The following is a 144,179-nucleotide window of genomic DNA, read 5'->3' on the forward strand; positions in this document are numbered from 1 at the left end:
TTTGAGGCATGTCGAAAGCTTGTGGAGGCAGCGTTTTCGCTTTCAAACTCCAGTGCCTTCCAAGCTCATTAGAAATAAAGTCGACAGAACATATCGCACAGTGACTGTGTGCTGCACAGCCAGTGCACACAGTGAAAACAGAATGGCTGTCTGCCACAGCATCTGCGGATGAAACCACAGTCGCTATCATCAATAACATCTACAGAGCTCCGAAGGTATGCTGCCAATGCAGCGGTAAATTAACGACAATAAGATCACAAAAGAGACACAGACAGGAGTGGGACAGCTCAGATAGCTTTTGGAGCAGTTTTTGGAGCAGTAAAAATAGTGTTTTGGAGCAGCTGGTAAAAAAAAAAAATGAAATAAAAGCAAGTCAACGTTTTCGTTTAGAGAATATTAAAAGAACCAAAGTGCTTCTGAGAAACTGTTTTATGACAGCTAGGGCAAATATTCCACGTCAGTGTTATTCATATGGTAAAGCTGCAAGTTGAAAAAAAAATTAACAAGGAGTGGAACCGAGGGGTGCAAGATGTCAGCAATTTTGATATAATAACGAAGGTAAAAATTGCATGAACATTTTATTTCAACTTTATTGCTTTCGCTTTTTCTGCATTTTGCCAAATTCTGCAATTTGCTGAATATTTATTTATTTATTAATGTAGCCTACATCGCCCATCACTGATCACTTAAGCGCGCTCGAACAAGGACAAAGGGAGGTGACAACAACACAAAGCGGTTGTATTGTCGTCACCTCCCTTTGTCTTTGTTTGCGCGCACTTAAATGATCGGTGATGGAAAACCAACTAGCCCAAAAATCAGTGCTCCTTTCATCGCCCAAGTGGGCATTATTTTAGGAAGAAGGGGAGGGGGGGGTAAAAAACAAAACTGCACAGTTGTGTAGTCAAAACAATGAAGTACATTCGCGCAGCAGTGCCTGCGCATTCACCGAGAGCTCACATCTTGTAGTGAAGAATAAAATGCATCAGGGGGAAGATCGACAGCACACGCATCCAACTTATTAGATTCACGAATAGTAAAAGGAAAAAATGATCGAGCAATGACACCGATACGAAAGCTGACCTCACGGATTTTTTTAGAACGACCATTTCTATGCGATACGTAGTATGGGATCATGATGTATAAACTTTTGTTAATACGAGTTTCATCAAAAAGAAAAAAAAAAGGTGTAGAAAAACTTTAATCACAAGAATTTTCTGCGCTGCTCAAGAAGTTTCCAATCTAAGTCACTTTTAATACGGGTAATACCAGAATTAAAGTTGTAATTGCCACTGACAAAGCGTCAGTGGCAATTACATAGCCTCTTTCAGGGCAGAGTTTCCCTCAGAAAGGAGTACTTGGTCACTTTCGATTTTGTGATTATCGTTCTGGTTAATGCCGGTACTTAAGGGTTAATCTGCACTAGAGAGCAATGTTCCGCTTCCTTTCACTTGGTCTTCCAAGACCTTCCGGTCATGCTGCATCAGCTCTCTGTGGTGGTGGTAGCAACTTCTATGACCTTCCGTCTTTGGACACTTGTTTGAGCACTAAGCTTCATGCATACTTTGCCCTGGACTGCTTGACACTCCAGATCAGTTCAGCAGTAAGAGTAACTTTCGTGGCATCACCACTGTAGTGGTTTAGGTGACTCCTTATTTGCTGTATCTCGTTGACGCTTGCAATATTAAGTCAGCTGCACCCCTCAAAAAGATTCTTGTTCACGCTAAACCCTCGTTTGTCGTCTGTGCCTCCATAAGTTAAAAAAAGGCACTAAACAGTAAAAAAAGAACGCAGCAGTGAAAAAGGGAGCAACTTACGCATGCTCATACTGATGCCTTTGACAGGATAGCCTGCCAGAGCTGGTATGGTCACAATCAGAAAAAAATCACGCCATATCCACGAAGTGAATGATGATGAGTGGGCGAAGCTCCGGAGGTAATCTGGTAAACCGCCAATCCCCGTAAATTTTGCCCACTCGATCATCATACAAAGACCTGACACACAAACGCTGGGGTCCTCATATATGACGTTAAGCTCAGGGGAACGTTTATTGTCGGCGTTGCCGTTTTACCTTTCGAGGGTGAGAGCGCCTTCACGATTGTTTTCATCCATGGCAGAAAGAGAATGTGTGGTCTGCAACGCGCTTATACTTCATGGTCATCAGCGTCATCGTTATCACGTGTAGTGGGTACATTCCACTATACTGGAACGCGCTTATTCTTCATGGTCATCAGTCGTCATCGTCATGGAACGTGCTTATACTTCATGGTCACCAGCGTCATCGTCATCGTTATCACGTGTAGTGGGTACATTCCACTATCCTGGAACATGCTTATTCTTCATGGTCATCAGTGGTCATCGTCATCTTTATCACATGGAGTGGATACATCCCACTATGCGTGGCTACATACTACATACTACAAAGGAGGGACAAGGCCCACACCCTGAGGAGCTTCGCCCCTAAAAGATGATTACGGTCTTACAAGCAGCTGCTGAGCACATGGCCAACGCAGTCACTTGCCACAGTAAGTGCAGAATCCAGGTGGGAATGTCGCCAGACTGAAGGTGCCTTCTATATTCAAAGAAGGGGGCGATTACATCACGTAGCCGGCCAGAGCTCGCAACCTGTGCTCTCGCAAGCTGATTGCTGCAGGCTGGGTGCTGCGACGTGTAAGCAAGCTACATGCTTACGCAGCAAAACATAGTTCTATGTGTAATTGCCTTACAAGTGGCAGGATTGAGACATTTGCGTTCGTTTGGAAGGCGCTACGTAACAACAACACGTGATAAATTAATTCCGCTTCACTTGCACATAGTGGCCACCTAAATACGCGGCCAAGTTTCGTCGGTACTACAGTCACATTGCACAATCAAGCAGACGCCTCTTCAGAGAGGCAGCGCGCTGTACGCAGCCATGACAACTTGTCTGGGCCAATTCTCAACTTTGCTGGCACTGCCGGTGCGGCATATCTGCAAGGAGTAGGCAGCTACCTGGCAAGCTGAGAACACGGGACCATATAGCCCCATAAGAGCCAGTGCGTCTTAGTCCGCTGTTAAATATACTTTTCCTGGTTCCAGTTTCATATGGAACGTTACATTCGATATCGGGGACGAAGCAGATTCCTAGCTTTTTAAATCCCTGTCAGGCTCTGCTAAAACGGGACCAACAACGAATTTGCGGTTGCCAGTTTCGGCGTTTTGGAGCACCGTGGTGCAATTTCAGGAAATATTGCGGTTTTGGCACAACTTGGCACAGGAAGTAGGAAATATAGCACTTGGGCGCAGCTGTACCACACCTGCACAAAGCATTTCAAGATCCCCATGGTATTGCAGACATCAACACTTCGTTTTCGGTTAGCCTCTACCGGAGCTTTTGCGAAGCACGTTCACTGTGCTCTGCACTTCACACTCCCAGGATCATCTGAATAACTTTTTGTGCTGCCAAATACACCTGAGTTAGCAGGAGTTTGATACCGACAAATAATCCATGTACAGGGGTTGATGTAGACTCCAATGTTTTGAAGCGAGGCTTGGAGCAGCAAAATGATTGTTTTGGAGCAGATTTGGAGCAGCAGATATGCCGTCTTGGAGCAGGTTTAGTGCAGCATCGGAGCAAAGAAGGTGAGTTTTACAGCGGTCAGCATCCTAAGAACATTTAACTTGGCATCTGCTTTCAGCAAATACAGATGCCATCAGAGAAAAGTTTACGCACCAAAGTGAAATTTCCTATGCTGTTTCCCCCAAACAACTCAAAAAAGATATCTGATCAATTTGCAACTGTAAGAAACTGTAATGTTAGTACAAGTTTTAGAAACAATCATCATCGATGAAAACACTAACAACAATAAAAACCAAAGTATCAAGCAAAAGATGCATGAAATACACAGGAAAAATCAGCAGTTGCATTAGTGATACAACTGAAGCCTGGCCTGAAGTGACAAAAAAAAAGTGATGAGGCAACAAAAAGAACATAAAATAAAGGCCTCTGTATGTACCACCCAGGCATAACAAGCTAGCCTAAACTGACAGTACTCTCAAATTGAAATTTAACTTCTTCATGATTGAAGAAGCAAACCAATTTGTTTGATTCAGTCTAGCACAGCTGCGTGCCTGCCAACTCTCCTAATTTGCCTGTAAGACTCTCAAATCCTGACCAATCCTCTGAAGTGTACGGTGACAGCCATAAATCCCCCCAAAATTTTTTAAAAATTGGCCACGTATCTGCGTGCTTCGCTGCAAATGTCGTCGAAGGACGATAGAGGAGCGCTGCGTTAGAGTTACTGTATATGCTACCTTTTGGTAGCAGAGTTACGCATAGGTCTGGCTAGCAACCATGGCTATGTCGTGGAGACTCACTCCGTTTTTGCAGGCGACAAGCCTACCGGCTCACCGGTCGACATGTTCGGCGTGTTGAAGACCAGTGATTTACTTTAATGTGAATGACTAGTGTCAATCCAGTTCGCTGCAGCGGTGCCATCGAGAAATACAAAACTTGGCCCCAATGTCAGGTTCTCCGCAACGCAAGGTTGCTAGTGGCATTTGGAAGACAGATGCGCAAGCTACCTAAAGGTAGCGTATGCAGTAACTCTACGCTGTGTGAGATATGACCGCTATCTGGCAATACGTCGGGAAACGAGCTTGTGCGGAGGGCACGGAGGAGGAAAGTTCTTTCCTTCCTCCATGGCAGAGAGCTTTCGTCGGCGCGTCGCATTTTCAGCGCAGCTTAAGAAACTAGGGTCTTTAGAATTACGTATCTATGTATTTTCTATTAAAGGAACACACCATCTAATACTTACCTAGTGATGTTGCGCCTCAGATATATGTAATATTTACTTTTTGATCGACAACGTTCACAAGTATGAACAACCGTACCAGTTCAAGCTGTGTGGGCGGTAAGCAAGTGGTTCAACTTTGGCCGGGTGGCTGAATCGGGTGACGGACAGACAGACAAACAGACAGACAGAGAGACCAAAATTTCTGCGTTTAAGTTCCCCAAGAAAGACTATCGTCTTTAAAAACAGCCATTACACCACTGCAATAAAGAAAATACCGTAAAAGCTTGTCAATTTGAACTCGAAGGGGACCATAAAATTGTTTGAATTAAGCGGAGTTCGAATTAGCACGCGGGTGCTAGAATGAATGGACATCGTGCCACAGTGCGCGGGCAGCACCCAAAGAAGCCACCTCTGGTCTCGATATAGCAAATTATGCGCTACTACACGTTTGTGGTAGGTAATTTCGTAAATTAAATTCATGGAGTTCTAGGAGTAGACAGAAATAATTGATCAGTCAGCAATACGCCAGAAATGAGCACCGGCATGCATTCATGTGAGCATTGAGCCTTAATGTCGAAACATATAAAGCTATTTATGCTCCAAAACACGTTTATTTACATGGCAGAGTTAACGCAATCAAAATTAAAAGCAATCAGCAATTTGCATTTGCTTGCGTTTCTTCTGTTGCGACTCTCTAAGCATTGTCTGCAGCTTGCCCAAGAGCTCCAGCGCAGCATCGGAATTCTCATCTGCTGAGAAATGCTGCTGTTTCGTTGTTTTGCATCTCTAGTGAATGTGGTTTGGTTTCGTTTTGCAACGCATTGTGATCACTCTGGGCCCACTTCTGTGAGATAAAAACCAGGGGCTCTCAGTTCAAATTAAATGTTGTGGATACCAACGCGTTCGAATTATTGGGAGTTTTGCCCCTTAGAAATACACAGGGCTGTGCTGGGACCAGGGCGTCAGTTTGAATTTACTATAAGTTCGAATTAATTAGCTTTTACTGTAATAACAATAAAGGACAGTGGCTCTAAAGGTTCCTGGCCTTGAGGAACCCCAGAAGATTTCCAGAGGGGATAAGGGACCCTCTCCCCCCGATGTAAAGGGAGAGCGCTTCCGATTCTGTCTTTATTCAAAGTAGCACTGCTATTGTGCATGCATGTGGCCTTTGTTATTTATGGTTCTGGTGTGTTATTTTTAATCTCAGTGAAGAACTCGTGACAACACATAGACAAGCTGTTTTTTTTCCCACGTTGTACAGCTGAGCATGCCCATACGGCTTCTGTTTTATGCGCCATAGCACATAAACAGCGTCTTTGTGCAAACGAAGTGTCAAATGCTGTGGAGGTGCTCGCACCGCCCGCAATATCATTACTGCCTCATGGCGCTTGCACATCGTGTGGGCCGGCTTCACCGTGGCACAGTTAGCATTGTCGCTGCCTAGAGAGAGTTGACACTGTGCCACCTGGCGGTGAGGTTTCGTGGAGTCACGAAGAGCACAGCTCTAGCTCTTTGAAGATTGACATTGTTTTTCAACAGTCGTCTCTTTTGAGGCCCGTGGGGATGGATCAGCGGCTCATTCCCGCGGACTCCCGTGGAGAGTCGAACGAAATTCCACGACAGCACATTTTTTTTTTACGTACCATCAATTCCTTGTAGCAGGATTTTACTGGCTCGCCTCTGCCTCGTTCCATGAAATACTTTAAAGACTTTGGCAATTACCCTTAGCAAAACTCTTCCACGACTGCCCTTCACTCTCCCCGTTTTTCATAATAAGCCACGCAGCAACTACTTGCAGAAGTGAACACAGTCCAGCATTTATGCTTAATTGCTGCAACCCTTGGCTTCATCAACTGCTGCCTCCTTTAAAGCTTACACATTCCTCCCTGTTTCTCAGCAGCACTTTCACAGGTCGCATTGAAATGGGTCCACCCTGTTGAAACAAGCAAACTGCCATGACACTCACTGCAACACTTTCTCCTTGGGGGCATTGGTGAAGAAGAGGCCACACTGGCCACGTAGCCGCTCGCTCACTTTGTGCAGGTTCTCACGGTGGTCCTCGTCGATGAACCGACCCAGCGCCACGCTCATCACCTTGTTTTTGCCAAAGTAGAACCTGCAGACATCCCACCACCATCACTCATTCAACAACAATTAGGGGTAAAGCGAGACACTTAATTGTGCTTTTCCAAAGTCACCCATTACACACGATATTTTTACATTTTTTAATTCCATGTAATCTGCTGTCATGTTCAAATGAATTTCCCTTTTTTTCATTACCCTGCCTGTTACTCCACTGGGTGTTCCTTTTTTTATTATACATGGAACCTTTAGGAACCACCTGACACACATAACAAAATTCTAAACCTTTGAACTACACTGTCAAAGTAGGCTGCTCAAACAGGTGGACATGTTCAGTAAATCGAAATGCTTTCTTTACTGCTAATAAAATTTTCTTAATTAATTGCTTAACTTATTACTTTAGAGCATACACTGCAATATAGAAAGTATGGCTGCTAAGTTTCTAAGGCATATATATCAGCTTGGAACAAATTCACAAAATGGCAGAGGATTTGAGATACAGTGCATCATCAAGTGCAGGGCAGAAATCCTTTGCATTTCTATTTATTTGTCTAAGGGAAAACACTATTTTATGCATGGAAACACAAAAACTGGAATGACTTCATGTTTGGCTGTGCACATTTAGGCTGAAGATCTTGAAATCGGTGTTTTAAGAGCAATCCAGCTCAAGTTAATTTCTGAAGGAGCCTTTTCAGTGGAAAGGCACACAACGATGGCAGCTGCGAATGAATGCTTTTCTATCATCCACAGTACAGTTACTTGCACTGAATTTTTTAAAATTAAGATGACTAAAGAGTAAAATTGTATTATATGCCATGGTCGATATCTAAAAATTACGTGAAGCCTTTAAAAACCGATTAATAAATGAAAATACGTCAGTGCAGCAGCTCAGTTCGTTTTTTGAAGCCCTACGTGAAATGCCAAAGTCCACTTTCTTTTTTTGCAATTTAATCTCTGCTGAAGTATCACCTACCCGAGTTTGCTATCCCTTATCTATGCCAACGTCTGCTTATCTCTTAAAACACTCCAGCCGCTTTGGCAGCACAGGCATTTGTGAAACACGGTGCGACAGGTGTCGACAGCTACAACGAATGCAGAGATGGGAGCACCACTTTCCATCACTTTCCTCCTCATGCCACGTTTTACGAAACAAGAATGCCATCACCCAACTCCAGTCTACGGAGAAACCAGTTTCTTAAGAGAAAATGAAATGATAAGCAGAGGTTTGTTATCGAGACAGGAAGTATTAAGATAGTTACTTTTTTTAGTGTTTCTAAAGAAAGAAACTTGTATTTTTTTATATATTGAACTCAAACCAATAGTATAGATATTAGAGAGGATGTTCTCACGATCATGAAATCGGCCAACGGCTGCGTCCTTCCCTTCGTCTAGGTAATCGTTCCTGTCAACTACATAGTTTGCCGAGAGGACAGCGAGCAACTTCCTAGCTGCGTTTGAAACAAAAATTTCAATTCCCTACTGTGTGCAGGGCAATATTACTTGGCTCACGTCTTCACAGGAGCCTCAACTCCCAATCGGCAGAGTTTGCTGGCTATGCTTAAAGTGTCGCACGGCTCCCTTTAAATATTGTTGCTTGTCTTATGTGTATTTTGTGTTCCACTGCAGCTAGCATTTATTCTGCCCACCCCCCAGCGTCCTTTTCACGTTTGCCCTCTCCTCTTCTTCTGTTTTGGTTTGGGAAGAGTGTACGAAGCACACACACATGCGGCACTAAGGTAGGCAGGCAGCTGCTGCCTTGAAGAAGACAAGACCGCTTGTCGAAACGGCCCCAGTGACACCCCATGCTCAAGGATTTTTCATGCGCTGTACACCTATCAAATCGTGTGAACAAGCATTCTGCTGCAAAATAGGCATAACAAAATATTATTTAATGTTTTTATTTTGAAGCCAAAGAAATTTTCGCAATATTTGAATCCAAAGAAACATGTTCGCTGGACATTCTTCCTGAACATTCTTAAAATTACGATTTTTGAAACCGCCTATAAATTTCTGCTATTCCTGTACATGACTAAAATTTTTAAAAAGAACACAGACAAGCGGGAGTGTAGGGACGGACGCATCGAAGAGCCATGCCTCATGCGAAACAATTAAGAGAGGCCATGCTTCTGAAATATGCTTTTTATTTCTGAGCAGATTTTTATGAAGCTTCTACAGCTTATGCACTTTTCTAATACATTATGTAGTTTGTAAAATATTAAACGTTCTTTGCACTCCTAACAGCAAGTATTTGTCTTTAATAAAAACATATTGCTTGTGTTTGTGCATAAGCAATCCTTTTGATAGCCTGCTGTTGTACGCGCATCTAGTATGGCTACGGTAAATCTGTTTGACACCCATTGCAGTGTTTCTGTATAATGTTCATAACTATCTTTTGTATGCCTTAGTTCCCTGCTGATGCAACGCGTACGGATTTCTGCAGCCTGCCAGGCTCTGCTGCTGAAGCCACTAATAGCTTTAGCAGGCCTGACAACATGTACTGTTTTATTTAAAGAAATATAAAGTATCATTATTATTATTAAGCAAATCAACAAGCATATCACAATAATCTGGAATGAGCCATTCTTGCACAGCCAGAGTTACACATTCACTAGTTGAACAGCCACCACTCGGCCTACACACTGGAGAAGGACATCTCCACAGACGGAAGCCTTGCGCTTACAAAAGCTGGATGGGATGGGTGCAATACACTCAGCTGAAAAGAGCACGACTTGGCCTAAAGCTTTTTATATTTTATTAGGCAGCATCGGGATAGCGGTAGGATGTGATCTGCACCAGGAAAGGCACCAATATCAACACACTGGCAAATCTTGAAGCCGGGTCGCAAATGGGAACCCAAGTTATGATGACTTCCTTGAGGCACAGTTGCTGTACGACCATAGATAACTTCTACACCTTACAAGAGCTCGTTGATATCTTAAATTTTTTTCCTTAAATTTTATTACTTCCTCAATGGTCCCATCAGGGACTTCACATGAAAGGTGGCCAAAGATAATATGACAGAACTGATGGACATTATGTCCATGATGTTGATAAGTTTGCTACCAGGAGAGCAGTACTGAGGCATTGGAAGTGCCAAATGAACTCTACGTAATTCACAAGGCCATTCCCCTCGCAGGCACAGCGTAGAGAAAGACTGCAGAAATATGGTATGGCAGGCAGATGGCAAGATCACGGTAACTTAGGAGTGCTGTTTTTGGGCAAGACAAACTCGACAAGATCACCGCGTTCAAATTACTTTAATTGGAATGACTGGCATGATGGCCTAGGTGTTCTTTCAAAACCGCGGATGTCTACGGCACCTTGATAGGAATTAGAGAACACATGCCAGTGGCATTCCTAATGCATCATGTAAAGAAAGGATGGGTGCAGACTTACCAACGTTGTATGTGTGTCACCCTCCAATAACATTACAAAAACATGGTGACATTTGTGAGCACAAGGCTCAGACTCGAAGATTATAATGACACAATGGATAGTGTCAACAAGTACGGTCAGATGCTAGCCACTACCCTGTTACCAGAAAGTGGCTGAAGATATAGCATTTCCTGCCACTTGCTCGATGAAGCTACATTAAACTCATCTGTCTTGTATTGAAAAGATGGAAGGAAGATGAGCCACCTTGACTACTCCTTATCGAACCACTCCTCAACAGGTATGTCGATCCCTCTCGAAAGGTGAAGTGTGATGATGTGCTTGATCCCATGTGAATGAAGGAGTGATATTTTCCAAGTTACAATCCCCCCCCCCAGCCAAAACAATGGAGCCCAAACCCAGAAATGCTCTTTCTAAAAGACAGGGCATGCAAACATGGACACAACAAAGAAGTCAAGACACCACAAACGCTGACTAACACGACTAAGCAACAGGCACACAACGGTAGAGAAGAAGAGAGGCACAAACTTTTCGTATAGATGATAATAGATAATAGATAGAATAGATGATATATGATATAATATATATATAGATAGATAGAGAGAAAATAAGATAGATAGATAGTAGATCGTAGATAGATAGATAGATATAGGATAGATAGATAGATGATAGATGATAGTGATTATAGATGATTAGATAGATAGATTGCTAGATAATAATATAGATTAGATAGATAGATATTAATAGATAGAGGATAGATAGATAGATAGATAGATAGTAGATAGATTTATATATAATAGATAGATATATAGATAGATAAAGATAGATAGGATAGATAGATAGATAGTAATAGTAATAATAGATAGATAGATGATAGTGATGATAGATAGATAGATAGATAGATAGATAGATAGATAGATAGATAGATAGATAGATAGATAGATAGATAGATAGATAGATAGATAGATAGATAGATAGATAGATAGATAGATAGATAGATAGATAGATAGATAGATAGATAGATAGATAGATAGATAGATAGATAGATAGATAGATAGATAGATAGATAGATAGATAGATAGATAGATAGATAGATAGATAGATAGATAGATAGATAGATAGATAGATAGATAGATAGATAGATAGATAGATAGATAGATAGATAGATAGATAGATAGATAGATAGATAGATAGATAGATAGATAGATAGATAGATAGATAGATAGATAGATAGATAGATAGATAGATAGATAGATAGATAGATAGATAGATAGATAGATAGATAGATAGATAGATAGATAGATAGATAGATAGATAGACAGACAGACAGACAGATAGATACGCTCACAGTGCCTTTGGTTCTCCAAGAAATACTTCACATTTAAAACAGAGATCTGTTTTTCTGAGCTCCGATAACCAAGCCTGGAAAGAGTTTTTGGTCTATCAGCCCTACTGCCAGGTACGGTTGTGCACACTTGTAGGCTTCTCGCAAGATAAGTATTACGATACGCTACTCATGAGCCTCCACCAAACACAAATATGGTTGCACATTACAGCACCTGAACGCAACGGAATGCAGGCTAGAATGTCTTTGTACTGGGTAACTCGCATCACTCCCAGTATTTCTTTACAGCAACCTGGAACCCTCTACATTTACCCAGCTGCCACTTTCCTCCAAGTCTCGGCTCAGTGTGAACCCTCGGCAGTCATGCCTGGTGCTTCGGATCAATCCTGGCACACTTACTGTTTCAGCACAACTGGCACAGCACTATGAACCCTGAATGACACTGAGCACCAAAATTCAAGAAATGGGAAACACATCCTCTAGTTTTCCAAACTATATTTAAACTGGCCTGCTGTCATTGCCTTCTGATGGGCCACGCTGCAATCATGCTGTGAAACTTTCATGTACATGTAATGGTTTCCTGACGGCATCCACAACATAGTGTGGATGCTGAATTTCCCATTAGTAACATGTTGCTTTGACCTATTCCTACAGTATTCATGCAATGCCTTTATTTTCACGGAATTTCAAGGATCCTTAAAACTTTTTTTAATGCCAATAGGTATCCTTGGCTCTTTTGTCCATTTTTGTGCTTCGTGATGGGCAGTCTGACTTAATGCCAATTCAAGGGAGTCTTTACGGACGGTAGATGGCATGATCAACGAACAAGCGGCTGGGCATCTTAAATGATGAACAGCAAGCTAGACGTGAGATTAAGGATAAAACATAGTCTCTCCGCAAACCACCGAGTTCTAGATCTGTCATTTTCAATAAATATCTGGTGTTTTCGTGGAGCATCTGACAAATGGCAATGAGTGATGATGTAGATGTCCTGGCTCTGCTGTAGACATGCCATTGTAACGTCTGTTAAGCGTAGCAGGGTTGAGACTGCAAACAGGCCTGCCAAAACTTGTCGACGTGTGAGAGCTTCTGATGGTTTCCATGCTGTTGGAGAACTCTCCAGTAAAACAACCCTGCCTACTCCTGCCACACTACTTCTAAATAATTATGTCCATGTCTTACACGAGTTTTGCAGAGGTAGCCTCTTTGATATAGCAAGTGTCCCCGATTAATATTTCAGGCAGGAAAAGATAAACTGTGTGTGTAATATATCTTTCAAATAGAAATAGTATTACGCGCTATAATTTTCTGCAATAAAAAATAAAGACAATTGATGAACTTCGTACACTCTCCTACAAAATAATTCAAGCGTTAAAGAGTGACAACTCTGATCCACTCACTCCTGAATTGGCCTGACATGTGAGGCTTAAGATTCACATCGTGAGGTGACAGCAGTACAAAGTTAAACAAATATCCGAGAAAGGAGACACACAAGGACAAATTCCTTACGAGGCCAAGCCTACGAGCCCAATATGCCACATAACTGATGGCGCTTTTCACTGGGGGATCTGGAGCAGCCGCCAAAATCCTGCAGCGAGCACTCGGGTTGCCAGGTTTGGCTACTTTTTTATACGGATGGTGGCAGAAAAAATGTCTTGGCTACTTGGCTACTTTCTTGTTCCCTTGATTCGAACCAAATTATCAATATCTTATGATGTTGCAGCCGCTGGCGTTCGAGTATGCGGTGTCAAAACATGGCAGCCGATAAGCGTTTCCTGCTCCCTAAAGTGAATTTAGCGCTTCAATTACACAAAAGAACAGACTTTGATACTTTAAAAGAACTGGGCACTGGGCGAGTGCATCTTTTAGATACGTGGCTAGGAACCAATGCATCTTTTAATTACGTGGCTAGGACTTGGAGGAACACTGTTGCATGAGGCTTGATTTTGCAGACCACCTATTGCTGAGCGTGAACTTAAACCATAATTGGAAGATGACAATCGAAAACGCTCCGCAGCCAGGATGCTTTGCACTCATCGACAGTAGAAATTGGATATCCGACGAAATGTCTGTGTTCTTTTTTTTTTATTAAGTACGGACTGCGACTCGGGAAGACTGACTGCTCGACCTTCGTCATAACTATTGCGAAAGTGACAATTTATGCTTCAATTCCAAAAACTGATTTTGAGCACACTCATACAGTACTCATTTTTATTGTTGCCTTAAGGCTAGGTCTTCTAGTGCCTTTAAGAAAAGTCATGCAATACACGTGAACAGAGTATCATTTCTTCCAATAACTGAATAAACTTTGTCATTCTGCACGAGATGATTGCTACATTCAACAATTTATGCATCAATCTCAGCAATTATGATTTCGAAGGTTTCTTGCTGTACTTATTTACTATTCCACCAAAAGGCATTTAGTCATTTAAACAAGAACATCGCAGTTGCTTTCACATATGTGCGGCTACGTTTTGGCTATTTTTCAACATGGCAACCCTAACTGCACCACATCAAATCTGCCAGTGAAACACAGGAACTGTAAGATCACACTGGAAGTTCTTTATGCCCATGTGATGTAATCCTGTTCCGGAAACTATTCCTGCTTCCGCTCTGTACGTTTCCAAGGCAACCATGGTCGCTGCTGCAAAGTGCGACCAAGTTTGCTTGCACAATGACGGAAGTGACTTATGCCACTTGTTCCACCCGAATCCGCGACTTGGCAGCAGAGCACATGAGAGCAATCCAGTGCGAGGCAAGTTGCTCTGAAACCCTCAGTGGGACACGCAAACCTGCTCCAGATCGACCAATGAAAATTGGATTCGCTGCCGTGGGAAAAGAAGCCTAGCTCTGGAGTGACCAGTAAAGAACGCCTCAAGATTTATAATTAGTGGTCTGCCATGCTTTCATTAGTGTGGCACACAATGCCGTTTTTATATTTCCATAACAATTGTGGTGAGATGAAAAAAAGTTGCATGTTTTCCCATCACGCCTGGTGTTCTGGAAAGGAGCCCTGCCTACGAGTTGCTCTGCTTGTCTCTCCACAAATGGAAAGGTTTCATTAAGTACACATCACTGATATGTTCCCATTTGGTACGATTTTCTCGTGCGAATGTTCATGACTAGGAATAGAAAAAATGGCTTTGTACAGGCTTTCTTTTCACCTGTTAATACCATCCTGGAAAACAAGATTATTTGGCACCAACATTTCTCTTTTATTGGCAAACTATAATCAGCTTTACAGCAGCAAAATGTCGTGTGCAACAGAGAAGTTGTGAAGTGCGCACAATCGAGAGCAATGGCCACCCACAGCAGCAGCTTTCCCACAGGGTACGCCCAACTGTGTCACGAGAAAACGTTGTCACGTGCTCTTCCTGCGCTAGCAAATCATAGCTACACATCGCACTGACATCTATCACTGCCAAGCTGATTTCGATAAGTGCAATTTCTACAGCACAAGTGTAGCAGTGTGGTTGGAAGCATACCACACACTAATAACTGGCGAAAGCAGAATTCCACCAGCCTTTCCTTTCACCTCATTCAGTGTGAATGATTTTAGTGTGCATTGCTTGTAGGAATGAAAGCAGCCCATAAACGTTGCTAATGACAGGACAAAGGCTTTGCGAGTGTGAAAATTGTAGGGGGGGGGGGGAATACGGTTCCTTTCTATACAATTGCTTTCTATACATTGCTATACAACACCTGCAATGCAATATCTATGTTGCAACAAACAATTCAGTTGAAAATGCACTGTAAGTGCCACAAAAAGTAATTTTATCAGTGTGAATGGCAAGACAGGACCATAGAATCATGCAAACAAAGCTCACGTCGGTACCACTTGTCTTTTCTACTGCAGCACACCACCATCTTGATACAATAGAGAAATCCTAAGCTTTGCCTTCCCATGGTCGCCTTAGCCCAAATATAAGCCAAGCACGGTAGCTAGTACACTGCCAGCGGAACTCTTGCCAGACTGTTCCGAAAACACTGGTGATCCTGCTGCTTGTGATTGTAAATCAAGCTGCAAAACCTACATTCATTAAAACAAAAGTTGAAAAGCCAACACAAGAATGGAAGCTGAAACACAATTATCCTCTGCATTTTACAGCAAGAAAAAGGGTGTGGTTACCGAAAGGTTCCAAACTAGCTGGTGATTCGACAGCATGAATGATTATATCGCATAAGGCCAGACAAGTCGTCAATGCATCATACTGTGCAACTTCGTACCGCATAGGTGCCTGACCGCGCACTGGCAACCGTACGTGTGTGATTTGGCCTGGAGTCGTCGAGTTGACACAAGCATACCATTCTACTTCGGAGGCATTGGCCTCGATGACATACAGTGGCGCCATCAGCTGGAATCTCTCTGTGACATAAAAAGCGACATCACGTTACACTCGCTGCGACATTTTCAACGTTCCCAGTGGTTCAGCTCGTTCAGCTTGCCATTTTCATGACAATTATCGCGGGATGATGACTTATTTGTCACCTGTTTGCACTGCTTGCTCTACTCTAGTTATGATCCCCATGTTGTTTCTTTTTCAGTGATTGTGCAGGTCTCCACCATCAACCAAATAATCGAACAGCAGTTTAGCATATCACAATTACTAACCAAAGGAGGGGCAGGCTGACCACCTTTGAATATGCAGCATAAAGGAACAGCACAAAGAGAAAACCACTTTTGCCGCTCCTGTGCGGCAAGCGGCTGGGATTAGCCTTGCTACCCATGAGGTTGAGGTCATAATCATGGTGTAAGAATATTTGAGGTGATGACACTATGGCTGGCACTGGGTCCAGATTCTGTTCGCCACCTAGGCTGTTTCCGTTTGCCGGCGCCAGGTGGCGCTAACAGACAGGGGCTCACAAAATAAGGTCATTCTGCCTTAAGAGGCAGAGAGATGGACCGTGAATTTATATTTTTTGGTATAATAACATAGGTTTAATCAATGTAGATAAGGCATTAGGACAACATGAAATAAGGAAGCTTTTTTTCTTCTTTCTCTTTTTTTTTCGCCTTCGAGCCTGGTGGCAGACATGTCACCGCCCCGTTATAAAGGGGACGCTCATAGCATCCATCCATCCATCCATCACTGAGGAAGGGCTCTGATCCGCGCTGCATAGGTTATTGCTGCGGAGCCTTGCTCGCTTACAGCGCTCGATACACATATGTATGTCGATATCATTAAATTAATACACCGGGCTTCTGCAGAAACGAAACTTATTAACTGTATGTGCGGCTTATTTCTCATCAGCGTGTTTGTTATAAAAATGCTCCCACAGCAAGCAAATGTTGGTCGCATTTTCTAGTTGACTAGCAAATCACAGCATACACACACAAAAAAATCTGTATCAAAACACCATGAACCAATGCATCTCGAAACTGGAGCTCTTTCTTAATAAGAAACTTTAATCGACACACGACCGCTGGCACTCTTAGGCTTAGCATTTCGCAAATAGCTCCATTTTTGCCTCAGGCAATGTCGGCTGTACTGTGCGCCATTGCAACAAGCCAGTGAACTTCAGGTGAAATGAGTGTATATATCATAGTGTATATGAATCAAAGAGGGGAGCAAGTGAACTAAGAATTGTCCGCCGTTGGACAATGTGCTTAGCTTGCCTGACTGGGTGCAAAGTGTCGCCGGTCGGTGACAAAGAGACGCAAGAGGCATCCTAAGACACGAAAAGCCTACCTGTTAATATCGAGTCTGGCTTACTAATGGTAACCACATGAATATACCGAGCGTAAAAAAAAATGCGGCTGCATCACACAAGTCGCATTGACAATGACTTCTGTTCACTGGCTATTAGAACATTTAATATTTCTTGCTCCTAATAAGCATAGATGACGCAGCTGGAAAAATGGCATCTGATAAAACAAGGAATTACCTATTTGGCTTGATAACTAAGTACGTCGGTAGTGCATGGGCCGCTCACACTGTCAGTGTTGTGATGCGAAGCATATCCTTTCCTTCACGTGGACGAGGCCCGTCGCTGCTCAAGTCAGAGTGCAGTCTCTTGCATAGAGCACCTGTTGATTCGGCATGAGCATGTCCTGGTCTTGCTGCGTCTACGCGCAATAAATTTGGCCTACTTTCAACGGTGGGGTGAGGCTCTTCAGAAGCATTTGATGTTTCTGGCTCTCCTCGGTTCGGAGAAGTTGGACGTCTGCCGTTTTCACAGAAGTTTCTAGTTTTTTGCTGCACGGTCGGGTATTGTGGACAGACCTGGAAAATCCTAGGCACAGCATACGAAGACATCACAGGCTTCTTCTGGGTGTCTAGCAGGACGTTTCCCTTGTATTCTGCATGGTATGTTGTTGAGGTCGGTTCTTCTGAGAAATGCTTCGCACACACGTGGTCAGTAGGCTGCAAAACTCTATCTGCTCTCAGAATCACCCATCGCCATTTATCTAAACCTTCTTGTTTATGCGAAGCCTTGAAAATCGACGCACACTCTGTAAAGTCTTATAACTCTATCTACTATGGCCAATAAACTAACAGAAAATGACTTCATTGTGACTTCATTCTAATGGGTACTCGGCATCATATGCAGCGTCAATGCATAGGCTGAGTGAATCCCAGAAGACGAATAAGCAAAACAAATATACTCATAGGACTAACTTGCACAGCCTAATGTGTTTCTAAATCACAGAAAAGCCTGCACACTCAATTATTGGGAAGATCTGCCATTGTGTGCAAAGCTCAGAATGTGCGCCACGTGGGCCCTTAAGGGGGGACATGGCTTGTGGAGACCAAAAAATCATCAAAGAAAAAAGTGTTTTTTAAATTATATTATTGACATCTACAGCTATTATTTCACATGTAAAGCCTAAGAGAAGTCTTATAAGATCAGTATTTCATCTGCAGTTTAAATCTGTGCAACAAGTACGAGCTGAACGTTAAATGTTTTTGGGTCATTTATTTAGCTTGTCGGAGTGATATCTCATGATCTAGAACAGCTAGAGCTGTAATTACTTTTTTTTAACATAAAGCCCAAGCTGTGTATCACAAAGTGCTGAGAGCAGAATTCTAATTTTCTACTCATAGATTTTTTAAAATTGATTTTGTTTTTTCTTTATGGTAGTCATGGTACAAACATTGAATTTTGATCATCTGCAGAATGGCTAGTTATGATTTGATCCGAAAACTGTTTGCAGCGTTGCACTTATTGCATATAGTAGTATCTAGCTATCTGATAATATTCACTTTCTGCTGAACGGCTTTTCTCCTATTGTCTCCGGAAACAATAGAGAGGCAGCTTTGTGTATCTCGTAAACCAGTTTGCTTACAAGAAAAATTATTGTACATTTGAAATCAGCATGAAAAACCAAACAAGTCTTTTTAATTTCATCAGGTTTAGACATAAGATACAGAAAATATCTCCACACACCATGTCCCCCCTTAAGACCCCGTACCGTAGCACCATCTGTACTAGCGTGGCGAAAACTATGCGTGGCTCAAGGACATCTCCAAAAAATCTGCCCGCGCCCTCACTTTAAGGAGAGCGGCGAGTTTCAGCACCTAATTTTTTTTACACCTTGGTCATAATCAAGGGTCGAGAAGTACAGACCATATTGTGTATTTCTTAAAATCATCTAAGGGCTGAACACCAAGGTTCTATGTCACTGCTCTGAGAATGAGGTAATGTCTATTCCAGCCTGGCACAAATGAAGGTCGTAAATACCTATGCCTGGAAGTTCCACGTCTCACTCACCGAACATTTTAAGCTCCAACGCCATGCAAAAACATGTTCGCAGAAATGTGTGCTGTACACCCGATAATGAACGCTCGGCTGTTTTCCCATTTTCACCTTTATTATCCCAGCACCTCGCTGCCATGACGTGTTGGGATGACTCATTCACACTGGGCTCGCTCGAATATGTCTGGCATTGTGGCACCGAGCAGTATGCCATGCTGTAATAGCAACAGACAAAATGCCTTGGCATACCTGCCAAGTCTCCCGGATTACCCGGGAGACTCCCGGATTTTGAACGTTTCTCCCGGTTGTACGGGTCATAGGAAAATCTCCCGGAAATCCAGTTTTGACCCCGCGCGTCCAGTGCATTGTGCGCCCCATACGTCACGGTGACGCGAGGTGGGACGTTTAGCGTACAGATGTGCTACACGTAATTTAAAAATTGATCCTAAATGTGGTATAGGTTATATCAGCCGTTAATATTTCGTAGATGATGCGTTTGTGTACACAAAAATCTATCCCACAAGTTATCTCGCCTTCAAAATTTTGTGTCACTACTGCTTTAAGTGGAGAGCCCAGCACTTAAAAGGGTAGCCGTTATCGATGTCTGTCGAGATAGCGCGTTCGCCAGCGCTCGCGACCGTCCCCGTCTCAATGGCGCCCGTTATGGTCCCTTGCCCGACGAAATAACTGGTGAGCAAGCGACGACAGGCCTCGCACGCGGAGTGATGTTATCGCATGTGCCCTTCGCGCGACGGTGACGGCCGGGTCGTTTCATCTCTGCTTCAACCGCGTTCGTCCCTAGCGCTAGCGCGCATTTACTCGCACGTGAAACAGACGATGCGTAAGCGATGTTTTCGGTTTGGACTCTGTACAGATCAGCGGCGACCGCAAAATCCCGCTGACAGTGTCCATATAATTGCTATCGCAGTATCCCCCCCCCCCTTCCCCCCGCGGTCGGCATACTTCATAGCCCCCCCCCGTTGAGTAGATCTCCCGGATTCCGTTTCTCCAAACTTGGCAGGTATGCCTTGGGGAGGAATGCAAGTGCGCTGCATTGGCGGCGGCATAGGCAAGTCACGTGATGTCGTTTACGCCGTCCCAGTGGCAGCAGCACCAGTCTCTCCAGTGGTTGCCCTCGGGGACAATATGTGCTGTTCCTGTGCACTACTCGCACAGCCGGGAGTGATTGTCAACGTGCAGATATATGAGGCGCAGCTTGCTCAGCCAGTGACCTTGGCTTGGCCCATGCAGCAAAAACGTTGCACAGTCATATTAACTGTTGGCGTAAGGCCAGTGCTGTTGATGCGCACGTCTCTCTATGCAGTAAATGTTTGAGGTATGCATGCGATTGAGCACAATACAGCCCGTGTAACTACACATTGTGTATTGACAACCATGCCCACGCAATGTCGGTTTTAATGAGCACCCTGTATTATAAGTTTTTACGTGATGCCTGGAGACCACGGTGTAAGAATAAGTTAGGTGATGACTCTGCCGCCGGCGCCGCGTCCAGATTGTGTTCGCTGCCTTGGCTCTTTCCTTTGGCTGCGACACGTGGCGCTAACATACGGGGGCTCACTGGGGAAAGGCGCCAATCTGCGTGTAGTAGGTTATGGCTGCGCATCCTCGCTTGTTTATTACGTTCGATATACCTATGCACATAGATGTGAATAAATTAGTACACTGAGATTCTGCAGTAACGAAATTGATTTTTAATTGTATCGGAAGATTAATTCCCAACAGCGTTCTTGTCATATAAATGTTCTGACAGCAGCAAACGTTGGTCTGGAGAGCGGTGGCATTTTGACGCAACCGCATTAAAGAGCTCATTTCGCTGAAATTCCGGTGGCGGCGTCTTTGGTTCTGAGCAAAAAAGCAGCGTTGGCCGTGAGTGAGAATTCGAGGTAGCTGCTATAAGGATAGCAACTCGAAGGATAGCAGCTCGAGGGCATTTGCGGTTTGGCTTACCTTGAGGCAGTCTCCACCAAAGAGCGAAGGCACGCTAGCGATGAGGAAGGCGATAGTGTACGTGCGTGTGTGTGTATTGCGAGTGTGTGCTTGCACGCGTGTGTGAGCCTGTGTATGTGTGCGTGCACGTAAGGGTATGTGCGTGCGCGTGTGTGTGCATTTGAGTGCGTGCGTATGTGTGCACGTCTGTGTGCGTGTGCGTGCATGTGTGTATTGCATGTGTGCATGAGCGCGCGTGTCTGCGTGTGTGAGTGCGTGCGCGTGTGTAAGGGCATGTGCCTGCGCGTTTGTGTGCATTTGCGTGCATACGTGTGTGCGTCTGTGTGCATGTGCGTGTGTGCATTTGTGTGCGTGCGCGTGCATGTGTGTCTGTATTGCGTGCGCGCGCAGGGCATGTGCCTGCGTGTGTGTGCATTTACGTGCGTGTGTGCATGTCTGTATGCATGTGCGTTTGTGTGCGTGTGTCTGCTTGTGTGTATGTGCGTGTGTCTGTGCATTTGCGTGCGTGCGTATGTGTGCCTGTCTGTATGCATGTGCGTGTGTGCGTATTGCGCGTGAGTGCATGCGTGCGTGCGCGTGTGTATACGTGTGTGCATTTGTGTGTGCGCGTGTGTTTGTGTGTATGTGTGAGTGTCTGCGTGTGGATATCGCTGTTGCGCTCTAGTTGCTTAGCAAACTGAACGAAAAAAAAAAAAACTTCGTCAGACAAGTTTCAACCAATGTATCACGAAACTGACACGCGTTCTATTAAGAACTTCAATAGACACGCGACCCCTGCCAGTTTTGCGGTTAGCGTCTCGCATTTGCTGCATTTTGGCCTCTGGCAATGTCGGCTGCATGATATGGTATGAAGAACTTCATTGGGTCCTGAAGGTCAACCCCTGGCAAACTGATTATAATCACGTGAATACCGTGAACGTAAAAAAACGCAACTGCATCAGAGAAGTAGTATGTACAATGATTTCTGTTCACGGATTGTTCTACAACATTTAATGCTTCTTTGTCCTAATAGGCATAGATGAGGCCGCTCAAAAAGTGGCATCTGAACTTAAAACACAAAATTGCCTTTCCGGCTTGATGAAGACGTGAGTCGGTTAGCGCATAGGCCACTCACACTGTCAGTGTTGTGTTCAGAAGCCTCCTGTTCTTCACGTGGAGGAGGCTCGTCGCTGCTGAAGTCGAAACGCGGCCTCTTGCATTGCGTGCCCGTTGATTCAGCATCGCCATGCCGTGGAGTCGCTGTCTCTACGTGCAATAGATTTGGCGTACATTCAGCGGTCGGGTAAGGCACTTCTGAAGCAGTTGAACCTTTTCACCCCCGTTGCTTCCGAGAAGGCGGCAGCAGAGCCTGCCGTTTCGCGGAGGTTTCCTGGTTCTTTGCTGCGCGGTCAGGTATTTTGGGCAGCCGTCGAAAATGCTAGGCACAGCATCCGAAGAGAGCGTAGGTCTCTTTCGGGCGTGCAACAGGACGTTTCCCTTGTACTCTGCACGATATGTTGCAGAGATCGCTTCTTCCGGGAAATGCTTCGCGCACACATGTTCAGTATGCTCCAAAACTCTGTCTGCTCTCGGAATCGCCCGTCGCCACTTATCTAAGCGCTCTGGTTCACTCCCCGAGCATCGAAAAGCGACACACGCTTTGCACAAGTCCTATAACCCGACTTGCAATTCGGGACAAAACATTTTTTGCCCATTTCGAGGTGCAGCCAGCGACAAGACCGCTAAAGGGTACTCTGCATCATACACAGCGTCGAGGTATACGTGCACTCAATCACAATACACGAATTAGCAAAACAAATGCACTGACAGGGCTCACAGGCACAGGGCAACGCGTTTATAAATCACAAAATGTCATGCACACAAAGCTTTCAGGAAGATCTTTTTTTGCGCGCGAATTTCAGAATGAGCGTCGCGCGAACCCCTGAGACCCCTTACCGTAGCGCCATCTCAATGCGCGCCGCGAAAACTGCTCGTGGCTCAAGGTCACCAGCGAACACAATCTGCCTGCGCCCTCTCCTCAAGAGGAGCGGCGAGTGTCAGCACCTAACTCTTTCTTACACCATGCTGGAGAAGCAGCATACTTTAAGTAATAAAGGAGAGGACAGCATGCGCTTGCGATCACTGAGTGAATGGAGACCCTAAAGCTTGATGCAAGAACAAAATCCTTTGACATCTTGTTCACTTCCTCACTTTCAAGTGGAACTGCACAATTTTTCAGAAGCGAGGTTCTACTGTAATCACACCTTAACAGTGGAGGTTTACAATGCAGCTTTCCCAACTAACGAAGACAAGACGATGGAGACGAGATCAAAAGTGGAGTGGGTAAGGGATGTCTCCAAAGCCAGCAACACTTCTTCTTCAATGACTAACCACTGTATTCTGAAACCTACGGCAGCGTTTGGAATACGACCGAACAACTGTGGTTTGATTCACATCCAGTTAGTATGCCCACCTTTGTTCTTTAAGTTCCCTGCCAAAGTCGAAAGTTTTGCGCGATTCCCACGCACCATCACCTAAGAGTGCTGCAAGCTACAGACATCACAACAAAGTCCCGTTCGCAAGAACTTGCTGCACAAAGTGTCATAAACTTTCAAGGAGAATCACGATAACAGATATGTAGCGTCTCGGGTCACAAACACGAATATTAACAGTCACTATGAGGACGAATGAAAAGAAGGTCAACGCAAATTAAGTGCTTCACATATTTTTTCGTAACAGTGTTAGTGAATGACATCCTTCATTAACCCTTTGAGGGTCGAATTTTTACGCGAAATCCAGTCCAAAAATGTGTAATTTTTTTATTGCTGAAATAAATTCTTCAGACGATTCTCTTTCAGAAAATAATTTTCTAAAACTTTTTTTTGTGACCGTAAAGTGACAAAAAAGTCATTTTTGTTGTTACATACACATGGTTTATTCGTAGTAAAATCAAGCAAAATCCAAAAAAAACTGAACAGTTTTTTATAAATAAAAATTATGCATTGTATTAAACATAGCTCACAGACGTACAAAAATAAGCACACCAGAGTACTTTTCCGGTTAAAAATGTTCGTGCTCTATCACTAAAAACTTTTCAGCGTGTGATAGTCTTTGAAGTATGGCTCGCCACGCACGCTTTTCAGATGTCGCTCCTTGATCGTCATCGGAGCCTGAACTCGTCCAAAAATCCTCGTCTGACAAACTGAAATCCAACGAATCACATTCTGATTCGGCATATGGACAATAGTCCGCATCGGAAGAATCGCTGCTCGACTCACCAGCAGCCGAGCAACCGGCGCGCGCTTCCATAGCGTGCGAACTGCGTCGGTGAGCGCACGAAAGAAAGCTCTATGGTTGTACGCCCGTGAGGAAAGCAAAATGAGTAAAAAAGCTACAGTAATCCTTCGTCTTATCGCCTACAAGACATAGTTAGTTTTTCGGAGACCCTAAAACAGGAAACGCGATCACAGCGGCGTCGTTTGTGTAATTTAGCGCCGCACGGAAACAGATGTAATCGCGACCAGGGGAGCAATAAACGAGATAGTAACAAGCGGTCACCCTTTGAGAGATTACAAACCGAACAGCCATCTGCTTCGCGGGCGCAAGAAGCGAAAACCACCCGAAGGACGAAACCGAAACCAGCCGGATTGTGTGCGCGCATTCTGATGCTCAATTGAAAGCCACCGCGCCTCTTTGGAAAGCAAAAAAAAAAAAAAGACGGAGAGAAATCGGCACATGAAAAAAATTCCACGTATTCCCGAAGCGTGGCAGCACGTTCCAAACAAGAGAAATGATCGAAAAAGGCGTGCGTTTGAAAGTGACCGCGCCGCGGGCGCGCTCGGTTGCGCGACCGATAGCCGGCGCGCAGTGCTCTATTTTGCGAAGCATAAAAAAAGCAACAACGGAGAGACATGGGCGCATGAAAAAAATTCCACGTATTCCCGAAGCGTGGTAGCACATGCAAAGCAAGAGAAATGGTCGAAAAAGGCGCGCACTGTAAACCGGCTGCACCACGAACGCGTTCGGATGGGCAAGCGACAGCCGGCACGCAGTTTTGGGAAGCAAAAACGAAATACAACGGAGAGACATCGGCGCATGAAAAAAATTCCACGTATTCCCGAAGTGTGGCAGCACAGACCAATCAAGAGAAATGATCGAAAAAAGCGCGCATTTTAAAAATGAATGCTATGCCGTACATGTACAGCGAAAACCCTTTGGTACCTGGAAGCTTCTGCCATACATGTACGGCGAAAACCCTCAAGGGGTAAAAAAAAAGACAACAAGCACAGGCTGATACCAGTGGCCAAATACGACACACGAGCAGATATCGAAAGGCCTCACATCACACCTGCTAGCAGATTCCACACAGCTCGACCAATGTGGAGCGTACAAAGCACAACAGCGGAGGCCCGTTAATGAATACCAACAAGTGCTGTCGCCTGGAAAGTTGAAAGGTCAGTAACAATAAATAAAAAAAAGTGAGAAACAATAGCAAGTCTACGTTACACATTGTTACGGTCAGTTTATTTTGTGCCAAGTTGAGCGAACTTGGACATCAATGTTTACGACAGAAAAACATACCTCCTCTCCCTTTGTATGCTTTTTGTCATAAACATTCTTATTCAGTTTCACTCAGGAAAGCATGCAATGAATGGAAACCAATGAGCTCAACCTATACCCTTATCCACTGTTGGCACAATGTTCACAAGGCCTAAATATCTGTTCTAAACACATAATAACCTAAGAAACCTTGGACTGTACAAACCTTCGTGTCTTGTTTAGTCTACTACAATCTCTGTCCTCACCTGCTGTCCTTCCATTCTTGGCGCACGTCTTTGAGCTTACTGTTGCGCATGTTGGACACCGAGTACACGAACACCTTGTCGTACTTCTCGAACGCATCCCGCACCTGAAATATTGCACGCAGAGTACACATTTTTTTGCAGTAAGGTTGCCAATAGAAAGTTGCACACTTTGCAAATTGGAGTTTGTTGGTAAAACACATTGGACAGAAGACGGAGTTGGAAACATCATAACCAAAGTTTGTAGTCATGCATGGCGTGCAAAGGTGACAAGCATAGCGCAATGTTGAAATGACCTTTTTTTTTTTAACGAAGTGGTGGGTTGGCTGCCAGGGGCATTATTCAACATTGGGCATACTCTCACAGAGAGCTGCCACAAGGTGATAGGGCAGTTAACCTCGAGGCAAGCTGCTCGGATCAGTGTGCTCCTTCCTTTGTTGATACAGTAGTTGACTAAACAGGCTGTGGTATTGAATAGCCTGTGCTTAAATTTTGATGTGAATTGTTCATTTTGCAAGAGACACTCACTGTTGCCTGCTCAGCTTCACCTGCCAAAAAGGAATGAAAAGATGCACCGCAGGCGGGGTTCCATGCTGCTCCTTTGGAATGGGGAAGTTGAATGGACATGGGAAACGAGAATGTAGTGCCTCTAATACGTTCACTTGTTCTGGGTCTTTATTTTTATTCTTTTGTTAATATATATGTGGCAGGCACTTATGCTGAAGTTTTTTGGTGAGGAAAGAAAAAGGTAGTGGGGGAGGGGTGGGAGTCCTCGGGGCTCCTTTATTTGGCCTGGAATATCAACATTTTGAATTCACGTTGCGCCCACTGCTGTGTGTGTATTGGGCTTTCCCCTCACCAGGTGACCTAACGAATTTTAGTTAGACATTGCAAGTTGTTGCGAGCCCAATAAAGAGCATTATGCCACAAGAATTTTTCTAATTGGTCCGTTAGAAGCTGAGAAAAACAATAATTTGTAGCGGCGCGAAACCATGATGCGAGGAGGTGAGCTGCAAACCCTTGCCGCTCGCCCCGTGTAGCCTTCGCAAGCCAAATCCCTTCCCTGCTCTCTTCAGCACGCGAGCAGGAGGATCACATAATGCATAAGCATCAACTTGTCATGTCACGAGCGCATGACGTGCCCGAACCGGCCCGAGCCCTCGAGACGCGAGCGGTGTTGTGGCGGCATTTTTTGTGCTTCATCTCTGCAAGTTATGCCGAATGCGCCCTCGCGATCACTTGGCTTTCACCTATTACTGAGCACGAAAGCTGCGAAATTTGTATGGACGCGAGACTAGCGGTGTGCCGCATGAACATCTAGTTAGACGCGGGAGGATAAATGAGCCCAATGAGCACTGGAACGCGGTAGAAAATGAGTTTCGTTGTAAAGGGTGGAGTCTTCACGATGCGCAAAGCCGAGAACATGAACGCGTGCGAAACGGAGGTAGATTAGTCTCAAATCTCGCTGCGACTCGCAGTAAAAATTAAAAAAAGAAAACGCACATTCAAGCAACGAATTACACAAACTACATGTCTATGTCAAACAATTATCGCAGTGTCACGTGCTACTGTTGGTGATGTCAGAGCACAGTCGTCTACGTAGAGGAGCAACGTCACAGCACTATCATCTACGTAGGGTAATTCCACCACGTATGTCAACCCCTCATTCTCTGGGCCCGCGGCCGCGAGAAGAAAGGCAAGCAGAGTTCAGCTTGAAATTTGACCCATTTACACGGCGCGTAGCGTTACAAATTTTGGCAGACGTAATCGTGAACGCTCAGTGCATGCATTGCGCTCGTCAGCTAAAAATTGTCACACCTGGTAAGGGGTCCTTTGAGGAGACCTTTATCAGCCTCCCTCCATGTCCGTCACGGTAAAAAAAACAAAAAGGAGGGGGGGGTCCTAAGGAGGAGGCTTAAGAAAGTATTACCATACGTGGCTGTAATTCTAAATGCAGATCTTTTTCACCCCACAGTACAAACTCTTTATTCGTTATAAAGGAAGCAGCATATTAACAGATCACGAAGAGGCAGAGGACAATGTGGACACAGCGATGAAATTTCAAGAATGAAATTCTGACCTCCATTATCGCTCCGTATAGTAAACATATGTAAGGTGTCTATTAATTTGATTTTTCGAGATTGCCAGACTTTTCTAGGTTTTCCCTGATGACTATAAAATATTCCCTGACTGGCAAGCATGCTTGGAAAACTGGAAATGAGCCCCCAAGCAGCTAAAATGAACCTTATACACCACACCTATACGGCAATGAGTGATTTTGTTGGTGTGCTTTACAGAACAAATGTCAGTCCACTTCTTATCTATTAGTCGCTCATTCTTTCTCTGCGCAGTGGCACAAATCTTACCTAGCTTATTTGGAGCCGTAAAAACAACATCAATGCCGTATTTACTTGCCACTTTCTTTAGCCTGTGAGATATGCAATGAATGTAAGGAATGCCTACGACACGTTTTTTCCAATTGTTTTCTGCGACCATGTTCGGATTAGCAAAACGGGCTTCTTTAAATGTTCGGCAACAGTGGCCAATGCAATGCGAGGATAGTCTACTTCAAATGAATGGATACTTACCAACTAGCTCAGCTCTCTGTTATTCTAAAAGATTAAGTTTAGCCTAAAGTTTACTTGCCCATGTCAAAGATGTGGTGGTAGGTAGCCACGAGGCAACAGAGAGGTGCGACTTTCCCAAGCCAGAGGTTCAATGAGATCATGAGATCATGCATTTAAACACGTCGTTGTGGCAAGAAACATCTTGCAGAGGTTTGGAAGGGTTAGAGCAGCTAACGACTGCTAATTCTAAGTGGCCATATAAAACAGCACTGAACAGTGCCAATGAGATATCTCTCGAAAGGATTTGATTTTGCCAAGCCGTAATTTCTGACAGAGGGGGGGGGGGGGGCATAGCGACACCATGTGTTTACAAGAGGTCAGTGACTGGTGCGATGACAACATATAGAGCATCGAGGACTGGATGGGAAGTGAGCAGGTCGGTGAACATAAGGGATTCAGAAGGCAGACGCAGCTGGTCATAGCCAGACTGCTCGAGGCTTTGGCCGGACAGTACGGCTGGGCAGGAAGTTTCAGAAAGAGGCTACTGGTGGAACAATCGGCAATGATGGAGTGAATCGTGAGAAAAATGCAGCGAAGTTAAGAAGAATGGCAGTGTGGTGAGTGGCAATGCTGATATGGACTGTACAGCAACCTAAACCAACGTGGTCGGCTCGTGCTGTGGCAGCTTTCGAAACTTTGTTAACCCCATAACAGACATCTGGACTCTGGTGTCAATGAGTGCTGTCGAGTGAGCACTATTAGGAACAAGTTCCACTGGTATCTGGTTTGTAGGAAGTGAAAACATAATAGTATTGAGACAAAGACATTCATTGCATCAGCTATCCACCAGGGAAAGTCTGTAGCTCGTTGGAAACGAAGAGAGGTGAGATTGAGGCAGTGAGGACCGAAAGCGCTAAGGTCAAGGTGAACTGTGAGTGGGTGGGATGGGGAATTGTTCACAGGGTCGGTGGCACACGCTGAGGCAAATGACAACAAGGGTTGATGAACAGGCATATAGACCAAACAAAATTGTCCCAGGATGGAAGCAACCAGCAAGAGCAGCAATGACGACATATATGAAATAGGATGGCAAATTGGCCGAGTTATGTATATGTGTGTATGATTCAATGGATATGGAAGCAGATCAGCCAGTTGTCTGTGGTTTGTCATTTGGTACCGATCTGGCAACTGGACAGGTCATAGAACAGGCAAAAGGGAAAAGCAGGTTGGCAAGTTCCTGGTGCACAACCTGTTAAAAAGGGTAATGGCAGGGAACAAATGGTCAGTGGCATGGTCATGAGGTTCGAAGGCAGGTTTGACAGCCTCGTGCTACCAGCTAACAATGTGCAACACATTATCATTAAGAAGGCAGCAGGGCACAGTAGCTAGTTGGGCAAGTCAATACATCTGCGTGTTTGCACTTGTGCTTAGTTGTTCCTTTTTCGGTGTCTTGTTATTTGCCTTGCTTTGGTAAGACTTGGTAATGCCTTTCACGGGGCTGTGCAAGCCCTGTGCATGCCTTGTTCGTCAGTGCCATTATCCTTGGGGCAGTCTCTTTCGATTTCCCCATATTAAAGGAGTGCAAACACGAAAATTTTACATTTTTTTTTTCTGATACAATAAGTACCTATATTGTTGTTAAGGCTATAAAAGGCATTTGCTTGAGCTTGCTACAGTTAATTATTTGGAGATGTTTTTATAGGACCCAGTCAAAGTTTTTGTTTCAGAGAGCACCAATAGAGGGCTGTTTCACATGGTGTGATTGCAGCGAAAAAAATTGTTCCGTTTGCTCTATTCGTGCCACTCGCCACTGCCACTAATGGCGGTTTCATTTCACGTGGGCTTCAATTTTGGATCTGCAACTGCCGTGACACGCAAGGATGCTTGCTGTCACTCTTCGTGTTTGACACTGCATGATTTTTCACATGTAATGCAACAATTTGTATGTGATGACAATGTTTTCGTGAACAGTAGCAAAGAGCATGCGTTTCTTGTCATTTAAAAAATACTCTCCAATTTAAATTCATTTTGAAGAGCGCAAGAGCGGCCATAACCATAACAAACTCATCAGCGCAATTTTCAATTTTAACTGGTCCCAACCAAAAATATCGCTCCACCGCTGTGAATAGAGCGAAAAATTTTCAACATTTTGATTGCTCACCATCATAAGTTCGCAAGAAATGTGGAGCTCTCTCAGACCCAGTCTCACCAAAATTTTTCTCAACCGGACTCACTCAGACTTACTCATTAAAAGTTTTCCCACCCGGAACTCAAACTCACCCAAACATTACTCACTCGAACTTACTTATACTCAGACTCATGGCTCGATCTGAGTCAGTCAACTCATGAGTCTGCTAGCATATAATCAGCTTTTTCGACCATTGTGCAAATGTTCATTAACACCAATATCTCGCACCTTCAAATACGATTTATCAGTGGTTGCAATCCAGTAAGGACATTTTTATTCAAAGAGATGACTCACATGAGATATCTTTATCAAGAAGTTCCTGTGAAAGAGTTTGCGGGGTGTAGTTCAAGGCACGACCCCCTGTCAATCACGCCTCTCATCAATAAATATTGAGCTGGCGTATGAACGATAGTGCGTTGGAGTATGTGTGAGTAGATGTCAGTATAAATGAGAATTGACATAAGGCGTGATAGTAATGACGAAGTTGAGTAGATAGGACCCTATATGTCAGCAAAAATGTGGAGCTCACTCACACTCACTCATGAAATATATTTTGCCCTTAAACCTCACTCAGACTCACTCATACTCAATCTCACCAAAATATTGCTCAGTCATATTCACTGAGACTCAAGGCTCGATGTGAGTCTAAGTGAGTTGACTCATAAGCGAGTTTGCCGACCTATGCTTGCCGCTGACTGCTGCAGCGAGAGGGATCGGTCATTTTTTCGCTGCAAGCAAATTCACATCCTGAAAATCACTGTGTTTTGCATCATGTGAAACGGCCTAGAGGCAGGACCTAGCGGGGTGTTTATTGTAAACACAGCTGGCCACGTGAACACATGAAAAAGTGATGCACTGGCCAAGCATGGCGTCTTGTGTACATGAGCATCGCGTTGACAACTGTGGCAGAGAGTGCACGCAAGGAGCATAGCAGCCAGCATAAACTTGTGGCATAGCTGGTTGTTTAGACTCAAACCAAGTTGATGTTGCGAGGTGCTCCATATCATGTACAGTTGCGCAGCACACACTTTTAAGATTGATTTTAAATATCTTCTAGGCTACATTAGCCGTTGATATTTTGTAGATGATGTGTGCGCTTCCCCACAAATCGATCTCACAAATTATGTCGCCTTCAAAGTATTGTGCCAGTACTCCTTTAAGCAACCGTTGTCTCACAAGTAGACGACGTGCACAGTACCCCACATTGAAGAAGGTCCCTAACATGAATCATTCAGTCCCTACGCGTGGCAGACTAGAAGCCTCACACCTATAGGCGATGCGCAATGCGCCGACAACGCCGGCTGTCACCACGGCTCGGAAGCGTACGTGGGCTCTGGCGAGCAGTGTTCCCGTGAGCATCAAGGCGAGTGCTGTAGTTGCTGTGATAGTTGTGTCTTCCATCGCAATTTAGCGCTTCGGTCACCCTTCAGCAATGCCCAGAAACAACTGCTGCATAATTGGCAGCTCGAACATGTACAAAATCTCACCAGGAACAAACTTCTGCAAGTTTCCGATGCTACTTCACGAGCAACAGCGATGGCGGCGGAGGATTGCCGCTGTTCGACACAAAAGGTAAGCAATCGTGCTTTGTTTGCGGCAGTGTTAGAACGATTAACGAGTTTACAGCTGGTCGCCTCGTCTAAATTCTGGAAGCTATAATCCACCATGAGGGTGTTGTTACTCATGAGACGCGATGCCTCTCTTTGAAAAAAAAAAAATGGATGATGCGAAGCGCAAAGCCAGACCAGTAAAGCTATGAAGAAGTAATTGCATTTAGACACTTTAAAGAAAGGACTCCGTCTTGAAAAGCAGGTAACGGCACCTTCAGAAAACCGCCGATTGAATCACACATGTGCTGCACGGCATGCGATCTTCAGTGCAGAATGCTGTGCACTCGCCTCAGCTATCTGCATATTGGCTGTAAAACATGGCAGCTGTGATTGAAGGCTTCGAACAGGACATTAAACCTCGTCTTGAATGCCTCTTAACATGACTTCATGGTATTGGGAAATGGCCGAACTTTAAGTCCTGATGTCTGTCACTAATGCACATTCACTTTACACAAGTTGTGCAATGCGTGGGGTCGATTATGAAACCTTCAAGTTTTCTTTCTTTATTCTTGCCAGTGGTGCTAGCCACAACTGTTCTTTTTTTTTTTGCATGTTACTGATGAATATATGTTCATGTTGCTTCATTCTACTTTTGTATCTCCTTTGAAAGTGATTGCAATGAAGCACGTGGTTTACAAACAATATTTATGACCACTCTTCGTGTTTGCTTTCAAACTGTGAATATTGAAAATATGCACTTTTAACTAATTGCTTGCTTCTTCCACTTCTCTGTAACCTTATGGACGTTTTAGAGAGGATGGGAGCCCATGGGAGCCTACGAAGAACACCAGGATCTGCCGCCAGCTTTTTGTGAACAACGAAAGATCAAAACTCCAATAAACTCAACTGACGTAATTATTGTCAGAGTCCTATACGTGCTATTTTTCTCAAGTTTACTGTGCTGGTTTGGAAGTTTTACCAATGCTGACATTTCACGTGGCCGCACGTGTAAAACCCATTCGCCGGCGCGACAGCGCTCCCTCAAAATCTACTATAAGACGCACGGCATGTAAATGAAGCCATTAGCACATTATAAAGAAAGTGGCGTATTTATGATGAGCACCGCTTCATAGGGAAGCTTGTTGATGCTCGTCTGTGCATGGCCTCCGAGATTGTGCACTGGATCTCTGAGGCCATGATCTTTGGCAAACACTTGACACGTGTGGTGACAATGTCGTCCCATAAAGCTGTGAAATCGGATGCAGGTCCACTATTATAAGGTGCGGTTTCTTTGCGCACACGGTGACCACAGAATTAATAATTTGGGATGCGCACAAGCGGCAAATTGCGCACACAGGTCACCCATGCTTGCAGTGAAAGCAGGCGCCTCCGGCACGATGGCCACCTGCGGTTCCAACGGCTACCAACACGCGGCTTTCGGTGGTGCCCCTATAGGCGCTGCGCTCCGCCTATACAATTTCATCACCATGATGAGAATGCTGCGCATGGTGAATAATACCATCAACGGGTACACGACCAGTGCACAACGAGAAAGAATGATGCCAAGGCAAGGCATGAACTGCGAATTCCAGGGCGAAAAAGACTGAGCCAACAAAGATAACGTGGCTGCATGGGTGCCAAATCATGGACCCCTCCAAAAAGCAGCACAGATGTGCCCTTGAACTTGCAGACACCAATGACAGCAGTGCGAAAGAGTGCTGCAAATGAAGCATGACGAAGCCAACAGCATTAAGGAAGCTATGAATGGTAAAAAGGGTAGTGTTGCTGCCTTTGTCACCACTGCAGTCGAATTCTGAACTCCTTGTTTAGCTACCGTTCAAGCCTATTGCTACTGTTCATATGGAACACACAATGTGTAATTAAAATGCCCCACCTCTATAATAAAACTTGTATATCGCATGTTGTGACACTATGTCACAATTAAATGCTTGATAATGTGTACATGAGGTAATAAACTCACAGGAACCACAGTGTAGGTGATTATATATACATTCAGTGGTTTGGTGGGACTTCAATTTTCCAAAGTATGAGCAGTGTGTTTAGACAAACCCCGTTTTTTTTTTCCTTGCCGTATAGGAATGTTCACATGAAGCTGTGGAGGTGGTCGAAAAGCAGAGAAACAGAGCTACTTGGCTGCCTTTGTTCTTGTTCATACAGTCATGTAAGTAAGTGCAAGGCGCAATTACTTAAAGATGCATTTACACTGGGATTCAAGCATCAACCACATGGTCAATAGCTCACGCACAGAATAGCATAGTCGTGTTCTGGTATGGTGACGGGTCTTGCTTTCGGAATATCATCCTAGCCTCGAAGCACTGCCCCAGCGGTGGAAGCACCTTCTCGGTGCAGCTAATCATGCTCGCCAGAATGGAAGGTGGTAGACTTTGACCCTGTAGAGGTGAAATAGGTCACTCGCAAACGACATGGTTGGGGAGACGGGAACGTTCTCCTAGGCGACGACGTCCATGATTTGGCACACTACACGGTAAGGACCAGCCTACCAAGATAGCAGCTTCTCTGACAAACATACACTACAGAATGTGCTGTGCTCACAGATTGAAACCCAAGAAATTAGGGCTAAGCAAAGCACACACTTTCATTTCCACTGTTTTCAGTTCGTTCCATATCCACAAATTTCGACTTCAATAGTTACATCAGAGCCAATAGACAATTTTAATTTAGCGTTAGCGTGATAATGGGGGTCAAGGAAATAGCGTTACCATGCTGCAAATGTTCAGTGCATGAAAGCAAGTTTTAGTATAGCGGCATAGCGTTTACATTCCCAAACTTGTAAAGTTCCCAAGGTGTGAATGTGGCATCACAGAGGACTGGATGAATGCGTTAAAGGGCTACTGAGACAAAAATTATGGCCTCATGTTTTTTTGTTGCAATGTCTCTTTTTGCTCTTAGTCATAACACGGCACATCGTTTGCTGTAGTGCACGACAGATAATTAATTACAGGCTCCTCATTACCGACCAGTGTCAGTTTCGGTTTCAAAAACAACAAGCTGCCAGGTGCAACTATCACCACCTAGCAGGTGCAGCGCCCAATCACGTCAGCACATAACTGTGATGCACTTTCGTGCGGTTCGCGAGCAGCCGCCCAGAAGTAGGCTGCTGGAGCAAACGCGGCAAAAAAAAAAAAAAAAAAAAAAAAAAAAGAAAAAAAAAAAAAGAAAAGCCCGGCTATGACATCATTATAACTTGCAGTGTGGTAGTAGGGGGTCACCAAGGGTCACCTTTGAGGGTGTCAATAGCCCAAGGGTGTCGATCGCTCACGCAAACTTCATTTAAAATACCTTCCGACCTATATTCGCTGTTGATATTTCGCAGATGATATACACATGTTCAAAGGAATCGATCCAGCAGGCTATCTCGGCCGCAAAATTTTGTGTCAGTACCCCTTTACAGGGATACTGGACAAAATTTTTGCCCTCAAGATTTCCAGCCAAACTGAAAGATAGGGTGCTGAGATTATAGAAACAACCTTCGTTTCAGGAAGAAATGAGAGAACAATAATGAATTTAATGCATTTTCACAAACTGCAGCATGTAGCGGCCACGCCGTGAACTAGAGGAGGTGACGTTTGGCGACTTTGCATACACCTGAAACGGGTATGCCAACAATGCCAGCCGTCGCCTGCATCTCAACCCACTCAACCCCCACTACGATTGCCAGAGCCGCTACAAACGGCCCCGGCAGTGAACAATGTTCCCGGCTGGGGTAAAGCATCAGGGCTTTGTGGAAGGCGGGGAGTGGGATGAAAGGGGAGGTGGAGAAAGGAAAGAGCAGGACAGGAACACATGCACCCTGCATGCGCCTCGGAGAACATGACATCACAGTTCGCACTCGCACCAGCCGCCGCGCGCTGACGATCCACCAAAAAATACAGCCAACTGTTCAAATAATAATACTGGTCGTCAATGTTGCGTGAAGGGAAGTGAAGCTATTTAAAACAGTCATTTGCTGTGAACAAAGTGAAACCTTCAACAGCAACACCAAGTTCAGTTCGGAGCGAGTGTCTGAAACCGCCGCCATAATTTATGTGCACTACGTACACCAGGCAAACACGATAACGCTAAATCTGAAAAATAGCGTGCGTACAATAAACACTACAGGTCATTTCATGCACTGCGCGTAGGCATTTCGATCCCGCTATTCCACTAAACTATAACTGTTGAATACTACCTTTAGCGGCCAGATTCTCCACAACATGATTTATCTTGAGCAATTGCGCATACAAGTCGTCGTGCTAAAATTTTTGATGTCACATTTGAATCCATGAGTATTGTACACCTAAAAAGAACCGAGGGACCGGGCGCGAAACGGGTGTGTTTATGATGGCTGTCACAAACGTGCTTCTGGTTGGTTTGCAAGGCACACAGATTAGAGCAGGCAGGGTCGGCAAGAGCAATGGCATCATGTGCGTATTTGCCGGGCAGCACTGTAGCGGCAGGAAATAGCATGCCCAGTAGTAACATGGGTTCATGGACACAAAGCATACATAGAAGGGTGAATATCCGGCAGTGTCATGGTGCAATGAATTGTATGCAAATGCTACGTAGGTAGTGCAAGGTCACAGTCACGGAGATCTGATCAACCCACAACGACAATGTGTGGGAGAATTCTGCAGAATCCAGAGACTTGTACTCGTGCTTTGTGGCACCGGATGCCCTCCACCAATAAAATGGAATAATAATAATAATAATAATAATAATAACAGCACCACCACCACCGCCAATAATAATAACATGTCTGCGAGAGTGTGACTTCGGCACTTGGTGAGACCCGTCGTATGCGGATGACAAAAAGCGGAGAAATTGTGCTGTGTTGAGGAGCAGAGCAAGATGTGGTCGATCACTCGCGGAAAAAATGTGTGGCTGCAATCCACGAGCATTTGGCACGGAGCCCTGTGGGTGTAGGTGACATTTTGTAGCCAAAAGTCGGCAACATCAATAGCAGAGATGGTGGGGAACACTCATGTGATTGGTTGCATAAACAATGGCCATGGCGACCCAATTGTCGCTGGATGAAGAGTCAAGAAAAGGACCGAGAAGACCCAAACAAACAGAAAAGAATGGTTGGATTGGTGTGTAGAGTGCTTGAAGCAGTCCAGCAAGGAAGCATGGCAGGTCATTTCCAGCACTGACGCTTGCTGCAAGTGACCACGTGAGGATGTACAGACTGGCTGATGCCGCGCCAAAAGAAGCAGCGCTGGACATGGCAAAGTGTGAGATACATCAAGTTTCTCAGTGGTTGGCTTGTTGAGAAGTTGATGCATAAGCAGTCACGCAAATGATTGTCCTACATTGTCCTACAGGCTGCCTTCCCTACTAAACTTCTTAAAGCATGAAGATTTTGATCCTTCGTCTAATCAAAACTGTCACATTAAACGCTTTGCCCATCGTATTCATTTTTCGGAATAATATATCTCTCGGAATTTTGGCCATTCTTATTATTGATTGTTGCTTTTCATGTTCACGCCACTTCATGAATATACATATGAACTATTCTATCTTCAGTGCTTTGTATCATAATTTTTGTATTACTTGATGCCATGTTAAACTTGTAAAGTGTATTCTGTATTTTGCATGCATGATTGTCCGCCATCCTGCTGCATTGCCAACTTGTAACGGGGTCGGGACCTCGTCAAGCTCTCGAGCTTTTAGTCCTGTACTCCTCCTATTGAAAGGAAATAAATTGATTGATTGATTGACAAGCAGCAGCTCAGGATTGTTGGCCAGGACAATGCGAGGGTGTGTGGTGTGCCACATAAGAGGACAAACATGCACTGCAACTGTGTCATTATATATAGGTTCGAGACTATCAATGAGTTATCACGAGAAAGCATCAGGGCACAGTTCATCACTAATCCAGCTGAACCCCTTAATATGAGGCACTGATGCAAGTCCATTGGGTGTAAGAGACACCAGCGTGCCTACACTGAAATACGTGTTGATCAGAAATTGAGAACGTGATACCCTGCTTGTAAGAGACACCTCACATAGGGGACAAGAAATGCTCCCCGGTGTGTCTTTTATAAAGGGTTCAACTTCATGGACGAACTGAACAGAGGATGCAGTGGTTAGGCTTGACACTTGAACATCATGTTGGTCAACATAGTAGCGAGCCAAGCAGCCTGCGTCCACATTCAGCTTGCCATACTTGCATGCAATCGAGTAAGAGTGCTCCCGAAGGCGCGACACCCAACAGCCAAACCGTCCACACAAGTTGGGACAGAATCTAGCAACCACCCAGATCAGGGCGAGGCACTCCCATATTGCAGCGGTGGACTCGCATTTTCATTTCGAAGAAAAAGGATAGCTTGCATACACAATAATGCAGTCCATGCCTCGTTGGTGTTGGGACAAGACTGCATCTCTCACATCCACATGCACTTCCGTTGGAGCAGCTGGGTTGAAAAGAGCTAGAACAGGTGGAGTCGTAAGAGCAAAAATTAGCCGAGAGAAGGCCCCTGCTTGTAGAGGACCCCAATGAAATGGCAGGTCTTGTTTTAGAAGATCAGTGATGGAACCTGCAAGGTCCACGAAGTCACTTATGAAATCGCAAAAGTAGGAGCATAGCCCCACGAAAATACCAACATCATGTGCAGAGGGTGGGGCAGAGAATAACACGACATCGTGTACTTTTTCAGAACCTGGTCAGACACCAGAAGCATCAAGGATGTGGCCAAGCACAGTATTTTGACGAAGAGTGAAATGGCACTTGGAGGAATTTAGCTGAACAACTGCCCATGGGAATATAGCTAGGACGTTTGATGGGCGCTCAAGGTGCATAGCAAAAGTGGGTGAGACGATTATCATGTCATCCATGTAACAAACAAGTAGACCATTCAAAACTTCAAAGAAGTGTGCCCACTGTTCTTTCAAAAGGTTGTTGGTACGCTGCAGAGACCGAAAGGCACAACCTTGAATTGGTAAAGGCCATTATGGGTGATGAAAACAGTCTTGTCCCAATCCGTTTCTTCAACACCAATTTGACGGTAGCCAAATCCAGAGATAGTCACAAGATAAAAAGCAGGTAGGACTATGCAGGAAGTCAATGTTGTAAACACATGGAAGAGATTCCTTCTGTAGTTTTGTTGAGGCGGCAATAATTAATGCAGAACTGCCACAATCGTCTTTCTTCTTCAGTGAGATAACAGGGAAGGCTCAAGGACTAGATGACGTGTTTGGCAAGCACTCATTTCCTCTGAATCTCAATTTCTGAACTTCTAAGCGCACCACAGATGCAGACACATCGTAACGCCGACAGTGAATGGGCATGGAGTCATCAGTATTGATTAGACGAGTCACAATCATAGTCTGGCCCAAGGGGCGACCATGAATTTAAGAGACGTTGCCACAGCAAGCCAGAACACAGCAGAAGGCATCACCCTGGTCAGACGACAGGTCTGATCCAATCAGGCGCAGAAAAGTGTTGTCATCAGGAACTGGCGACTGTGAAACTCAAGAGTGATTATGAGGAGTTACAGTGATAGCCTTTACATATAATGGTCTTCTACGGCGGTCTGCTGTGCGTGACATTTGTTCAAGAAATGGTCAGCCCAAAATGCAGGAGCAGAAAGAATTCAGAGTTGTCCGCAACTGTGGTGACAAGCTGTGGGGCAACAACATTGCACACAAGTCACTGCAGTCAGGAGCAGGAGGAGTCTATTGAAACAAACATACGTAACAGCTTGAGGAGGTTGAACGACGGGCACAGAACGCTTTGTTGAACGACGGGCACAGAAGAGAAACGTGGTGTGTACCAGAATACCAATCAATTAAGGATGAGCGCTTGGAAAGAAAGCGTTGTGGATGGCGTTAGGACCTTCCTTAGGCAGCAGCATAAAGTCAAAACCCCAGACACAAATTTAGATGAGTGAAGGAAGTGGCCTTCGCATGAAAGATCGCTTTGTCGATTGCACGGTTTCAAAAATAGAGTGACTGTCACTCATCGCCTAGAAGTGCTTCAAGCGACTAGCCAATGATACTCCAGTCTGCCAGTTGTGGACCTCCGCCACATCATTGCTCCTTCGCCGTGAGCTGCAGCAAAGTGTCTTCTCCTCAATTGTGGGAAGATTGGCAGTTTTTGCTGTGCACAACTGCTGGCCCTTCCATCAATCAGATGGCTAGGGTTTCTGAATGCATACTGCCACTGCATCTTGATAGGAGATACAAAGAAAAACATTTGCCGTTTTTGCACGGATCGTATGCACGCACGAAGAGAACTTTTCGATTCGGTGCCCAAGGCGTTCCGCCAGGACACCACAAACCAAGACGTGGTGTTCTGGCTGTGACGTATATGAACGGCCGCTCGATCTCAGAAACTGCGCAGTTCAGGTGCACAAAGAGGTCGTGCCCGAAGTGTATAGGCAGTAGTTTTATGCACTCACAGGTAGATCGCAGCGTACAATGCAAGTCAGATAAAAGCAATATTGACTAACTGTAACAAAAAACGAAGCCTGTTGTGCTGCGCCACTTTGTCGCGTTGCTTGCAGCCGTCACTCGTGTTGCTTTTCATTTACCTGGAAGCGAGACTAGTAGAAGACCTGGAAATATATTTGATGTTCTGTGCAGCAAAACATGCAGTTCACTTTAAGTTGTTACCGCGTGCTGTGCAGCGCTACTAGGTAATGCAATAGCTCTGCACGTATCGTTCTGAGCAAGACAATGCCATTTTTAGCCAGAGTACGTGGCCGAAAGAGGATCGCACTTCCTTTTCAGCTCTCTGAAAAGGAAACACGGCCGATTGTTCTCGATGGGTTTCTTCAAAAATGGTGAAGTGACTGCGCGTCGCCTCGTACATCACTATAGAGGACGCAGCTAAGACAGCTTTCAAAAGGAGCAAAACAATACGATCTTACAGAAAGATACAAGAAAACTGCAACGTTTCTGCTGCTTGGCAGAGACAAGGCTTACCTCCTGGATGAGATCCCGCTTATGCTCCAATCCTTTCTTCTTCGTCCGCGTAAGAGAGACTAGAATTGGAGGACGGAAAACGTGCCACGCATCAGCACTTATAATGATGAAAATAAAGACCATATAGAGCAAGAAATACCTTGACGATTTCGCTTCGAGCGCGGCATACTGGTACGACGTCAACAGAAACCACGTGCTCACCGCTGCAGTGGTGGCAGGTAAAATAACGCCATTGGTTGTCACTGCGACTGGTAGCGCCCTGAGCGGAATTAGCTCACTAGCAACTAAGTGTATGCTTATAGAACATGAATTTAAATACATTTGTCTGTATAAACGTCGTAATTTTAATGCACGGGTTCTGATTGACTATTCATTTAACGATCATTTTCGTAAGGCTGAGTGCAGTAGGAAGTGCGCGTTTCGACGCAATATTTGTTCGAAAGACCAGTTTGCAATGTTGTAGAGGAACGTAAAATATAATTTGCACTTCTCGCTGTTAAGGAGCCTCGACACCGACGCAAATAGCGCAGTAATTGAAGCCGAAGCGAGAGGATCGGTGCTAACACAGATTCGAAACTGGGCGGCGTGTGAGCGGCGTTCGGCTCGGTTCCCAGGCAACGCGTGACGTCAAGGCACCGTGTCTTCAGAAAGGCGGCCCCGTGGCTGATAGAAGGAATCTTCCTCGTCCGCTTAGCGCCTGGGGAAGTGCGAAACCATCCGCCAGTGGGTAAAGATTGCTCGGTTTCTATCGTCGTAGTGGTAGCGTTGCCACGGCGCTCGGCTAGCGGCAGAAGGGTCCAGCGCTCTCGCTCGCGGTGTTTTAGAGGCGTGCTTCGGTAAGTACCACCGATCGGCGGATACAGCAGCGGCGGCGGGAGAGAGCCCGGCCGCCATTTTGACCGAGCGGCGTGCGCGCTTGGCCCGACTGACGGGTGTTCTCCCTCGGGGCCGCTTGCCTTGCAGCTAAAACACCCAGCCCACCGGCACGGCAATGGATAAGGACGAGTTGGTTCAGCGGGCCAAGCTTGCGGAGCAGGCCGAACGGTACGACGACATGGCGGCCGCCATGAAGCAGGTCACAGAAACGGGCGTGGAGCTCAGCAACGAGGAGCGCAACCTGCTCTCTGTCGCCTACAAAAACGTCGTCGGTGCCCGGCGGAGCTCGTGGCGGGTCATCTCGAGCATAGAGCAGAAGACCGAGGGCTCCGAGCGCAAGCAGCAGATGGCCCGGGAGTACCGGGAGAAAGTGGAGAAGGAACTACGCGAGATCTGCTACGACGTGCTGGTGAGTAGCTCTCTCCTGTGCCGCTTCATGGCCGCCCAAGGGGGAGGGCGGGAGCGTTAGGCCTAGCGCCTCCGCCGGCGCTCAGGCAGTGTTTGCTGTCGCGTTTTTTCGCTCGTTCGCGCCCGCGTCGAAGGCTGGGCGTGCCCGATTTGCAGTGTTTCGCGTTGCGCGCGTGCGATTGTGTGCTTGACGCGTTCGCGACGCGCACGGCGCGGTTTCTCGCCGCGACCACCCGGCGTAGCCATTTCGGGAGAGCGTTTCGGGCGGGGAAAAATAGTCCGGCGCTGAGCCGGCGTCGGCCAGGTGTGCGTTTCCGTCTGGGCGCTGGTTTGTGGCCTTCCCACGCCTTGTCGGGCGCTGCACGGCGGAAGAACGGAAGTTTTTGCACGCGTCACGTAGTGGTGTCCACTTTTGCGCGCAATGTAATCATGCAAAGTACTACGCTCGAAGGATGAGGGGGGTCATTGGATGAAGGCGTGACGGTTGTCTGCAGCATGCCGCCCCCACCCCCTTCGTTTTTGCTTGTTTTGTTTCACTATCGTCTGGCGGCTCCCTGCATGCCGCGCGATGAGTCACGGCTAAACGTGAACCAGATCGTGCGGCTAGTCACCCTCCCACGTCTTCCGAACGTCGTCTTGGTCGGGCCGACTCTTATTTTTTCACCTTCCGCTAACAAGCGCGGCACATATATTACGCCGTTGGTGCCGCTCGGCGTCCTTCTTCCATTTCCTCGTGAGAAATGAAACTTGGCGCCCTGCTTTCCGCGTTCTTGCGTGCGCCTTGTGGACCGTGCGGGGGTGACCGCCTCGTGGCGTCTCTCGAGCACACTTCCACACCGCAGTGCGTTCCACGGCGTGGGCGACGGCTATTCTTCCTCCCTCCTCTTTGAGAGGAGGGCGAGGGCGGCTGAAGGTGCTGCTTCAAACTTGTGTCTGCACACACGCCTTCTTGCGTCGTCACTCTTCGGGGAGCGATTGACGCGTTCTCGGTTTGCCACTCTTCCCTCCTTCGCACCCCGAGCAGAAGCCGCCGTCCAGTTTTCTCCCATTTCTTTTTTCCTTCCTTTCTCGGAGCCTTCGATCGGCCGGCGCGGCAGCTATTCTCCGCGCCGCGATGCCTTTTATTTCGCGTCTGCGTTCGTCGCTCACCAGTGCCGATTCTTTGTCCGCAGACCGCCAGGTGTGTTGCGAAGAGAGCGTGCGTCTTCTCGTGGTGGCATGCGCGGCAAGACTCGCGTCGACTGCCTCGGTACTGGGCTTGTCGGCCCCCGTAACGGTCACCTAGGTTTCGCCGACGCGAGGGCGGCGCCGCCGCCGCACCTAGCGCGATCCTCTCGCGGAGCCACTTGACACACGTGGCCGACGACGTGCATTCTTTCGGCGAGCCTTTCCGTTTCACCGCGTGAAGGCTGACGTCGCGAAATGTGACTCAGGCGGGGCCCCGTTTACACATCGCCTGCTTATCTAATAAGTGGCGCTTATCTCGTACGGAGAGGAGGTCGAAGACGACCGATGTTGGGAGCGGCAGGAAGTGCGATCGACGACGGTCTCCACTTCCTTCCAGCCTTTGACGCGCCTTGGCCCCAACGCTGCTCTCAGGGGCAAGAGTCGATGTTGTGCTTCCGATTGACTCGATCTGACGGCTCGCGCCTTGGCAACCGCCTGGCACGCGCAGCTGTTCCCGTAGTACTAGGCCAAGTGCAGTGCTGTGGGGAGGGTAGGGTGAAATGTCGTGTAGGGGAGGGCAATCGTTGCGAGGCAACGCTTCCTTTCCTGCCAGCAGTTCGTCGGTCGCGGTGCATACGATTCGTGGCAAGGCCTCCCCCTCATCTCAGCGCCCGTTTGTCACTTGGCTCTACCGTATTCGTACCGGTTTCCCGATCGCATCACGCGCCTGGATCGCGTCTCCCGTCATTTGGCGCCAATTCCACTACTCCCTGTGGATTGCAGTCTTTATCTGCTGGTTAACATAACCTGGCCAATTTGTTCCCCTGTTCACGTCATGCCCAATCTTTTGTAGCTCTCCAAAGTTTCAACTTTAATGTTGCTGTGCACTGTAGCCCTACATAGATTTCGTATTGAATGTCCCATCCCTTGCTGCACCATTCTGTTGTGGTGTTGTCCCATTCACAAAGTACCGCACTCCTAATTAGTTTCAGGCATGATTGAATACATAATGTAGTGGATAGTTCAAGTAATGCACATACTTTTGTTTCCAGCATCTTCCCGTCATTTCAATGTAATTTTGTTGCAAACACTTGCATCAGAGCCAACATTACTTTTAGCAACATGATTTATCTCGAAGTCTCTTATGGTAATCAGCAGACTAAGAAAAGTTTGTGCCATGTTTCAATCAGTGAAGACTGTACAGGGCTCATGGATAAAAGCACATCTTCAGGATACAGACTGGTATGCGTATTTACTCGAGATAACTGCATCATGTTGCTACAAAAGTGGCTGCTAGGTTTCAATGTAAAGGACTGAGTCGAAATTACACTGGTACGACACTGAACTGAATGAGGTGGAAACAGGAGTAGGGACATTGCTTAGCCTTAAATTGGGCATTTCAATCCTTGTGAATTGTACAACCCTTGCACAGAAGGCTGACACTTGCTGGCAGTAAATCTAGGGAAGTCTGCGTGAGCTCGCTAACAAAGGTACAGAAGCTCGCATTCTGGCACCTAGTTTATGTGGCCTGAAGTGGTGGTCAGTATTCCTTCAGAGCAATGTTGACTGCTGACATTTCATTTCCACCTCGTCCTGTTGTCTTGTGGTTGTTATTGCCAAGGTTGCCGCTAGGTGGTCATTCTCTTTTCATAAATGTTTTTGCCAAGTGTTCTTAGGAGCTTGTGTTCACTGTAAGTTCATTCGTTCCCATGAAGCTTTTTTTTTTTATGGAAAAAGGAACCATTCCTGCAAGCCTCTCAGACGAAAATGGAGCTGTGGTATTTTGCCACATATGCATTTCCATCACATCCTCAGTAACCTGGTAGTTTCGTAGGCAATCTGCATACTGAATGAAAGCTGAATCAAGCTTCTTTGCAGCATCCACTGACCCTCCAGCATGGCCTGAGGTGTGTTATTTTCGCTACAGATAATCACCCTTGTGCGCTATTCAGAAAGCGCCCTTACTGGGAAGGTCTCTTTAAAAAAAAAAAAACCAAATGGCAGACTCAAGTTAACTTTTCGATTGAGTTTGCCGCAGCTTTGTTGGTTTTGATGGGGACTGCTCACTCGAAATTGCACTGATGTACTGTCGCGCTCAGTATGAGCTGCATCACGGTAACGTGTGGCCGAGCGCTCTGCAAGGTTGTATAGTGACGCTGCTTATGGCATTTTTATTGCGATAGCAATTATATGGACAGTCTCGGCTGGATTTTGCAGTCGCCGTCGCTGCCGTCATGCACCGTATATGTATAAGTATGTATATATATATATCAAAGTGCCAAAAAAAAAATAATTCAGAAAATGCTTCCGAAGCGCGAAATCGAACCAGCGACCTCTCGTTCCGCAGCGCGTGGCGCTAACCACTACGCCAGAAAGCGCAGGTGCTTCAGGTAGCTAACGGCGAACGTTATATACACACCCTTTCCGCTGGCAGGACTCTGAGATGGCAGGCGCTTATAAGCGTTCCTTCATTACCAGCGAGATGGTGTGAGGAGCGCAACAGACTGATTTAAAGGTCGTCGGCGAGCTCACTCGCTTCTTATAATGCCCTCCCGCTGTCTGCTCGTGCGGTTTTCTCGTGGTGAGGGGAAGAGGGAATATTTCGAGCTTTCACCGTGATGTCCGCGCTGATGTTACGGAGCATACGAAAGTCACTCGAGCTCGAGGGACGCCGCTAAACGAACAAGCAGAAGATGAGCTCGAACTATCAAGTGTCACAGCTCGACACTTGAAGCACGCTAGTTTCCTTCGCTGCTTCGGCCGCCTTTGCAACACGAGCGCTATTCAAACTGAGAGTATCCATTGGCGAGCCTCACTTCGTATAGCATTAGTTTCTTGCTATCGCATTCATTGCTTCGCTCTTGTGGCGAAACTGACTTTTTTTGTAATCGGGAGACTGTCTGTCCCTGCAAGCGCGCATTGCCTCCATTTGCTTTCACCCTCGCCCTCGTTTTGCCCTGCGGTGACATCAGCTTCGAAACTAACTTTGAGGGTGAAAGCATGCTAGTGGGGGCGGTGCACACTCTAGAGACAGCCAAACTCTCTCCTGATAACTCGAAAATATGCCATGATCAGCCCCACTGTACAATCTTGCAGAGCTCTCGGCCACGGGCTTGCGTGACGTAGCTCATACTGAGCACGATAGTACTTGTGCTACTGTTTCATTGTGACATGGACTTTAAACATTGTCCTTCATTTCCTCTTCTAACACCTTGGTCTCCATAAAACTAGCAAAAGGCTTTCGAAAATACTTGATTGTTCTCCCAAAAGTGATTGTTCTCCCAGTTATCTCGGCTATGTTTGTTGTTCCTTTAATGGGCCTTCTCTGCATTCATTAGGTTAATTTGTTCAAGTGCAATGAAAGATGACGCTCAGCTCATGATGCGTCAATGGCTGCATGCATCAGAAAGCCTCGCGATAAAAGTACTCGGTAACCTGAATTGATTTCCAAGGGGTTTATTAAGAGTCACACATATCCAGTTGCACGTACATGCCTGTCATTAAGAATTGTTAGATATGGATAGCTGCTGAATGTATCCTAAGGCTAACCACATATTTCCCTCCCTTCATCTTTCACTGTATTCTCCACTGGATTTTAGTTGGAATTCAGCGCTTGTCTTCATTGCTCTGTCTCGTGTCTTTGCGCTGTGATCACAATTTAAAAGGGAATACCAACTAGCCCGTACCCAGACCTTCTCTGCTGGACCTATTTGCAGTTAACCAACTGCATACATCTCTGAACAGGCCTGTTCTTGGAAAGATTTAATGTTTAACCATTTGGTTAGAGTTGCATCTGTACTTCCCTCGTGGCTACACTACCTAACTCTGAAATGTCTGTCATGTAATGCATGTCAGCATAGCACCACAGCTGGTGCTGCTTTTTATTTGGCCATGCTTAGGTGTGGCATAGGTGATTAATTTCGCTATTACCATAGCCTTACAAGTGTTGCGTGTTAAGCATACCGCTTTCTAGCACACTGAAGTGCTGCATTAAACTGCTCATCCCTTTTAGGCCAGAGTTCTAACATGTAATGTTCCTTCACTGAAGTACAAAGAAAGGGTGGTAGTGTTGTGTTGCTAAGCTCCGGGTGCAAGTTCGATTCCCGGCCGTGTAGGCTGCATTAGAAAGCAGAGTAGAAATGGGGGGCCAGTTGGTTATACGTGGTCTTGGGTAATCGCACTGTAATGTGCGTGGACGGGCTAGACACACAGCGTGTGAACCCAAGACCTGCATTTGAATGAAGGTGAAATACAAAACACCTATGCCGTCAGGTGCATTTTGAAGAACACCAGGCCATCAGTTAATCTGGAGTCGACGTTCACCATTGTGCCTTATAATCATATTGTGGTTTGGCACATCAAATGTCAAATTTAATTGCCTTTATAGTGTCCTGCTTTTGTAGTGACGTGCATTACAAGGCAACACTGACAGAAAAATATGTGCTGCCAGACTAATAACTTCCTGCCAGATGCTTTGTTCTTTACTTCCAAAGTGCACGAGATCTGTACAGTTGTAATTGGTTTATCTACTGACAGCCTTGGATAGATGGGGCAAATAATCAGTGCAGACAGTTTTCCGATATATTGTTTCAGATAATGACCTCTCTGGTGAAATGTGCCTCCAAGAGCATTGCTCTGTGCATTTGCAAGAATTGGCAATAATAGTCTGAGGGGAAAATGCAAATTTCTCATTATTTCTGTAGTGACATCACGGGTGCGATAAGGGTGACCATTGCGTGCAGTACCATTGTGTTCCTTAGTATTAAACTCGTTTTGGCTTGTGGGTAAAATTCTTCAGTTGAAAGGGGGTATGCTAGCAGGAAGTAATTATCGGTAGTTTGCCAATACTGTCATTGGTTTGTGTTTGGCTCTTTCATGTTTGGCTTTGTGCATGCTTGTTTCCAACTGATACTGCCCTCTGCGTAGATGGGGTTTGTCCACACTAAGGCCGTGCCTTGTATGTTTGTAAGGAAGTGTGCATTTTAAGAGGGTATCCTCTGAAGCAGCACATTGGCGAATATTTTGTACCACCAGCTTGTGGTTACCATTGAAGAGGTTCGTGTACTTATCCGTTCCACTCGATTGATGCCAGGTTGAGGCAGTCCGGCATTGAGATCCCTATTGTTGGCCCACAGGTGGTTTCAGATAACGAAACTGGGGCCAATACATTGTTTCTGCGTTCGCTCGCCGTGACCCGCTACATTTGGGGCAGTGTGGAATTGTTTGTGTCAATGACAGTGTACGAACGCACGTAGGAAGCGTTCGTTGAAGAGGCGCCCAAAAGGGAGACACTTGAGCGCGTCGATGTGTCCAGCGAGCGTTTCATTTTCTTGGTATCCCTGGCGGCTGGTGCCCTCAACACTTAGGCGTTCCATAAGAGCTCCATCGCGCCCTCTGGTCAGTGACGGGTGCCTATGAAGGGTCACAGTGCATTCTGAGAGAATCAAAGATGGCTTTGCTGAGTTCCACTTCTTCATTGCTGGCGCGTACCAAAGCAGGTAGAACCCGTCTCTGCCAACTGAACCAACGAACAAAATAAACCTGACGAAAACGCACTGCGAATATAGTTGTACACCTACTCAATAGTGTTCCTGGCAGAGAGCAGCTTGTGGGGTCAGGCCTGTTGTTTTGTGACGTGAGAAACGCGTAGCGCTCGTGGTATGAAAGCGCGTCGTTTGTGCGAGATGGTTGTGCCGCCGAGGAATGCCGCCCTATTTCGCGCGTTGGGAGCGCCTCTTCCTTTCTGTGTGTCTAGTTGACCTTGAGAGGCGACCCCGGCGTCTATCGAGGTCGGGGCGTGTGCTCTAGCACTGCGGCGTTTCGACGCCGGCGTCGCGGCTGCTCCCGAACCTGCCGCGTTGCGATCCGGCGCCGGGCTCCTGTTTTTGTTTACGCCAGCCGTCCCTCTGCCGTCGGCCCATTACGGTGACGACAGTGCGGACCCGTTGTTGCGAAACTTCTTCCCCCCGACCGCTGCGCTCGAGCGATACGTTTGAAAATACGCGAGCGTCGATTTGTTCGCGGTGCGCTCCGTTTTAGATGCACCCTCAAAACTTGGTGACGCACCCTCGTTCGATGCTGTGACGTGGAAAGAGCACGCTGCCTGGCCGTAGCTTCTCATGCCGATGCAGTGACGTGTTGGTGCGAGGCATGTGATCGACGACGCCTCCAGCCAAAAGGGGCGCGAGACCCTTGGACGCTGGACTGTTTTCGGCGGTGTTTGTGGATAGCCGTGGGAACGGGCTACGCGCCGGTATCTCGTGCTGCTTGGCAGCCTGGGCATCGCCCTCGTCGTTCGTCAACGGAGCGCCGCGAACGTGCCACTGTAGCGAAGAGGCACTGAACAATTCGGAATCTTACTCTCTTGCTGATGCTGCTTTCCTCATTTATGAACTGTGCTAGTGGTCTCAATGATCTTCCTGCGGGGACGAATGAATAGTCTGAACGTAAAGAAATGCCCCCGGTTTCCTGGATAGCTAGTCAACTATTCCCTATAAAACTGTACTGGTAAAGGCCGAGGCACCGGACTTGTCCCGAGTCTGGTTGTCAATTCTGCCGGGGCAAGTCTCTTCACTCGTCACTAATTTTGTTGACAACGAAATTAATGTCCATAAAATGAAGCTGGCGAAATTAATCGAGTATTTGGCTAAGTTGCGAACATTGGTGACATACCCGGACTGTCATCGTAGTGTGGTGGCATCCCCGCTGGCGTGGATGTGCTAATAACTTGGGAGGTGCTCAAATCTCGTATCCTGAATGCGGTACTACCTCGGGAAGGTCGCGAGATATTAGCGCCGTGAAAACTCAAACGAATTCCTGTCGAGCTCCTTTTTTCTTTGTGTATGTTAAAATTTGTGCAGCATCTGACGCCACTTTTTCGATACCTACATTCAGTTATCGAAAACGCTGCGCGGCGTTCAGATGCTTTGCGGAGCGACGTGACCTTTCGCGGTTGTGCTGGTCAGGTGCGGTGCCAGCTGTGGGTTATCTTTCGCGGGATCGAATCCCGGCCGCGGCGGCTGCATTTTCCATGGAGGCGAAAATGTTTGAGGCCCGTGTACTTAGATTTAGGTGCACGTTAAAGAACCCCGGGTGGTCGAAATGTCCGGAGCCCTCCACTACGGCGTCTCTCATAATCATATCGTGGTTTTGGGACGTTAAACCACAGATCTTATTATTAACTGTGGCTATCTTTTTTTGTTCTTTGACCACCGCGTGAGAAGTGCGCAGGGCAGGCGTACACAGTTGAATTGCGCTGTGTTTTCTTCGGAGACTTGACTGCCATTTAGTCGAGCTTTATCACCGCACGTAGGAGTTGAGAAGGCTGGCGCTCGATAAGGGCGTCTCAATTGCTGGCCCCGAAGGCTTGTTTGCCTCTGTTGTCGGCGCTTTTCTAAGGACGGATCTCCCGCTTCGGCAAAAGCAGTCTCCCGCACTCGAAATTGCTGGCGTAAAGGCGCTGCACTGCTTTCGCGAAATCGGGGTCCTGGTAGAGGGCGTCAACTTCGTGGAAGAAAACGTGTAACGCTTCCGGAAAGATGACGCTAGTTATGCCGAGGTCTTCCGGGAAATGTTAGTTCCCAAGTTTGTGGTAAAACTCCATGAAAAATTTCACTCTGGAGACGAAGGCTCACTGAAGCGGAACGATTTTTTCTTTATAAATTACCTCCGGGTTGGCTCAATTGGTAGTGTCAGTTTTGGTGAGGCGTTGGTTTCGGGCTCGCTTCGCCGGAGCAGGACTTCAAGCTTTCTTTAGAAATCCGTGTGGACTTCGTTACCGTCAACTCGTGCCACGAGAAGGCGCTTCGTAACCTAGAAGGCGCGAAGAAAATACCTGTGGCGACGCCGCCTTGAAGAACTTGCACAAACTTGCCACGACGTCGTCTCGTGCTTGGATGGCGTCTCGCTAGGATCTACGTAACTATTTAATTCGTGGGCTTTCACGTGCCAAAACCGCGATGTGATTGAGCCACGCCCTAGAGGGGGACTCTGGATTAATTTCGAACACGTGGGTTTATTTGACGGGCACCTAAATCTAAGCACGTGTTTTGAGTTTGGCCCCTGTCGAATTGCGGAGGCCCCGGCCGGGAGTCGAACCCGCATCCTAGGGATTACGAGCGCGACAGGTTACCTGCTAACCCACTACGTCGTCTACAGTCATTAGTCGGTGAAAATGAATTGCATTGTGTTCTAAGGGAGCCAGACGCTTAACAGAGCAAGAAGACTTTCGAATGACACCAGAAGAAACAAGTTTAGCGAAATTACTTCCTGGAACGACGGCACCTGTAGGTATAGGTAAAGGTAACATCGCGCCAAAGGGCAAAGAACCGTGACGTCATTGATATGAACGGTCGGTTGGGGTTCGGTTCCCCGTGCAATGAACGGTTAGCCTTGCAAAGAAAGTAAATCGCTTCAGTGTTTCGACACCACTTACCCACCTATTGCAGCGAGGCCAGTGCTTGTTAATTAATCGTTGCAGGCACGTGTAGCCGTGGGAGGAGCCGAATGAGTCTTGGGTGCGAACTCGCCTGCGATCGGCCTTGGCATTGAGGGTGGGAGCCAGTTGACGTCGCGCGACGTGGCGAGGGCACGGTATCGGTCGGCCTTTGTTGTTTCGTGTTCGTGCGGGCAACCCATTGTATCGGGTGGACGAGGCATCTGTGCCCTAGCTCTACTGTCCTACCTGTTAGATCAAGGCTTATGCACATAAGGAAAACACGCTACCCCGACCGACAGTCGTCGGTGTCTAGCCACGGGTTCCTCTCGCCAGCATTCGAGGAGTCCCGTCGTCTTTGCGACGACCGCATCAGCACGCGTTCGTAGTTGGTCCGTTTTCCACACGCTCGCACTTTAAATGATCACTCGATTATGCAAATGTTTCGGAGTGTACGCCTCGTAGAGCAGCCTACTCCTCAAGGAGCTGTCGTACAAGTGCACCGTGCCAATAGCGTTCTTATGACGTCGGTTCGCAGCCAGCCCCATCCAACGCGTTTCGTGCCGCAGTCGTTCCCTTGTGGCCGGTGTGCACGCGCTAATAGGGGGAGCGAAAGAAGCCCAACCCAGTGTGCGGTGTAAGCACCAGGGGCGTAGCCAGAAATTTTTTTCGGGGGGGTTCAACCATACTTCATGTATGTTCGTGCGTGCGTTTGTATGTGTGCTTGTATATATACGCAAGCAAAACTGGAAAATTCGGGGGGGGGGTTTCAACCCCCCCCAACCCCCCCTTGGCTACGCCCCTGGTAAGCACCTCACCCATGGAGTGCGCTTGCTGTCAAGTAGTCGGAATACACGCCATCGTTTACGGGAGCTCGTGTGCCCGTTGTATAAGGTACTTCCGTGCGCGGCCCTCGAGATCACGCTGGAAAGGTGCGAGGGCGTACGCCGTCGCATGTGAAAATTCGAAAAGACAGCCGTGACGTATTCTCTGAAGGTTCGACAGACAACGCTCTGCTCAGCTATATTCTGGCCTAGTCGTCGCTCGGCGAGTTGCGCAGCATCCATCGTCGGCGTTGATCGAATGTGTGTACACACGGCCGAGCATTGTGCGCCCGCTGATCGATTTGTGTACAGCCTCGGGGGCGGCTGACGCCGCTGGGCGAGGAGGCCTCGACTGCACGGTTGCCGATTCGATGTGTGGCCGCCGGGCGTTCAGTTCGTCCCCAAGTTAACTGCTGCACTTGAGAGGACGTGACAGCAGTCAACCACCCGCTAATTAGTAGCGATATTTTTGGCGCCGCTGATCTTCATACAGTTTTGTAATGCAGTTTCTAGAAGTCTGTACATTTCCTAGAATGACATGAGGCCCATATGTACACCTACCTGCCTGGTTTATAGCGCACATCAGGTTAGATGTGGCGCTGCGAACGTCAAGTTCACAATATTGAAATAGGCGACGCCGAATCGAGCTTTGGCTCGTAGGCCCCCATGCTGTTTGATGATTTCGGATTCGGAGTTACATGCCGTTCCATCTACACTTTCAGAAATGACACATTTGTAAGCGTGTCCAACGATTGTATTCCTGGCGTGGCCCAATGTTTAGTTTGATTGCAAAGCCGGAAATGGCCGGAAGGGCGTTTAAGTGCGTCAATGTACCACTCCTCTTTGTCATGCTGCGTGTCATAGTTGCAGCACCGTTGACACAGTAGCATCGAAATTGTGCGTAGTAATACTTCTAAAACTCCGCGGTGTAGCGAGGGGCTGGCGAGTGAAGATTCCGGTATGCGCCGATCAGCGGTTGGTAAATATCAGATGCTGAATCCTATGGCAGTTTGGGTGCTAAGCTTTTCGCGTCGCACAGAGAAATCCTTAAGCGATTTTAGAGTTCCACTTCAAAAGCACTTGGCGGACGATGCCTCGGCTCCTCTTCCGGGTCGGCTACTAACCCGGTTACTGGCGCGGTGAGCTCGCGGAGCGCAGGCTTAGTTACCGACCTTGGGGAAGGTCGCCAGGACGTGTAGCCCGCCTTCACAGCACGCGGCTCGTCTGGTTAGCCGGCGTACCGACGGGCAATCGCCGAAAGCGACGCTCGCTTTTCTTCCGACATCCGGAAATAGGAGTTGCAGTCGCGCCCGGCCGCCTCTCGGAGCTGGCATCGAGTCGCGTCGGCGTTGTCCACCTCGCGCGGCCTCTCCGCGTGACTGGAATGATCGCGGTAGTCGCGTCGGGTGTCGACTCGCCGATGATCGTTTCCGGCGAGCTCGCCGAGCCACGCGACGACCCGAGCGAAGTGGCGCCTCCGCTCGACTCGGAAGAGTCGCCGACGGGCGCGCCAACCCGGGCTCCTCTTTCCCACGGAAGAGGCCTCATCCTCTCCCTCCTCCGTCGGCTGGGATGAAGAAACCTTGGGTCGATCCGCCGGGAGCCGGTCGAGGGTCCCGGGCCTTATCGATTTTCTCGCCGGGACCCGGGGCTTCTTCCCCACGATGCAGCACCGCTGCAGCTGTATAGCTGCCGCCGGGGCTCTCACCTTGCGGTCGCGACCCTGCTGCCGTCTTTTTCTCGGTCGGGCTTCCCTCCCTTCTTTCTGTTGCCTCGCGTGTACCGTCCCGAAGGGGCCAGCCTTTCCTGGCCTGCCTGACAGAAGGCGGCACGGCGCCAAACACTGCCTACCCGCGGTCTCTCCCCCCCCTCTGGGTGGGCGAGGCGCGACGTGGGAGGGGCAGGTTTCGGTTAGGCCGCGCTCCCTCGCGTGCCAGGCCTCCTCAACGAGGCGTGGTTTGATTGCCCGGCTCCTGCTAATGACGGCTACTGTGACAAGCCCCCCTGGTTGCACTTAATGGACTAGAAGGTAGAGTAGTGCTCGACCTTTAACGCAGCGTGGGTATCGTGGATTTAAAGAGCACAGTCCGCCATGGGTATTTACGTGCGGTGTCATTCCACAGACTGTGCATGCCATGTGCCATTTTGTATTTACGACGCATAATGGTATTCGCTGATGTCAAACGTAGATCTTGGAGATTCAAATGTCTTACTTTTAAGATTCTGAACACTGCTGTCAGGATTAGGATTAAGCTTAGTGGTTTGTGTTAAGCGGAATAGCATTGCTGTGGGTATGGCACTTGTAAGGGCAGCAACTCATCCAGCCATGGTTAGGTGCTTCAGCTGGGCTCGCTGCACTGGAACATATAAATGGTGCTTGCTAAACGAGCTTCGGATTGAAATGTCCTGATGTTCGCTTATGGCCTCGGAACCTAGTGGCCTGTTGTGTGAAAAGTGCCTGTCATCCCTAAGCATAAGTGGCATTTTAACGAGTGTCAACTGCCATTATAATTTTTCATGCTGCCAAGGGGAAGCTCGTGGGGTAGTTTTCTCTCCCAAGATATTCAGGACTTTTTCTTGTGAGAAAACCTTGTGTGCATTCAACTGCTTTGTCTCAATGCCACTTGCTGTTAGTTTTAATATCTAAATAAAGAGCAGGTGCTTGTTAGATTTGGTGCATTTACTGCCAAGTAGGCAGTGTCTTGGTTTTCTATTCAGTTGTTTTCACTTGTAGCAATTGAATTAATGGTTCACTAATGTAAAATTCACTTTTTGATCCTGAAGCCTACAAATATATGTCCATAGCAGGCATTATGTGTGACCACTTGCAGAGGTGTGAATAACCAGAAGGGAACCATGTGGTGCATCTACAGAGGCAAATTCCTGCTCGAATGCCAGTCTTGTGTGCCTAAACTAAAACCCTGCACTGAACTGTGCCACGCTTGAAATTTTGCCGAGAATATGGCACTTGGGCCAGTTTCGGTTTTAGCTCGCTGAGACTCTTATCTAGTTGGGCTCACTTTAGTCTGACTAAAACTTTGCACTAGCATTTTCCTTTTTATTACATGGTGGTGAAGTTTGGTACGACTGTCATCATGCACTGGGAAGCTCCAGGACTGAAAGATGAACAAAAGCACTGTTGTGTTCTTTGCGTAACTGCAAGAAAGTATGCAGCCACGAAGGCGTAAGGGGTGCTTTGAGTGGGCAGCCTTTTCTCCACGCCCGCACATTTTTGCTACTTGCATTTGTTGCGATGACAAAGCACAGTCGCGAATAACAGGATTCTAGGTCAAACTGGTTTATTTGAATTTGAAGATAGGAAGTTTGGGCGTTTAACATACAATCGAAATCAAAATGTACACCTGCAGTTATGAGAAATTGGGGACTCGACGACACGGTTACAACTTCACGCTTTTCTGGCTCTGCCCATAGTACATGGTTATTCCAGAATTATGCGGAAGGTTTTTTTCGTCAGCCTTTACTGTGCGCACTATAGAGTTGCTATATGGCACGTATGGCTCTTGCATGAGTGTCAACCGCTAATGGAAGAGCTACTGTTCCAGTCAACAGCGGGTACCCCATTGGCGCACGGCGATTTGTTCAGGGAACACCTGTGGTGCTGGTAGTTCACAGAAAAGGTTCTCCTTTTGTCTCCAACACTTCCTTTTCGTCATGGGTGCTCCACTCCCTTTAAGCTTTCGGCGCTTGTTCACAGCAGCATTCAGGAAGGTGGCTATTCCACATGCTGAGAAAACTAAACTGCTTGGTGGGATGCAAGCCTGGGGTTTCTGAACATGTGGTGTGGTAGTGACATCTGTGGTGTAAATTTTCACACGCGACACTAAGCGCCAAGGTTTTCGCGGGCCGCAGTCCGCGTGCTTTCCGGAGCTTGTAGTGTACATCACTGAAATAAGCGACCTGTCTACTGGTGACATGCAAAAGTCGTGCTTGTCTGTGCCACCTCGCAAGGAGTATTGGAGGACACACTTTTGAAGCCAGTAGGGCCCAGACACTGAAGTTTATGAAGAACGTTACTTGGCGATGACTATAGTTGGGACGAGTAGTCAGGTCAGCGACTATGTAAAGTTGCATTGTGGAACGCGTGCACTTTTTTGATACTTCTGATTTCTAAAAAATTGTCATGCCATCAATTATCATGCCCTACAATTTTCTCATATGAATTGCCCCCAAGTCAATAATTAAATAAAAAGTTACAGTAATACCTCGTTAACTCGAAGTAGTAAAAACCAGAAAAAATTTCGAGATAAGCAGATTTTCGAGATAAGCAAAGTTGGACAAATTCCATTGAGAAGTTCAGTTCTAGCTAGAAACGTTATTTCTGCTGACCAGTTTCTTAACAGGAGCGCCTAACTGGCTCTTTGTAAAGGTTTTGAAGAAAAATAATGACATACCATCGCTATTAACCAGCTGTGTTTTTCGACACTGCCTTTTTATTTAGTGCAGAGAGACCGACTAAGGCTGGTCTGCCTCTCAGTAACACTTGTACCTAGCAAAGCTTTCTCGAGTTGCTTAACACGTCGCATGTGCCGATCATCCGCGCCGCTGCACTCAAATTTATTTCGCATCAAGCGAAGCATGTTTCTTGTTTCGGCGGATGTCGTCACACCTCGAGTAGCTGCGTCGACGCTGCCGCGATCACTGTGCGTGACGCCACATTGTTTGGCTTAAAAAATGGTCAAACCAGCCGATGTCGCAGGCTAGATCAGTTTAGCCCACCACTAAGTCCAGAGAATCGGCCTTATCTGTCGATGTGACTGGAAGGGGCTCCTCTCGCACGATGCCACACATTCAGCGCCGTTCTGACGTCCGGAAACTTCGAGCCTCGAATCCGTTTCTTTGATTAGGGCTACCTTTCTTTGCAGCATCAGTGACTTGCTTTGCTTTGGTGGCGTTATCCTCACCACATCGCATGGCCGACGAAAAAATCCGCGCGACGTGCCTTGCGTAAATAAAATGCCGAAATCGCATCTGACGGTAAACAAAACGTGTACGACCCGAGCTATTTTGCAGGGCCTGCTTATGTGCACGTCTATAGCGTCACATGACGTGACACAGGGTTGCTCGACAAAGTTGGTATGCCGCTGGGTTCCGACTTTACTTTCGGGAACAGTGTTCACTTCGTCGTAAACGCGGCAGCCTCGCGCGAACCTTGTGAAACGTATGACATTTTGCCGCTAGTATTCTGTGAAACGGTTCGGCGGCGAAGTTTTGGTTCCATTCTCAGTCGAGATTTCGAGATAACCGAAAGTGGGGCACGGAAATGCTTCGAGATAAAGGGCAATAAAGACATTGCACCTATGGGAAATTGTTCGGTACCGCGGAAAACTTCGACTTAGCCGATTTTTCGAGATATGCGAGTTCGAGTTAACGAGGTATTACTGTAGTCTTCTAAATGTCATTCCAGCTGTGGCAAAGAAAGTATTTCTGCCTTGATGTGGAGTTGTGCACAATAACGACTAGACTATAGGATTTGTGTATAAAATTTTTTAATGTATTAAAAAAAAACACCTTCTACAATAGTATTTGTACATCCTTTAAAGGGACACTAAAGTGAAACAATGATTGACAATCTGTACTCTGAGAACTCTAATGTTGACTTCACCATCATATGTTGATAAATAGACGAGAAAATGAAGGTCAAAATTTTGTTTTTAAATTTCACGGCGATATTTCCGTGCATCACGTCACTGATTTTATTTAGTGTTTCCTTTTTTTTTTTGTATTTTGATGGCATTAGCCGAACCAAATTTTCTGAGACTTGGTATGTCAAGTCCATGGCCTCCTCGGAGGACAATGTTGTCCATTTTTACCGATTAGGAACTGCGTTGGCCCTTGTGGATTCCATCAAAATCTGACGTTATGTCATTTGGGGCGAGAATTTCAAAGTGGTGTCACCATCCACATATCCTTTTCACGCGTTTTCTCGTTCTTCTAGTGGTAAGAGTGGTGTTTTCGGTATTGTGAAATAGTAATTTACTAATATGCAAAAAATATTTTCTCTTTAGTGTCCCTTGAAGCCTAGTTCAATCGGGTTCCTTATGCGATTAAGGATCCAGAGTGATCCTTTCTTTGTGTTATCAGGTTCGTCCTTTTCATATGATGCATGCTCCTCTAATGCAAAATAGTCTATACATCATCTATCATTCTGAAACATTATCTTAGCTGTGCCCAGCCTGGTTTTACCTGCTCCCAGGAGTGCTCCTAGACATGTCATTTCCGCCCCTGATCTATAAAGTAACTCCAGTGAGCTAAATCTCATTAGCTGGCATTGCATGCTGAGTGGGCTTGCATAACCTGCGTCACTACTTCCACTGATATGGTGTCCACTGGTGGAAACCTTCTTTGTTTCACTCAATTCCAGTGTCAACTAAAGACATTTTTATGATAAAATCTCGTAGCCATATGGGCCTAAGTGGCATTCTAGAAAGACAAGCTGGGCCCCACAACAGGTGCACGTCATCTTAACCCTTTAAGGGTCGAACATTTTCGCGAAATGCACTCCAAAAATGTCCTTTTTATTGCTGAAATAAATTCTCGAGGAGATTCTATTTCAGAAAAAACTGTCTCAAATTTTTTTTGCGTGACCATAAAGTGACAAGTCATTTTTGGTTTTACATGCACATGGTTGATTTGTGAGTAACATCAAGGAAAGTCCTTAAAAACGCCTGTACGATCTTTTATAAAAAAAAAATTATGCGTTTCATTAAACATAACTCGCAGGCATACAGAAATACACTTGGTAATAGTTCACATTGGAAGAATCGTCGCTCGACTCACAAGCAGCACAGCAACCGGCATGCACTTCCATAGCGTAAGCAAACTGTGCAAATGAGCACATGGGCGAAAACTGTATGGTTGTGCACCCGTTCATAAAGCAATAGGAGTGAAACAGCTATTATAATCCTTTGTCTTATCGCCAATGAGATGGAGTTACGTTTTCCCGAGTCCCCAAAACAGGAAACACAACCACGGTGATATCGTTTGTGTAATTTAGCGCCGCACGGAATCGGATGTAATCATGCTCCGGGGAGCAATAAACGAGAGAGTAACAAGCGGTCACCCTTCGAGAGATCAGAAACCAGACAGCCATCAGCTTTGCGAGTGCTAGAAGCTATAACCACCCAAAGGACAAAACCGAAACCAACCACACCACGCGCTCGGATGCGCAAGGGAAAGAAAAAACTGAGACATCAGTGCGTGAAAAAAATTCCACACATTTCTGAAGTCTGGCAGCACATGCCAGGCAAGAGAAAAAGGCATGTGTTTTAAACAAGTAGGCATGCCCTACTTCTCCAGCGAAAACCCTTTGGTGCCTCTTAAGTGATGCCGTACATGTACAGTGAAAACTCTCAAAGGGTTAAGATAGTTCAAATCTGGGAGTGATTCTATGGTCAGTGCTGTACTGACCGAAGGTGTTTGTCCTGTTGCAGGGTCTGCTAGACAAGTATCTGATCCCCAAGGCGAGTAACGCCGAGAGCAAAGTGTTCTACCTGAAAATGAAGGGCGACTACTACAGGTACTTGGCAGAGGTTGCCACCGGCGAGCAGAGGAACAGTGAGTACTCCCACTCTAGTACTGTGGTGTTGCATTGCTTCGCATGTAGGTTCAAATACGTTGACATTTCACAAGACGGGTTATTCACTGCAGTGGGTAATACTTCGGCTTTTGAGTATGGGGCCCAAAGTTTGAAGCCGTGCACCAAGGAAATTTTTGCTTTATGGGCTTGTATTTCTACAACAAACTCGACAGAGGGATGGATGGCCTCTCTCTCTTTTTTTTTTTTTTTTTGTCTGCTTAGAGACTCCTGTACATAAAAAAGGAAAGCTGTGTGGGGTTCAAAACTTTCAGGAACAATTCTTCTTTAAAACATTGGCTGCTATTTTTGGTACGCTGCTTGAGTTTTCTTCTCATTGAATTGCACTTTCACTGCGGTGCTTGTCACAGGCGTAAGAGCAACACAATATTTCTGGTGGTCTACTTTTTGCGGTTGCAGCCGCTGGCTAAGATTTTTCTAAGATGCTGCAAGTGCCCTTTTCTCATTTGGTGAGCATTGTGGCTTTCTCCATTAGAAATGCGCAGCACGCGTGCTGCAATTGCATTGGCTTATCTTGAAAACTTCTTGTTGGCTTTTTGCCTTTGATATTCTTCTGGTAAAACCTGTGGCAGATGTGTGCCTTAGTCGTAAACAAGGAAGTGGATTGCATGTGGCTTCCAAGTTTTTATTTCCTCCATTCCACATTAAAAAAGAGCATGTGCTTTAGGTTCGTGCAGTCGTAGCTGTTTCAACTGTGGCTTGCTATGTAGAAGGCATTGCAGAAATTGTGCAAGTTAGCAAACTTATGCAACATCATACTTCCATTGCACTTGGGACACCTTATTCAAGATTTTGTCGTTGGTTTAGTTTTTAATTTTTTAGACTCTTTGGAACATGCCTTTTTTATGTTGCAAAACGAAAAGCATGTCTTTCTGATTAGAATTTTCTCCTGGATGCGTAATTAACGAGAACTGATCAATAGGCCAGATAATTTTTTTTAGAGTAAGATCAACAAAAAGGGAGCATGTATTGCACAGATGGCGTCTATGACGTAATTGCGCGCAAAAGCAAGGCCTTCGAGATTGGCATTTATTTGTGCCATTGCGTTGGCGTAGACTGATCATCATCGTTATTTGTTGGAGGAGTTCGAGCTGGTTGGAGTTCGCGTGGTTCGTGCGCGCGGTTCGCAGTCGGACTAGTCGCACTGGTCGTGATTGCGTGTGCTTAGTTCTTTCACACCTACAGCTGTTGGTGCTAAAAAAAAATCACATACGTTGATTACATTTCTGTGGATGACGCCGTTCCCAGCTCCACGTTTCTATCCGTCTACTAGATATGGCTGAGTGCGCCAATGTGTGCACTAGTGACGAAATTTAGGAGTTGGTGGAGCAGGAGTCATTTTGTTTGATGACCGCTTTCGGGGTTACTTCTACTTTCGCAAGGCGTTTGACCGTTTACTACAAGCCACTGTGGTCTGACACTGTGCCAATGATCCTACAGTATCGCTTGGAGACGCCGACGCAACCGGCGACAATTTCTCGAAGATATCGCCATAAGTGATCGCTTGCCAGGCGTTGGCTTTGGTGGCACTAGATTTATGAAAAGGATGTGAGACTGCAGGTGCTTGAAAAATTTTCGTGCTGCTCGGACATGAGTAAAAGCACCAGGCAATGTTGCACGATTTTTTCTCGTGTAAGCATTGAAATAAAATTCTGTACCACTAAATATTGTCGTTTTTCCTGTTTTTCGTCTCTTGCGTTACCCGTCTCTTACATTTATTTCCTATGGTCCCTTCAAAAATGTATCAGCGAGGTTCTACTGTACATTCTTTTTTCTTTTTAGGTAAGAATATTCACTCGCACCTCCTCCAATTAAATGCTTAGTTGTTTTATTGAACCTACCTACCTTGAAGCAGTCGTGGGCTTTTCAGGTGGTCTGTACCAGTTTTTGGGGGCAAAACCGAGCATCACTGCTTATATTCTCAGTTTTTCTGTTCTGACATTTTGCATGGTCCTTTCCAAGTCTTCAATTGGGGTTGTACTGTAATTTTGAAGAAAATTTTTTTTGTAAGAAGTCTATGTTTTGAATTGGTGAAATACTGTAATAATTTATTATGACAGGGTTTATTGTGACAGGGGAACCCTGCCAATCTGGCAGGGTTTCAAGAAGGCCTACACTAGTGGCATTCAGCTGCAGCAGGACAGGAGCAGACTGTGCCTTAATGTAGGTGACTGAAGTGCCAGTATAGTTGCCTATGGTGCATGTGTGTATATATAATACATACCCCTCACAATTGACTGTGCTACATTGTACAAATTAAGTTCAAAGCCAAGAACTCTCCTCTACCCTGTCACGCTTCCTTTGGTAGTTTTTCTTGGGGAACAAGCCATTTCGACAACGTGCCTCCACAGGTGCCCTGGTGCCATAAAACTCGCTCACTCACTCACAGAGTGTATGGTGCAGTTGCATAGCATGATCAGTTGTCATTTCCACTAATCTGATCAAATAAAGCCCTAAAAGCTTTATTTTGTGTATAGATTTACGTATAGCATAACATACTTTGCTGAAGTGACACAACAGTCCCCTTTTTTGTGGTGCCTTTGTCATCCTGGGAGACATTGATTGCCCTTGCGCTGCAGGTGTCAGACTGAATGTTCTTCAGGTCTTGCTAGTGGCTGTGGCTGCATAAAGAGTGCAGTGTTATGACCTTCGCGGTTACCAAGAGCATCCAAAGGGTGCAAAGATTATCTTGTCAGGTCATTATTAACCCAGTGTTTGTAGCTTGTGCCGTGAGCTAAAACTTCTGGCGATTTACTTGTTGCTGTGCAGTGTGCAGGCACATCCTGTTTGCGTACTAATGCGACTGCCTTTGGCAGCGCCAATGCCAGCCCGCAGAGGTGTGTGGTAACTCGACTGTGTGTGTGCATTGCCATAGGTGTGGTCGAGGAGTCTCAGAAGGCCTACCAGGAGGCTTTCGACATCAGCAAGAGCAAAATGCAGCCCACGCATCCCATCCGGTTGGGGCTTGCCCTAAACTTCTCTGTGTTCTACTACGAAATACTGAACTCCCCAGACAAGGCGTGCCAGTTGGCAAAGCAGGTAACCCAGCTTTCTGGACCATCTCTGAACCTTTCTTTTCTTTTCTCCCTGCTGTAACCAGGTGTGGTAGAGGAGTCTCAGAAGGCCTACCAGGAGGCCTTTGACATCTCCAAGGGCAAAATGCAGCCCACGCATCCAATTCGACTCGGCCTGGCCCTCAACTTTTCCGTGTTCTATTACGAAATTCTCACTGCCCCTGACCGGGCCTGCCACTTGGCCAAGCAGGTAACGAGTGGCTTAGAAGCCTTTTTTTTTTCTGCCATGCCTTTGGGTGCCTTGACCGCTGCCACCACTGCCTGCCTGGGCCACTAGGGCAAGGCTTGTCGTCTCTCGTGACTGACCTCGCCAGTTGTCGCAACTTGTCTACTAACAGCATGAGCCTGAGCAACGTCTTTTAAGCCAAGTGATGTGATAGAAAGCATTGGCTGGGTATGCCATCTTCCCCTCGTGCAAATCGTGACCACTTTTTGTTGAAAAATGTGCTCGAACTGTCCTGCACACATTCTGCTCTGTGGTGCTGTGCAAGCTCGGAAACTTTCACCATCTGCTAAAGAATGTGCATACTTATCTTGGGGACGGGCTAGGCATATGTGTAGGCGAACTGGTGGGGGCATTTGGCGGTTGCAGTTGACATCGTGTAGTCTTTTGCTTAACAAGTTTGTTAAAACGTCATTACGGTATTGGCAGTGAAAGGCATGGCAAAAAAAAGAAAAGGCATGGTCGTGGCTTGCTTGGACTGGCTATTTGAGATGTTTCTTAGACTGGGGGCTCGGCTTTTGAACTCTGTGTCAAGATTAAATTATGTTGACGTGTTCTTTAGATTCTGTTTTAACTAAAAGAGATTAATTTATTTGTTTCATTTGGCATAGAACACCTGGCCATTTCGATACAGCATCTGAAATGCATTTGTGTTTTACTTATGCCTCTTGTTTGGCCTAATTGGAGTATGGTGCATTCCTTCTGTCATATATTGATATGTCAAACTGCACAGTTGTGTTTCATGAAAATTCATTACTCGGCAGACTCCTCACCGCAGCTATCGCGTAGCCACTTGGCACCATGTTGCATCTCTGCAAGATTGTAGAGTCACTAAATGCATTCGTTTCGTGTATCTTGTGATGAGGGAAGCGGTCCCCATTGTTGTTGCGTTGTCTACTGGTGCAAATAATCTGCTGTTTACAGAAGCCTGTTGCCCTTGGTATGACACACATTGCCAAGGAAACCGATGAACATTACATTGACTCATTGCTGGATGAAGTGAAGAATGCAGTGATAAGTAGTTGCCAATACAAACATGGTGTGCTTTTGTTACATGAGCTGTAGCAAATTACAGCAAAAAGCTGGTCTTCAACTAGTGCAGCATTTGAATGTAAGACACTTGAGTAGTTCGTTGTATGACGATAATTGCGAGTTCTGGCCTTTAACTCCGCGCGCGACTGCAGAGATGTTTTATGAACGGGAATAAATGGCCAAACAAGCTGTGGCATGTAGCGGGTGTTGCAGATGTGGGTATGCGATACTGTAGTTGCTTAGCTTTCAATGCAAGCATAAAAACGCAACCGAATTAGTGTGCTCTTGAAATATTTAGCCTTCAGAAATGTTTGCTGAGCACATTGTTATGTACACATTTAAAATTTTTAATTTCGTGCACTTCAGAGTGCGAGTTAGCGGTGGTGGCACAAATTTTCAGCTAGCCGGTGTTTGTATCAGTATACCTCATGTCAGGTTTATTGCATGTTTGCATGTTTTTCGTCATTATTCCGCTAACAGGTTAAGAGTGTTAGCGTTAATGACCAGCATGTGTGTTGGAGACTGATGTGACTCAAATAGTTTTCAGCATGTTTTGTGGCAGCAGAATGTGCTGTGTAGTACAGTAAAACCTCGTTTATCCGGATCTCGTTAACTCGGAAATTCGGTCAACTCGGACAACTCCGGAGAGGGCTATTGGGACCCCATGCTTTGAGTCGCGCAATCTCGGCGGCTTGAAGGCTCAAGCGCTGCTTGCTGTAACCGACGGCGGAACTCAAGTTTTGGAGAAACCAAACTAACTGCAGCAGAATATGATCATGGTGATAGTAAATGAGGGGGGCAAGTGGCTAGGTGGCACTAGTTACCACCTAATGGAAGCGCTTGGGCTGCCGGCGCAGCGCATCCAGTGTCTACTAAAAGTGGGACGCACGGACGACAGGATGGTTTGCGCTGCCACCGCCACCACAGCTGCTCACTACGCCTATGCCGCTGGTTTCTTCATGTTATAGACGATGTTGCCATAATCGTCACTATAGATGGTGCCGTTGCTGGTCCGCTGACTGACGATGACATATTATCGGAAGTGTTTAAAGAGGATCAGAATCGCTGTTCCAATGATGAGTAAAGCTGAGCAGATGCGAAATCGCACCGTGCAGGAGGCCGCTGAAGCCCTCGCTGTCGTCGAGGGGCTCTGTGTCGGTTCTCACGACAGCGAGCGTGCGCACCACTACCTGATGCGGTTGGAGATTCGTTCTAGCACAAATTCCAACGACGAGGCAGACAAAAATAATGCAGTTTTTCATGAAATAAAGGTTTGTCTGTGCAGAGTACATTTTCCTTTTGTTTTCATAGTCCATTCGATAATCCTGGAATTCGGTTAACTCTGATATTTTCGCCGGTCCCGTGAGATCCGGGTTAACGAGGTTTTACTGTACCTGTCACATGCCAAATACTTGGCTATACTTAATCATAGGTGGCTTGTGATATAGCATTCTTGGTTGTTTGATTGGACTATAGTCAGATACAACTTAAGAAGACAGGAGAGGCCCCACCCAGACGACCGAAGCACAGTTGCCGATCGCCTACACGCCCAAAGAAAGTCCCGCTCATGCACGCGCCGATGTTCTCCAAAGGCGGAGCCACCGACAGTCCCGCTCATGATGTCAGTCCCGAGTGTGCGCCCATTGGTGCAGGCTTGTGTTCATCTGCCTTTGAGCAAAAAATGCCGCTGCCTTCTAAAGTTGTTCCCGACTATAGATATCTTCGTACGTGCATTCAAAGCTCATTAACACGTACCTGCTTTAAACATACTAAAGGTAAAACGTAGTTGCGACGTATCCCTGACAGTCTTCGTAGAGCCTAATGCATTTGCTGACTGCTTAAGCCGTAGGGGTTTGCCCTATGCCTACTGGTTAGTGCGTACCCTGCGATAACATTTTGCACCATAAAAGTGTATGGCGCAGCTGAACTTGCTGATACCACAATGTGCTGTAAAAGGTTTCAGTGTTATCGAGAAGTGCGGAAATCTGTTAATCAATGATTCAGACACAAATTAAGCGCATTTTCATCGCTTCTTGTGCTTTGTAATGTGGCGATATTTTAGCACAAGTGGGAAACCAGAAGCGATTCGGTCATGTGGCAGTGATTCCAATCGCTGTGCTTTATGATCGGGTTGACAGGCCTAGTCACATTTGTGTGGTTCCAGCTTAGCACACTTTTGTGTGCCAGAAATTAAAAAAAAACCCTTTCTACTTCATCAGATCCCTTATACTTCATAAGATCCAACAGATTTTAGAAAAGTTACCTTGAGAACAATTCAAACCAGTCTCCAGGTCGCTGCGCATTGACCACTGTGACGAGAGACGTCCTTAATGCCCCTGCAGAGGTGCGTGGTGAAATGTGAAAGGGCACTTTTTTTGTGCGTGCGTGTGTCATTTGCTCAGGTCTTGAACATTGAAGATTAATAAAAACTTCATGTATTCAATACAACACACTCCATTGCTACAGAAGGCAGTTAAGGGGGGACGTGGCACTTAGGGAGTGAAAATCAACCAAAAAATCTAGTTTTTGCTGGCCATCTCTTCACGTTCCTGACATCATTGTGCACCCAGTTACTAATTTTCATTGCTGCATACTGTCGTCTTCTATCCACATCTTATTTTAAAAAACCAAAACCGTGCATCCTGCCCTTTAAATTGAGGGCAAACGGCAAACAATTTTTCATGCTCTTCCTGTAATGGAGGAGCAATATCTTTTGTTCTGTCTGGGTTATCATTACGATTTCTTTTTCGCTTCTAAGATAAATAATAGATGTGTCGTAAGGTAAATTTTGTTACAGTACTTTCTTAAGAAAATGCTCTAAAGCAAGGTATTGTTTTGAGTATTAATTGGGGCATTTTTTAGATTGGGTGCAACAGCCCACAACTCTGCTTAGAAATGTCCTAAAGCAATGATTTATACTTTACGACACACTACAAACATTCTCAATGTATTCTGTGGATTGTACATTGGTGTGCAGGTTGTGGTTAATTAGCTAATTAGGCCTTAAACAAAGAAGTAAGTGTTTGTGATATCCTGGAAACTACTTATCATAGGAAAAAAGCAATTGCATATTTGAAATCAGCACACAAACATTCTGAAACTCCCCAAGTTCCATCAAAATCTATCAAGAATTTTAAAAAATGTTTTAAAGTGCCACGTCTCCCCTTAAAAAAACGTTGCTTGCAGGGCCCCTTCATATTTTGAAACTATATTTCAGGCTTCAAATGCTTACAGGGGCACTTGCATGTGTTGCACCTCCCAAAACATGTATGCAGAACACTTTCCTGATGTGATGAGTGTAGCTGCAGGCTACAGTGGCTTCACATATGAACTGTGCAAAAACACTTGTGTACCTAGAATTCGGTGCACACCCAAGTGAGTGGAACTTGAAGGATCTTAACATCTTTTTTGCAGGCATTCGACGACGCCATCGCGGAGTTGGACACGTTAAATGAGGATAGCTACAAGGATAGCACGCTCATAATGCAGCTCCTCCGAGACAACCTCACGGTGAGTTCCTCATTGCTGTGTGGGTAGCTGAAAGCTTGGGCTTGTTGCCTTATGGTGTGTGCCCCTCTTGCTCGGGTGTTACAGTAGAGCTCGCGAATTGGATTCTCTATAATCTAGAACATCGATAATTTGGACTGCTCCTCTGGTCCTAACAAGCGTATGTATTTTGTGGCATTAGTCTTGGTAATTCAGATGTCATTGGCTGCCACCTGAGTAATTTGGGTGAGCTCTGGGTCGGCAGGGGGGCTGCAAAAGGGGGCGCTTGCCCCCCTCCCCGCTCTCCCCAACCATGATGAAACAAGTTTAGCACCCCCCTCCCCTTAAGATAAAATCCTGCAGACTCACGTCTGGAGCACCTAGATGACAAAGGGCCACAAACGTGCCATGTGAAAACCAAAACTGCATTAGCATTCAGCAGGGATGCAACAGCTGCGCCAATTTGATACAATTCCTTATTCTTGCGAGCTCAAGCTGAGCCAAAACTGTGAAATTTGTTAGAATTGCGCCAAGCTGCGCCAAAATGCCCGACCAGCTTAAAATTTTCTCAGTTGTGCAAATTTGAGCGAGAAATGGAGGTTGGTCATCTGCAGTGTGGGCATCGTCATCCAATACAGACGCGCAGACCCTAACCCCCCCCCCGCGAAAGAAAAGTCAAGTTCACCGGAAGGACGAAGCAATGAATGCGATAGCAACAAATTGTAATGCTATACGAAGTGAGGCTGGCAGCAAACTTTTGTATCCGATCTCGTGTAACTCTACAAAACGTTGGTGTACAAGAATATGGCGTTTTCAGGAAAAGATGCTCTTTCTGCAGTGTCTTGCATTGAGAGCGCAGCATGTAGCAGGATATAAGAGCCGCCCGCTGATGGCTGCCGAGATAGCGCGCGCGCCAGCGATCACGACTGCGCCCATGGAATCAAAGTTCAGAAGTCGCTGCTCTAGCGACAGCCCCACCCGCCCCCCTTTCGCGTCTTTTCATGCTCGTTCAAGACGGGCGGAGCGTTTCCGCTATGCTTCGATGGCAGGCTTCCCGAGCGGAGTGGTGTTATAGCATACGCCCTCCGAGCTACGGAGACGGGCTGGCTCGTTTGATACCTGCTTCAGCCGCGTTCGTTGCACACACTTGTGCGCTTTTGCCCACGGTAGAACCTACTATGCACAGGGACATACCTGCCAAGTCTCCCGGATTACCCGGGAGACTCCCGGATTTTGAACGTTTCTCCCGGTTGTACGGGTCATAAGAAAATCTCCCGGAAATCCAGTTTTGCCCCGCGCGTCCAGTGCAATGCTCGCCCCGTGCGTCACGGTGGCGCGAGGTGGGACGTTTCGCGTACAGATGCGCTACACGCAATTCAAAAATTGATCCTAAATGTGTTATAGGTTATATCAGCCGTTAATATTTCGTAGATGATGTGTTTGTGTACACACAAATCTATCCCACAAGTTATCTCGCCTTCAAAAATTTTTGTGTCACTACTGCTTTAAGTGGAGAGCCCCAGCACTTAAAAGGGTAGCCATTACCGATGTCTGTCGAGATAGCGTGTTCGCCAGCGCTCGCGACCGTCCCTGTTTTAACGACGCCCCTTATGGTCCCTTGCCCGACGAAATAACTGGTAAGCAAGCGACGACAGGCCTCACACGCGGAGCAATGTTATCGCATGTGCCCTTCACGCGACGGTGACGGCCGGGTCGTTTCATCTCTGCTTCAACCGCGTTCATCGCTAGCGCGCATTTATTCGCACGTGAAACAGACGATGCATAAGCGATGTTATCGGTTTGGACTCTGTACAGATCAGCGGCGACCGCAAAATCCCGCTGACAGTGTCCATATAATTGCCCCCCCCGTTGAGTAGATCTCCCGGATTCAGTTTCTCCAAACTTGGCAGGTATGCAGGGATATTTATCAATTTGGTCTTTATACGGGAGATGATGGCAAAAACTCGTCGAGAGTGTCCATATAGTTGCTATCACAATAGAAAACGACAGTACTCAAATTTCATGATGCTTGTTTTATTGCATGCAGAGCGCTTTTTAAGCCACGTTTGCCGCACTACACTGGTGTCATGCGGAAAAGCATACTGAGATTTAGAAGGGGCTATTAGGTACTAGCTGTCAGGGACACAGCACATTTTGTTCCTTAATTACTCATTTGTGCACACGCCGTGTAATTACGAGTACTAGTAGGATCGCTGACGTCTAAAAAATTATTGGCAATCATTTGGAGCGGCTGTGTATGGTGTTTCTGCGGCCTTGAGAAACAATAGACAAAAGCGTATGCCAGTTTTCTTTTTTCACTATCCCCACTTGCTCCTGCTTTACGAATCTCCCAAATTTCCAGGTTGCCAGGTTCGCAGGTCCACATTAGCATTTCCAGTGCCTGTCGAACTTTGACAGGTCCTGCAAATGCTAATGTGGACTTAAGCATTGTTCGCACTGTGGGGTGGCTCAACACACTGCTTTTATTGAAATAGCAGTGTTCACGTGCACTGTGCACGAATTAGCTCATGTTGAATGGTTTTTACATATTTTTGTTTTCTTTTCTAAGAGTAAGCCTTCTTTGTTATACTGCTCCAAATTTGGGATTTCGGGCAAAAAAAATTCAGGTTTTTTTTTTTTTTCGCAACCTGCTCCAAATTTGGATTTTTGTGCTCCAAAAGCAACATTTTGCTGCTCCAAAAATTGCTCCAAACCCTATTTCGGCTGTTTCACCCCCGATTCAGCTAAAATGAGGCAGACAACCAAACCCCAGAGAACAATTCACAACACGTGATGAGTTAGGTAGGGCGTTGAAGGCGCTCAAAACACCTCGGATATTTTTTTAAGCATTACAAGTGATCTCTCGCATAGTTTACAATGCCATCACCATGAACAATGCCCAATGCGGCAGCGCTGCATGCCTCGGGTGCTCCACAAAATCGAGAAACAATCTATTGCTCCCCATGAGCACTTCCCAATATCCCCAGCGCTTGATGTCACCTGTGCGCAGCTGTAATGTCAGTAGGAGCATACACTGTCAGTCGTTGAACAAGGCCCTGCTTGTCTGTCGGTATGTATGTGCGCTCCCTGCTCTTCCTCATTGCACGAGGAGGAGCACTCTGCAAAGACCACTTGACAAACGGAGCATAGCATAGAAAAGAGCAAAACAAGAGATAACCAGATGCAGGTAGACTTCATTGTAGGCTTGTGCACAGCTGCAACACCAGAACTAAGTTTCGACCTCAGAGTGGTTTGGGGCCCTTAGAGTGACTGCCGAAATTGCACTGGGTTAGCTTTGGCGACTAGGCTATTGCAGTGGTGTGATAGCTGCTCCAAGAGGTGAAACCTGCTACATCCTGGTACATTTCGGCAGAAAACTAAATTTGCACAGCACATGCGCCAAGACGCCATTTCTGTGGCCTTTTGGAGAAAGATACAGCAGGCACTCTACGTGGTGACACAGGGGTGAGACAGCTGCGCATATTGTGCATTTTTGATACAATTCCGTTTTCCTGCGCCAAGCTGTTCCAAAAGCATGAAAATCGCAAAAATTGCGCCGAACTGCTCCAAAACAGCCTCGAAAGCCAGAATTTCGATGCCCACGTCAGCTTCGTTGGGAAAAAAGGCAGAGTTAACATCATGATTTTCTGAGTTGCGCCTATAAGAATGCCTGGGATATCAAGAAAATGAGACGTTCGCAAAACACGTAGACGCGCCCTACCGTGTTTCTATGCACCTTTCTAATGAGGGCTCCCACGATGCTGCGATAACCTCCTCTGGGTTGTTGTAAATGTGCGTGGCACCCCAAAATGTTCTGCTGTGCCTCGAGAGTGCTGCTGCTTCCCGCTAGGTTGAGTCTTCTGGCGCTATCAAGTGGCATGCGTAGCGGGAATGGTGCTCAGGTGCTTCGTTGCAACATTTTTAGAACAAATTCAGTTTCGCAGCTCCGCTCGCGTGTCAGCATAGGCGGTCGATGCGTGAACTTACGACGCTGCTGCTCCATTTTGCTTCACTTGCCGTAGCCCCTGGGATCGGATACGGCAACGCACCGTTGCTCTCAATGGCACATTGGCGAAGCTAATCGCGGATGCGACGCACCTGCCGCAGCGATCTCAGATGCGCGAGGAGTAGCAGCTTGACGCGTTGTGCATTTCTCTGTGCTTGCTTTCACTATACTCCGTGCGTGATTGTTTGCGAACGGTGATTGCTTGGGAAGCAGTTCTTACGACTTTACGTGTGAAAGGGACAAAGCTGAAGAATGTCATCTTGATACGCGTGTTAGCACGAGCGGCTCGGAAACGAACACTGGCCATCACTTCTCCGAATCAGGGCAGGGACTTTCCAAGAAATACAGTCGAGCCCGACTACATCGAACCCGTTTATATCAAATTATACCGTATATCGAACAGTTTCTAAACACAGTAAATTTACATTGAGACTATATAGCAAAAGTTGCTGTTACATCGAACGAAAATAGCAACGACAACCGATATATCAAACTCCATGTGCCTCAAAAGTGCCCCAGCAAGTTGGCTTTCCCTTGCGGTGGCGGGGAAAACTGCCGGCGCCACCCTAGAAAAAGTGGTTTAGACCCGGCTGTGCACGGGCGAACACCCCCTGCAAAAAAATTTTCCTGGCCTGCTCGCAGCGCTTACAGCCAATCGGAGGCCATCGTGCTTTCTCTGAGTCCAAGCAGAGGCGGTACAAGTGAGCGCCATTTTTTGTTTCTTTATGCTTGCGTGCCTGCTGCTGCCTCCTTTCCTCGAGTCCTCATTCAGCAGGGTCCGTGCTGGTGTTGTGTGTTGGCGCTCTGTGAACTTTTGGTGCCGCTGTCGTCATTGCTTGTGCAAAGAGGCAGAATTTGCCGTTCGCCGCGGAACTCCAAATCGTAAATCGAGTCGAGCGCGGTGAGAAGTCCGACCTCGCCGCCGCGTACGGATCGACATTCAACGAGTTCGTCAGTGCGGACGATGATGTGGGCCAGCTACAAGACAAGGACTACGTTGCAGACATCGTGCCAACCACGAGCCAAAGCGACAGCAATAAGGAAATTGACGATGGCCCATTGCCTACATCCTGCGAAGTGATTAGTGCACTTGCGTTGGTCCGGTGCTATTGCATGAATATAGAAGGCTGCTCCGACTCGTTGGACAACATGGAGGCGTGCGTGCTGTCGCAGGCAGCGAAGTTGTTGAAACAGAAGAAAATCCAGGACTATTTTGTTCCAAAGTAGGGCACGCAAGTAAGCCACCATGTTAACTACTTAACGGTCCTCTGTTTTATGACTTGCTTAGTATGACAAATCCAAGTGCATGAGCCAATGTCATTTTTGCCTGCACAGAAAAAATGCGACCGCCATAGTCGTGATCGATCCCGCAACCTTTGGGTCAGCAGCCGAGCACCGTAACCACTGTTCCACCGTGGCGGCTAAACAGATTGACGGCAATGGAATATTCGTACGAAAGGACAGCTAGACGTGTGAGATTGTACCATTATTATAGGTCATGTTTGATTCTTTTGATGTTCCTGGAGCTCAGCTTGTGAAATAATCTTTTTAAAACTGTCAAGTAGGGGTGTGCGAATATTTGAAATTTCGAATATTTTTCGAATAGTGTTTGCTATTCGATTCAATTCGCACTGAAATTTTACTATTCGAACTATTCGAACTTCCCAAAGACAAATGCAGTCAACGTCCGGTTAAAAGTGACCCCTTCAGATTTTCAATATGCTTCACCTCATTACATTCTCGTATTGCGGCAAAGCTGCCTTTCAAGGTCCGTTACGGTGGAACTTAGCCAAGAGACAGTCAACGTCGTTTGGAAGTGGTCCCTAGATTTTCAATATGCTTCACTTCATCATACCCCCGTATTGCGGCAAAGCTGCCTTTCAAGCTCCGTTACGGTCGAATTTAGGCAAGAGACAGTCAACGTCCGATTGGAAGTGGTCCCTAGATTTTCAATATGCTTCACCTCATTACAACCCCGTATTGCGGCAAAGCTGCCTTTCAAGGTCCGTTACGGTCGAACTTGGCCAAGAGACAGTCAACGTCCGTTTGGAAGTGGTCCCTAGATTTTCAATATGCTTCACCTCATCACACCCCCGTATTGCGGCAAAGCTGCCTATCAAGCTCCGCTACGGTCGCAAATGTATTAACTCAAGAAAACGCTGGTTCCACTATGGAGATGAAAGATGTGGCAGAGTTGGGGGCTCAATTAATGCTGTTTTTAACCTGAAATTTGGGCAGGAAGTCCAAAAATATCGGACGCCGAAGCTTTTTAGCATCCAAAATTTCTGATGTTCTTATATATCGACGTCTACGAGGCAGATTTGGAGCTCCGGACTTGAAGGGAGCACACCCTTGTCCGCCACATCAGTTGGGCTTCCACAGGAGTTGAAAGAGGAGGAGAGGCTGAGGAAATGGCATCTTTGCCTGTCACGTGTAAAGTGTTGTCAGCAACACTTTGGTTGCACCAAATCATCTACATAAATATAATTCAGCCTCTACATTGCCTCATTCTTGATAAGAAAGACATACTATGAAATATGACCCCACCAGCGCTTCATCAACCTAGCGAAAAGAAAACACTTTCATGTTGCTATCTCACAAGAACATACTTAGGGATTCTCTGCTACTTTTTCTGTAATTTTACTTCGAATTATTCGAAAAATGTTTGAGAAATATTCGAAAATTATTCGAAATTATTCGATTCGATTCGCACTCAATCTTTATTATTCGAATTTGCTTCGCACCCAAAATTTTACTATTCGCACAGCTCTACTGTCAAGGTTATTGAAAGAGTTTAAATCTCTGAATCTCGGTTGTCAGCCGCCGAAAGCTGCAGCGACGATAGGTCGGATGGGTGTTGTAGCAGACGATGCGTGAGGCGTGATTGATGCAAGATGGAACTGCAGCGCCGCTGGTTCTTGCGTCGACCGTCGCGTGCACTTCGGAGAGCAAGTGCCTATGGGGAGCTGCGAAACTGACCTGGTTCTAGAAACGTCGCTTCGTTGTGCGTAGCGTGTACCTCCGGTCACAATGGTTTTCGTGTCGACGCTGCTGCGTGTGGTCACCTACACGCACGTTTGCTGTGGGAGTTGCCCTTCTGTTGCCGCTGATCTATCACAGACGCGAACTCTTGGCCCTTCTTCGAGAGCTCCGCTCTTCCTTCGATTGCGCTCAACCATCTTTGGGTCGCACAACAAGTGTCACACACTACATTGACACCGGTCGTCATGTTCCCTTACGCCAAAGACCATATACAGTCAAATCTTGTTACAGCAAACCTCAGAATATCTTCAGATTAACGGCTATTCCGAAAATCCCCCTCCAAATGTCCATTAGTTTAATGTAAGTATATTTCACTACTGCGAATTTCAGAATGAATGTTTCATAACGTATTGAATTTTATCACTCTTGCATCTCCACAACACTTCAAAATTGTGAATTTAAAAAGTTACTCGCAACAGTGATAACAATACCGAACTCCACATGTGCCATTATCATCAGAATACCCACGCATTTCTCTATGCACCCATCCTATTGAAATGTGCGACAGCCCTATCGCCATCACCATTGCCTGTGCATAATTGTTTTCAGTGTCGGGCCTCGCCCCGTTGCCTTCTTTTCGTCAGGCAGCTCTGTCTGCATGCTTGTTACAGGGTTGTTTTCTCGTCTTTAGCTTGATGGTTATACGTTCACGACAAGCTCCGGAAGCAGCATGAAAAGAATGCAGTGACATTGAAAAATTCTATGCGAGTGACCTATGGGATAAGTCGCCGTAGATTACCCGTGCATGCGTTTCAACACTAGGCACAGTGCAGCGAGGTTTTCTGACTCTCCTAGTTCATCTTTGTGTAATTCTCGCGTGCCTCGCCTCTCCACATCAAGAAGTATCATTGCTGCATGCCAGCTCATGATGCATGTCATCCTCAAGGAGGGCGTTCGTCCAGACCCCACAAAGCTCTGCTCCTTGGCCGAATATCCAAAGCCTAATGCTATGAAGACAATAACCAAGCAACTTCATACGACAGTTTTTAAAATTGTTACACCACTGTGCAGCTAAGAAAGCACACAGCACATAACTACCGTATTTTCGCGATTGTAAGCACCCCCCGATTCTAAGCACCCCCCCTGTCTTCGCTAGAAAAAATTGGGAAAAAAGTTTGCTTGCGAATCTAAGCACCCCTCCCTTTTTTTTTTTTTCTGCGAGCATGGCGCAGCCGCCATGCGCGCTTTCTCGCCGCCAATCTCGGAAGCCATGTCTTGTGTTGCTACGTTCAGACAAGAGATGGCGGCACAGAAGTCGGCGGCGCTTGGTAAGTGCGGCAAGTCCGGACAGGTTGCGCTGGCATCGCGGGTGCGGAGTCGCGGACGGGCGTCGTGCCGGCGTGAGTTGCTTTGTCAGTTGTTCGTTTGATAGCCCTAACGGCGGTATGAGTGCGAAGAGGGCTTCCTACAACTTGAAGTTCAAGCGAGCTGCCATCGCGTTTGATGAGGACAATGGCAACCACAGTGCTGCAGCGGAATTCGGCGTGGATCGAGCCTGCATCATCAGGTGGAGGAAGCAGCGGGACCAGATTTTTAAGGGCGCCGCGACTCGTAAAAAGTTCACGGGACCGCGCAAGGGCCGACATCCACAACTTGAAGAGGAGGTCTGCGAGTTTGTTCGCAGCGAAAGAAAGAGGGGCTTCGCTGTCACTGCCGATGCGATCCAGACGAAAGCGATCGAGATCGCGAAAGGAATGCAGATTCCTCGTGCGGTGTTTCGTGCCAGCCGCGGCTGGGTGGAGCGCATGATGAGGAGGAATGGGTTTTCTTTGAGGCGCCGGACAACCATATGCCAAAAGCTGCCCGGTGACTTTGAGGATAAACTCATTGCTTTTCAGCAGTACGTTATGGATCTTCGCAGACAAAACTGCTACGATCTCGGCCAGATCGGCAACGCCGATGAGACGCCAGTGTTCTTTGACATGCCGAGAGCAAGCACTGTCAATGAAGTAGGAGCCCGGGAAGTTAGGGTAAAGACGACAGGATACGAGAAGCAACGTGTCACGGTGATGCTGTGCATCACAGCCGACGGCCGCAAGCTTCCCCCCTACATAATCCTGAAAAGGAAAAATATGCCAAAAAATGAATCCTTCCCGAAAGATGTCATCGTCCGAGTGCAGGACAAAGGATGGATGACAGCTGAACTGATGGAGGACTGGATCCGAGTCGTGTGGCAGCGGCGCCCGGGTGCACTGCTTTGCGGACCATCAGGCATGCGATCTATGCTTCTTTTAGATGCATTTCGCGGCCACCTTACCCCCGAGGTAAAGACCAAGCTGCAAAAGACCAACTGCGACTTGGTCGTCATTCCAGGGGGCATGACGCCAGTGCTACAACCCCTGGACGTCTCGGTCAACAAGCCGTTTAAGGCCCACCTTCGACAAGAGTATGAAGAGTGGGTCCGGAACCCCGACCGGCAAAAAACGCCAACGGGAAAGCTGCAGAAAGCGTCCCCATCAGCGATAGCTACGTGCATTTCGGACGCGTGGAAGAAGATCAAAGTTGACGTTGTCGTCAAATCGTTTAAGAAGTGTTCTATAAGTAACAACTTAGACGGCACCGAAGACGATCTGCTGTGGGACACCGAGAGCGGCAGCTCAAATGGTGCGACGGACTCGAGTGGTGCAACGGACTCCAGCGGCAGTGAGAGTGACTGACCGCAGACACAAGTGGTGGGTTCACTGCCTGCACTTATTTTTAGCACTTATATTTTTTATTTTTACTGTTTTCGAAATAAAATGTGATTTCTCACACCCATCTCGTTGAAATATAGCCGCGAAAAAGGGTTGGGCCGTGCGGTCATTTTTTTCGATTTCTCGAATCTAAGCACCCCCTCTCACTTTTAGTATCGCGATCGTGAAAAAAAGGGGGTGCTTAGAATCGAGTAAATACGGTAGTTAAGTGTTCACCCATCTCCTGTGCATAATTTGCATCAAGCTACGTGGGTAACTGTGGCAAGATCTTTTTTTAGGCCAAGGGTACAATGCAGCAGTGGCTGTGACAGGATGACCCTAGTGTGTGACTGTACATTCTAGCATTATGCAAGGCTACTATAAGATTGCAGTTGGCTTTGATCCAACCTGAAATGGCACGGGACACAATGTTGGCTCCTGCAAGCAAGGAAAGCCCTTCCTTGTTGCCACTTTTGCTTCATGGTTCAGGTGCCAGATCCGGCCTTGTGTGCTGAATGGAACAAAAGTGCATTAGCGGGGCCATGTTATGCAGCGAACATGTGTTGTCAAAAAGCCAACTCTATGGGATTGCACGGGTTTTCTATATGCATTTATGCATAGGCCTATCATTCACAATTAGGGCAGATCACGGTGCATGTTCAGGGTTGGCAGCATCGCATGGAAAATTGATATATGTAAAAAATGTTTTGCTGTTAAAGCGAAACAGCTTAAACTGAGATTTTTTTCATCACTGTACAGCAGTTTATTCTGCAATCATAGGTTCATTATTAAAAGCTTTCATTTCTGAAGCTTGCATCGAAATCGTCTGCGCTTGAATATCAGTGTGGCGTCACAAATTTCGAAGCATTTCTAGCTTTCATAGTTTGGCCACATTGGCTCTATGAAATTTGCTGAAACGTGGTATGTTAAGTTTGTGGCGAACATCAGAAAATGGTGTACTTCATTTATTACAGACGAAAGACGAAGCATGTAGGCACAAGTAGGCGCTGTTAAATTTATGATGTTGCACGAGTTCAGTGTGGGAACTTAAGGTGGCATCACCACCCGCATTTTTTTTGTGGGTTTCTTCTCTACCAAGTGTTCAGCTTTTGGTATTGGTAGTTTTCTCTTTTGTGTGCCTTCAAAGGCAGTTTCAGTGGAACTCTTATGCTGTTTTTGCCAATGCTGTGGGCATGCCAGGCTGGTGACGAGTGTCGTGTTGTTGTGCTGTGCAGCTCTGGACGTCGGACACCCAAGGGGACGGCGACGAGCAGCAGGAAGGTGGTGACAATTGATCCTCGTGTGTGCGCCGAGCCCCTTCCGCGTGCATTCCCATCGCGCCGCGGCCGCCCCAGCAGCAACGCCGACACCGTCGCCCCTCACAGCAGCCGGCCGATGGCGATGCTGCTGCTGCCGACGTCGCCGCCGCCGCTGCCGCCGCCCTCCTCCCCTCCCTCCTCACCGTCCTCCCTTTCTTCCTACTGCCGCCGCCTCTGGTCGTCGTGGTCTTTGCCGCCGCCGCGCCTCACCTCACCTCCTGACTATCGTTTTGTTCGTCTCGTTTCGTGTCCACCACGTGGAAGGCACCCCTCGTTTTCTGTATATCTTGTCTTGCCAAACCTCACCCGAGGGGGAAAGGGTCTCGATACAGAGCAAGCTTCGTCGGGCGGTCACGTTGTGTGATGTCACTTTTTGAGCCGTGCTGTGTGTAGTGTTGCGGCCGCCTAAGTCCCCCCTCCTCCTCGAGCTTGTTTTTTTTTTCCCCTTCCCACATCTAGAGGGGGAGGAATGCCAGCTGGTCCAATGTTTTGTGCTCCCATGTTTATTTTTCTTCCGTTTGCAAACAGAATATCGTCCCCTTAAAGCGCGCCTTGTTTCTAATGGGGGTTGTGTTCGTGGCCCCTTCGGTGGGGGTACTCGCGCCTTCTCGGATAGCTGATCCCCTTGTTGCTCTTACCCAGAGAGTTGGAAGAACCCCACCCCACGCGTTTTTGTTCCCTTGCGGTTGTGCCTAGGTGTTTTTCGTCGGGGAGGTTGGCCGAAGTAACTCCAAGTGCCCCTCCCAGCAAACCCACCTGCCGTTTGTTCACTGCTGTTTCGGTTTGTCAGATCCACTGTAGCCAAAAGAGGAAGCATCTCTCCTCCCTCCCTCTGTTGAGACAGTTTCTTGGAGAGAGCTTTGACAGCAAGAATCCCAAGTCTTCCGTTCTTTTCTCTTATGCGTTTTTATTTTAAATTCTTTCCTGGACGAGGGGAGGGAGTGTTTACCCGGGCTGGACTTTTTCCCACACGTGGCACTGGGCTGAGGCAGTGTGTGCAAGTCTATACTCAGATAAGAGAAAACTTAGGTTTAACATTTCTTTCGAAGGAAGATTCGTGCCTCCTGTTGGACGACGCGACGGCAGCGACCACTTTATTTCTCTCTCCTGCCACTACCCTTGTCTCGGACATAATTTTTTAAGTGTTCAGGTTCGTGTACAGCTTTTTTTTTTTCTGTCCTTCAACTGTTTTTGTTAGTTCATTTTTTTCTAGGAGGATGACGTTCTAGTGATGCGCAGAGCTTTTTATTTGTTCAATAAAGATCGAGAAGGCAGGGGGAGGGATTGCATAGAATAGGAAAAAAAAACGATGCGCGGCGGCCTTCTTTACTCCGCCTTAACGTAGGAAGTGCTTCTTTCTTTTCCATGGAATATAAGGGAGGGGCCAGCGAATGCCTGCGACCACCACTACTGTATTTATGATCTTCCGTAGCCGACCACTTTGTTTCGAAGCAGTCACTCCTGTTGACATCTCGTTTTCACATGTTGGACTCTATGCTCCCCCACAACTTGGACTTTTTCTCCTTGCCCTCCCTTGCCCCTTCCTTCTCCCTCCTCGCAGCAGCATCGTTATATTAAAAAAAGAACATTGTCATTTACTGGAGCTGTCACCCAATTCCTTTTGTTTGCCCTCCTGTTTGCGCATACAGTGTACTGAGAACTGATGATGGAAGAGAAACGTGTGCCCTTGATTTCGATCCCCGGTGGTGGTTTTTCCTTCAATTTTTTTTTTCCTACACGCTAGCGCGTCTCGTGTTTTGCTGTGCAAAGCCTTGCGTGTGAAACGCTGGCAAGTGTCTCTGTGGCCGTTGCATCATCGGGTACCCGTCCTCCCCGAAGACTTCTAAAGTGATGCACACGTGTTGTCCGAGGTGGCATCAGACGTGCCGGTTTGTCTGGCCTGTCGGGCCAGGAAGCCTGGCAGTTTGGTAGCCAATGACGGATAACGGATTCGACAACCACACACAAACCCCCCTCCTGCGGCTGTAAGAGTTCCCGGATGTGTGGACCAGTTGCAGCAGCAGCGGCGGCGATGGTCTCAAGTAGTGCTTCCTCGGTGCCATAGCGTTTCACGCGTTGCTGTTAATGTTGAGCAGGCAGGCTGCTAATCCATTTCGGCCCTTGCGAAAACTTTACCACCGGCCTTTCCACAGCCATCGGCTGGCTGCGGTGACGTTTTGTGGGGAGAAAGGCTGTTCACAAATGCAGTTGTAATAATTGGGAGTACCACAATCTGAGTCTCATGTGAGGTTCAGTAACGTAGTACCTTGAAACTAAAAGTACCCTAGCTTTCTTGCACTGCACAGCATTGACAGTGGGTGTACAACTTGAGCTTGAAGGACCGCTTGCCATTGCCATGTATCAAGTATGTCGGTAAAGTGATGTTCAACCAAGGAGTTGTAACTTTCGGAGACTGTGCAGATGTTCTCTTGTGTGGGACACATTAATATGGGGCCCCAGGATATTGGCTGTAGTTGTGGTTTAGCACACCTTCAGAAGACATCACCGCTAGTCTGAAGGTGCCATATAGTTGATGCAGCGCAATAACAAAGTGGGACCTCATTTTGTATTGTACAGTGGTACGGAGAAGCCCAAACTGTTCTCGTATTCTGGTCAAGCGAGGCGGTGGAGGAGGTTTGTACGAGCCAGTGACAGGATCACTTGCGATGTTTGCTCAAGGAACCGTTAATTAGCCACAATTGGAGGCCATGTTCAGGGGCTGTCAAGGAAAGGCATAATTTATCATAGCGACCGAAACCGCGTAGTCTTTTTTTTTTTTTTTTCACTGCTGCAGTTAAACAGACGTTGGGCTCGATGCTGTGTGCATTTGGCGGTGTTTGACTCGGAATTTGTTGTAATGATACTTGGTAGCTTTACTGGCTGTTCAGATAGAAAGCACGACGACCTCACAAGCGCCAGTTGCTTTGGCAGCACGTGCTCGAACGCGGAAGGGCGTGCCGGCACTGCACTGTCGACCTCATTACATAGAGGTCCTGTGCGTAAAATACGCACTATTGTACAGTGCGGGGTGCTCTATGCATGCGTACTCGTGTAGTAGAGAATGTGCGAGTTAGCTCGAAACATACTATTGCTAGTCTTTGCAGTAAGTAGATGGTGGCGCTGTCTCCTCTACAAGCACGTGCAGCGCATTCATATAGCGCCAGCTGGCCCAGTCTTGCCCCTTATAATTGCCAGCAGACGGTGTACTGCCTATCGAGTGTACCTTTCAGCAGTTAACCGTACACTGCACGTCTTCTGACGCGTGCAATTCCAGATCTTTACTTTCGAAGGCGTTCCAAATATCCGAGCAGCTACATTTTGCGGGAACTACTTTGATGAGCGTCTGTTGGGCTACTGGCGTTTCTGCACCATTCGAGGCGTAGCAAAACGTGGAGTCTTCGTACGGCCCAATGGTTGCGCGAACTCGCTGAAGCACTCGTACGTCTTAATGCGCGGGAGCGACTGGCGCGATCTGTAGTGCTGCTGTGGCGGCCGCACGACATAAGAAAAGGCTAAGAATACCGCAACCAGTAACTCGTAGCCTGACGATTCCGGTCAGATTGTAGGGACCGCTTGCGGATCCCTTCCCATGTAAAGTTGCTTGTCACGCTTAGCGTCCCGTGCTGGCCGGGCTGCTGAACCGTTGCCTGTCTCTCTCTTTGCAGCGACGTGAGTGTAGCCGAGTCGACAACCGGGGTGTAGAAAACTTTGTCGCCGGACACGTGGCCTCGATTGCTGGGACAGTTGTTTGTAACGCGGGAGGCGGCGGCCGTCTTCTGTCGCCTTGCGGGGAGGAAGGCAGAATAAATGTTTTGTGCAAGTTTTTACCTGTACCCACGGTGACAGTGTGGCGGTGGTTTCTCTGCCGGTCTATCTATACGGCAAATAGCGGGGCGTGTAGTGAACCGAGCCTCTAATCCTTCGTGGCCAGAAGCATAAGAGGTATTCACACAAGTTAGAAATCTGCTGGGGATAAAGGCGGAGCTTAGTGACGTCAGCTGACGGGGACAATTCCCCGCGAAAGTCCCCCCGCTCACACGCTAAGTATTTCGCGTGGTTTTGTCGTCGCAAGCCCGGACTGAAAGAAGTGCCATTCTTCACGAGGTCTTTGACGGCGGCTGTTTTTTTTTTGCTTCTGCTGAAGAAATTGTGCACAGCATTTCGGATCAGTCAACTTCGGTACTAATCTGTGAGACTTTGGTCTTGTAGTCGAGTAATAGGGAATGAGCCTTTCGATGTTGGTCGGCTGTGTTAACGAAGAAATGCAGTTATCAGTTTTTTTTTTTTACACGAGAGCGGAAGAAATGTCTCCTCTTGATGCTTAGAGATCTCTAAAAGTACGGTATAACCTCGTGCATGAGAACTGTGGGGTGTGCGAGAGCAAGCAACGCTCCACCAAACGTCTAGAAAGCTTGTTCCGACATATTGTTTGCTGCTTTTCATCATTGATGTACTACTACAAACATACGTTATGCTGCTTTCTTTTTTCTCAAGTCGTTATTGACAGCGGCAAAATGCTCAAAAATCATCCCATTCGAACAAAGTTATGTGACCGATATATGGTCCAAAGTGGAGGTAGCGCTCTGCCATCTAGTTGAAAATTGCCTCACGCGTAGCATTCAGCAGGCCTCGGACGCATGTTCTCAACGATCGAAACAATCTGCGTCGTCGAAAGACGATAGTCATCTGCCGGCAGTATTACACGAGTCCTGGCCTCGTACGCAGCCACCCGTGAAGCTGTTCTCACTGCGTTGTCTGTGCATGACCTGTAGAGTGGGTTGTATTTCATTAAGCGGCCATGTAGGTTTTGCCTTGCCTCAGACAGCGCCTCCTCTGTTGAATTGGCCGCTTCTGGCTGGTATTGATAAAATAGAGGCGCTGCGTGAGTTACGGACGCCATCTGGCAGTGGCGTCGGGAAGCATGAGCTTGTGCAGAAACCAGGGCCACTGCCAGGTGGCACCACCATATCGTTGGCAGAGGGCTTTTTCGTGCATAGTATCGCATTTTCAGCGCAGCCTAAGAAACACTGGGGTCTTTAGAATTACGTATCTATGTGTTTTCTAGTAAATGAACACACCACCTAATACTTGTGTATTGATGTTGCGCCTCAGATATGCATAATTGCTTTTTGATGGAAAATGTTCACAAGTATGAACGCAGCTACCAGTTCAAGATGGCTGGGCGTTCAGCAAGTGCCTAAACTTTGGCCGGTTGTCAGAATCGTTGTGACAGACAGACGGACAGACCAAATTTCTGCGTTCGAGTATTCCAAGAAAGACTTATCTCCTGAAAAAAAAATTTCGGCTATAGCGGCTGCCGTGGCCGCGGCCAACAAACCTGCAAAGCGATTGCAAAACTGTTGCTACAGTAGGAGCAACTGCGCCAAACACCTGCCCGAAAATTCTCCTACACCGCGGGGTATCGTTTGTCCTCTCGGGGGGGGGGGGGGGGGAGAGGTGTTGAGGTCCCAGTCTCCGAGGAGGAGGCGCGGGGGGGGGGGGGGGTCGCGCTCACTCACAAATCCTTGACGTCGCTATCACGTGATCCGCAATCCCCCCTTGTACCCCGCCGATTGCTCCCTCGTGTGAATGATCCCTGTGCTTGGTCCTGAGCAGAGCTTCCAAAATACTAATTAGCGTTAGTTTACCCAGTGAAGATGGCCCCCTACCAAGTAGATATTTCTTCAAATGCAGTGCAGACACACGGGGCGGTTCAGTCGCTGTGAATCGTGCCGGAATAAGTGATTGTGCAAGTTAGTGTCTCATTAATTTGACGATCTTAATTGTTACAACTGATACCACGCATGGTTCCAACGTCTTCCCCAACATTCGCTATTGGCGACATATTGGTGTGAGCAATGTTGACTGTCCATCATGATCATGACGTGGAAAGGCTGGAGCTTCGATTGCATTGTATGTCTCATTTGAGCCGCTGACAATTTCCTCCAACGTGTCGACGAGAAATTGCACCCGCAGGTCGCAGTATTGCTCAGAATTCTCATGTGCGATGCGCACAACGTGTGTGCGTATCGCGCGCTGACTTGCAGCGTGAATTGCACATAAGTGTTCCCGACCACGGTGGTTAGCACGCTTGGGTCTCGCTAGCGGGGGTTCATATCGCAGCGGAACCTCCGAGATGGCAACAACTTTTATTTCGAAAGCAGGCAGACTGGAGATGGCTGCTTCGTCATCACCGCGAGCAACAGTCCGGATGCCTTCAATACTCGAGCACGCTGAATAGAGAATTTTAGCGTGTACGGTATTTCAGTATACGCAGAAGTGTTTGCGGAATACCGGGTCATCGAAAGATGGCGCCGGTACCTCGTGGCGCTTCGGACAACTGTAGACCAAGAAGTTAAACAAATACTGGAGCGGAAGGTCTCGCTACTGGGCAGCAAGTGTGAAGCTAGCATTTGTCCATACTTTACCTCTGATGATGATGATGAAAACATTCCTTTATTAAAGTGCAAAGAAAGCGGGGAGGGTCCCTATTCCGGGACTCGTATGACAACCTCTGCCATAGCCCGGGCCCGCTGGACGAGCGCCCGACAGACCTCGGGGGGGGGGGGGGGGGAAGCGTCGTCGCGAAGGATGCCTTCCCAATGCTCTGGGACTGGGTTAGGAATGGACCGAAGGATTGGTGGGAGGGGAGGGAAGTAGGCAGTGGTGCACTGTACGGTGACGTGAAAGGTTGTGGGCATGTCGCCACTCTAGCGCTGCTGTCGTTCAGCCACCGTGGGAATGATGGGTAGTACACGGATTTGCCTAGTCTTCGTACTTGCGGGCTTCGAACGCGTTTGTGGCTTTGTTTATTGCTGTGTTTTGGTTTTCTTTCGTATGAAAGAATGGATCGTTGTGAACTTCGTGACCAGATTTGAATTGGTGAGCCTAAAAAAAGTTAAGTGGTGAAGTGCAACTGCTGAACGTTTGCTGAACTTCGTCTTGCGACAAAGCGGATACAGGCGAAGCCGAGCCAAACGGAGCCTGAAGTACGAAGTTTAGACAAATACGTGTACTACCCATCATTCCCTTGCTGGCTGAAGAGCCATGCGTTGCAGCTCCCATAGACACTAACGCCAGAGTTCCCTCTAGTAAGTATTGTAGGAAACTCTACGGGCGCCACATCCTGGACAGGCATCGGTGTAGACGGTTTCGCTGTTTGTAAACAAACTGGCGTGCACCGAACGGCCTGCCCAAGAAGACTTCCGGTGCGCCACTTCCGGTAATACTTTTTCAATGGTCCCGGCGGTGTTTCTTGGTGTGTTTGAGTTTGTTGCTCTATTATTTCTGGCGCATTCCTTCAGATGTGTATAGAGCGATGTCTAGCGTCTACATGAAGGGGCTCGACGACGTCGCACGGGTGAGGTACAAGCAGAAACTGCAGCCGCGAGAAGAATTTCCTGATCCGCTGGATAGAGAATAGGGATGGTCGATTAAAATTTTTAATCGATTAATCGTTAATCGTTAATCAATTTAGCCTTTAATCGATTAATTGCTTTCGGTGGAATCTTTTAATCGATTAATCGATTAAAATTGATTAACGATTAACGATTAATCGTTAATCGTTAATCAATTTAGCCTTTAATCGATTAATTGCTTTCGGTGGAATCTTTTAATCGATTAATCGATTAATCGACATTTTTAATGGGTGCTTTAAAACCGATATCTCTTTGTTTGAGAGGCATCGTTCGTGTTTAATATGGGCACAAATCTTTTTATTAGACGCGTTGACGATCCAAAATTCCCACTTTCGAAAGTGTCGACGACGGGCCCCTTGTGTCCAGTGTGCGAAAATTCGCACTTTCGCGCACTGGACACAAGGGGCCCGTCGTCGTTGGTTGATGTCGCGGATTCAAGAATCTGCGGCCATCATCCCTGGACTATTCGGCAGCAGGTCGTATTTTCTCGAAGCCTGCCTACTCGAGCTCATCGAAACCGGAGGTGCGTTCGGGGACCACACTGGTTGGAAAGTCGCACTTGAAACATGCAGTGTGGCGGAGGGTGAGGAAATCCCGAGAAAGGTAAAAGAGAGACGAGGAGAAATTAAATAAGATGCTCGCTCTAGTAAGCAAAGCATCTTTTCTCGGTTTGTCGGTTAGATATTGTGGAAGCCCTACATAATACTATAATTGCGGACTGACGCGATCTTTTTCTTGAGGTCACCTATGCAGAGAGAGAGAGAATAAGGATGAAAGAAAGGCAGGGAGGTTAACCAGGGCTGAGCCCGGTAGGCTACCCTGCACTGGGAAAGGGGGAGGGGTGCAGAGATTACACAGAAATATACTGGCCTCAAACAGACCATCCGTACAGGCAACTGCGGGAAATGGTAGGAAAGATTACCTTTAGGGGCTCGTTTTTCTTTGTTAGACGCAAAATTAATTAGAATTAACAGACAATAATGCGAAGGAATGTATAGGGGATGTTAACGGTGTATGACAAAGAAAAACGAGCCCCTAAAAGTCACCTTCTTTCCTTCATTCATAGCGAGGGTCTCGTTCTGGCAGACTTGGTGCCTTCAGGTAGCATGCGAGGGATTATTGGTCAGCTGCCAGCTCGTAAAAAAAGGTCACTTGCTACGTGACGCCAAAAGGCAGAAGAAGAGTGTTCCACACTCGCCCCCATTAAAGTTCCTATATTTTTCCCTGTTCTTTCTTATTAAGTACCGACAACCATTGAAGCGCCGCCGACGAATCTTATTGGCTAACGCTCGTTTTTAGTAGCCATGTTCTTCCTAACGCTTTTCCAGCAGCCGGTAAAACGCTTCTCCCGTTCACTGAATACAGGGGGTAGACGGGAGGAGAAAGGCGCGTCGCGTTAGCATATTGTCCGCTGAAAGATGCGTGGCTAATGTACTTAGACGCACATGGCTTTGCAAATCTTCCAAGTTAGGAAGAAAATGGCGTCGGACGCCAGCTGCGTGTGAGAGAGGGCCGGGAAAGGAGGCAGTTGTCGGTACTTAAGTAAAAAGGCAAAATCTAGGGACTTTAGCCGCCATGGCTGTGATCGGCGCTGACTAACACTCCTAGGTTTAAACGCACATGTGTACCCTATGAATTGGACGGGGGGATGACCGTCGCCGTAGCTCAGTGGTAGAGCATCGGACGCATTATTCGAAGGTCGCAAGTTCGCTCCCTGCCGGCGGCAAGTTATCTTTTCGTCCACTTTACTTTATTTACATTTAGATCCCAATTATTACAAATAACATCCTCTATACTTCCCTTGGCATTATTGTCTGCTAGTTCTAATTAATATCGCGGGAAATAGTGACATGAGTTTTTCTAGCCTCCCGGCTAGAAAAACAGCAGCTGCGCCAGTATACTCCGCAGCATAGGTCGGCAAACTCACTCATGAATCGACTCACTCAGACTCAGATCGAGCCATGAGTCTGAGTCTGAGTGAGTCCACATGAGTAATATTTTGGTGAGCTTCAGTCCGCGTGAGTCCGGTTGAGAAAAATCTTAGTGAATCTGAGTCCGAGTGAGTGCGGTAGCGGAAAATTTTGGTGAGTCTGAGTCCGAGTGAGCTCAAAGGGCAAAATATATTTCATGAGTGAGTCTGAGTGAGCTCCACATTTTTTGCCGACCTATGCTCCGCAGGTTTCACCTGATCTTTGCCGTAACACGGCGCCACTCACACCTTTTCAATCGTGCGTACATCCTGAACTGTGAGCGATATCTAGTGTACCAGACATTACAACATAAATTGCGCGACTGTCCTTTCTTGTCACAGCAGAAGACGGGGGCCTCTAGCTGAAAGCTGTATTTCTCCCTAAATACGCGACCATGCAGTATTACTAAGTGCTTCAAGGTCACTTCTTCAATAGTAATTAATGCACTAGATGCTAGACGTTCGGTAAACCGACGCGTAAAGTTGCGGATTACATAAAGCCTCTATAAGACCATTTCACAATTCGCGAGTGCGCATTCCTGCGCTACATTTTCTCTCAACTAATGGCAGCAACTTTCGTGCTTCAAGTGGAGACGAGGTCGTAATTGCGCGTGCTGGCGTTTGTCTATTATGCGTGTTCGTGTCAAGAGAGCCGAGTCTACACTTTCCGCGTCCCAGCGCAAGCAAACCGTGCTTGAACACTCTGTTTGAAGAAGTGACTAGCTGCCATTAATTGGGCTAACTGCATCGTAGGAAAGTTAGCTCAACAATTATGAAAATGGTATATTTACCCGATAAGACGGACAGATGGGCTAGTTGGTATACAGCATAATAAAAGATAGTTACTAGCGTCCTTCTCCACTTTACGCTAGCAAACGTGTCTTGTTATGTATATACGGATTACCTAATCATCTCCCCATCATCGTACTTCATCACTCTCTTTCCCCCGTTGCGTTTTCCCCGGTGCAGAGTAGCAGGCAGGGGCGTACTAGCTCAGGCCACCCTCTCTGCCTTGTAATATATTTTCTCTCTCTCTTTCATTGGTAAACAATATTTTATTTGCTAAAGAGTAAAACAGAACGGCACTAAGAACCAGTGAGGAAATAAGCAGTGCATATTACAATGCCGCACTTACACAAGAATCGAGTAAAATCTGAGGATTGAATAAAATACAAAGAAAGTTTCGATTGACACTACAGGCGACGAAAACACTCGTTTATCAAATGTAAGCAGACATACGTTTATGCGGCAACACGATGAAACAGCGCGGCAAAAAACAAACACGAACAAAATAAGCTACAAGACGATGCGCTGGCACGTATGAAATTTACAGAATGAATAAACTTCTCTTTTGAAAGTTCGCGAATCCACGTGCTGCTTACTTTCTCAACAGTCCCCTTTTTTGTTTTGTTTCATGGGGTCGCTGCTCCGAACCACATGCTTTTTTCTACTGAGCGAAGAAATGTCAGTTGCCCGAGATGCTCGGGCGACAACCGACACCTCCTTTGGGTCGCCACACATCCAGCATGCGAAAAAAGGCGCTCGGATGCTACTGACGTTGCAGGAATTGGCAAATACTCCATTGCAACGTCAAACACATGATCTAGGCCAGTTCGCATGCTGTGCCAAGTCTCAAGTGAATTCAGATTGCTGCGGCGATCGACTACAGGGTTACTATAGTATGTCTTGAACTGAGAAGGCATTTAGTTCATCGGATCGTACTCCAGTGCAACGCAATTGCGTAGAAGTGCGCGATCGACGGCATCCCAAATAGAACCAGAAAAGGTAGTAGTATTCGGCTTTGCAACTTCCTGCGTGTAAGGATAGCGTTCAGGGTCTGCGTCTCAGGATAGCGCGCCTCGCAGTCATGCGCTCCGGCCAAGGGGCGAGGTTGGGGGCGGGAGTGGGGGATGCCGTAATCGATTAATCGAATAGTTTTAATCGATTAATTCGATTAATCGAAAGGCCCAAATCGATTATGATTAATCGATTAATTGTGGACCTTTAATCGATTAATCGATTAATCGTTCATCGATTTTACCATCCCTAATAGAGAAGTCGTGCAATTCGGCTTTTCGACAGGAGCCAAAAACCTGCCTTTTATCACAGCCGCAGACATATTTATGTATGTTCGTGTAGGCTCACAACCTCACGATAAAACGCCTATTACTGCGCCTGTGTCACACCGGGCACCTTTGATAAAGATCGGCGCCGATCGAAATCGTTTGCAATCCGACGTTTTCGGTTTGACTGAGATAATATATATGAATGTACTCATGTGATGCCGTCAGGTGCGGCTGAGTCACGTGAACTGGAATGGTTTACTCAGGAGTACAGTATTATGAATCCAACTTTCAAGTTAACTCGCCTACATCTACTGCCCACACTCACACCGAAAGATGATTTAGCTGGAGTGGAGCGATGTCCATTGGCGGCAACAAGACAGGTGATGAGTCACTTGCTCGCACCGATGCGAACCCATTCGCAGGCGTCGCTCTCATAAAATGCAAACGCAACGGCAACAAAACATGGGCACCGCGACGTACACTGTGCGGGAATTCATGTTGAGCGCGGCTGCTTTGGTGCCCCGCGTGTTGCTTCGAACAGTACACATCGCTGATGAGGTTCTAACTACAGGAAACACCTTTGCGGTGGATTTTCTGCGTTAGCCAGCTCTCACATCTTCCTATCCACTTCAGACGTCAGCGTACTTATCTGCCACGCGGGTGGAAGACGACGGCGTCCGACGTGTTCTTTTTAATTGGGTCCTTCGACTAACGCCTCAGCATCACCTCTGTGCCATTAGAGTATGCTTTGAACTTTACTTGCCTTTGATAAAGTGGGCAAAACAAATCTACGCGCTCTTTATGGGAACCCAGTTTTCTCGCTTGATCGCTGCAATCCAGGCGCTCTTTCTGCCTTCATCTCTCGGGAAACAGAACGTTTTGACTAGCGACAGCAAATTAGCTCCGTATCGCAGACTGCATCCTGGCACTACAGGGCAGTGTCCAAGTCGCGAGCGCTTCATCGGGATAATTCTATCAGCAGCAAACATCGAAACACAAGCAGCCGCGGCCAGAAACGCAGGCTAAAACCACGCTAAAACGAGGTAAACAGGAAGTTTTCTAGGGTGAGTTTCCGGTTAACGCACAACGTTGCCAGAGAACGGCAAGCGCTGGCGAAAGCGTCTATAGCAAGTTGGATATAATTTGTGCAGGAAGTGCAGATTTGGAAAAGTTCGGGTGTGCAGTCGGCGAAGTGCGACAGCCTCCTCTCATGTGAAGGGCGCTGGTGGCGGTTGGTATCGCTGTCGTCGGTGTATGTAATGCTGTGTGACCTCGCAATATGTGAGAAGTGGGGAGCCTAGCTCTGTGTTGGCCGCCTCACTGCGCGGGGCTGCTCGGAGGGCGAGTTCTTGAGCGGCCGTATGAGCGCGTTCATTGCCCGACAGTCGGGCATGACCAGGAGTCCAGAGCAAGTGTATGGTGTGGCTGATGTCTGATGCAGCTTTGGATGTACAGGGTCGACCACATCTAAGCTGAACACCTCATTAGTATTCAAGACCTCATTGAAGCTGTTGTTTAATACATAATTCGGAAAATAATTACTGTGTTTGTCGACACCATGATTAGACGTTCTATAACGGGCATTGCACTCGTTAAGTATAAGAAACGTACTAGTTTTACCGGTTTGAATACTAATGAGGTGTTCAGCTTAGATGTGGTCGACCCTGTACGTAAGAGAATAGAATATGAGGTTTTGGGAATGCCGCGACCTGTTAGAAAAGCCCGACACGCCGCTTGCAAATCGGTGATTATGTAGTACGTTTCCGCGGGGAGGCTCAAGGTGTGTTGGATGGCCGGGGTAACCGCCAGGATCTTGCCCGAGTCGGTGGCTGAACATGGTGAGGAGATCGAGGCAGCACTTACTATCTCATGAGTGCCGCTAACCACTACTGCCGTGTGTCCGTTTGTCATGCAAGCCGCATCCGTGTAATGGACCCTATCCTCCTCAACCTCGCTGAGAGTGCGGTTTAGGTATCTCACCCGTGCCCGCCGACGACCGGTGTTGCGCTCAGGGTGCATGTTGCGTGGTAGGGGATGCACGCGAAGTACTCGAGTCATTTGGAGTGGCACGGAAGTCCCCTGTGTATCCGGAGGTGCAGGGGGGACTGGGTGACCCAGGAGAGTAAGTAGCTGTCTACCCGTTGGACTGCGAAGGAGGCGTTGGCGCTGACTAATCCACTGGGCCTCGGGCACTTCATCGAGGGTATTGTGCATTCCTAGCGACGAAAGGCGCTGCGTAGAAGTATAGTGCGGAACCCCCAACGTGACCTTGATGGCCTTACGGATGAGCTTGTCCACTCGTTCGCGTTGTCCTTGCAGTAACCGGTGAAAGGGAAGGTGATAACTAAAGCGGCTTACAATGCACGCATCTACTAGTCGAAGCATGTCCCGCTCCCCAAGGCCCGAGCGTCGGTTGCTTACGCGTCAGAGCATGGCGATGATCTGTTGAGTCTGGCGTGAGAGTAGAGAGATGGTGTGTCTAGCCCTGCCATCTGCTTGAACGTAAAATCTGAGGATGCGTGCTCGCTCTACCTGAGGGATGAGTGTCCCTTCGACGAGTACATTGATATGGGGTGGGGGATTCTCACTGCGGCCACGGAAGACAAGGAGCTCAGACTTGTTCGGGGCACAAGTGGGGACGCCCTGTCGAGCATAGTTTGACACGGCCTCGACTGCTTGTGGAAGCCGGTCTTGAATGGCACCGTCAGAACCCCGAAACGTCCACAACGTGATATCGTCGGCATAGATGGCATGGTGCAGATCCTCAACTTGCTCAAGCTCTTTGGGAAGACCTGACATAACAATGTTAAAGAGTGCTGGCGAAATCACAACTCCTTCAGGGGCGCCTCTGCCCGGCAGGTGTATGATACTGGAGCGATGAGGGCCTATACCAATTGTCGCGGTACGGTCGCGAAGGAAGGCTCGGACGTAGTTATGAACTCGAACGCCGCAGCGTGATTCGGCGATGTTGCTGAGAATGAGGTCGTGCTCCTCATTGTCGAAGGCCGACTTAAGGTCCAGCGCAAGCAAAGCGCGGGTTTGGGCCCCCCGTAACGGACTCAAGACCTGCTCTTTCAACTGGAGTAACACGTCCTGCGTTGACAAGTGCGGGCGAAAGCCGAACTGCGTATGCAAGAAAAAAGACTTGCCTTCCAGAAACGGCTGCAAGCGTCACAGGACAACGTGTTCCATGAGCTTGCGTATACATGATGTAAGTGAGACTGGTTTCAGATCTGCGACGGAGAGGGACTTCCCCAGTTTGGGATGAAGGAAATATTTTCAGAAACATAGCCTTTTCATGTGACTGCAGATTATAGAGAGCTTTGTTCGGCTAACGTCAAATGCTCGGTTAATTGTAACGCGAGGAGACGTTGAGAAGTACCCGTCCGGAACAAATAGCCGTCTAGAACTCGTAGGGCTATTGACTTAGCTGCGCCAAGAGGAGAAAGCTGCTACATCCTGCTGCATTTTGGCAAAAATCTCAACGCTTCTTTTTCTCCGTAAGGCCGCCAAGATGACGTCTTGGCACACGCTTTACGCAAATTAAGTTTACATGCGCAAGGTTGTTTTTAGCACTCTACTTGCACGTCTTTATATTCGGGTCACCGTGAGTCGGGTACAACTTGAGAAGGAGAGGAGCAGCCCAGGTTACCGAAGCGCGGCAGCCGATTGTCTTCGCAACGAAATAGTCGCGCTTACGTTCTCGGGCGTGCTCTCCGACGGTGGGGTCACCATCCGTCCGGCTCGTGACGCCAATGTAGAGCGCGCGCACATTGGCGGAGGCTTGTGTGCAGCCGGCGTTGACGAAGCCGCTGCCTTCTAAAGTTTTACAGGACTCTGAAAGGGGTGAGGGCTGGGTGCACCGCTGTCAAGCAATGCAACTATCCCGTACTGCGTAAATAAAGTTTTCTGCGACTACGACTATCTGATTCTGTGGCATAGCATTATTAAATCGATGAAATACAGTTTATCTTTTTTTTATGAAAAGTGATACTTGGTGCAGTTACAGGTTTTTCTAGAACGGCAGACTTTATTGCATTAATTACAGCGAGCAGTACGTGTTCGTGCTTGAACTGACCGCTATATTAGTTTTAAAAAATTGGTAGTACTGTTCATTCCAATTAACTTCAAGAAGAGGTCATGCAGAGCGCTTGTAATGCCGTCAGGACTTATCAACAATTTCATCCGTGGCAGAGGCCTGTGATATTTTGCTGAAAAGAGAGTCGCTCCATACCTATTCTGTTGTCTCAGTCCTGATCCTCGACTGAGGCACAAGTTCATGTTAAAAGGGACTGACAAGAGATTTTTCTCGACCCAGTTGTTCACAACGCAACGAAAAGCTCCCCCTCGGCAGTGGTCACACCTGCAGCGGTTTATTCCAAAAGGGCGTGGATATTTGTAAGCAGAATTTTTTTTATCTCAGAAGCGACTCAAAAAGTCCCTCCTCCAGCAACGCTGAGGAGCTATAGCGGTGCCGATAGCCCTCGTAAACTGTTCATTACGCTCAACGTTCTGCTTTCACAGGAGTGAGTGCAACTGTGGTTCACCACCTTCATATTGACATTTCCAACCATTTTGTAATACAAAAAACAGGTAGAGTAAGTTTTCCGAACGCTCGTCGTCACGTGAGGTCCCTTTGCCGCTTCGCGAGCCAGAAGTATTCTAGCCACCCTACCAGAGGCTCGTGGCCTCCGCGCTCTTCGTGCCTCTCCAACTCGTCGGCAGGTGCCGCTAAGCCTTAAGCTAACAACGTTCATGCTGCCGCTCATGAGGATCGGATCATGCATCAAGCGAAGGCGGCGCCACTGTGCTGCTCTGTACAAACGAAGGCATATCTGCTTATTTAAGTGAGAAAAAATTACAATAAAAAGTCTATTGCATTTCAACGCTAATATAGAGGCAATTAACAACGTACAGGCTGTTTCGCACTGTAGGGTTTTCGGAGCTTCGGCTAGCCCAGAACTCCTCAGAGAAGACACCGAGAGAGACCAGCGGCCATCTTTATTCCGTCGATGCGCGGCCGTAACTGCTCGCTGCGAGCGGCTGCCGCGTGCCACGAGCGCACCCGCGATCGTCGTCGTCCTCTACAAGCGCTCCCATAGGGAACCCAAGCTCAAGTTTACGGCTAGGGTGCCTTGATGCGCGCACACATCGAGGCACACTATTTGCGGCGCGACGACAGCGCCGCGCCAGCCGCGCTGCGGCTCTGTCGGAAAGCTCTGAACCTTCGGCGCGGCCAACGTTTATAGAACCAGGTCAGTTGCAAAACTGAGCGATGTTGCGCGGCGCTGCCGCTATCAGCGACAGATGTGGCGCTGCTGTCGCAACAGGATTCACTCACTCCACTCTCTTCAGCCAGCGGTGAATGTTGCGGCGCGTTAGTATCAGTGGAGGCTGCTTTCTGCGTGAACAGTTTTACGCTTTCCGGACTGTCCCGACTTTTCATACAGCGTCCTGAGTCATCCCTGTCGGGACAGCTATATATATGTCCGGGATTTATTCGGGTGTCTTGCGTGTCTTCACCATGCCGACATGTGTTCCCGGCTGTACGAGCGGTTACAGGAAATCCGAGACATCACGACGTTTCTTTTGTGCCTAGGGTCACTAACTCTTCAATGAAGGGAGGCGGGGTAAACTAACATAGGGAGCCAGCGAATTCAGTTTTCTTAATTGCGGTATTGGCGGCCTCTTGAAGTTTTACTTCAGCTGGCTACGTGCTGCTCGCAACATTTCCTCTTGCTGGAGAGTGTACTCGTAAAAGTTGTCGCGCTTCATGCCGAAGTTCAGCCAAAGTATTTAAAGACCTTCGAATCCACCGCTAGCCACCACAACATTGCTTCGTGCGTGCTATTCGTCAGAACATCGTGTTCTGGAACGTGACGTGCGTTGTCGGGTGTGCGTTGGATCACATAAAAATTTTTAACTGGATGGTCCCGAATAAATCCCGGACATATAGCTGTCCCGACAGGGACGACTCAGGACGCTGTATGAAAAGTCGGGACAGTCCCGCGAAGTCCGAGACGGCTGGTAACCCTATTTGTGCCCCGCGTGATCCGGACCAGCGAAAAGGCGTATGCTTGGGCATGTTGGTAATTCATGTTTCACTTTTTGAGCGCACAATTGAACAAAGACGAAAAGCGACGCGGACACAGCGCTTGGCGTCGGCGTCGCTTTTCGTCCTTGTTCAATTGTGCGCTCAAAAGTGAAACATGAAACGAACCAGCGAGTGGCGTGGGATCGCGCCATTCCTCGTGAGGATAAGAAATTGACCGACACATCACGTATGTGTGCATGATATGCACCTTCACGAGGAAGACATCCTGAAGACTTTCACTCATATGGTCTATGGTAAGAATTAAGGCTGAAATCGCCAGCGGAAAGGAGCCTCGTGAGGATGCGTCCCAACGATATTCCCGAACTTGCCTTGATTTCAGTGATTCTAAAAATTGTGCTGTAAATAATATTTTACACTTAATTAGAGCTGTTTTGATGAGGTTTAATGCTTGAGACTGCAAATAAATCGTGCCGTTTGTGTGCATCACACTAGACATGCCATATCTCAAAAATCGTTTCACTGCATTGCGTGCGTACGTAAAATAATAGATTTTTTTTTTTTTCTGTAGCAGGACTGAAAGTGTGGCGTGCGGCTATTTTACCGCTCAATGATTGCGAATAACGACAGCCGCGATACAGAGTGAAAACGCCTCACTTCAAAAAATATAAAGTGAAGAATTATCGGAAAGAAAACAGCGCAAAAAAGGCGGACAACCAGAAAAAGGAATGCGCAAACAACAGCGCTGACTTACAACAAAGATTTATTCGTTAACACCGCGCAATACTTGCACAGTCCAAAACAAAAAGAAGGAATTACCAACACGCCCAAGCATCCACTTTAGCTAAAGAATTACGCTACGGGAATGCAGGAAGGTAATGGAAAGACTCGTATGTTATGCTATCAAGCATCAGTTATCGTGGGCAGTCTAGAAAGCCATAGCTTTACTGACTTTACCTTACCGCTACTAAGTATTACTCAGGTTTACGCTGCAGCGGCAGCGCAACGAAAAATCTCGATAATATACAGTCGGCGATGTAAACAACGAAGCCCATTCTGAACGGCTGGCTCGGCGTCTTGCCACGCACACTACGCGTTTTCGTCTGCTAGCGGAAGCTTGTTGCACCGCCAGCGCCACCAAACCGGAAGCTGCCCCGGCGCCGCGCGACGGGTTGGCTGACGCGGGGAGTTTTGCAACTTACCTGGTTCTATAAACGTTGGGCGCGGCCGACTCAGCCCCTTTCACGGTAGCGGTAGCGCACGTGCGCACGCGTTCTTCTCTCGGTGCGGATAACTTGGGGGCCGTCTGAACCGAGAGGCTTGCTGTGCGAAGCTGCGCATTTCAGCGATGGCAGAAGCGACCCCGCGGAAGCACAAGCGTGGTCCGAAGTATTGCGGTTTAGCGGCCAGCCACAACAGTGCAGACAACACCAAGGCACGCGATTCACGTGTTAAACTGTATCGTTTCCCGGGCGTGTCGTACGAGAAATAAAGGCGGCAAGCGTGGATAGCTGACAGCGCTGCCTCGCCTTCTATTTTGGCTGTCTGAGTTCATCGCTTTCGTTCGTTCCGACTACCTGAATCGGTAAGTAACGCGGCGCATGCACGCAGCGACTACATTAATGATTACTCGCTGTCTTCTCGTATTGTTAAAGTCCAGTTACGGTTGTAGGTGAAGCAACTTTGTGTTTTGATTCCCCGTGTTCGTGAGACCTACCAGTCGTTGTTGAACGTTCACATTCGCGTTATACCGTTAGCATTGCGCGGTTGGTTGAATTCAACTGAACTCGGCACATCGTCAGAAGTTCGGCGCCTGCATTTCACGCGTCGGGAAAGCTGCTTTATCACGCCGGAACGGACGTCTGTGCATTTGCAACAAGCTTTGACATCGTTCTGCAGGTTTGCTTTGTTTTTGTCACTTTATTAGGGTGATATATATTTAAGCCGCTAAATATAACTGGCACTTAATACATGCTTTGCAATTGCAACCTTGAAGTAACCACCTTCTGACTTTGTGCGATTTTCTAGCCGCGTTCACGCAGCAGGTTTTATACGCCTGTCAAGTCGATATCATAAAAAGAGACTGCAAGCATGACGCGAGAGCCGAAAAAACGAGGCGAGCAGTTCATCTTGCTTCACAGTGGTTAAAGCTCAGCTAGCTGCCTCGCGTCTTAATTGGCGGGTGATTCTCCAGCGGCACGGAGGACTTGACTGTAACCTTCTCAGGAAGCAGTGCCATGGCCGTATAATCTTTTTTTCGCACGCCGCAAACGTTTGTTCAATAAAGTACACGGCTGCTACTGTAAGCATGCCATGTCAAAACAACAAACATGATTCTTAGTCCACGCCGCAGAACATGGATAGCGTGTACAGCTTCATTTCGGAGTGCATGTGGACCATTATTCATCTTTAACATGGCAGAATGAGACTTACCTCGAGGTATACGTCCTACACGGTGTAATCGCGACTTGGGAAATGCATTTCGCCTTGAGTTGGGCGTCGTTGTTATCGATCGTCTGCTCTTCACCGTTAACGTGATTGACGAGCCTTTCTCATTTTATCAAGTTCGCTTTTCGGAAGTGCCAGTCAAGCTTGAAAATCCTTTTGAAGCCGCACTGCAAGCGGTACATTGTGAGGCGGCGCAAGTGCACCGCGAGAGCTCTGCACGTGCAAAGCGAGCGGGAACGCGGTGGAGAGAAGGGAAAACGCGCGCTGCTAACCACGGCCGGTCTGGAGGCGCGCACTCGCTCCTTCCTTTACGGCCTGCGCACGGGGGGCTGTTGCTACCTATGGCCGCAATTTTGTGGGGGCGCTCCGAGCCAACCGCTCCCTAACTCACTCCCGGCCGTTGCGGAGGCTAGCGAGCGCAGGGAGTGCTCGGCTTCCGACTTACCGTGGCGCTTTCTGAAGTTACTCTATATGGTATTCATGGTACCAATGCGATAGAAACATGGTAGCAAGTATATATGATGACTCTGGTAAATTCCGCTTTACGGAAGTGGTGGCGCAGGCCGCTCATAAGCCCGCTTCTGTAGCTCGGCAAAGCATCGACACGGTTATAACACAGCCTTGTTTTTTTTTAGGTTTCTGTAACTTTGTAACTTCGAGAATAAGTAAGAGGATGAACATTGCATTTGGTTGAGGAAACGGTTTAATCATGGTTTAGGAAATGTTTATTTCAAATGTATGTGCCGGCCGTCGCTGTACTTGAAAATAACAAAATTGCACATTTTTTGTCGGAGGCATCTTAATTCGTGCTTTAATATTGAAACAAATACTTCAAAAAAGTGAAAGTCACTGCATAATGGGGACGGCCACGCTGCAGAAAGAGGAAACATAAAAAACTTTCAGAGAATCCTTTCAATGGGAAACAGAGTGTTTTCCTTGGTACTACAACAATATGTGCATGGAGAACTGAAAAAAATCACTGCTGGTAAAACACTGTAGTGACGATCACAGTTTAAAGGAGTCAAGTCTGTCACAGCCTGATATGCTTCCGCGAGGGCTTGTGAATAAAACCGGAAGGCCTGTCATTCTGATCTGTTAACTTTTTTGTGTAGTTAATAAGAAGAGTCCGGAGAAACTTCTCAGAAATAATATGAGCCAGCACTCTCGCGTGACTCTTGTCCACACCTGCCGGACAGTCCAGAAGTGGCGAATCTTCAAGGTATGGCTCAACAGTCAATTGCAGAGTCTCGAGGATTTTTGTTTGAGGAAGATATTTGACTGCTTTCTCGAAGAACGTCACAACTGTGTCCAGCATCGATAGTAACTCCGGCTTTGGGTAGTGTAGATCACAGGCTTCTTGCTGACGGAGAAGATGATACAAAGGACTACTCGTTTTGTTTGTCGTCACTAGCATGGTGCATGTTTCGCAACCGACATCAGTGATGAGTTTGGCAATGTAACCACCTACCTACACCAAGCCTGAATAGGCAACAGAGTTCGCTGGTTTGCGAGGAGGTTCTCGCAGAGCTTCACGTTCCTCAATAACATCTTCCGGAGTAGACACCGCCGCTTCTTCAATGTTTTCGTCGCGAATGCCCATGTCTTTTGAAGGTAGCGCCTTTTCCTTGACAATTGGTCAAAGCAGTTGTGACGGCTCTTGCGTCTAGCGCGTCATTGCCCCCGCACGTTGCCCTCAATTTTCCAAACAATGCCTCTATAGGATCACTGTTAAATTTCTTCGTGAGCACATAGTTTACTCCTTTTCTCAGAAGAAATCGGACTTTCTCCACTGTGGACTTTGCGGTGAAAAGCAGGGCAGTGTACGTCTCGTCTGTAAAGTTTCCAACGCCAGCGGCGACAGAACAATCCTGGATGCGCTTAATGTAGCCTGAAAATTCATTTTCCAGCCACAGCAATCTAAGCACACGGGCCTCAGGCATTTTCGCCTCCATCGAATATAAGGTGGTCGGGTCTTAAAAAATATTGTTGTTGCTAGTAGCGCTGCGTGTGCGTCTTCTATTGCCGAGTGCCGAGAAAGGCAGACTGTCCCCACACGCACCTGTACTTCCTTCACCGCTTGCTACAATCGAAAGAAGTAATTAGCACGAGAAATTGGCCGGGCACAGCTAGTTTGCAACACGAAGCGCATGCGGCGAAACGCGCTTTGGGCGGTTGGCTCGCGACGCCCTCACGCGGAGCGCGCCGTCGTGACTGTATAGGAAAAGTTCCATTGTACTCCCGGCGGCTGCTCAGGCCGTAAGGGAAGGAGCGAGCGCGCGCCTCTAGACCGGCCGTGTGCTAACACCCCAGTTTCTCTTTTTCTGCCAGAGATGGCGCTGCCAGAACGGGCAGCTTATGCTACAACTGAGTGAGCAGATGGAGCTCATCGTCGCGAACCTGAAACTACACTCTAAGCCAAAATCGAGTATTTGGGGAGTATTTCTGCCACACAACAATAATTGTCATCTGGCTTGCTCGCGTTTCCTTTCTTGAAAACCCAGCTCTGGTCACTTTCCTGTCAAGAATGCTATGTCACGCTGATAACGCGCGCGCCGTTCATGACCGGAAAGTGCCGCGACCGCGGTGATAACGCGAGGAAAGCACGCGAGGTGGATGACGATTGTTGTTGTGTGGCAGAAACACTCCCAAAATACTCGATTTTGGCTTAGAGTGTACGATGTTATGGCCAGGTAACCTGTTGTGCCCGTGGAAGCGCTACGTGTATTGACTATGCCCTGGTGTCGGCAGGCCTTCATAGCTTGTTCAGGCAAATGGACATTGATGAGAAAGGTATACACAGCTTGGGCAGCGACCACAATCGTCTGCTAATCGAGTTCAACTGCGCGGGTAGCTCGGCGCCCCACAGCAACGTTCGGAAGAAACGGGGCAAGTACTTGCCCAGCCAAGCCGTTTTGGGTGTCGCGGACGACTTCGAGAAGAGTCCTAAGAGACCAAGCTGGGACCTATGATGACTTTGTGGCGGCCTTGTCCTCAGTCATGCAAAAACATATGGTTTGGGAGAGTGTGGCACGCAAACCTTGGTGGGATGCGGAAGTGAAAACTGCATGGCAAGCCCGCCGTGAGGCGAACCGCCGCCACCGTGCCCTAGTCAAGAAGGGAGACGGCGAAGCATGTTTGAAAGCTTGGAGTGAGTACCTCGACTTGAAACACAAGCTTCAAACACTGGTTCAAGGGAAGATTGCCAAACATAATCTCCGTCTTATGGCCTCTCTAAGGGAAGAAGGCAAAGCATCATCGCAAAAGTTCTGGCGATATGTGCAGTCACTAGATTGGAAGGATAAGCGCCCTGTTCAGCTGCGAAATACTGCCACAGGGGAACCAGTCGTGGAGCTGAAAGAGCATCTCACCGCTCACCTGCTACGTTTATATGGTCATACAGACGGAAGCGAGGATGGGACTTAAGTAGAGTCAACGCACACGCATGTGCCCGGGCCCCTTCCGGAGAGGCTGTCAACCGAAGAGTCGGGTGTGCGGTGGCGGGTCAGCAAGGGTGAAATTGACCGGGCATTGAAGCGGATCAGTGCCCATACAGCACCTGGTCTGGACGGCTTGCCAGCTAGAATTCTCAAGGTCTTTGGCAAGGAGACCAAAGAACAGCTTGCTGGCTTGTTCTCCGATATCATTGAAGGTGCGCGAATCCCAAGGGAGTGGTGCGTTGGCCGCGTGGTATTTATACCAAAGAAAGGAGGCCAGTCTGACCTCATCGAAGACTACCGCCCACTAACGGTTACAAGTGTCCTGTATAGGCTCTTTGCAGGCATCTTGAAACAGTGGATAAGTTGTTGGGCAGAGGCTAAAAATTTGCTTACAGAGATGCAGAATGGCTTCCGTCCAGGCCGGAGACTGGAGGATAATTTGTTCGCTCTCGCTGAGTGCGTGTCGATTGCAAAGGCAGAGCAGCGGCCCCTCCTGTGCTGTTTTCTGGACGTGGAGAAGGCGTATGACAATGTTCCACACGCAGCACTCTTTGAGAGCCTGTCTACAATGAATCTTCCAGCTCCTCTGCTAACAACGGTGCAGCGCCTGTATAAAGACAGCACGGCTATTGCCCACTTCGGGAGTGCGCAATCTTCGCCTGTCAAGGTCACAAGAGGTCTACGTCAGGGATGTCCGCTATCCCCACTGCTGTATATTCTATATGTGGCCAACATGGAGCGAAAGCTCCTCAGTAGTGGTCTTGGTTTCCAGCTGAAATACAGTACAGTGGGGGTAGACGAGAGGTGCAGACTACCGGGGCTCGCCTTTGCTGACGACCTTGTGTTGATGGCGGAGTCTGCTCAGGACCTTCAGGACCTCATTCAATCTCCCAGGCGGAAATCACGCGCCTTGGGCTCCGCTTCAATTGTAAAAAATCTGCAGGAGTCCCCCTCGCTGGCACATGTGCGGATGAGGTCACTCTCAGGCTCGGAGATGATGTCCTAATGGTGTGTGCGACGTACAGATACCTGGGAGTGCAGCTTTCCAGTGGACCGGAGCTGTTTGGCCAACAAGAGGAAATCCTCCGGCAGAAGGCACTTCGGGCCCAGCCCATCCTCCGTCGACAATGTCTCTGGGGGTGCAATCGACTTGTGATGGTTCGGGACCTTTGGAAGATAGTGCATGTGCCGGCGTTGACGTTCGCGAATGCTGTGCTATGCCTTTCGGCAGTGACGCGGGAATGGCTTGAGCGACGACAGCGGGAGGTTGGCCGGATAGCTCTCGGCTGCCATGGTGCTGTGGCCAACGAAGCTATTCAGGGCGATCTCGGCTGGTCGAGCTTTGAAGCTCGGGAGACGGTCAGCAAAATTGCCGACCGTGGCCGCTTGCTCTGCATGCTCAGAGAGAGATGGGCGCGGCGTGTTTTTGACTACCTGTCTGCAACATGCATGCGCACTCCGTGGGTGAGGCGCCTCTACCGCATCGAGAGCAAGTTCGGCCTCTTTCGCGCCCCTCAGCGCAAACTCATCCGCCGAGTGGGCAAAACAGGCGCGGGAACGAGTGCGGGAAGAAGAGGAGGCACGTTGGACCCACCACGGCCACCTGGATCGGGGCGCGCCGCGCGCCCCGATCCAGGTGGCCGTGGATCCACAACATGTCGGAGAAGTCGACGCTAGCGGTGTACCGGTGTCACAAGAACAGTATTGGCATGGTACACTTGTACGACAACTCCCTTGGCAGCAAGCTATTATTTGAGGCGAGAGCTGGTGCACTCCGCACACTTGTACGCCTTAAGGCTATTAGCAAGGACGTGAGTGATGTGCGGTGTCGTGTGTGTGGTCTACAGGACGAAACTATCGAACATGTGGTACTGCGGTGTGAGGGCATTTGCCCAGCGATGACGGATGGTGCTTCTCTGGAAACTGCTCTGGGCTTCGGACAGGCCGGCGGAGACGACGGTCGGCGTAGTGTGGACAGAGCCGCGGTCGCAGCGACAAAGGGCCACCTCGAATGCTGGCGAGCGGCTGTTGCGGCGAGACATTCTTGACTGCTGCCTAGTCAGAGCGGCTCCTGTTTCTTCCCCCCCCCCCTTTTTTCCCTCTTTTTTTTCCCCTACCGTTTTACTGAAAAAACAGGTAGTAAGTAGAGCTTCATGTTTGGCTAGGGCGTGGATTCCACGTCCAACCCGTTGCGAAGGGTTGGCCACAAAGTCATCATCATCATCATAATCAGCAGCAGCGCCGCTAAGCGTTGCTTGGGAAGCCTATACTGCCCCCTCCCCTCGGAAAAAGTGGGGGAGAAGGACGCGGGCTACTTCACACCGGTGGCACGCGCAAGTGTCCTGGCTATCCTTGGCCGAGGCAGGCTGCGCGTGGCACACACGACCACATGCCGGCGCTGTCAGCCCACAACTCTCTGTGGGCCACGGTCGTCCACGGCCACGGCCACGGTCGTCGGCGAGAGCATGAGGGAACGCCGATGCTCCTGGTGCAGACCGGTCCCAGCGACTCGTAAGCCGTTGTCGTTGTCTTTATTCCGCCGGTGCGCGGCAGCAACTGCTCGCTGCCAGTGGCTGCCGCGTGCCACGAGCGCACCCGCGATCGTCGTTGTCTTCTACGAGCGCTCACAGCCGCCGAGCGTCCCCATAACACTTAGGGGAAAACTCGAAGCACATTGCAATGTGCTCCGAGTTTTCCCCCAAGTATGAAACAGCCTGTACTACATCAGCAGTGGCGTAGGCAGAAATTTGTCGCAGTGGGGGCCGGGAAGGCAAGTGCGGTCGACTTCTGATGCTCGCGTAACCCAGGTAGCACAAAACGGATAATTCACGTTTTATAAACATTTATCCGAGTCGATAAAAACGTTTAGAAAACGTCACGGAATAGAAGTTAAAGGTCTAGAAGACGTCGGATATCTCGTCTAATGTCCGTCTAGAATCCGTTTTTAAGACCATCTAGAAAACGTTTTTAAAACGACCTGGAAAACGTTCTAAAAACGTCACAAAAAATCCCATTTTATAAAACGGATTAAAATATCCTATTGCACTGTCTTTGAAAAGACGTTTTCTAAACGTTTTTAAGACGTCATGCAGGATCTCTTTTCTTTTAGCTGTTTTGTTTTTGTGCATGCAATTATAATAGTGCACGTTTTTAGGAAGCCCTCTCTGTTATCGTAATTACAGTTACAGAGCTCAGTAGATTCACAGACAAAAGTGGTCATGTCATTATTTATTATGTAAAATAGCAACGATTCCTGTACAGCATAGAAACGTAAAAACCAGGAAATGAGATATAGCATGCGACTAGATAACATTATTCAGAAGCGGCAAAAGAACGCAAAATATCGCGGTAATTAAAATCAACTATATAGTATCTAACCTTCAAGAACACTTTTCGTTACACGATTCATCATTAGCAAAATTGTTGTCACACAACTGACAATGCAATATGACAAAATTTAGGATCTGACACAGCCATTCTGCAATATGTAAACGTCGTCTCAATTAGCTTTACTGAATGAAACGAAAGGATGAAGTGAAGAGACATTGTCGAAAAAGGAATGTCGCTGAAGCCAACGACTCGACAAGGGGACTAGTTTCCGTCAGGGCCCTGATGAAGACAAGCGTCCATGATGAAACGTTTCCTCAACGCTTCATCTTCCGCTGAACTTTTCTCTTGTAGGAAGCAGAGAGAGAGAGAGAGAGCAGGAATAGAGGATAGGCAGGGAGGTTAACTAGCATTCAGTTTGCTACTCCCCTCATGGGAGGAGAGAATGAGGGAGTAAAAATAGAGAGAAAAAGACACATTTCACAACACACACAGAGGAGCGTATCACAGGCGGTCACTCAATTTTGTTGCCTTGAAGTACAGCAGGAGGGCTCGTGTGGTTTTCTGGGCTGATGTGCTATGAAGACAGACTCCCAAGATCTTTCCTCCGGGAAAAGGCCGACCATCAAGTCTCCTGAAGGCACACTGGCGCTCTGGAGAGTCCGGTGATGTGTTTGAAATAGCATACAGCGGCACAAATGATGATCGAAATTCTCTACACAGTTGCAGTTATCGCACATTGATGAATCTGCCCTACCAATCCGATAGGCAGTGATGTTACCGAGGACTTCTGATTTGGAGCAATTTTTGGAGCAGCAAAATTTCCGTTTTGGAGCACGTTGGAGCAGCAAAATTTTCATCTTGGAGCACTTTGGAGCAGATAATTTTGCATCTGGGAGCACTCTGGAGCAACGAATTTTACATCCTGGAGTGCACTACAGAAGCATATTTGAATAACATTCAAGCACCGGAATATTACTATGAGGCTCTTATGAAGGCTAGAAATATTTCGATTCATTGCAAATCTCATGGAAAAAATCATCTCGGGAGAACTCCATATTTCACTCGCTAAAAAAAAAGAAATAAGGGCTCATGCAGTTGAGTGTTCTGGATTAACCTTTTCGGCGATTATTTTCGACACTAGCAAATACACAGAATACCGGATCAATAAAATTGCACTTCATGAAATAACACTCTAAATACATCTACGTGGTTATCAGCAGACGTGGTAGACAAACACCGCGATGTACAGCAGTGCCTCAATGCCAAAGAGCCACACTGTCCCTAATGCATTCCCCTAAGAAAACTCCAAGGCGAAAGCCAGGTTCTTTTTCCTCTCGATCGACGGGTTGATCCTCCCCCTCCTTGTCTGGAAGCTTTCTGCACCTCACCTGGTTTTGCGCTAGCTCCATGATCGGAGGACCGATTACGGAAGCAGTGTAAAGCGACGATGTCATGCGATGGCGTCATCACGTGACATCACGATATATGACGCCTTGATGACGTCACAAGTTTTGACGATCTATGACGTGATCATGACGCCATCACATGATTATTTTTTGCATCAATCGACTGACGCCGCCGACGGTCAATTTTTGTGTTTGATAAAGCATCTGAGGCTTTCGCATTAATATTGCGTATTGAACGTTAACAACCTGACCTTACATACCAAACTGTCCTCCACCATGTCACCTCTTTGCCATGCGCGAAACAGCTTCGCTTATCATCCACTTCACAGAGTGCAATGGCTCCTCAACTTTTTTTAAATATTTATTGTGATAACAATTATATGGACACTCTCCGCGGATTTTTGCCGTCACCATTGCCGTAATTTTCTCAGTAAAACTGAGAGCTGGGCGAGTTGGTATGAATTCATGTTGAAACTTTTTTAGCGCGCACAAAAGACGGAGGACACAGAAAGAAGGTACAAAACGAGCGCTTACTCACAACTGATTTATTTTTTTAAAGGGACTAAACATGTGCGACATGAAAGGGACTAAACAAGTGCGAAAAAGTCTATTTTCCCAAAGAACTTTTATGTTCTTTTAGACGTGTATTGATGCAGCGACCTGTTTGTCCGATATACATATTTCCACAAGTTAACGGTATCCGATAAACAACCCCTTTTCTGCACCTAATGCACGTCAATACACGTCTAAAAGAACATAAAAGTTCTTTGGGAAAAGAGACTTTTCGCACTTGTCCAATCACTGCAAATCATGCCACTGTAATCCTGTTTTCAGTGAGACGGACATTTTGTTTGCTCATAATGATAAACTTACACGTGAAGTCGCGGAAGCTTTCCATATAAGTAGGTGTGGGATAAAGTGTATCAGTCAAGCATCGGTGGCGCTTACTGATAAAGAAATGTCTTTTTTGAACTGTGGTTAACTTGTTGTAATCTGCTAATATGCCTCATGACTTGCTCCGCGCATGCTTTGTGATGATTATTTGTGCTTATATGTTTAGTCGCTTTCAAAAAATAAATCAGTTGTGAGTAAGCGCTCGTTGTGTACCTTCTTTCTGTGTCCTCCGTCTTTTGTGCGCGCTAAAAAAGTTTCAACATGAACGTAATTTTCTGTATAAAGACCAAATTAATAACATCACCATGCGCATTCTAGCCGCAGGTAAAAGCTCGCGAGCGCTGGCGACGAACGCGGCTGAAGCGGAGATTAAACTAGCTGGCCGTCCGTCTCCGTCGCACGGACAGCGCATGAGATAACATCTTCCCGCGTGCGGGCCTGCCGTCGATTGCTCATCAAACAGAGAGGAAACGCCCCGCCCGTCTTTTGTTAGGAGCATGAAAGGACGGCAGGGGAGCGGAAGGTGGGGGAGGGAACCGCATCGTTCGAAGGGCGCAGTCGCTTGCGCGCGCGCTATCTCGAGGCATCAGGAGACGGCTCGTAAACTTGCTGCGCTCTCAACGCTTACTTCGTGTTTAGAGAACTCTGAGCAAGAAAACACTTCGGTTCCTGGAGCGGCCATACTCCCTTAAAGCAGTGTTTTGTTGAGTTACGCGAGATCGGATCCAAAAGAGTTAGCTGCTAGCCTTACTTCGTTTAACAATACAATTTGTTGGTATCGCTTTCATTGCTTCGCCCTTAAGCGAAACTGAGTTCTTTTAACCGTCAGCTATTGACCCCCGAAAGCGAGGGGCGGACGTGTAACATGGGGTAGCCGCTTCACTGTGGGCCGTCAGCGACGGGGCCGCTACTGACAGCTGCGCATTTGCGGCTGCTCCGACCAGGAGATATGCTTTTATTAATGAGATTACATTTTAAAAAAAAGCAAGCAAAAATTCGAATTGGAACCCTAGCACGTGAGCTCGAAAGGGCAGGGCCTTTTGGGGGTATTTACCGCAGTGTGATTACAAACTCGGACGTGCTGGTATAAGCAATTACGAAAAAGCTCTTCCGAATGAAGATCCATGGATAAAGTATATCTGAGGAAAAGTGTGAACGCGTTTCCATCGTTCGCGTGCTCTTCCATAGACGCGAAGCAAGGAAAATTCGATATTGTCCCATATATCTACTGCTAGCGATCCCATATTTCATTCCGTGATGTCCGGAAACAGAAGATGACAGACATTTTAGCAGCACACATGTAGTTATTACTTAACATTGCTTTCCTTACGTGCCGTGCGACGCTTGAAACGAGCTATCAGCAGCGTTTCTACAACAGACGACGTCCGCCGATGAATCGCCGTCGCACCTCCTCGCTACCGATAGGCCTAGACGTCACGAGCCTCTGCGGAGAGCGCGTTTTGCTGTCGAGCCGACTTGCAACAGAAGCTGCGTCGGCACCGTGCATGGCATCGTGGCTTACTCGAGACGCACGCGCGAGCGCTATTTATTCAGCGGAATAATTCTTGGTCCATGGTTGCGACTTTGGCAGCCCCAAGATCAAGCTGCACATGTATGTTCTGACGCGCCGGCCGTGCGATTGCCGGTGATAGACGCCCCCAAACGCGAGACTTTGGCGCAGTTTGGCGCAATTTTCGTCGATATTATCAGGATGGCGCAGTAAATACAATTTGGCGCACTTTGGCGCACTTTGGCGCAGTTGGCGCAGGAGTGGAATCACTGCGATAGGTGAATGAGTTAGAAGCAGTGTTGTATGCGTTACCAAAAAAAAGTAACTAAATACGTTACTCGTTACGTTAACAAAAAAGGAACGCGTTACCGTTACCGAAAAAAGTAACGGACGTTACTTCTGCCGTTACTCCATAATCAGAAACTTTAATCATTGCATCTTCGCTACAGGAACCCACAATAAGAATTTTATAAAACTTAATAAGTATTGATTTAACCAGAATACTTTGCACAAATTTGCTGTTCCTTGGCAATATTGTATATAGTGGCCTGAAGTAGCCTGTACAGTTATATTTGATGGCTTCTAACTCTGTGGCACATGGTAAGGCAATTTTTCTCAATGTGGCATTAATATAAGACGATCGATGTCAGCATCAACGCTCTCCGCAAAGAAAACATCACTGAACAAACTTGCAGTAATTATAACGGCGTGCTTCTACTAACAAAATTAATGCGCAAACTTGTAACAACAAAAAGTGCTTAAATGGCGTAAATCCGGCAGAAAGTATTCGCGCGCAATTTTTTTTTTCAATTTAACCTGCATAATTACCGCAAAAGATTGCGACTGTGTATGTGAAGCTATTCAGGGTGAGCCTCGCTTCCTCAGGAGTTCAATAGCCAGAAAGCTCATCGCAGCTGCAGATAGCAAGACGCAAAACTACTTTGGTAACGACGTTTATAAGCAGTGTCAAAGTATTGCACGAACAACTTCCTAATGTAACTGCAACTTTCTGAATGAAAGATGCAGTTGTATTACAAAGCTGTCATCGGACAGTTTGTCTCGTTTCTTGGTGAATACGTCCGCACCTACGCTAAATAGGCGCTCGACGGACACGCTTAGCGGTACTCCTGTATTGACTTTCAGAAAAAGCTGGTGAACGCTGCGGGTTTTCCTTGAACCCACTCAGCGCGATTTAATGATACACCAAGGGTACCAAGACAGCCGTTCATCTGTAGTTGGAGATGTTGTTGAGAATGCTTTTCCGAAGAAGTTATCGTTCCGAAGAAGGCAGGCCGCTATACCCCCAGTCTTGATCTCCGCAAGACAAGAAAATCTAGACAGCTCGCTTTTGACGGTTACGAGGACCGCATTTCGCTTCTATTCATCGACGATCAACGACAACTTGAACCTCAATAGCATGGTAGCCGAAACTAACAGATCCATTTAAGGAATTTCGAAAATTTGCTCCAAAATGCAATCTTCCCTGCGCAACAAAGAACCCCGCGCGCGATCGCTTTTTCGGGGAGAGCTCTGGGAAAGTAGCTCCTACGAGACGAAAAAATTTTGTGCAATGTTCCTGAGATAATTGAAATAAAAAGTAACGAGTAACGTGACACCTCGCGTTACCGAAAAATGGTAACGTAAGTACGTTACCCGTTACAGTTCCGAAATAGTAACGAGTACGTTACTAAGTTACTGAAAAAAAGTAACGCGTTACCGGTAACGCCGTTACTTGTAACGCGTTACCGCCAACACTGGTTAGAAGACGCTACACCGAGCCACAGCCAACACAGCAACACAACAAAAAGACGTGGACAGTAGCAGTGGACAGGACAGCGCTTGCTCCTGTCCACTTCTAGTGTGCACGTTTTTTTTTGTCAGTGCGCTTCAACCTAATTTTCCAAACATGAATGTAAACCAACAGGCCCAACTCGCCATCTTGCTCCAACACAGCATTCCAAGCAGGATAGGAGGCATGCATCAAGCACCTGGTGTGTGTCTTTCTTCGTTTCAAAACAATAATTCAGTAGCGCTATTTAAGACAACAGTTAGTGGAAATGGACTCTAATATGTTGAAATCACTAATAAAGAAACAAAACTGCAAAATAATATTTGGCCCACCCAGCCAAGAATACGTAATGAAAAAAGAACGTAAATTGCTTGCAAAGTCACTGTTACTAAGTGTATTGCTCGCAAAATGGAATTTTGAGGAACTTTGTTACAACATGCCTCTGTTGGAACATTTCTCACTGAAAAAATGTTGGCAAAGAACTCTGGCATCATTACAGAAGTAAGACTAGACGTTCGGAACAAAAGGCGCCATTTTAGACGTTAGCTAAAAAAAAGATGGCTGATCACTCCGTCATAGGAATCGGTATAACACGAAAGTGAAACGTGTCGTCACAGAAGTATTTGATTGTTTAAAGCGCACTGGTATCTGAGAGCTTGTTCAATGTCTGCTCTTTTTTGGCAGATATAGCACCGCTTGATGTGGACGCACTCACGTTGACGCCATGGCACATCTCCGAACCGACGACTAAAGGCCGAGACAGACGGTACGGTTTTCCATCCGATGCGGCGTCCGGCGCGGCGATGCGGCAGCCGGAATGGTGACGTTTCGTGACGTTTCATCGCATCGGATCGCCGCATGGCATGTCCGGCGTGTATCCAACCGGGCAGATATTTTCGCCGCCGCATCGGACTGTCGGAAGGCCGCAGCCAATGACAGCTCGGGAGACGTGTGTCGTCACGCCGCTGGTGGCGCCCTCTCCATGTCGCCGCTCCGGTCACCGTGGCCAAGGCATGGCCAAGGCGCGTCGGTGGAGTCGAGCCTCGGAGCATTTGCCGACATCGCCGCTCGCGGCGCCGTGATTAACATCGAGTACATTTTGTTTGTGACGTGAAATAATTCCTGATTGAATAAAGGAATGTTTGAAGTGTGCCATTTCTGCAAGACAGTGCCCGTTTCCAAACCACTAGCGAGATCGCGAGCCATTTCGCAGGTAAACACAGTGACACCGTCGTCTCGGCGAGCCGGCTCGCTTCGCTTCCACCTTTGCTCTTCACATCGATGACGTCGAGAAAGTTAATGCCGTATGCTAACGCGTTACATGCGAGTACAAAGCTTAATCGTGTTGGCAAAAACAAACGCTCTATGACGAGCTCGCGTGTGATCGCGAACGGCGTAGGCGACGGCCGGCGTCCGCCATGATAGGCCTACCTCTCGGGGTCGTGAGTGACGGCGAGCTGTTGCTATGTGCTTGTCGTTCGCGAAGGCGTAGTTTAAGTGATTATTTTCGAATAGAACGAAGCGTGGCTGTGCAAAGTTGTTTGTTTTGTGCTTCATTACGAGGATACGAAGTCCTCCGAGTGCGCATTCCGAGGCGCCGTATGTGGGTGGAGCCTACGGCTGATTGCTCGTTCGCCCCGTGTGTGCTGAATCGTCGTACGCCGCATGCCGGATATCCGACGCCGCACGCCGGATCGGATGGAAAACCGGACCGTCTGTCTCGGCCTTAACGCCCATGGTCATGATTTAAGCGATGCGGTAGCTGAAGTTGTTAAGATATACCTGGACACCGCGTATGGGGGTAAATCCCACGCATTGATGGCATCAACAAGCACATAATAAACACTGATACTCGGTATGCACTCCTTCAAAGCGTCGTGAAACGCGGAGAGAAACGCTACGCGCGTCGTGTGTTCCCTGTAGCCTGGCCCATGGCCGTTAATTCTCACAGGGCGAGCGGGAAACGCGGTGCGACAACCAGGCGAGCGTCGGAGAGCTATTTTTCAATATAGATGGATGCTATGAGCGAGGCTTTGGCTAAAGCCGCCGCGTCGTGGTGTGTTAAAGCGTTGACAAAAATTACACTTCTATTGGAAACGCACCGAACGTGGGGCGGTCGTAGCAATTGCGCGTTTTTAGGGGCGTAGCAGCTCGGTCTGGCGCCAGCTCCAGACGAAAACATTTATTTTCCCCTATCTGGCACATCTATTTTACCCAGCTCTCCATCACCCACATTGTACCACCTGTGGGGCTCCCCGGGCTGATCTTTTCCACTGTTTGTGGAGCTGCCCAAAGCCCCTGGTGGTAGACCCTATTCCCAATCATTCCCTTTCCTCGTGGGAGGCCGCTCTTCGGGCCACTGGCTCGGACGACCAGCTGACGCTGGTGAACCGGGCCTGCCTAGAGATGTCGGCCAGGGGGCTCCCGGACGTCTAGGAGCCCAAGCACACTCACTTTGAATATTTCAAATAAAGTTGTATCCATCCATCCCATCCTCTTAGTCTAACCTTGTCCCATGTCAGGCGTAACCGCGGCAGTATCTCCCGAACAGTATAATAGACGGCGCTGTCCCATAGAGATTCATGCAAACTGCTGTGGGGTGACGATACGCTAGATGGCGCTGTTCCATAGAGATAAAAAATAAGTAAAAAATAAAAAATAGCAACTGAAAATAAACAATAAAAAATAAAAATAAAGAAATAAAAATAAACAAAAACATAAACAATATCAAAAATAGAAAAATAAAAAATAAAGAAAAACGGAAAAAGAAAAAAATAATCAAAGCGGCGTATCGCTTTGATTACTGCTGGGCGAAACCACTGAACATTTAACGGTGTACACATGATTGCTTCAGGAGCTTCACCCAAGCGTTTCATCATTCACCCGTGGATATGATGTAACTTTTTTTTCGAGCCTGGTGTCACACCTGTCACCGCCCCGTAATAAAGGGGACGCCCATAGCATCCATCCATCCATTCAAGAAGAGGAAAGTGTGAAAGATAAAAGGCGCGTTCATGTAGCCTCCATCATGTGTTTGACCAACGCCTCCTCTAGAAAGATGCCTGCGGCGTCGCTGGCTATCCCATTGTAGCCGTCCTGCCTTGAGTTGTGGTCGCTTGTCGAGAGATGGCGCCACGTACTGCCCCATTGTTTTCAATGGGGCTGGCGTTAGATTAGCATGGTGTGACGTCGAGGGGGCAATATGCGCATGCGCAAATGTGTGTTGCAAGCGGCCACCGCAAGGATATCCAGCTACTGCCCTCATTAGAAGCGGTGAAGGTGGGAAAGGGTAGGGCAGGACGTTTTTGGCTCACGCGGCAGGCATCTTTCTAGAGGAGGCGTTGGTTTGGCGGTAGCTCAGTGGGTAAACCCCCGCTAGCCATCGCAGCGGGTCGAGAGGTCATGGGTTCGACTCCCTACAACAGAACTTTTTCTTAGAAATACGTCATGAAAGTCTTGGTGGACCCCGGCATACAACACTTTCGTGTTAAAATATTTGTAGAAGCAGCATCCATGTTTCAAACTGCGCCCACTAAAGAAGTAACGGTTTCAGACTTCGAAATGCAGCGTACAAAACTTATCACAGGAATTATGGTCTGACATCCCTAGAGAGCACACAGTTAACTGTAAATGTGCCATGGCTAGCAGAAAATATGAACACTGTAAATTACAGCAACATATAACAAAAAGTACAACTAAACCAATTGTAGCGCGAAAACAAAATGTATGGACAGAAAACTAATGGAAACGTCCACAAAAATTACAATGAATGGGCCACTTACTAAAATGAATAAATAAAATTTAGGAATATGAAAATGCCAGCCTGATAAAAAAACCAACTTTCTTTTATGATGCCCAGTATTAAAAAAATGTCAGGCTAAAAGAACAAATGCGATGATAAGACACATCAGCTAAAGAAATTGTGACTCTTCCCCATTTTTTACTCAATAAGCACACAGCTATAAAACTCAGGATTGTCAGAGGCAGGTCAGGGTATTGACTTCATACATCACGTTGCTCAGTGTCAAAATATCACAAAGTATGGCAAGTCAGTCTGAACGCATGGCTTCATGACAGGTGCTTGATGGAAATCACTAGGCACTTCCGGAAGTCTGCTAAGAACACTACAAATGGCATACACACGAAAGTTGTGCCATTAGCAGCATGGGGCAGCGTTCCACGTCAAACATACTTTAGAACAATAGCTCTAGTGCGGTTTCTTGAAGATGCCGACAAACACAGACGGTCAAAAAAGTTCACTGCTTTACAAACTGTGACCTTTTTTTTAAAAGTTCCCAAGGAAAAGAGCAAAATGTTAATCTCTTGACATCCATCTTTCTTCATACTAAACCCTGTCAGTCAGCCCATCAAAAAGAAGAAAGTAATAATTTAGTTGGCGTAGCCTTTGTTTCTAAACATCTAGGGCGAGTACCAGCTGCAATAAATAGGAGAAAAGAGCATTTCATTATTTGCTATTATACCTAAAATAGGACGGTGTGAAAAGTTAAAAAGTCGATAACACCGTACGGCGACAGAGAGCCAGCCTGCTATATTTAAACAGGTACAAGAGACGCGCAAGAGAATTTTTTGGTTCTGCTAAGAGCTGCCGGCTTTACCGAGAAAGGAGGAGATTAAAAGAGTAGGGGAAACATAAATCACAAGTCTGAAAGCGCATCAAGATAGTCAAGGCAGCACTGAGAAATCACAGCACTGAGAAAAAATGCCGAACTCCTCCCCATGAAACGCGTCTTTGACTCTCATGCCCTCAGAAATTCGCAACTAACAGAAAAGCGTGCCCAGCCTCTCGTTACATGCAGATAGTACTATGGAAGAAACCATGAACCAGTACGCTGTCGCTGCAAAGATTCTCTCATCCACAAACTTCAGTGACACAATAAAACAGATGGCACATGCCGTAACTTCCAACAATGCAGTTTTAAAATTGGGTGCGCAAATCTTTGCGTTAGCGTTCATCGCCATTGGGCATGCGTTATACGCTACGTACGCAACAAACGCTATCTTTGCGTATCCTATTGTAAAACTGGTTACTGCGCATGCATCGTACGCCACCCTCTTGCGTACTCACGTTAAGTGGCGGAAATAGCACATGCGCCCAACGAACGCTATCTTTGCGTACCCTATTCTAAAACTGCTTCTTACGTGGCACACGTAGCTTAAGATATAATGTATATCTTGAAACTACCTCATCAAGCGGCCAAGAAAAGCATAGTCATTGCACTGAAATTAGGTTAACAAATATAAATACGGTTTTCGCTTACGTTCGTTCGAACATGGACGGAAACCAAGACCTGCATTTACGTTTCGACAGCTTTATAATGTATGCTGAATAAATTCCGCAGTCACGTACTGCTGAAACACGCCGCACATGCAGCCCGTGATATAATGCAGTGATGCTACCGAAGACTTCTGATTTGGAGCAATTTTTGGAGCAGCGAAATTTCCGTTTTGGAGCACTTTGGAGCAGCAAAAATTTTCATCTTGGAGCACTTTGGAGCAGATAATTTTGCATCTGGGAGCACTCTGGAGCAGCAAATTTTACATCCTGGAGTGCACTACAGAAGCATATTGCATTAACATTCAAGCACCTGAATATTATTATGGGGCTCTTATGAAGGCTGGCAATATTTCGATTCATTGCAAATCTCATAGAAAAAAAACATGGCTGATCCCTCCGTCATAGGAATCGGTATAACACGAAAGTGAAACGTGTCTTCACAGAAGTTGTGCTTATGGTGTAGCGATATATAAGAGCTTGTACAATGCCTATTCGTGTTTGGCAGCTATAGCACCGTTTGACGTCCATGCACCCATGTTGGCGCCTAGTGGCATGTCGCCATCGCGACGACTAACGCCCGTGATCATGATTAGACCGTTGTGGTAGCTGAAGTTGGGAACATATATTTGGGATCAGCGAATCGAGAATCGCGCGTAAAGATGACATCAACGAGCTCATAATCAACACTGGTACCCGATATGCACTTCAAAACGTCGTCATTTAAGGAGAGAAGCGGCAGTGTGTGCTTACTAGTAAAGGGTTGCCGACGCCCGTGTTCATGCATACACTACCACACTGCGCTTCAGCAATACCGGAGGCAGTGGTTCGTCGCTTGAGCAGCAAACGCGTGCGTCCCGCTGGCCTCTGTCTCGCTCCACGAAGGCACGACATTCGCCCGTCGAAATCGTGTCCTTTTTGCAACGCGTATTGCAAAAAGGGCACAACAAGCGTTTTGTTGAGTTACGCGAGGTCGAATACAAAAGAGTTAGCTGCTAGCCTTACTTCGTTTAACAATACAATTTGTTCGTATCGCATTCATTGCTTCGCCCTTAAGCGAAACTGAGTTTTTTTAACCGTCAGCTATTGACCCTGGGAAGCGAGGGGCGGACGTGTAACATGGCGTAGCCGCTTCACTGGGGGCCGTCAGCGACGGGCCCGCTACTGACAGCTGCGCTTTTGCGGCTGCTCCGACCAGGAGATATGCTTTTATTAATGAGATTACATTTTAAAAAAAAGCAAGCAAAAATTCGAATTGGAACCCTAGCACGTGAGCTCGAAAGGGCAGGGCCTTTTAGGGGATATTTACCGCAGAGTGATTACAAACTCGGACGTGCTGGCGGAAGGAATTACGAAAAAGCTGTTCTGGATGAAGATCCATGGATAAAGTATATCTGAGGAAAAGTGTCAACGCGTTCCCACCGTTCGCGTGCTCTTCCATAAACGCGAAGCAAGGAAAATTCGATATTGTTCCATATATCTACTAGTTGCTAGCGATGCCAGGTTTCATTCCGCGATGTCCAGAAACAGAAGTGACGGACATTTTAGCGGCACGCATGTAGTTATTACTGAACATTGCTTTCCTTGCGTGCCGTGCGACGCTTGAAACGAGCTATCAGTAGCGTTTCTGGAACAGACGACGTCCGGCAATGAATCGCCGTCGCACTTTCTCGCTACCGATAGGCATACACGTCACGAGCCTCTGCGGAGAGCGCGTTTTGCTGTCGAGCCGACTTGCAGAACAGAAGCTGCGTCGGTACCGTGCACGGCATCGTGGCTTACTCGGGACGCACGCGCGAGCGCTATTTCCTCAGCGGAATAATTCTTGGTCCATGGTTGCGACTTTGGCAGCCCCAAGATCAAGCTGCACATGTTCTGACGCGCCAGCGGTGCGATTGCCGGTGATAGACGCCCCCAAAACCGAGACTTTGGCGCAGTTTGGCGCAAATTTCGTCGATATTATCAGGATGGCGCAGTAAATACAATTTGGCGCACTTTGGCGCAGTTGGCGCAGGAGTGGAATCACTGTATAATGGAACACGCTTTTTCATTTGCCATAGTTCTCAAATATTAAGCGCAAATGCAATAAATGAACTTACCTTCAAAAATGATAGAAGCCCGTGGTTTACAGTATCCGCAAATCCCCAGAAAGCTAATCGCACATCAAAGTAACCACGCCCGTCCTTCGAGCATAGAAGAAAGGAAGTTGCGAGAGCGTCCCGCGCGCAAGCTGATGAGCGAATTTTTCCGCAGATAATCTTACGGGACTCTAACCGTCAGTCAGCGTAACAGTCGCTTCACAGAGACGTACTTGCATTCGGGTCCACAAGTTTAACATGCAGCGAAGTATCGTTTCTTCGCAGCTGCGTTTGTAGCCTCCATGAATCACGACACAAGCACGAAATATAGCAAAAGAGTGCATGACCGGTGAGCTCGACCGCCCATGCGAAATCGGCGACCTTAACTGACATTGCAGAAGCAAGAGCCGCGCGGATGGATACAGTCAGCGCTAAGGCCTTCGCGCGGAAGTTAGACGGTTATCGCTGCGAGTAAATTACAGTAAATTAGGTAAAGTTTACTGGTTAACGAACTTTGAAGTCTTCATTATTGCTGATGCAATGTAGACACCATATGCCTTCATCCTTTTGCGCGTTACTTTCTTTATTCGCAATGAGAGATGGCGTGCGCAGGCTCGAGTTCAAATTTCAATTTGCGGTGGTTCATGCATGCCCATGAATGCATGGGCCAAGTGGCGCGCGATCCGCTGCTGGTCGAGAAAACGTTTTATAAAGCGCGTATTCTAGACGTCACAAACAAGACGTTTTCAAAACGTCGAAATTGGTTTAGAGTCGAACAAACATCTCGAAATATAGATTGCAGACCAAAATGGTCTTTAAAAATGCGTTTTCTAGACGTTATCAAAAACGGATATAATACGGATTTTCTGTGACGTTTTTAAAACGTCGAAATTGGTTTAGAATCTGTTTTATCCCATTTATCCCTAAAAAGACGTTTTCTAGACCATGTGTGCTACCTGGGAAGCTCTCGAACTTGAATATTTGCGTTCTGCGCGTAATCTTAACATAATGATCTCAAACAAACGCCAAGCTTCTCAAACATTCCGGCGCTGTCTGCGCCGAGCGTTGCCAACAGTCCTGACTGGTGAAACCCGAATACATCAAAATAAAACACGCGTGGCAATGCCCCCTCCCCCGAAAAAGCACCGCCCCGATGCTCTAAACAGCACGTAGAATTGAAAACATGTGTGCAATACGAAAGAACCATAATAAAGCAAGCAGAAACAAGAGTCCTCAGGTTCCTTAACGCGCATAGAACGGCTTAAGGCGTACGACATTACCGACGACGCAGGGCACGACTTCAGGTCGGGCCCTGCGCCGCTGAGAGTTTGTAATGCCATCCGGGATAACCTCGTACTCTAGAGCGCCGAGACGTCGAAGCACATTGTATGACCCGAAGTGTCGCCGCAGAAGTTTTTCGCTTAGTCCACGTTGTCGTATCGGTGTCCAGACCAAGACGCGGTCGCCGGGATTGTTATTCGATGTGGCGTCGTCGAAGGTAGTAACGACGGCTGTAGGTCTTTTGCTGGCTCTGGATGCGCATATGCGCGAGTTGTAGGGCTTCTTGGGCGCGCTGAAGGTAGGCGGTGACGTCGAGGTTTTCATCGTCAGTGACGTTGGGGTGCATGGCGTCGAGCGTCGTTGCCGGCCTCCTTGCGCACGTAGACAAACTTGTATGGCGTGATCTGCGTCGTTTCTTGTAAGGCCGTGTTGTATGCGAAGGTCACGTATGGAAGTATGACATCCCACGTCTTGTGTTCGACATCGACGTACATGACCAGCATGTCGGCGATGGTCTTATTTAGACGTTCTCTGAGGCCATTGGTCTGTGGGTGGCGGGCTGTAGTCCGGCGGTGGCTTGTTTGGCTGTACCTCAAGGTCAGCAGTAAAGGCCGTACCTCTGTCGTTAATGAGGACCTCTGGGGCGCCATGACGCAGGACGATATTCTCAACAAAGAACTTCGCTGCCTCCGCGGCATTGCCTTTGGGCAGGGCCCTTAATTGTCTCGGCGTAGCGGGTGAGGTAGACGGTAGCTACGACGATCCATTTATTTCTGGAAGTTGGCGTCGGGAACGGCCCCGGTAAGTCCTTCCCGATTTGCTGGAACGGCCGGCGAGGTGGTTCGATGGGCTGCTGAAGTCCGGATGGCCTAGCCGGCGGTGCCTTTCGTTCGCTGACAATCTCAGCAAGTCCTTATTTAGTGGGTGACGTCGGCAGTGAGGTGGGGCCAGTAGTACTTTTCTTGTATCCTCGCGAGCATGCGCGAAAATCCAAGGTGTCCAGCCATAGGTCGGCAAAAAAATCGGAGCTCAGTCAGACTCACTTAAGAAATATATTTTGCTTTGAGAGCTCACTCGGACTCACACTCACCACAAGTTTCCTCAACCGCACTCACTCGGACTCAGACTCACTAAAGTTTTTTCTCAACGTGATTCACTCGGACTGTAACTCACCAAGAAATTACTCAGCCGGACTCGCTCAGACTGCTTGACCTGAGTCTGAGTGAGTCCATTAGCGTAAAATTATCTTGTTCGATCATCTTGTGAATGCTCTTAAGCGCCAATATTTTACATAATCGGTGCTCGAAGATACGACTGTTTATTCTGTGCTTTCAAATACGAGTTATCAGTAGTTTCAATCAAGTAAGGATATTTTTAGGAAACGCAACTTACACGAGATAATTTTCTCAAGAACTTCCCGGGAAAGAGTTTGCGGGGGGTGTCGTGACAACCCCCCCTCCCCCTATCTCACGCCTCTGATCAATAAATATTGAGACAGCACATGAATGCAAGTGCACTAGATACGTGAATAGACTTGAGTGTAATTGTAAGCCGATATAAGGCTGAAAGTAATGCTGAAGATGAGTAGATAGGACCATAGATGGGTAATAAAAGGTGGAACTCGCCCAGACTCACTCAAGAAATACATTTCAGGCTTAGGGCTCACTCTGTCTGAGACTCACCAATATTTTCCTCTACAAAACTCACTCGGACTCAATAAAATTTCCTCAGCCGGACTCACTCAGACTCACCAAAACATTACTCACCTGGACTTACTCGGACTCTGACTCACGGCCCGATCTGAGTATGAGTGAGTCTGAGTGAGTCGACTCATGAGGGAGTTTGCCGACCTATGTGTCCAGCAGTCGGGTCGTCGTGTAAAGCTTCCAAAGCCTCTTGACGCAATGCTGAAGGTTGTGGGAGATGGCCGCGTCTGAGCCTCGGTAGTCTCTCCATGGCAAGGCTCAGCCGAGTCTGTTAGCACCCTCGCACCGCCCCGGCCATGGCCAGCAGCATTCGGGCCGCGCCCAATCCCCGAGCACCAACCACGGCACGCGCCACACGCGCAAGCGATCATCGGCACCCTCTTCCTCCTCTTTCATTGCTTTGTCTTCCTTCTCTCCACCGTTCGTGCGTGCGTTTGTATGTGTGCGTGTATGTATGCACATGCAAAATCGAAAAAATTCGGGGGGTTTCACCCCCCCCTCCTGGCTACGCCCCTTCCACTCGGTAAGGTTTCTGCCGTATGGGATGCGCCGACGCGGTGTTGATTCGATGACGTATTCGAGATGCTGGAATTCGAGGCATTTGGCTGCTTTTTGAGAAGTCGAACACATTAGAGTGCTTGGAGAGAACGTTGAGGAGGGTGTGACGTTCGCTTTGGCTAAGTGGCTTGCTGATCACTTGTAGCAATTGTAAATCCTCTGAACATTGAGAAGCTACATGTCCGTTCTCGCCTGCAGCATCAACCAGAGCAACCAGCGTCGTAGATGATTCGGGTTTGAATGCAGCAAGTTTCATGCCACCAGGCAACACTGCAGGCTCCATTGAACTATTGCTTGCCCACACGCCTGTGCGTCCGTTAACTACAGACAACACGCAACTGGGAACTAAAATGTTCTTTTTCACACAGGCCCAATGAATCGGTTCGAGTGTGGCGTCAAACATGGCGAGGTCGTTACTAGAACAAGTCACTGGAACACACATGGCAGAGAATGCAGGTATGACTGTGTCAAAGTGCAATCACGGGCTGAATTGCCCAAGAGCGTAGCTGGAAAACTACCATGCACGGAAAGGTGCCCACTTTTACAGTCAATGGTTGCCCCACAATCCCGAAAAAAATCAATTCCCAAAATAGCGTCATGCGTGGATCGCGTAATAACAGCAAATTCTGTGGAAAACACTTTGCCGCACAAGGACACATCCCCGGTACAAACTCCCACAGGACACAACACGTCACCTCTCACACCACGGAATGTCACAGCACGACTCAAACAAAACATCACCTTAGGCCCGAGAAGGTTCTTGAAATTGACACTCATCACAAAAAGATGGTTGGTTGATCCCTCCGTCATAGGAATCGGTATGACACGAAAGTGAAACGTGTCGTCACGGAAGTAGTTTAATGTTTATAGTGCATTGGTATATGAGAGCTTGTACAATGTCGACTGTCGTTTGGCAGATATAGCACCGCTTGATGTGGACGCATCGCACTCACGTTGACGCCTAGTGGCACATCTCCGTACCGACGACAAACGCCCACGATCATGATTTAACCCTTGCGTTAGCTGAAGTTCTTAACATATACGTGGACTCCGCATATGGTGAATCCCGCGCAAAGATGGCATCAACAAGCACATAATAAACACTAATGCCGGATATGCACTCCTTCAAAGCGTTGTGAAATGCGAAGAGGAACGCTACGCGCGTCGTGTCTTCCCTCTAACCAGGCCGTTACTTCTCACAGGGCGAGCAGCGAACGCGGTGCGACAGCCAGGCGAGCGTCGGAGAGCTATTTGTCGACGTGGATGGATGCTATGCGCGAGGCTTGCGCTAAAACCGCCACCTCACGGTGTAATAAAACGTTGACAAAATGAAACTTGTATTGGAAACGCGCCGAATGGGACAGTCGTTGCAACGACGCGTTTTTTTTTGTTTGTTTGTTTTCGAGCCTGGTGGCACAGATGTCACCGCCCCGTTATAAAGGGGACGCTCGTAGCGTCCATCCATTCAAGGTCACTGTGAGAGGCAAGTGTGAAAGATAAAAGGCGCGTTCATGTCGCCTCCGTCATATTCTTGGCGGTAGCTCAGTGGGCTAAGCGCCCGCCAGCCACAGTTGCGGACCGAGAGGTCATGGGTTCGATTCCCGTCAGTGGAACTTTTTCTATAGATTTTTTTCTTTGCCATCTGATGGCATTTATTTTGCTGACGTACTTCCGTGACGGAAATACGTCATGAAAGTCTTGGTGGACCCCGGCATAAAACACTTTCGTGTTAAAATAGTCGCGCCTGTATCCACAAGTGCCATGGTAGGGATGCCATCAACAAGTACGTGAACTTTGTTCTTGAGCATAAACACGGACGGAGGCATATCTGTCGATAGAACCTGGTATGCTGCGGCCTCACCCCCATTGGCCGCACCTGCTAGTTTTCCGGCGGCGGTGATTGAGTGCGACGCCGCGGTGGTGGGGATCGGGGAGCACGTGGCGCCAAAGTCAAGCTTCGATCAGAGGCCGGCGACGAGTAGCGTAAACCGGCAGGTGTGCGTAGTGGCCGTGGCATGGATAACGTGAGGTCAATCAAATGGCTGCGTATTCATGGGCAAGGGCTCTCGCTGGTATGAAGGACGGTAGTTGCATAAACGTGAGGTGTGACCGGGAACACCACAGGTATAGCACACCGGAAGAGGTCGAGACACACGCAGCTGCTCAGAGTAACCAGCCCTCTCAGAAGGCGTAGGACGGTAGTATCGCTTTTCACGGGCACCGTAGCCAGGCGACATTCGCTAAGGGAAACGAGATGAGCGCAAACGTCGTTCGTTATTCGAGGGTGGCCCATAAACCAGATCGCCGTGTGCCTCTGTATTCGTCGGAATCGGCCGAATTAACTGATGGTTGCCATGGGGTCAGGGTAGCCGGGGTTTGTGCGCGTCCTGTGTCTCTTGCATAGCTGTCCTGGAAGTCGCTGGGGCCACGAGAAATTTGCTGACATCGATGACTCTCGCAATCTGCCGTATTGTCGACGTCGGGACGTTAGAGAGACGGCCAAATTTTGGCGTTATCCGTCGCACCTGTAGCGTTTCGAATGTGCGACAATGCTGCATCACGTCGGACACGGACGTCAGGCTCTCTTTTCCGATCAGGAAATTGTACACGTCTTCCGCTATCCCCTTCAGAACGTGTCCAACCTTATCCTCTTCAAGCATTCTGGCATCCACCATGTTGCACAGCTTCAAAATTTCGTCAATGTATGTGGTACACGTATCACCTGGAAGCTGTGCCCGCTTCTTCTTCGCGTTGGAATCACAGAAGCACTTCTGTACTTCCTCAACGAAACGATCCCAAGATGTGAACATGTCTTCGTGGTTCTCATACCACATGAGAGCTGTGTTAGTGAAAATACCACATCACTGAGCTGCTCTGCCGAGTCCCAGCCGTTGCTTCTGCTCACCCTCTTATATTTCTTCAGCCACTCGTCCACGTCTTCTCAAGAGGTCCCGTCAAAGTTCGGCGGAACTCGATATAGTAAGGTAAGGAACCTTCATTTTGGGGGTGTCGCCCTCGAAGCACCAGCCTCTGGTCATGGGACATCTCGATCAGCGACGGCGGGACTCTGGTAAGGCGGCGAAGTCCGGGTAGTAGTGCTTCCGTCGTTGGGGTCGTCGTACCCCGCACCTTCCACCAAACTGTTACGTGCACACACACACACACACACACACACACACACACACACACACACACACACACACACACACACACACACACACACACACACACACACACACAACACACACACACACACACACACATATATATATATATATATATATATATATATATATATATATATATATATATATATATATATATATATAAGAAACACCGGCAAACTCCAGGTCGTGCACGAAACGTCAAGTGCATATGCCAATAAGCCAAACAAGACACGCATGTCGCCGCAAAAAGACTCATAATGCTGAGATGGAAAATTCGATAGGAGCATGCACACGCTAAATTTGAAAGGAACTTTCTGGTCAGACATTTCAGATTTAGTTGCAGTGATGCTACGGAGGACTTTTTATTTGGAGCTATTTTTGGAGCAGTAAAATTTCAGTTTTGGAGCACGTTGGAGCAGGTGTTCTTGCAATTCGGAGCATCTTGGAACAGCTATTTTTAAGTGAGGAGCACTTTAGTGGCCCGGGCTGTCGTCTCGTGTCATCTCCTGCCATCTCGTGTCGTCGCTTAGCGTCACGCAGGCAGAACCATGTATGGCATAGCCATGTATAGTATAGCAAGGGGGCGGGAAATGGAAGTGAGGGTGAGGAGGATGGAGAGGAGGAGAGAGGGTAGAACATAGCATGGCCGTGCATGTCGTCACGCAGGTAAAAGCATGCATAGCATAGCCATGTATAGTACAGTATAGCAAGGGAACGGGAAAGGGAAGTGAGGGTAAGGAGGAGAGATGTGAGGGTGAGGAGGGAAATGAAGGGAGAGGGTAAAGCATAGCATAGCCATGTATAGTATAGCAAGGACCTAAAGCTGAAATTTGTGCTAGTCGGTTTTGACTAAAAAACCCATTATTAACGGAACTAAAACAGGGACAAAGAAAGACGCACAGAGGACGACCGCGAGACTCCAACTGTTTTGATGGCAAGGTCGTGAGAAACAGAGGTGAGGGAGTGGAGAGTTGTGAGGGTGCTGAGGAGGAAAAGTAGGAGGGGGAGGGTAACGCAAAGCATAGCCGCGCAGCATAGCAAGCAAACGCTCTGTGTGTCGTCTTCTTGTCTCCGTGTTCGTGCACTTACCGGCTTCAGAGCAGCATAACCGTGTATAATATAGGAAGGGGGTGGGAAAGGGAAGTGAGAGTGAGGAGAAGGAAAGGAGGAGGGAAGATGGCGCTACTGCATCACAAACAAAGGTTTCCTTTCCCGCCATGGACGCCGAACAGGCTGCACGTTTGGAACGCCAACGGGCGCTTGACGTGAACGCCAGCGTCGGCGAAGGGCAGGAGAATCACTGCTACGCACTTCCTACTGCTTTCACGTTGAGTGCAACTGCGTACATTTTATTATTATGGAGCACTCCGAGCAGGTAATCTTGCAACTAGGCGCATGTTGGAGTAGCCATGTTTTCATTATGGAGCACTTCAGAGAAGCAAGTAGCACATTACCCTCAAACACCTGGATTACTAATATGGAGCTCTTATATAGAGCTATATAAATGTTTTATCCGCTGTACATCTTATGGAGAAAATGCTCGCAGGAGTAATGAATATCATTTCACACGATAATGCAAAAATAAAGGCAGTCATACAGTTGGAGGTGGTGGAATAAATATCTTCTACAGCAATTTCTTCGTCACAAGCAAATAAACAGAATACTAGGTAAATGAAATTATATTTAATGAAGTAACACTAAAACTACAATTATATGGTTGCCAAAATGGGGGTTTCTGCCCCAAATTTATAGTCTTGATGTTAATAAATAGTTGCATTTTCGATGACATTTACCACACTTGTTCACACGTTGGACATCTTCAACACAGAAAGCCCTAAAGCTGCAGCAGCTTTTGGTTAATGTCTGCCAGCCTTGTCATGTTCTCCGCTAGACTGATATATGCCTCAGCTAGGAGCACTTTTCCGCATTCTATATCTTGCATGCTCTTGCCAGCCAGGTTTCCTTTGATGAGACCCTGTGGACGTTGGAGCATTGCTTTCGAAGAGTGCAGGTGCCCTTTAGGCACTATTTTTCTTCTTGAAGCTTCACGTTTTTATCAGTGACTGAGCTGTTGTCAGCTGAAGCGTTCCGTTCCCGTCTTTCCTTTTCCTCAGCCTCCAGCTTCAGTCGTTTCAAGTATTTTTTGTGCGAATATCTCACAGCATTAATCAGTTCTCGTGTTACTGGAACCTGGAAAGCATCGCTGTCAAAACACTTCAAATAGTTCTTGATGTGTCTGATACCACTGAGCGTTACAATTCTCTGATCAACCCGATTGTCTATGATGCGCTTGTTCTTACTGAATCCCCGTTCATACTCAACATTTCCATGTGGCAGGGCACGGATAAATACAGAAAGCAATGGATATTCTCTAGCAGCTAGCGCAGAAGCCCAGCAACTGCTGTAGTTGCTGGAAACAGCGCCTTCATCCAGTGGCTTACAGTGAAGACATTGCCACTCATCCACTAGAGATGCCACCTGTCCGCTCTTGATCATATGAGGCACACCTGCACCAACATACTTTATGGATTTAACGGTCTCTTCTACCGCTGAAGGTAGGGTAGGATCGAGGAAACGCAAGTAAAAAATCAGTTTGTTGTCGAGTGGAAGTTGTTTTAAGAGGTGTCTCGCTGTTGCAATGCAGAATGCCCGAGCCCGAACACTGAATTACTTTTTGTTCTTCGGGGCTTCACTTCTGAATTTCTTGCTCAGTGTCAGATCCAATGCTGAAGCCTGCATCAGCCCTTCTAGAGCAGCTACATCCAAGCACTTAAGCTCAGCTGCGCTTACATTTTTGAAGTTTTCATGCCTCAATAAGCAGCCCAATAACTTATAGACTCTGAGAGTACAATGTGTATAAAAGGATCCTGCCTTTGGAAAAGTGCTTGGAACCCAGTGAGCAGTTCGGCTGTGTTCCCCAAGAATAGCATTTCGGCTAGCAATTGCTTGTCAGCAAGTGCTGCGACCAGTCGTCGGTGAAGTGTGGAACTTTTTGGCCTGGTTTTTGCTGCATTGTGAAAATATCCCTTCAGCGTATAGTATTGCTCAAGCACACGCTTGCGGCTGTACTGAAATATGAGCCATCTGTTGCTTAGACGCCTTAGAAAAATGTATTCCGGAATACCGGGGTCCTCTTGCTGGTTGTTAGATTGTGAAGACTATAAAGCATGCTTAAAAATAATACATGCCCATCACTAGCAGTCCACGTCTGCACCAACAGCACTAAAGCCTTTGCCGAAAGCATTGTGCACTTTGTGGAGATTGCACTCTCCAATCTCCAAAATATTTAGGTGGACTGCTTCCTTCATCGTCTTCTTCACACTTTTCATTGGATTGGGGCAGTCACCGAAGACGCAGAGTAGCGTTGCCTCGGGAAGCCCCATGATGCTCCTTTCGACACAGTCAACTATTATATCTGCTGTTGCACGGCCCAGGTTGAAGGACTTCAGGTGCTCGATGACAACCCTCTGTTGCTTCCTCGAAAAGTAACCCACAAGCACGTCCAGTTGTTGAGCTCTTTGTTCAGGCTTGGTTGTCTCATCGATTTAAATAGAGTAGTACACTTCTGGCCAGCTATGCTCCTCAATCACTTTCTTCCTGGAATATATCCATCTGAAATCATATAGGATGCTTTTCTTGTTTCACAAGAAAACTTTCCTGCAATATAGGAAAATGGGGTAAAATCTTCGTTGTTGTGTCCGAATAAGAAAATGGAATTTTTAACAGCTAAGGACATGAGAAATAATGCTTCAGCTTTAATGGCACTGGCATTCAGTTTAGTGACTTAAGCAACATTACTGAATCTGACTGCTAGGCAGCACAGACTTTAGTGCTTTCAACTCCCCGTCAACATCGCACTGTTTTTTTATAGCTGTAACGTGCATCTTGGATGAGACATGTCTTTTTACAGCAGACGTCCCATGCTTTGCACAAGAGATCACCACGTCACATACGACGCACTTTGCTCCGAAGCTTTTCAGGCTCCTTAGGTACCAAGGCCTGACAGTATCGCTGTTGCTGTCCACTTATGTATGTGGTACACGTCTCACCTGGAAGCTGTGCCCGCTTCTTCTTCGCGTTGGAATCACAGAAGCACTTCTGTACTTCCTCAACAAAACGATCCCAAGATGTGAACATGTCTTCGTGGTTCTGTAGCACAGACTTGTAGCTCGTGAGTCATGCTTTAGAGAATAGGAAAAACTACTTAACTGCATTTCAGCCCGAAACTAGGGCCATTATTAGAGATAGCAATGTATTTGACAACTACAGGTAGTTAGTGTCATAGCTTTAGCGGTAATAAAAGTTGCATAGAAATTAATAAGCGTCGTATCACTCACGCTTTGGCACTCATGGACAGATCTCTCTCGACTCGATCACCACAAAAACCAGCTGTTACAACAGCGGCGTGATGAAGAGCGCTGAAAAAGTGTAGCAAAGGCATCGCGTTGCCTCCTGCTCCAATGCATCTTCGAAGCTGAAATAACACGATCTGCAACACTGTATGCCAGGAAGCCACCGCCGACCCTGGCTCCAAATGCAATTTGCATATATTTCTTGTTACTTCTTGTTATAACAAACCGCTTCTAATTCCACGCTCGCCCAGATTTTGCATCCTTGCAAGGTAAGAGTGCACGAGCCACCTACGCGCTCACCCAAATTAAAAGTGTTGTGACTAGGGGTCCGGGCACTTGGGTGCCGAAGCGACTACGAAGGGTTGCGAGACCTCAGAGCGTAGGGCCCGACACTGAGGACGCTTTTAAATGCGAAGCATTTCTCAACGTGCCTCTGGCACTTTGAGCGTTTCTATCTATCTATCTATCTATCTATCTATCTATCTATCTATCTGTCTATCTATCTATCTATCTATCTATCTATCTATCTAGCCGCGTACGTCTGGGTGCTCTCATGATCGCCTCTTTAATTGGTGTGGACCAAAATTGGCATGGGAGGGTAAGATGATTTGGTGAATATGACTGTCGGGTCATGACATGAATAACGTGAAAATCCTGTCGCGTACGTCGTCAACTCCGGATACGTGGGCACACCCGTTTACCACGGGCCCCGGTGTCCGGGTATGCGCCACAGGTGATTGACAATTTATATCTAACCAGGAACGACGAGAACAGACACTGGTAACTTAAATGCGAGGGCGTTAAGAAAAACCGACATCGGCAGCGTTGGCCCGACGAATGGAAAGAATGAAAATTGGGATCCCAGCAGGAATCGAACCCAAGCATTCTACGTGGCAATCAGGTATTCTACCACAAAGCCACACCAGGTCTCTAAACTGCTTTGGAAAAACAGCCTATGCAGGCGTAATATCGGTGCAACGTCAATTGTGGTTGTGGTGCTTGCTATATAATTTTACAAGCAAGCAATAAACACTACATGCTATTCCTACGGTCTGTGGTTCCAGTGTTGACTCCGTTTTTGTAGCAGTCTAATAAACATTACACTTGTATTCCTAAGATTCAGCAAGCTATGTTGAAGCATTACTCGACCTCAGAGGAATTTATTAACAAAAGTTACGTATGATATTCATATCATCGCATCGTAAAGTGCACTTAGTCCGTCAGAACGACGCAGTGTCGTCTTCATTTCTTACGAGGCTGGGCGATGGCCTCATGCTGACCGAGGATGATGACAGATTAATTGACAGCCGCTTTGTAGACGAAACTACGTAGGCCACATACGCCCAGGTAGTCTACGAATACGACAAGCGCCATCCACTGATGTTCCACGAGGCTGGTAGGCACTATCCAGGCCTACCAGCCTCGACGGCCTATACCTCACCAACGCAAAAGATGACTTCACGTTCCGACATGTCGCCGGCTCTATCGAGAGACAATTTGTCGACAAAATGACCGAGGCATCCACGAATTCCAGCAGCTGTACTATACCTCATAGTTCACTACACATGGACCCCTCGTCACCGCGATCACGACCGGATCCGATAACAAGTCATGACCAGCTGCTGGTGCTCACTGATCACGGGGATAACGACCTTGTTCAAGAACTGTCAAGAACTTCTTCCACACATGCACACGGGTTCGAGAAACGTGCGTGCGTTCTCCATCATAAGGGACAAGTGTAAGCACTACATATCAGTTTACCGCTTCTGGTGTTGGTATAATACCCACGTTGCCGTTGGCAGCGTTACCCAACTGTAAACAACTGATTATATAACACATATGCGGCTCTTCAACGTGTATGTGTGCGTATAACATTTATATAAATCTTTAGCGTAATTTTGTTACGTTTATTTCGCCAGTAAAAAATTTACGCCACCGTCACCTTTCCGCCGCGCGCTTCGCATAACACCGACTCCCACGGTACGTGGGATCTGCCGTATTTTTCTTTCAAAACAAGTGTATTTAGAATATTGCGACGGTCGAACGCGTTTATTTACAAGATGAGCAATGCAGAGGTGTAGCTCAGCGAAGAACAGTTCATGGCGTCGCTCGCGAGCCAGTCGAGCCTCGTTCTCCTCTTCGTCGAATCTTTGCTAGCACGTTTCACTTCCCATTTCGCAGACGATGCCCACTGGACGAGTCAGTCAGCTGGTTGATGGTAGTATGGTTTAAAGCGCAACGTGGGTCAGCTCTGTTTTGCTAGAGCGGCGACCATTGCTCGTGACGCTTGAGATTACGCACGTGACGTCGCTGAGGCGGTCGAGAATTACGAGTGGACCTGAATAGTGCGCCAAGAATTTCTTGCACAGACCACGTTTGCGGACTGTTGTCCATAACCACACAAGTTCACCCTTAGTGTAAGACACGGAGCGATGGCAGGCGTAGTAACGTTTCTTCGAACGCTGTTGAGATACCAGAGTTCGGAGGCGTGCGACGCGACGGGCTTTTTCTGCGCGGCAGAGCGACTCGGCTACCGAGGTTTCCATGTCTAGGGTAAAAGGTAGAATAGTGTCAGGACAACTGCGCGAGGAGAGAGCGTAGAGGAGGTAAAATGGAGAGTGCCCTGAGGTCTCATGCTTCGCGGTATTGCGCGCGTACGTGATGTATGGTAGCACTTCGTCCTAGTTTTAAATGCGAAGCATTTCTTAGCGAACCTCAGGCGCTTTGGCCGTTTCTATCTACGTATCTATCTATCTATCTATCTATCTATCTATCTATCTATCTAGCCGCCTACGCCTGGCCGCTCGCCTGGTCGTCTCCATAACTTGTAATATACCAAAATTGACATACCAGGGGATCAGTGTATGACGAACACGATTCACTGGTCATGACATGAAGAACGCAAAATACCTGTCGTGTACATCATGAAACCCTTTCTCTCTGTCACGTGTGGCACATACCCGCATACCAGAGTTCATGTTATGTGGGTATGTGCCACAGATGATACAGAGTCTCAACCAACAGAGTAACCGCCAACACACACACATTGACACGCAAGGAAAGTGACAATAATAACAATTTTTGCGGTTTTATGTCCCAAAACCATGATATGATTATGAGAGACGCCGTAGCGAAGGGCTCAGAAAATTTAGACCATCTGGTATTCTTTAACGTGTACCGAGATTGCACAGTACACGGGCATCTAGCATTTTGCCTCCATCGAAGTTCGACCGCCGCAGCCGGGATCGAACCCACGACCTTCGGGTCAGCAGCCAAGCACCGTAACCGCTACACCACCGCGGCCTACGCAAGGAAAGTGCGGGAGGTGAAGACATAGCATCCCTGGAAGACGCTCAACTACCATCCACTCGCCCACGTGGTCAGCAACGTGGACTGCGTGGATTACAACAAAAAACCGGGGTGAATGCTTCGCTAGAATAAATGTGCCGAGAGAACCAGGCCTCTCATCATTACCGGTGACTTCAACATTGACTTATCAAGACTCAAGAACGCATGGTCCTTATACTGCGTGAAAGACGGCTTGGATGTGGACAAGGCATCAAAAGAAATTGCTGCCACGTCCAGGACAGGAGGTGTGATAGATCATTTCATCGTAAGATGCATCCAGGATTTCGACCAGCTATACTATCCCTCGCACTTGACTACACTTAGACCCCTCGTAACCATGATCACGAACGGATTCGATTAACAAGTCCGGTCCAGCTGCTGGTGCTCACTGATCACGGTGATGATGACCTTGTTCAAGAACTGTCAAGAACCCCTTACACACATGCACACAGGTTCGTGAAACGTGCGTGCGTTCTCCGTCATAACAGACAAGCGCAAGCATAACTGTAACAACTACAATTGTGACTGTAACCTACGTGCAGTGCGCCTGCGCGTGCCACTCGGCTGTGTATATATCTAGGGAAGCTTTCCTGAATGTAGCTTAGTTGCCAGTAACGCCTGTCCTGTGCATCTGTGTTCCTTCTTTGTCCTGTTCGAATTCGCGTTATCTATTATTGAAGAATATAAGCACTACATATCAGCTTACCGCGTCTGGTGTTGGTAAGACCCTTGTTGCTGTTGGCATCGTTACGCAACTGTAAACAACTTGTTACATAATACATATGCGACTCCTCAACATATGAGCGTGCATATACCACTTCCACATTTCTCTAGCGTCATTCCCTAACGTTTCGCTCAATGGGAAAAATTACGCCACAGCCACCATCCCGCGCATGCTTCGCATAACATCGATTCCCACGGCACGTGGGATCTGCCGAATTTTTTTGCGCTTAGAGTCGACATAAATACATAGCATGTTCGTGAGAGCCCTGTTCGTGTGCTCTACAAGGCCACAGGTCTGCAGGTAGTAAGGGGTGGCATGGCGGAACTGGCAGGCAGACAGATGCAGGATCCCTTCAATTACGTTGGCAACGAACTGACGTCCCTGGTCGCTAATGACAACGCGTGGAAGGCCATGGCGCTGAATTATAAAGCGAAATATAAACCGCGACACGTGCAAGGCCGTTGCAGCAGATATTGCAGCAGTTTCTGCGCAGCGGGTCTTCTGGTCTACACAGACGACGACCCATCGATTGTCACTGTTCGATCGTGGAAACGGGCCTAAAAGGTTGACACCAACAGTCTCGAAGGGAGAATTAGGAGATGAAGAAATCCTGGCGGCGTAGTCGTGGGACGCTCGTGACGTTGGCATTGTTGGCAACCAGAAGCGTATTTTCACGTGTCGTGTCGCATCTTGGGCCAACAGAACTTTTGCTGGATGCGTTGAAACGTTCTGGCGAAGCCCATTAGGCCGCAGGTTGCGTCGTCGTGTAAGGACCGAAAGATGTGAGACCGTAGAGTGCGTGAAACGACTAGAAGCAGACGGGTGCCTTGTACGGAATAGTTCTTCTTGTAAAGGACGTCTTCATGAACCACAAAACAGCTTATAGGTTTGCGTGTTCATTCGCGCAGGCGAACAGAGAATCTAGGGAACGGTCCTCGTGTTGTGCTCTCCGGAAAGTCGCGAGGTCAGGGGACTCGGAGGCAGTAGCGTCGATATACTGGTCGAAGCTGTCAGCGTCGCACTCAGTCGTCGGTAGAAGAAGGCGCGATAGGCATTCAGATTGACGTGAACAGCGCGTGTAATACACACAGCGCGTGTGTATTACACGCGCTGTTCACGTCAATATGGAATACCAACTAGCCCTGTCACACACCTTGCTTCAGGCATTCAGAGTCTGCGTGCTGGTTACCACTCTTGTAGCGTACTGTGAAGTCAAACTCTTGTAAGCGCAAAGCCCAATGGGCCAGTCGTCCAGATGGGTCTCGTAGGCCTACCAACCAGCATAGAGAACGATGGTCGGTGATGACTGAGAAGCGATCGCCGTAGGTATGTGGGCGTAACTTAATTGTGCGCGGCGAAAACGACTGCGAGACACTCCTGTTCTGTAACTGTGTAATTGCGCTCTGCCTTGCTGAACGAACGACTCGCATAAGCGACCACGTGTTCAGCATTGCAATGGCGTTGAATGAGCACTGCACCAAGGCCACTGGCATCTGTGTGAACTTCCGTGTCAGCAGAAGGATCGAAATATGTACTGGTCCTGAAGTCAGCATGAAATCTAACTGCTTAAAGGCTGCTTCGCAATCCGGTGTCCAGTGGAAAGGGATATCCTTTTACAGCAAGTCGGTCAGTGGTTGTTCTTTATCAGCAAAATTCGCAAGAAAGCGGCGAAAGTAAGAGCATAGGCCCAGGAAGCTTGGCAGCTCTTTGAGGGACAGCGGCTGCTTGAAGTTGCTGACCGTGACGATTTTCTGCGGGTCCGGTCTGACGCGATTTTTATCCGCCAGGTGTCTCAGAACCAGGGTTTCACGTTCTCCAAAGCGACATTTTTTTAGTTCAGTGTAATACACACTGATACATTTAGAACGAGGTCAAGGCGATGATTATGTTTCTGAAATGTTCGGCCAAAAATCACCACATCATCCAGGTAACATAGGCAAGTTTCCCATTTGAGGCCTTGCAAGACGGTGTCCATATATTTTTCAAATGTTGCTGCGGAATTACACAAGCCGAATGGCATAACATTAAATTCAAGCAGACCGTCGGGTGTAACAGAAGTCGTCTTTTCTTTGTCAGTCGAATCCATGGGGATCTGCCAATACCTGGCTCGCAAGTCTATACCGATGAAAAATGAGACGCTCAATGCACGCAGTCGATGACGTCATCGATGGGAGGAAGCAAGTACACGTCCTTCTCGGTTATAGAGTTGAGACGCCGATAGTCAACACACAACCTCCAGGACCCATCTTTTTTCTTGACCGAGATAACAGGCGGAGCCCAGGGACTTGACGATTCTTGAATTACGCCGGTTGTTAACATCTCGCTGACTTGCTCTGAAATAAGCTTGTGCCCTGACGCGAAAACTCGATAATGTTTCTGTCGGAGGGGGTGCGTAGATCCGGTGTCGATCCTGCGACGAGTGCATGTGCTCGGTGCCTGAGGCCTATGCGACTTCTGTGCAAAATCGAATACTTTAGCGTGCCTGGCCAGCAGTGTAACCAATGCTTTGCGCTTATGCTGGGGAACAGACTCTCTAACTATCTTATGAAATTCATATTCCGTGCCGGAAACATCAGCACAGTCCGACTTAGCCACATCGCCGAGAGCTGCAATGCAGATACTGCATTGCCTTTTTGCGCATTCCCTCTGGTAGTACAACAGACTCGGATGAGCAGTTAACTACTCATAATTTAGTTTTTCCCTCAGTGAAAGATATAACGCAGCGCGGCAGAAAGCTGTTTTTCTTCACGCAAGGTAGAGACAACGGCTCAGTCACAATGTCAGGATAACTCACACTCGAGTCGGCATTCGAAGCAATAACGAGTACGCTGGCCGTGGACAACGCCGGTAGAGTAACATCTTTAACTACACCGAGGTTGCCTCTGTTATACCAGAGTCCTTCAACTCTGGCTATACTGAGGCTGCTGGGCGAGGGCGGACAACAAAACCTCGCCTGCCCCGCAGTCGACAGTCGCACGACACTCTTGCAAGAAGTCAATTCCTAGGATAACGTCATGCGTGCAATGAGAAGGCACTGCGAATTCTGCCTTGAATGCCTTGACAGCAACAAAGACACAGTGCACACACCTACTGCACGCACAAAGCCGCGCCGCTCACTGCTCGAAAGGTAGCAGGTTTGTCCCAATAAAACATAACCTGGCGGCCAAGTCGTTTCTTGAAACTAAGCTCATTACAAAAACAGTTGCATCCGTATCTACCAGAACCATCGTGGGAACGTCGTCTACAAGTACGTGAAGATTGTTATGACGCATGGAAACTAATGGAGGCATACTTGTGTGCAAAGCGGTACGTCCCGCGACCTCGCCTTCATCGGCCGCACCGGCTAGTTTCCCTGTGGCGGAGATGAAAGCCGCGGCCGGAGTCCTGCAGATGGTGACCTTCGTTGGCGCGTAGTAGGTGGCGTCAAGCTCCGCACAAGCAGGCGAGTCACGGCGGATGTTCGGCCGGTACCCGTGCTGCTGGGCAGTAGGATCCGAAGGCCAGTAGGTGGAATTGGGCTGTTGGCTTCGTCGTGGAAACATCGTGGGTCGCTCAGAAAACGTCGTGCGTGGGCGACGTCGCGATGGGCAAAGCCGGGCGATATGTTCGAGGACACTGCACTGGCAGCGCACGGGGCGTTCACGAGGCATGTTGAATGCTGTGGTGTGGTGAGGATACTCGGTACACTGTTGTCACTCGGACACAAACAAAGGCGGTTGGCTGTCGTAGATATAATTGTTGCGGGGCGCATAAGACGGCTCTACGTAAGAAGCCGCTGGTGGCGGAACCCTGAGCCACAGACCGCGGTTGGAGTAGCTGCGCTCGTCGAAACTCGCAGAATTGACGCATGTGGACGATATACTACACTGCAGGTTTCCAGCTTGCACGGGAACAGAAACATGGCGACGCAGTTCTTCACCTACAATCTGACGAACGGTGGAGGAAAGGTCGGCAGGTAGAAAATTTTGGCAGACATCGAGGGTGGCGACAGTCGTGACGTTGGCCAGACGTCCGAACTTCGATGTGATGCGACGAGTTTTAACAGCCTCGAAGGTTCGACAGTGTTTAATCACGTCGGCCACACATCCCGGACACTCCTTGCCAATGAGGAAGTGGTAAACGTCATCGGCGATGCCCACGAGTATGTGGCCCACTTTGTCTTCTTCCGTCATGTGGGCATCCACGGACTTGCAAAACTTCAGGACCTCTTCAACATAGATTCTGCAAGACTCACCGGTGACGTCAGCCATCTGCGACAACGTCTGCTCGGCGCGTTCATTCTTGGTTGCTGGGTCTCCAAAGCATTTCTTAATTTCCTCCGCAAATTGGTCCCAGGTTGCCGACGTTTCTTCGTGGTTCTTAAACCAAACCAGTGCAGTGAAATCCAGGAACAGCCCCGCGTGAGAGTATCAGTGTATAGCATCAGTATCAGTACAATGAGTATCAGTGTAACGGAGTCATCTTCAAGCTTCGACTGTCTACGCAGATTTTTTTCTTCGATTCTTCAAGACTGGCCCCCTCCACCATTTGGTGGTGGCCGATTGAAAGAGGGCAAGGAGGTCCGTAGTCCTGGTATGCCACGGTCCAATCGGCAGCATGTGTGGCAGCCCGCTGAGCTCGCGCCGGCCTCGTAGTCTTCGCTTCCCTTTTTTCCTCCGAAGCGTGCTGGTTCCCACGGAGACCTCTAGTACCAGGATTCCGTTAAGATGAAGGCATGGAAGGCCAGCCAGGCAACGGCTACGTTGTAGCGGCAGGGTCTGAGGAATGCGTGGGAGAATTACCGTCTCCGGGGTTGTTCACACGCGGACACAGATACCGAAGATGGACATCTGTGAAGCTCGTTCTCCCTTCTCCTTTTCGGGGAATGCCGGCCCAGTCACAACAAAAGCTAGGACACCTGGCAGAGCTGAACTGACTGGAGGAGGAGCGTACGCTACGCACGCCCATCTGACCCTGCACCCACGACCTACCGCAGGCGGGGCGCGATTGGATCTGATCACCTCGGGACTTTACACGTCACCTTTCAGCATGGCCGGTCTGGAGGCGTGCAAGGAGCGAGCGCGCGCCTCCAGACCGGCCGTGCTCAGAGCGAGGGTAAATTTTTGTTTGGGCTGTCCCTACACTGTAGAAGCACCATGCGGGCGTTTTGCCACGTAACGCCGGCAAGCGACATGACCGAAATGAATAGAGGTTTTTAGCTTGTCCGTATACTCCTTAACGCCACCGCGTTGGCGTAATACCGGATTACGTTTACGTGCTACCGGAACGCATGTTTGAGCATAGCTTTAGCTCCACATCAGTAGCGCCCAGAAACTTTTTCTCGAGGGCGGGGGAGGGGGGTCAACAAACGTTATGCGTGTTCTTGCGTGCGCTTGTGTATCTGCGTGCGCAAAATTGAAAAATTGGGTTGGAGGTATTTGAATCCCCCAATCCCCACCCTCCTGGCTACGCCTACTTAACGTAAACGTATAAGTTAACGTTTGTGCAGACCACTACTTGGTGATCACTGCATATAAACCATATTTCATTAGAGGGCCTTGTCGTGTACGCGCACATCAACCGACACACGGCCACTCCAGAGGTTGTGCCTTGCTTGCCGGTGCTGCCCGACGCGCTCACGCGCATGGCGCCTTCTTCAGACTCTCGTCCCCAGCTCCTGCATATCGTGTTACTCTTCTGCCCTCGCTGTAACTTCCTCTGTCTCCTCTCGTCCGCTTCTAAAAGAAAGCAATAAAACAGTCTCCTGCCAGCCGCTGTCTCGCATGGTTCCTGTGCTGCGGGGCTGCGGACCCCCAACATAACACTGGCGACGAGAAGTGGAATTTTATAAGTGCGTAGCGCTCTAGGTTACGCCCATGGCTACTGGAGGAATGCAGGCCGCCATCGAGCCTTTTAGCGGCAAGAACTGGTCATCCTGGATCCAGCGCCTGAACTTCTACTTCGTGGCGAACGACCTCTGCGACGAACAAAAGAAGCGCGCGCTCCTCCTGACGCTATGCGGAGCCGACACCTTTGAAACTGCCTGCGCTCTGGTCGCGCCGAAGACTCCTGGAGAGGTGGGCTATGCCGACATAGTTGCCCTTCTGCAGAAGCACTTCGATCCACGACCGTCTGAGTTGTACAGCCGGTACGTGTTCCAGCGACGCGACCAGCGGCCGGAAGAGTCGATCAGCAACTACGTTGCAGCTCTCAGAAGCTTGTCAGCTGACTGTAACTTCGGAGTGCCAGCAACAACGTCTGCTACATCGACGCCACCGGCAAAAGGCCACGCAGCCGTTCTGGCGAACCCCACCATGCTGCCCCAAGATGTGATGCTTCTCGCGACAGGTTCGTGTGCGGCATCCGCGACGAGCATCTGCAGCAGCGACTGTTCGCGGAGAAAGACTTGACTTTTCAACGCGCGTTGGACTTGGCACTGTCGTCCGAAAGTGCGTCGAAGCAGCAACGAGGACTTAAGGGAGCGACGAGCTCCGCGGAGGTGCACAAGACTTCGCAGTCTAAAAGGGAAAGCAAACAGTCGGCTCAGCAACGGCGCTGCTACCGATGCGACGGCTGGCACGAGGCTGACACCTGCAAGTTCAGGACAGCGCAATGCCGTTTTTGTTCCAAAAAGGGTCACATCGAGAACGCCTGCATCTCCAAAAAGAAGAAAAACAAAGAAGGCCACCTCAGCGCCCGGCAAGGAACTCACATGGTTAACGCCCAACCTGTGTTCTACGACCTCGAAGACACCGATAGGTGCTACGACCTACATGCCGTGAGTGGGCGACAACCTTGCCCTAAATTCCTCGTTGACGTGAAAGTCGAGGGAAGGCCCCAGAAATTCGAAGTGGACACGGGCGCCGCATGTTCTCTCATCAGTGAGGCTACCTACCACCTAACGTGGTCATCGAACGCCCCAAAGCTTTCGAGAGAACCCCTAGACTTACGCACCTGGTCAGGGGAAGAACTTGACACCGTCGGTTCGGCACAGGTTCTTGTGCGTTTCAAATCAAAGGACTACGTGCTGCCTCTGCTGATAATGAAAGGGACTGGGTGCAACCTGCTCGGACGTGACTGGTTTTCAGCACTGAACATCCGTGTTCACGGAATAAACCAGGTCGCCGAACCAGGTGAAGAGATCCAGGAGGTTCTCGCACGCTATCCTGGTGTATTTAAGGAAGGTATCGACGGCTACGTGGGTCCATTGGTTCACTTGGATGTGGAAGAAGGTGCCACACCCAAGTTTTGCAAAGCACGTCCAGTGCCCCTAGCTTACCAAGAGCCTATGGAGGAAGAGCTCGACCGCCTGCAAAAACAAGGCATCCTGGAGCCGACGCAACACGCCGAAATGGCCACACCTTTGGTGTGGGTGCGCAAAAAGGATGGAACATTTCGCGTTTGTGGAGATTACAGGAGCACAGTTAACGCAGTGGTCAAGAAGACGGCGTACCCACTGCCGACAACTGCGGAGGTGTTCGCAAAGTTGCGTGGTGGGACGATATTTTCGACGCTAGACCTGTACCAGGCCTATCAGCAGCTAAGAGTGGACGACGAGACAGCCGCATTGCTCACCGTCAACACCACCAAAGGACTGTTCAAGGTGAATCGCCTCCCTTTTAGAGTATCCGCTGCACCAGCCATCTTCCAGCGGATGATGGAGACGACACTGGCCGTAATTCAGGGGGTGAGTGTCTACCTTGACGACATTATTGTCAGCGGGAAGGACGTTAAAGAGCATGCACAACGTCTAGAGGAAGCCCTGTCGAGGCTAAGCGACAAAGGTCTGCGACTCAAGCAAGAGAAATGCCGCTTCGGCATTAGCTCAGTCCAATTTCTCGGGCATAAAATCGATGGTCAGGGTGTCCGAAGAAAAGGTAAAGGCGATCCTCGAGGCGCCAAAACCGACTGACAAGACATCTCTGCAGGCTTTCTTAGGGCTTCTCGCCTTTTACGATCGTTTTTTGGAGAATAGAGCGACGGTAGCTGCAGAGTTGTATGGGCTTCTTGAGAAGAACACGCCCTGGAAGTGGGAGAAAAAACACCAGGATGCGTTCGAGATGCTTAAGAAGATGATTCGGTCTTCGACAGTCCTTGCGCATTATGACTAAAAAAGGCCTCTCATTCTGTCCGTGGATGCGTCGCCATACGGCATCGGCGCAATTCTCGCTCAAAAGGATGCGTTCGGCCGAGAGGCTCCCATTGCATTCGCGTCACGAACTTTGGGAACCGCTGAGAAAAACTACTCGCAGCTCGATAAAGAGGGCCTTGCGGTAGTTTATGGCGTCAGCCACTTTCACCAGTATGTCGCTGGCCGGCACGTGACCGTATTAACGGATCACCAACCGCTCCTAGGCATCATGGGGGAAAAGAAGCAAATCCCTCAGATATTGTCACCGAGGATGACTCGATGGTGTCTGAAATTGGCCACATACGACTACGACTTGGTGTACAGGCCTGGACGCCTGCACCAAAATGCTGACGCACTCAGCAGGCTGCCACTGCCCGCGCAGGTGGATGAGCCATGCTCCCCGGGTGATGTGCTTATGATTGCATCCGCTCCACGTTTCGAGCTGTCACCGCGTCAACTGGCTGAGCTGACCCGGAATGACCCACTGTTATCCCGCGTGATGGCAGCCATCTCAAACGGAGAGCTACGCCGGTTGCCCAAGCAGGAATTTTCGGCGTTCGCAAAGCTTGGACACGAGCTTTCGCTACAGGAAGGCTGCGTCATCCGGGGTGCCAGACTGGTCGTTCCAGAGAAAGCAAGGAAAGACGTGCTCCACTTAGCACACGCAGGTCACAGGGGCGTGGTAGCTATGAAGGCGTGCGCTCGAGGCTATTTTTGGTGGCCCGGTGTCGACAACGTCATAGAGCGGGTGGTCAAAAGTTGTGCAACTTGCTGCCAGCACCAGAAAACGCCTACTAAAGCACCAGCTCCCGAGTGGAAACGTGCGACGACACCATGGCACACAGTCCACGCGGACTTCGCTGGGCCTGTGGAGGGAAGGATGCTCCTAATTGTAGTCGACGCATACAGCAAGTGGCTCGAAGTGCGCACCATGCGTAACATACAGTCGCCGACACTGATCGAGGAACTGCGAACCTGTTCGCAACTTTCGGCATTCCCGAAAGGGTGGTCACGAATAACGGCCCGTCCTTTGTTTCTGCGGAAATGGAAGAATTTCTGAAGAAGAATCGGGTGACGCACATCACAAGTGCACCCTATCATCCGGCCACGAATGGGCAAGCCGAAAGAATGGTGTATGAAACGAAAGAGGCACTTGCAAAGGATCAGTCAGGTACATTTGCGTGCAGGCTGGCTCGTTTTCAGCTGAAACAGCACACCACCGTTTCAGTAACGACGGGCAAAACGCCAGCTGCACTCATGTTCGGCCGCGAGCTCTCAACGGCACTGACACGCATTCAGCCGCGACCAGCTGAGAGGGTGACCACTGATCACAGCGTTACTAAATCGCCAAGAAAGGTAGCCATCGGGCAGTCGGTCTTTTTCCGCAACTTTGCAGGGAATCCTGCTTGGGTTGGCGGAACCGTGTTAAAGAGACTCGGACATCGATCTTGGCTAATCAAGTCAAGAAGCGGAACGGTTCGTCGGCACCTTCATCACATAAAGTCAGGTGCAGAGGCCTACCCGACAGAAGATTCGCCGCGGAACGATCTAACGAACGGACCAGTAGCAAGTGATCAACAAGACACAGTGCCGCCTCCGTACGTGATCTCGCTCCCAGCGGAAGCGCCGCCGCCGCATGATCTGCCCACAACGCCCGACTCCGAGCATAGCGAAGCTGAGGCCAGGCTGGACACTTGTGCGACGCAAGCTCGCGATGACCAACCCGGCGTATCCGCGCAGCACCAAAGTGCGCCTAGGCCCCAACGTGATCGGCG

The 144,179-nt window shown here is 47.8% G+C and overlaps 2 protein-coding genes across 4 annotated transcripts; one reads left to right on the top strand and one right to left on the bottom strand.

The window, feature by feature from the left end:
• Window positions 1-6,713: 6,713 nt before the first annotated feature.
• Window positions 6,714-41,538, bottom strand: LOC119383986 (mRNA turnover protein 4 homolog). Its single transcript, XM_037652270.2, has 4 exons — window positions 41,430-41,538; window positions 41,291-41,349; window positions 26,043-26,146; window positions 6,714-6,888 (listed from the first exon to the last, which is right to left on the bottom strand). The coding sequence occupies exons 1-4, from the start codon at window positions 41,455-41,457 to the stop codon at window positions 6,735-6,737; spliced, it is 345 nt and encodes a 114-aa protein (XP_037508198.1). The 5' UTR covers window positions 41,458-41,538; the 3' UTR covers window positions 6,714-6,734.
• Window positions 41,539-41,908: 370 nt separating this feature from the next.
• LOC119383985 (14-3-3 protein zeta) lies at window positions 41,909-83,307 on the top strand. Of its 3 annotated transcripts, XM_037652269.2 has the most exons (7): window positions 41,909-42,126; window positions 42,254-42,575; window positions 60,451-60,574; window positions 63,490-63,653; window positions 68,358-68,453; window positions 79,385-79,430; window positions 83,134-83,307. In XM_037652269.2, exons 2-7 carry the CDS (start codon window positions 42,282-42,284, stop codon window positions 83,139-83,141), a joined length of 732 nt encoding a protein of 243 aa, XP_037508197.1. In that variant the 5' UTR covers window positions 41,909-42,126; window positions 42,254-42,281; the 3' UTR covers window positions 83,142-83,307. The 3 variants fall into 3 exon arrangements, with proteins under 3 accessions (XP_037508197.1, XP_037508196.1, XP_037508194.1); XM_037652268.1 differs by lacking the exons at window positions 63,490-63,653; window positions 83,134-83,307 and adding an exon at window positions 63,715-63,878 and having other exon boundaries at window positions 79,385-81,165; XM_037652266.1 differs by lacking the exon at window positions 83,134-83,307 and having other exon boundaries at window positions 41,910-42,126; window positions 79,385-81,165.
• Window positions 83,308-144,179: the final 60,872 nt, after the last annotated feature.

This window comes from Rhipicephalus sanguineus, chromosome 2, assembly GCF_013339695.2.
Source record: "Rhipicephalus sanguineus isolate Rsan-2018 chromosome 2, BIME_Rsan_1.4, whole genome shotgun sequence".
In the NCBI taxonomy this organism is placed as follows: Eukaryota; Metazoa; Arthropoda; class Arachnida; order Ixodida; family Ixodidae; genus Rhipicephalus; species Rhipicephalus sanguineus.

Excerpts from the sequence above, each read along its gene's own strand:
- LOC119383986 (XM_037652270.2), bottom strand. The coding sequence starts at position 41,457 with ATGCCGCGCTCGAAGCGAAATCGTCAAG. Across the intron at positions 41,350-41,429 it reads CTCGAAGCGAAATCGTCAAG|TCTCTCTTACGCGGACGAAG; the intron begins GTATTTCTTGCT and ends CTCCAATTCTAG. Across the intron at positions 26,147-41,290 it reads AGCGGGATCTCATCCAGGAG|GTGCGGGATGCGTTCGAGAA; the intron begins GTAAGCCTTGTC and ends GCAATATTTCAG.
- LOC119383985 (XM_037652268.1), top strand. The coding sequence starts at position 42,282 with ATGGATAAGGACGAGTTGGTTCAGCGGGCCAAGCTTGCGGAGCAGGCC. Across the intron at positions 42,576-60,450 it reads AGATCTGCTACGACGTGCTG|GGTCTGCTAGACAAGTATCT; the intron begins GTGAGTAGCTCT and ends GTCCTGTTGCAG. Across the intron at positions 63,879-68,357 it reads CCTGCCACTTGGCCAAGCAG|GCATTCGACGACGCCATCGC; the intron begins GTAACGAGTGGC and ends TCTTTTTTGCAG.